The 144,179-nt window shown below is 38.5% G+C and overlaps 2 protein-coding genes across 12 annotated transcripts; one reads left to right on the top strand and one right to left on the bottom strand.

The window, feature by feature from the left end:
* Positions 1–5,214: 5,214 nt before the first annotated feature.
* On the bottom strand, positions 5,215–47,231 carry LOC148789804 (protein SIEVE ELEMENT OCCLUSION A-like). Of its 2 annotated transcripts, XM_088893948.1 has the most exons (6): positions 9,184–9,414; positions 9,026–9,073; positions 8,577–8,627; positions 7,378–7,814; positions 7,168–7,277; positions 6,845–6,963 (listed from the first exon to the last, which is right to left on the bottom strand). In XM_088893948.1, exons 1-5 carry the CDS (start codon positions 9,355–9,357, stop codon positions 7,211–7,213), a joined length of 777 nt encoding a protein of 258 aa, XP_088750074.1. In that variant the 5' UTR covers positions 9,358–9,414; the 3' UTR covers positions 6,845–6,963; positions 7,168–7,210. The 2 variants fall into 2 exon arrangements, with proteins under 2 accessions (XP_088750072.1, XP_088750074.1); XM_088893946.1 differs by lacking the exons at positions 7,378–7,814; positions 8,577–8,627; positions 9,026–9,073; positions 9,184–9,414 and adding exons at positions 5,215–6,161; positions 6,261–6,749; positions 47,090–47,231.
* A 22,491-nt stretch (positions 47,232–69,722) lies between these two features.
* LOC104605330 (UDP-galactose/UDP-glucose transporter 7-like) lies at positions 69,723–119,143 on the top strand. 10 transcript variants are annotated; one of them, XR_016079573.1, is made up of 10 exons: positions 69,730–69,891; positions 70,021–70,189; positions 71,110–71,215; positions 71,323–71,568; positions 74,458–74,568; positions 74,713–74,871; positions 99,558–99,701; positions 99,805–99,933; positions 118,033–118,383; positions 118,831–119,143. XR_016079573.1 is itself a non-coding variant. In XM_010270051.3 (9 exons), exons 2-9 carry the CDS (start codon positions 70,134–70,136, stop codon positions 118,045–118,047), a joined length of 966 nt encoding a protein of 321 aa, XP_010268353.1. In that variant the 5' UTR covers positions 69,730–69,891; positions 70,021–70,133; the 3' UTR covers positions 118,048–118,663. The 10 variants fall into 10 exon arrangements, 8 of the variants coding, with proteins under 8 accessions (XP_088749528.1, XP_088749527.1, XP_088749526.1 ...); XR_736582.3 differs by having other exon boundaries at positions 70,011–70,189; XM_010270051.3 differs by lacking the exon at positions 118,831–119,143 and having other exon boundaries at positions 118,033–118,663.
* Positions 119,144–144,179: the final 25,036 nt, after the last annotated feature.

Below are 144,179 nucleotides of genomic sequence, written 5' to 3'. Positions count from 1 at the left end.
TAGGGTGGAAATCTACCTTGAGCTAGTCTCTAGGATAGGCAATATCTCAATCCCTAATGAGAGCTCAAACCTGGTCGAGAGACATGTCAACTGGTAGCCGCTTGCACTGTTGCCAGACGTAACCCATTAGGCCACAAAATGCGTACAACTAAATAAGATTTTTGTAACAAAAATGAAGCCAATCTTACCATTGTCGTTGAGGAACATGCCCATAAGTGATTTTGAGATTGAGTTTTATCCACAGGCGAATGAACTAACCTCGTATTGGTTTTTCCACTAGTATTTTTTTTTCCTACTTTGGGGATTACCTCACCGGTTATGGCTGCAAACATCTCATAGAGGGAGTGTTCAATGTAGTTTTTCAGGATGTGGTGAATTTGCACCTAAACATTTTACATCCAAACCTATTTCACTTCCTATAGTTGATCTTCACCGGTTGCTTGGGGTTCCATGCATTTCTTGCGAAGACTTAAACTTGGGAGACTATGGCTTGGGTTCGGTGAAAGATTTATCCCCTGAGAATACGCTAAGTGATACATTGAGGTTCCCGACATGGAGGGACCATAACCACCTCCCAATGTTCCCTTGAGAGTGTCTTGTAACATGAAAGTTGCTCTGTGAGGCACTGAGAATGTTCGTTCTGAGGGTCTTTCATTGTTGTAGTGTAGAGAGAGTGAACTTTCTATTTGAGGAAGTAATCCTTGTGTAGCACAGTGCTTAAAAGGCAGGAGGCAAAATAGAGAGTGGAGGTCGTTGGCTATAAATGGCAAGCACCTATAGTAGTTGAGGAGGGTAGGTGAGAGATATTAATTAAGGTTAAGGTTGCCACGCCCATTAGATAACCAAGACTCCAACCTTTTCTCATCAGCTGGATAACTCCAATCATGTCTCATCTCTAACTCTTGATCAATCTCTCTTAATTGTAATCTAATACAAGTCTTCTAATTGTTGTTGTACTCTTACTATTTCCTCATACTATTATATAATGACAAGGGTTCTGGTGTAAATACATCACCATTGAACCATTCTTTTTCAAAATTTGTTTGTTGATTCTTAGTTCAAACTTGGTATCAGAGCCATTCCATCATGTCATCCATCAATAATTTGGCTACAAGAGGTGTCAATAACCTTGGCACGTTATTGTCTACTATCACACCTGAATTTGCAGCAACCATGCCCAATGTAACACCCTATTTGCCCATAAAAGTAAATAATAAAAATTATCTACTATGGCGTGCACAACTACTCCCAATTCTCAGAACTCACAAACTGATGAGAATAGTTGAAGGCAAAACACTTGCACCCCCTAAAGAGATCGATGATTAAGATGATTCATCAAAGAAAATTCTCCACCCAACGTATAATCACTAGTATCAATTGAACCAATTGGTATTGAGCTGGATGTAGGTATGTCCTTGGCTGAAGTCTCACATTAAAAATCTCGTTCATTTCACACTCCAGATCCATAATTCTCCAACCACGAAGACAACTTCAAAGTCTAAAGAAAGGTACACTTTTTACTTCTGAATATGTTGAAAAAGCCAAGAGTAATAATTCACATGGTAGAGGCAGAGGTGGTTGTGGCAATTACATTGATAGTCAAGATCATGGTTGGGGACACAACAGTATAGTTTGTCAACCATGCAATATTCCTGGTTGTGAAGTATGGAAGTGTCGTCACTGATTTGATCTTTTCTATCCCGGTAGTGATCAACAATCTACTTCAAATTCTAGCATTCCTAAACCAACAGCATTCCACAATGGAAACTCTTCATAGTTTGATCTAGCGTTGTATCCAGACTCAGGAGTTATGCTTCATATTATGACTGAGTTACAAAATCTTTAGTTTTAACTAGATTATGGTGAGTCTGATCATGTGAAAATTAATAATGGAGCAGGGTTGCAAATTAAAAATATTGGTTCTTTAATTTCTCAATGTGGTTATCACTTTCAATTATAAGATATTTATCATGTGCCCTCTATTACAAAAAAAAATTGTTATCAGTCAATAAGTTCACCAAGGATAACAATGCTATATTTGAGTTTCATCCTTCTTTTTTTCAACAAAAGTTACATATGTTAAACAGTGTATACCCTTAGCTCTAATCAGATTGATGTACTTATTGTCATTTATTGTAAATGAATAAAATGCATAATTGATTCATGTTATTATGGTATGTTTCTATGTAATACCCTTAAGTTGGACACTTATGAGACTCGTGTTAGTTTAGAATCTTCACAGTCATTGGAAAGATATGAGGAGATTTATCCTGCCAAGACTGACACTGATGTGCCGCCAAGTTAGTTGGGGTGGCTTGTCTCAGTTGCCAAGGTGAGACCTGAGGTACATGAAGTGTGGGTTTTCTTGAAACCCTAAATCGGACCAAATTCTAGTATTGCCCTGGACCTTGGAGATAGATGAGCAAAACTGAAATGTTACACCTAACCCCTAGACTCGATTATGGTATTGCACTAGGTGTCGGATTGGGCTGTCTTTGATATGCCAATCAGAGAGATCTTTTACCGGGTCAAAACCTAGGTATGTTGGCACAGTCCGAGAATTCACTTGAGTGGGTGATCATAGTGACGGGATCAGCCCCTTTGTCAAACAAAGAGAATGATCAGGAAATGCACTCGCTCTATGGAAACCTAAACTGCCGACAATTGATTTCAAATGTTGAAATTTGTTTTTGTAAAATATATATATATATATATATATATATTATGGTTTCAAAATGTTTGCAAAAGGTTTTAATTCCTGAGATCCATGTGAGTAAAGAGTGCAGCACTGTACCTTGCAGCCGAGGGAGAGGTCATCTCTTGTCAGGCAGTGTTTGATCATTATGGGCTGAGAGGTTAAGTGTAAGACCATTGAGGGTAATACCTGATGAGCTAATCTTGCATCTGCCCACAGTTCTTGGGTTTTCATAAGGTGACTGGATCCAAGAACCATTTAGTGTAAATGTTGGGCCCACTGTGATGGACTCAGGGGTTCATTGTCTCCTATAGTGAATTCGGCTAAGCCTTGTAACAAAGGTTGGACTGAATCCATGTGGCTGATTTGCAGATCAATGTTAGGGTCCCACGCCATACAAAGAGAGCCAACTGGGCAGCAGGTTAAGGAGTAAGTGAGCACATAAGATTAATGGGCCTAAGGCACAATTCGAACTGGGCTTAATTTGGTTAATTAAAAGGGGCAAGATCTGATTTATAATCTGATTTGGATTAGCTGAAGGATAAGATAAGTCTTATCCATTTAAGAGTCCAGATCCAAATATCAGATTTGGATCAAGAAACTCTCTCCTAATTAGGTTAGGAGGCTGATCCAAAAAAGACCATAAATAGGGGGCGAAATCTTCAATTTTAGACACATCAGTCTGTAGAGTTCTCTCCTGTTCTTTCTATCCCTACCTAGTTCGGTCTCCACTTCTGGATCTGATCAAGAAAGGTTCTTGATATTGTTTCTTGGCTGAAGAAACAATATGAATTCATACTCACCAGCCCTTGTTTCATTCTTTCTGAAGAATTTCGGTTCTTGCAGAAGAGTCGTCCTACTAATCCTACTTCACCACACATTGTGTCATGTTCAGTGGAGATGGCTTTTGGTCTTCTCCTTGGGCGTGAAGACCTTCATTGGGAGTTACTGTTACATCGTATCAGGTATATCCCTCACTTCCTATTGGTTTCAAATCTTGTCCGGTTTTAGATTCAAGAACGAACATTGAAAATGTAGTTTTCTAAATTAGGGAATGCGATTCATAGATGGGAGTGAAATAAATTTTTAAAATTTCACCCAACCTTCCAGCAAGGTTTGGCCATCCATATGATGGATCTCCCATCCCTTTCAACATAATCTCTGCTAACATCTACTAGAAATGCCATTGCACTAGTTGGAGAAAAGGCTACAATCTGAGTCTGGCATCATCAACTAGGACATGCTTCTACTAAAGTCGTTCGAAGTGTTATCACCCATTTTGGTCTTCCTTACAATGGCTCTTTTAATTTAGCGGTGTGTGGGTCATGTCAATTAGGCAAGAGTTGTTGTTTGCATCTTTCATGTCTTCTACTTGTTATAGTCATCCATTAGAACTAATTTATTCAGATGTATAGGGGCCAGTCCTAGTAGCTTCTACTAGTGGTTTTAAATATTATGTGTTGTTTATAGATGCTTTTTCAAAGTTCTCTTGGCTTTTTCCTATGGTGAATATATTTGATGTATTTGATATTTTTATTAAATTTAAACATCATGTTGTGAACTTATTTGATAGAAAAGTAAAGTTGTTCCAGTGTGACTTGGGAGGGTTAATGGAAGGGTTACAGGCTTGTTGTCGAGAGGAGCTCAAAGTTCCAACGTGACACTACAGGCTTTGCCGAGAGGAGCTGGGTAATCATCAAAGGGTCGTTGATTGCATGGATGTTTAACCAATCCTTAATTAGCCAGAGTAAATTGGGTTGCAATTCTTTGAGAAGCTCATGGGCCTGCTTCGACCATAGTAATCTATTGAAACCCTTTTTTGCCCCATAAAGACTTCACTTGAATTTGGATAGTACTTCTCTTTTATAACAGAAGGCCATAAATTATTGTGACAGGTCAGCAGTTTCCATTGTTTAATGAACATGGCCTTATTCATTTGAAGACTCTCTCTAAGGCTCAGCCCCTACTTGATATAGGCATGCATAGCTTATTCAAGCATGTTTGCATTTTTTTTCTTTGTATCATACCACCAAAATTCCCTAGTAACCTTTTCAAGTTCTGTATGAATTTGAACTGAAGTTACTAGTAGAAGGTCCTGATCGATTGGGAGAGGAACTTTTACACCTCCATGAGTTGTTTATTGTTTTAATTTTTCCAAGAGATCTTGATGTGTAACGCAATTGTGACCCCGACTAAAGTCCTTACCCAAGTGGTAAGCCTGGCCCAGTACGACCCATGATCATGCCTAACTGATCTTTCCACCTAAACTTGATTATGAAGGCCAGAAATTGTAGTATAGGAAGAAAGGAATTATATATGAAACAAAACAGAGGTCAATGACCCAATAGATTGGTCACTTGGCATCCCTTTATTTGAAGAGTGAATGCCAATGTCAAGTTTTACTAGACGACCCGTGAATCTCTCCCTTCTTCAATTCTATGTTCCGATTGATTTTCTGGTTTTTGAATCGATCATCGATTCTATGCTCACATCCCCACATAGTCCAAAAAAATATAATAGGAAGAAAACTTGTAGAGCATAGACGTTTATTTTATTAAGCAAGCCAACGACACAAGCACACAAAAATCAAATACAAGCAAAATCAAGCAATTGTAAGCCCAACAAAAGAGATAGACAAACGAAATAGACGACGCTGGTATTTCCCAAATCTAGCCAATAAGCCAAAAGCTCAAAACTTCATGGCTTCAATCAACTAGCAATCTCCTAAGGAGCTTATTATTATTAGAAAACCAAACCTGATTTGAAATTCTGAATCCAAGCAAGCCTACTGGCCTGATTCCTTTGCACAGCATGTGTAAAGAAAGGTCTTCTCCATGGAACGATCACATTTCAGACACTTGAGAACCATTCTGGAAAAGTCGGCAGTGGTTTGAGGGACAACCAGCCGGAGAGAATGCTCCTGCTGAGCTGCTTGCAACACTTTCCAGAATTTGCCCTCTGTTGGGGTTTTGGCTTTCCAACAGGAAATTTTCATGTCGAGCTTCTCAGAGCATTTACTCCATTCCTCTCCATTGAATTTGAAGAACTCCTTCACCTCGGCAGACCCTTGGAAGATAATGGCCCAACGATCCGCAATGGCGTTGAAGCTTGACATGGACATTAACTCTTTCAAGATTTCGTCCTCATGGAACGGCTTCTCACAGTTTTCCATCCTCAAGTACTGGTAGTTCTCCAGATAACGCCAGAAATCTATGATTCTCTTAGGCCAGGTGACTGATTCATTTCCTTTCTTCTCTTCCAAAGGCTGGAAAAAATGTTGTTCATTGTCCTCGGTTATGGTGCTTAGGATACTCTGCAATTTTTGCTCATCAAGCAAATTCGTCCCCATGTAGACGATTGCGATATCCATCTGGTTGAGCTTTTCTTTAATATCTTTTATTTGTATCACAAAGCTCCTTAACCACTGAACATTAGAACCTCCAAGCAAGCACAATGTCTTCCCCATCTGATTCAGTAATATAGAAGCTTCACATGAGAGAGAGAGAGAAAGATAGATAGATAGATAGATAGATAGCGAGAGAGAGAGAGAGAGAGAGAGATGTACCGATAGAATTTTGGTGTCCAAGCGATTAAAGATGAGAGCCCATTTCTCCTTGTTCCAACGATCTTCTTCGTTTCGCCAGAGCTCAGCTTCCTTATCCTTGGAGAAAGGGTGAGCTCTAGTTCCCCAAATCTCAATCATGGGAAGTGCATTGGGGGAGATGATCTTTCCTTCTTTGTCTAGGACAACCAGTATGGGCTTCTTCTGGTAGTTCCAGCATTCCTTGATGTAACACTTGAATGGGCGTTTTATGGTTGAAGGTTTGCACCAGAACCATGGCATTTGGTTCTTATCAGCTTTTGGGTCTGGGTCTTCTTTTTGCCCTTCTTCTACAATAGGAAACCAGATGACTTCGAATAATGTCTTATTGTATTCCTTATAAACTGTTGTTAGAGCCTTGAATTTTTCTGAAATGTTCTCTTGGTAGTAGTCCAAGTCTGAGATGAATAAGCCAACTGATTTGCCCTTGAGAACTTCAAAATTGAGAACATCCTGCCAAAAGTCATGCATTAATTTAAGCACGTTAGTTCTTTGCTTTGCATTGGCCTGAAATAATTAATGCTTGTCGTCTGTCAGTAGCATCCTACCTTCCCATCCCGCTTGAGTCCTGCTCCTTCAGTTGGCTTGATGAACAACTTCTTGATTAAATCAACAACATCTGTATGACTAGGTTTTACAAAGCAGTCCATTGCAAAGTTAGAACAGTCTGCAAGAGGTCCCAAACAACTTCTGTTAGATCTTAATTAATTGCGGTCTGGACTTCTCATACACTATTATCACCCACTCTCTATCCAGAATTGTGGGCAGATTGCCCCATTTATTAACCCCAAACTTTATTGTTGCTGGAGGGGAAATGAATCTATAAATGAGTTTATTAAAAATCACTTCTGGATAGAGCGAGCTATCAAACCTGCTTGTTCTTTTAAGTCATTTAAGAATTTCTCCGCATGTTTTTATTCGTCTAGTCGCTTTAACAGTTGTTTTGTCTTCAGCTTCATCTCTTCTGATGAATTCGTATACCTGTAACAATAAAATAATTTTGTGAGTTAAATAGATAGAAACGAACAGAGAGAGAGAGAGAGAGAGAGAGAGAGAGAGATAGAGAGAGAGAGTGACATACTTCACCTTTATCAATTTCATGGTGGAAGTGAAGCAGACGACTACAGCTCGAATCATGTGGTAAGCAACGATCCTAACATACAAGCTTTGGTATTCAATGTTTGTGTAGCTGGTGAGACTGATAATTGGTTTTGTGAGATGCAGCATTTTGGTTACTAGAGAATTTAGACTCTTAAGATGCTCCTTCTCATCTTCTGAGAGCTTCCCTTTGCAGAAAATGCGCTGTTTGAGGTTGCGATAGGAGTCTACTTGGGCAGTGTCGTCTTGGGTAGACCACAAGTATTCACGATAGAGCATGGCAAATGCAGCCAGCACCAGAAGCAGTTTTGCATCATACGGGTATTTCTTCACTAAACCAAACATGTATTTTATGCATTCTTTTTCATCTCCATCTACACCTAGACGCGGTTTGCCGTCACAATAACACATGCATAACATCTGCCCCATTTATAAACAATTTACTTCCACCACAATAGAGTAGATAATAAGGTACAAAATAAAACATATATATATAACCAATTAAGCTAAATTGTTGATGATCTCAGAAGTTCTATTAATTAATTAGTGCAATTACTATTTCTATTCACACAATATTTCCGACCTGCAACTTGAATCTAGTAAGAATAAAATAAAGAAAAATTAATAAAAAAAATGTCATTTCAGGTATTTGCCATTTATAGGAATTTAGGAGTAGCACCGGTAAGTTATAAAATGAGAGAAAATTGATTGATATATATGGTATTTTTTGTAATAAATTATTCATTAAAAATTAAAAATTAAAAATTAAGAAAAAAGAAAGTTGACTAAAATGGTATGGTCATGTGCATGGAAGACCATTAACGACTCCCTTAAGAAGAAATGATCTATTGCAAGTTGAAGCAGTTAGAAGGGATAGACATGAGCAAAAATAATGGGTGTAAGTAGTAAAAAAAAATAATTTAAGTGCTAATATTTTAACAATGCATATGACATTAAATATAATGGAATGGTGAAACGGGATGCATATAGCCAACTCTACGGAATAAGGGTTGGAGATGAAAATGATGATGATAATGATGATGTATCAAGCATTAATTCAGCTTCTATCTTTAAGATAGAAGGGAAAGAGTTGGCTTAAACTGCAGTGCAGTAGTTCTAATTCCACTTTTTCAAAATTAATCATTGTCTTATCATATATTTGGATAATGGATAATTGGATACCTTCCAATAGATCTCCTGAATTATTTGAAGAAGCTCTAGTTTCAATGGATCCTGCAGAATCGTAGTCCAAATATATTAAGTCCCATTTGATAATTATAGTGTAAGGGGACATATTACATACATGTGCAAATAATGGATAAAAATAGGGTACAACTATGATACCGGAATGATATGATATTTCGGAAAAATTTAGGGCCAATCAACGGGTATCACAAAAGAGGTCATGATCAATCAGGTGGTATTAATAAAAATTCACCGGGGGTGCTTTGATTGGGCAAAGCTTTTTCGATATCATATCTTTCTGGCATCATAGATTTTCCCATAAAAATACAATACAATTAACATAATATAAACAACATGTTTTAACTTTTATGACATGCACTAAAACCAAAGTAAAGTGTTCATTTTATATAAAGCCCCATTTTTGTTATTTCTTGAGGTATTATTACCTTGGAAGACTCAGGTACTTTATTCTCTGGACCTTTCACTTCAACAACCTGCATTATAGTTAAGCCCAGTTATACATTCTTATAAAATCTATCTACCTATCTATCTACCTATCAATCTATAAAGAATGAACAAAACAATAAAGAGAAAGAGAACCCACCTTGCGATAAACAACGAAGGCCGGTTTGAGGATGTCAGTGATTATGCGAACAATTTCTTCATAATCACTGAAGGCATTGCCTGATTCATGCGTCTTGTGGACCTCTTCAATGTCTATGTCATCACCAAAGAGGTAAATGAAACTCGAATTAGCACATGGGCAGATTTGGGCCATCCTGGTTAAATTACTCGAATTACAGACCTCTGATCAGCTACTCCATTGGGCCTAGGAGGGGGAAGATTGGGCTTATATAGGAATCCCAACAAAGGCCCACGATTACCTCTCTTCGCCCAAAATATGCCAGTCTTCCAAATATCACTTTCTCTTCTTTTTAGGACCAACAAAGGCATTGCTACGTTTTACTGCATGGTATTGGCATGATCTGATGCATACCCCATCTTCTTTACCCATGAGAAAATCTCACCATTATTCGGAAAAGGTGAAAGATATTTACCTTGTTTTTTTAATCAGTCCTTGGAAAAGGAAGAGATGCCAAGAATAAGCCACATTTTATAAGATTTTGGTCATATTATGTGTTGCATGATTTCAAAAGACTACTCGGAAATAAAATCATTCTGACCACTGGTTTTTCGGTCGACAGTTCAACCATGGTGTCATGTGTTGCACGTTGGCATATCTGAAGGAGATTGAGGTATCATCATATATTATCCAAAAAAAAATGTGATAAAAGGAGGGGAGAGAAAAGATAAGCTTTCCGGTGAGTGACGGACGTGGTTGGTTACGGTAATAGAAGTTGAATGATGTTAATACTCTCGCTTAACTTGAATGGTAATAGATAAGCTTTCCATTGACCGTCTTCTAGGGCCTAGCAGTATATGTTGCATCTTTTCATGCACAAAGTGACCATCTAAAGTCTTTTTCTTTTTTTTTTTTTCTTAAAATATCGGATTGAACTAGGTATGTTGCACGTTGGCATATTTGATGATTATTAGGTCGAGTTTATTTTTCTTTTTTAGATTATAAACAACCTTTGAAAAAAAAATAATAAGGTGCAATCAGTGTAAGAAATCAAATTACCGAAACTAAAATGAGATAAGAGGTAGTAAGGTAGTACCTGAAGGAGGTTAGTGAGAAGCTCCAACTACTACTGGATGTTGCCAAATCTAGCCAATGGTCCCACCATCCATTTGCCTCCAGATCCACCCATGCAATATCATTGCCTGTGCACACTAAGGTGCTGGCTTTTCCTACTTCCTTGTGGTTTTCATGAATGGACATTTCTTAGAACTTATGGTAGTACATGTCTCTTTCTATGCTGACATTTACGTTGAGATCACAAGTTTTAGAGTTTAATTCTTGAGGGTGTGAATATTTGGGTTTGCAACTATTATTTTAATGTAACCCTTCATTTACATTTGCCAAAGCTCAAGGCACCATCCTTGGGTTTAGTATTAATAACATCGATTTCATGAGGCATGATTTCCTTTAAATGTATATGCATGGGAATATTATGGAGTGAAATTTATTGATCTCCATTAAAGACTTCAATGGCTTGCTCGTCACCCTTCTCCTTTGAGTTTGGTACCTGAGTCTTTCTTAGAGTATGGCTCGACTGCATGCTTAATGTGAGACTGATAACTCTATATTTTGATGCCTTAAGGGCATCATTTTAGGGGTATTTTCGGCCTTAGAATAGTCAAAGTGTTTTCTTTTCCCAGTTAAATTCATTGTTGTGACCTCTTAGCATCTCTGTGCAAATTCTGTGAAAAACTGAGGAAGTTACATGGCTGAAATGTAGTTTTTGGGAGGCTAGTGTGAAATTCAACTGAGAGAGGGGGTGTTTTTGTGAAAAACTGAGAATAGGAAGGCACCTCCTATCTGCTAAACCCAGTTTGGCGCCCCTCCTACTGTATTAACATGCTCCCCTCTCATTAGCAAATCCTAGAGTGCCTTTTAACCCATTCTTTTCATCCTTAGCAAACCCTAGCCGCCCCTAATTGTTTAATCTCCACCCTCCACCTCTTCTAATCTCCACCATTCATTCTAGGGAACACTTTTTGTAGCTTTTAAACCCTAGGGTGCCACCAAACTTCTAATCCTCACCATTCAGCCTTTAGTCATTAGATCTCAGCCCTTCATTCCATCTTCTATCTCAGCCATCCACTCTAGGGCGCCACCCACTCCTTCTAATCTCCACCTTTCAACCCTAGGCACCTCAATCTCCTCCATCCATTTTTAGTCGCCTAAATCTCAACCCTACATAATATTGGGTGCCATCTCCTTCTCCTCTCAGCCTTAGGATCAACCCAGAACCATCCTAACTCTTTATTAGAAACCCTAAGGTGCCCATATCTTTGCTAAAACCCAGCTACCGCCCCCTCTTTCTCTCTAATCCCAGTTGTATCCATCCTTCTCTATCAAAAGGACCCAAGGAGTCCTGAGAAGGGATTGGATTCTGCCCCCAGGTAAAACGGAAGGCTGATGTTAAGAAGTTCAAGGGTAGAGGAAGAGGAGAACGCCCAAGCAAGACGAGGGGTTCTTGCTTGTAGTTTGCCTACGCCACTACTGCCACCTATGGATTCGGATCCCAACCATTAGTCTTAGATTTAATTTCTGTTCTTTCATTACTAGTTCCATTTTTTCCCTTTCTAAAATTTACTTTCATTTAGATTCTAAGATTTACTTTCATTACTAGTTCCATCTAAAATTTACTTTCAGATGAATTCTGCGTATATGGAATTCGGCCAGCTAAGACAGAAGGCCTATCTCGAGAAGTCTGAGGGTCAAATGAAAGATTCGGAGACTATTAACTCCGATCGGATTACACTTTTTTTTTGTTCCTTTTATTTATTTATTTATTTATTTTTTGCACTAGGTGTCGGATTGGGCTGTCTTTGATATGCCAATCAATGAGATCCTTAGAGGGGGTCAAAACCAAGGTATGTTGGGACAGTCCAAGAATTCATCTGAGTGGGTGATCATAGTGATAGGATCAGCCCCTTTGTCGGACAAAGTGAATGATCGGGGAGGCACTCTCTCTGATAGAAACCTAAACTGTCGGCAATTGATTTCAACCATTGAAATTTATTTTTCAAAATATATTTATATAGAGATATACATATATATATATATATTATGGTTTCAAAATGTTTGCAAAATGTTTTAATTCCCGGGATCCTTGTGAGTAGAGAGTGCAACACTATTCCTTGTAGCCGAGGGAGAGGTCCTCTCTTGTTGAGCAGTGTTTGATCATTATGGGCTGAGAGGTTAAGTATAAGACCATTGAGGGTAATACCTGATGGGCTAATCTTGGATCTGCCCATAGTCCTTGGGTTTTCATAAGTTGGTTGGACCCAAGGACCATTTAGTGTGAATGTTGGGCCCATTAAGAGTCCATAGTGATGGACTCAGGAGTTCACTGTCTCCTACCCATGTGGCAGATGTGTAGATCAATGTTTGGGTCCCCGCTATACAAAGAGAGCCAACTGAGCAGCAGGTTAAGAGGTTAAGTGAGCACATGAATTTATTGGGCCTAAAGCCCAATTTCGAACTGGGTTAATAAGATTAATTAAATAGGGGCGGATTTGGGTTTGGATCAATAGATAAGGATAAGAGGATAAGTCTTATCCACTTAAAGAGTCCAGATCCAAATAAAGATTTCGATCAAGAAACTCCCAATTTGATTAGGATTAAGTTGATCTTGATTGCAGATAAGGTAGGAGATTATCCTTATCACTTAAAGAGCCCAGATCCAAATAAAGATTTGGATCAGGAAACTCCTAATCAGATTAGGAGGTTGTTTCTTTAAGGCTATAAATAAGAGAGCAGGATAGACATAAAAAAATTCACCAGAAAAAATACATAGCAATCTACAGAGTTCTTCCCTGTTCTTGCCGCCCCTACCCAATTCGATCTCCACTTATGGGAGTGATCAAGAATTGTTCTTGATATTTTTTCTTGGCAGAAGAAGCAATCTGAGGTTTTGCTTACCAGCCCTCTACTCCATTCTTGCTGAAGAATTCGGTTCTTGCTGAATAGTTGTCCTGCTGATCCTGCTTCACTACACACTGTGTCATCTTCAATGGAAGTGGGTTTTGGTTTTCTCCTTGGGCGTGAACACCTTCATTGGGAGTTACTACTACTTTGTAGTAGTTTGGATTGTTTAGACCAACCGGAACTGAGTATCATTTGGACCAACTGAAACTGAGTTGGATTGTTTCATCACTCATCAAAGGTGTACTCGACTGGGTTGTAGGGATGTCCTCCTTGGTTGAAGTCTGGAGCGCATTAGAAGATTCGTTCACTTCACACTCTAGATCCATAGTTCTCCAACTGTGGAGAGAACTTCAAAGTCTAAAAATAGGTAAACTTTTATTTTTGATTATGTTCAAAAAACCAAGAGTAATGCTAATAATCACTTAGTTGTTGTTAAACCTATGTTAAAGCAAGATCTTGTTTTATATATTTTATCTAGAGTTGGACAATGTATGAGTTGATTATAAATGTTATTACTAATCGATTTGATCTTGAAAATTTTCAAATTTCTGATATTATTGGTCAATTACTTGATCATAAGTCATGGCTCTGAGACAACTATCAACAACCTAGAGCCGATGACCATGTCTCTACTAATAAGTCACAGCATGGTAGAGGCAGAAGTGGTCAGGGCGGTTACACTCATGGTCAAGATCGTGGTTGGGGACGCAACATTATAGTCTATTAACTATGCAATTTTCCCAGTGGTGATCAACAGTCAATTGTAAATTCCAGCATTCCTGAACCTACAACATTTCACCCTAGGAAATCTTCATAGTTTGATCTAGCCTAGTATCCAAACTTGGGAGCAATGCATCATATTATGTTTGAGTTAGAAAATCTTCAGTTTTTATCAGATTACAGTGAGTCTGATCTGGTGAAAATCAGTAATGGAGCAGGTTTGCAAATTAAAAATATTGGTTCTTTAATTTCTCATGGTGGTCATCACTTTCAATTACAAGATATTTCTCATGTGCCCTTTATTACAAAAAAAAATTGTTATTAGTCAGTAAATTCACCAAGGATAACATTGTTATATTTTTGTTTCATCCTTCTCTTTTCCTCTTGAAGGATTATACGGTGAGAGTGCTTCTCAAATGACCCAATAAAGGTGGACTCTATCAGTTTCCTACTTCAGCAAAAATTACATAATCTCTACTCAACATCTACAACATCATTGATGAGCCATAGGATATCATGTTTGAGTGAGCGGAGGTGTTTGGAAACTTACTTCTACCAGGGAGATGCTCCACTATTAACCTTGGGTTTCCAGATAATCCTACCACCAAATTATTTGGTTCGGATGAAGCTTCCTTGGTGTAGGAGGGGGGTGAAGCTAAGTTGGAAGCGGTCTTGTTGAAAGACGAAGAGTGCCCTCAAAGGTGAAGAGAAGTGAAAGTCTTGGTAAAAATGTTTAGGAGATGAGAAGGTTGTGGATACTCAAGAGTACCAGTGCGGTATCATAATCCGACACCACGAGTAGAGAAGATCATGCATCGGACGGTACCCTCTAGCGGAAATCACACAAGGGATAATAGTGACAACCCATGCGTTGGATAAGCATGGGAGGGCGGTGGCTATCGGACGGTGAATATCAAGGCATCATTGGAGGGCGGTGGCTAGGTGGCTATCGGACGGAGGAGATCAAGGCAGCACCAAGGAGGACTTCGATCCTAGCTAGAAGACTAGGTGTTTTAGTGGTTTTAGACTTTTACAACTTTTCTTTCCTATTTACTTTATGAGTTTCAAGATGTATTATCAATATCAACAATTCCAAACGAATAGACACACAAGAATCTTTCTTCGCCAACTTTTCTCTCTCTTCCAAAGGCTTACGCCTAGTTTTCGTAAGGCTTCAAGATCGAAGCCGATCCGATCGTTCGGGTGCTTGCATAGTCAACCCGGTCGAGCGCATCACGCTACGTCAGGTGGTATCAGAGCGGGAGTTCGCCCAGTCAGATGGCCAACCAAGACGGTAGCAGTCACAACCAACCCCGTGATGGAGATTAGGGGTTACAAGTTGTTTGGAGAGCAATCGAAGAGCAGCGCACAGCCACGCATAACATTGAGCAGCAGTTAGTAGAGATCACTGGACAGCTGCAGACCTTGTTGTGGGAGGATGTTCCAAGGAACCGAGATAACCCAACCGGAGGAGACGACCATGGTAGACCACTCGTCAACCCCATACCCCGAAATCTTATTCTTGATGATGATTGCGACGATGAACTAGAGCTCGGCATTGCTCCAGTTCTTCCCGGCGATGACAAAAACGGTTGGAATTGGCGCAACCCCGGCAATTTTAATCCTCGTCGGAATCATGATGAGTTTAAACTCAAGATGGATACTCCTACTTTTAGTGGGGAACTGGATATAGAGGGCCTTCTAGATTGGATTACCGAGGTCGACCATTTCTTCGAATACATGGAGATCCCAGAAGAAAGAAGGGTGAAATTAGTAGCTTTCCGACTGAATGGAGGAGCATCTGTCTAATGGGAACGAATGAGGGAGACTCGGATCAGAGAAGGAAGAGGTCCAGTTCAAACATTGAGGCGCATGAAGCAGCTAATAAGAGGTAGATTTTTACCCCCTAATTATGAGCAATATATGTTTGAATCATATCAACGATGTGAATAGGGAACAATAAGCGTAAATGAATACACATCAGAATTTCTGAGATTGGCTTAACGGAACCAGCTATTTGAAAGTGATAACCAGCAGGCAACCCATTATCTGAGTTGTTTGAGACCTGCTATCAGAGACAAGATTGGCATCCAGATGGTTCTCAGTGTACAGGAAGCAAGGAACTTAGCTCTGAAAGCTGAATTAATGTTCCAAGAAAGGACCCGGGCCGAAAGCTATCGACGGTACAGTGGGGGCGACAACAGACCGGCAGCAGTCGACAAGAACAAAGCAGCCCCAGGAGTACAACCCCCCCACCCGCCGAATACAGCTAATGCCAGTAAGGCCGCAACGGACGGAAACACTCGAGGTAACACTTCAAACCCTCATAAACCCAGTAATCCCTATGCAAAACCTGCTCCTTTTAAGTGCTTCAAGTGCAATGAAGTTGGGCATAGGTCTAGTGACTGTTCTAGAAGGAAGGCAGTTAACATGATAGAGAGGGAGGATGAAGAAGATGTTGATGATGAAGTATATTGTGGATCTGATGGAGAGGACGAAGAAGGTTCCTATGAGCATGAAGAATACACATGTGTTGTGAGGAAACTGATGTTGTCCCAAAGAAGCAAAGATACCACTCAACGACACCAACTGTTTCGCACAAGATGCACTGTACAGGATAAATTATTTGATTTAATTATTGATAGTGGCAGTCAAGAAAATATTATTTGCAGGGATGTGGTACAGCAATTACACCTACTTCATGATAAGCATCCGAACCCATACACAATTGGGTGGATCAAGAAAGTCGGCGGCGTACGAGTGGAGGAACACTGCAAGGTCCCATTCTCCATTGGTAAGTACACTGACGAGGTATATTATGATATTGTGGATATGGATGCTTGCCATATTTTGCTAGGAAGACCCTGGCAGTTTGATGCAGATGCAAAACACCTAGGTAGGAAGAATACCTACCAGCTCGAAAAAGAGGGTGTACGCTACACCTTTTTACCCATGGCAAAAAAGAATCCACCAAAGCCTTCAAAGGCAGAGGAGAGAAATTTCCTTACCATTACACATCACCATGCTGAATTTGTAAAGGAATGCAAGGATACCCGCGAGGTCCATTTGTTGGTGGTGAAGGGAGAAAGCATGAATGAGTCACTGGAGGAAAACAAAATTCCAGTGGAAGTGCAAGGGCTACTCGATGAGTTCCATGACGTAGTTCCTGATGAGTTACCTAATGAGCTCCCACCCATGCGAGATATCCAACATCATATTGATTTTGTTCCTGGTGCTAGTCTTCCTAACCTCCCACACTATAGGATGAGTCCTAAAAAAAATGAGATTTTACGGGAAAAGGTAGAAGAATTACTAAGAAAGGGGCATATTCAAGTTAGCATGAGCCCTTGTGCAGTACCAGCATTATTAACACCTAAGAAAGATGGGAGTTGGAGAATGTGTGTCGACAGCAAGGCCATTAACAAGATCACTATTGGCTACAAGTTTTCCATTCCCAAGCTGGACAACATGCTGGATCAACTTGATGGAGTTGTAGTCTTTTCCAAAATCGATCTCAGGAGTGGTTACCATCAGATCAAGATCCGTCCCGGAGACGAGTGGAAAATAGCTTTCAAGACTAGAGAGGGATTGTTTGAATGGTTAGTCATGCCCTTTGGACTAACTAACGCACCCAGCACCTTCATGAGGCTAATGACTCAGGTACTGCGCCCTTTTATTGGTAAATTTGTTGTGGTATATTTTGATGACATCTTGATTTACAGCAAATCTATCACTGAGCACCTCGGACATATCAAGGAGGTATTGAATGCATTGAGGGAAAACAAATTATATGCTAATTTAAATAAGTGCACCTTCATGAGCGATAATTTGTAGTTCCTAGGGTTCATTATAAGTAAGGATGCTATTATGGTGGATGAGAAAAAAGTGAAAGCCATTAGGGAGTGGCCGTTCCCAACAAACGTCATGGACATAAGACGTTTCAATGGGTTAGCAACTTTCTACAGGCGATTTATCAGACACTTTAGTAGTATTGTAGCTCCCATCACTGAGTGTTTGAAAAAGGGAAAGTTCCAATGGGGAGAAGAAAATGAGCAAAGTTTTGCTCTCATAAAAGAAAAATTATGCACTGCTCTTGTCCTTGCATTACCCAGTTTTGACAAAGTATTTGAGGTTGAATGTGATGCCAGTGGAGTCGACATAGGTGCTATATTGTCACAAGAAAAGAGACCAGTTGCTTTCTTTAGTGAAAAGTTATGCGAAGCCAGGAAGAAGTGGTCCACTTATGATAAAGACTTCTATGATGTTGTTAGAGCATTAAAAACCTGGGAACATTATTTAATTGCTAAAGAATTTGTTCTCTACACCGATCACCAAACTCTTAAGTATCTCAGTAAGCAAAGGCAATTGAGGAGTGACCTGCATGCAATATGGTCTATTTTCATTGATAAATTCCCATACAAGATTGTGTATAAGGCTGGACAGCAAAACACAGTAGTCGATGCTCTAAGTAGGCGTGTAGCCCTCATCAAAACTCTCAGCATTGAAATTGTGGGCTTCGAATGCTTGAAAGATCTGTACGCCTAGGATGAGGACTTCAAACAGGTGTGGGAAAAATGCACAAATTGACAGCCAGCAGGTGATTTCTACATTCATGATGGGTTCCTTATGAAGGGGGAACAATTGTGCATCCCTTGCACCTCCCTCCGTGAGAAGATCATCAGGGATCTGCATGGGGGTGGATTAGCAGAACACCTCGGGAGAGACAAAACGATCGAAGCAGTCTAGGGGTGTTACTACTGGCCTAAATTAAGGAGGGATGTGATCACTATTGTGAGTAGATGCTATATCTGTTAAACAGCTAAGGGACAGACCCAGAATACCGGCCTCTACATGCCCCTACCTATTCCTACTACGATTTGGGAAGACCTGTCCAAGGATTTCGTGCTAGGCTTGCTAAAGACTCCAAGAAATATGGACTCCGTCTTCGTAGTGGTTAACCAGTTCTCCAAGATGGCTCACTTCCTCTCTTGCAAGAAGACCACAGATGCAACAGCGATAGCTAAGCTATTTTTCAAGGAGATTGTCCGTTTACATGGGGTGCCTAAAACCATCACATCAGACTGAGATACGAGGTTCTTAAGTCACTTCTGGATGACCTGTGAAGACTATTTGATTCATCATTGAATTTCAGCAATACAGCCCATCCACAAACAGATGGACAGACAAAGGTGGTAAATCGGACCTTAGGTAACTTGATCCATAGTATCTGCAGGGAGAGACCGAAGTAGTGGGATTTTGCCATAGCACAAGCAGAGTTCGCTTACAACAATGCAGTTCATAACTCTACAGGTAGATCCCCATTTTCCATTATTTATATGAAGGTACCTAACCATGCGTTGGATTTAGTGAAGCTACCCAAGGTACCCGGCCTCGGCGCTTCTGCCAAGCAGTTAGCAGAATAGATCCAGTCTGTATAGGAAGAAGTCCAGCAAAAACTGGAGCGAGCCAATGCAAAGTACAAGGTTGCAGCTGATAAGCATCGTTGGCACCAAGTGTTTGACGTCGGTGATGAAGTCATGGTATTCTTAAGGAAAGAACGCATACCCGTGGGGAAGTATAACAAGCTACATCCTCAGAAGTACGGTCCATACAAGATCATTAAGAAAATCAACGACAATGCTTATGTCGTGGACTTGCTAGATCACATGGGTATCTCCAAAACTTTTAATGTTGTTGATCGTCATCGTTACTTACCAGAGGCAACATTTGCATATCCCAGTCATGACTCGAGGTCAAGTTCTTTCCAAGTGGGGGAGAATGATGGAGGGCCAGCTCACCCACCACGAGTAGAGAAGATCATGCATCGGACGGTACCCTCTAGCGGAAATCACACAAGGGATAATAGTGACAACCCATGCATTGGATAAGCATGGGAGGGCGGTGGCTATCGGACAGTGAATATCAAGGCATCATTGGAGGGCGGTGGCTAGGTGGCTATCGGACGGAGGAGATCGAGGCAGCACCAAGGAGGACTTCGATCCTAGCTAGAAGACTAGGTGTTTTAGTTGTTTTAGACTTTTACAACTTCTCTTTCCTATTTACTTTATGAGTTCCAAGATGTATTATAAATATCAACAATTCCAAGCGAATAGACACACCAGAATCTTTCTTCGCCAACTTTTCTCTCTCTTCCAAAGGCTTACGCCTAGTTTTCATAAGGCTTCAAGATCGAAGCCGACCCGATCATCCGGGTGCTTGCATAGTCAGCCCGGTCGAGCGCGTCATGCTGCGTCAAAGAAGTTGTCTGATTCCCATTCTCAACTTGTCAAGAAATCCCTAAAGTCTTAATTAAGATGTTTTGTATAAAAAACTATACAGAAACAAGCTTGATCAGAATTTTCTTTGATTTCAATTGAATAAGCATTCTCTAAATCTAAATTTGTTTCTCAGCTAGACCATACATAAGAAAGTGGAGTTTAATTATGGTGGATGGAAGGTTTTATCAACGTTTTAAAAAACGACCCAGAAATAGAATTATTCTGACCACCGATTTCTGTGTCAATGGCCTGACTATCCAGTTCGAATGGATGGCTCGTTCTGACAGCAAAATTAAAAAAATAAAAAATAATTAAAAATAAAAAAATAGTCAAAAACCGCTAAATATTTCGACGGTTTAACTACCCGGGTCAACAGTTTGTTGACTTTTTAAATGGTTTTTGACCAGATTCTAGATTTTGGATAAAAGGGAACCGGTTGACTGAACGATTCCCAGGCCAAACGGTCCGACCATCTGGGTCAACGGCAGCTCGAAAACATTGGGTTTTATATATGGTCCTTATTATGATTTTATGTTATTTAAATGAAGGGTGGTTTTAGTCCCTTGCTTATTTCTTTATTATCTCTTTTGAAATTGAGTAGGTTTAAAAAATAACATTTTTACTGGAAATTGGCCAAAGGAAGGTGTAAGGGCATAGACTTGTCAAAGTCTATTCTAAACCACAAATACATTCTTTGGCCCGACCATACAGGGGGGATGAATCCTGACTGTGGATTGATGCCAAATCCACGGGCAGGATGCGGTTTATAAGGGGGCTATTAGTAGATTATGGGGAATGTAATTCAGAATTCTATACAAATTATTCAATGTATACTTTTTAGTGACAGTTTTGTTTTATATTTAGCAATAGATTGGTTGTCAATATTACTATATGGATGGTTTTAATCGTCAATAAAAATGTAAAATTATATTGTTTTTAATTTCTGTAACCATGCATGGCTTCATTACATTTTAGGGGCGATTATTTCTATGGTATAGACTCGTCCAATATTTATATAGATGAAAAATTATAAGACTTTTAATACATATAGTGATGCTTTTGTTATATATAGCAATGGTTAATTTAATCCTTCAGTATATATAGATCACTTTTTCTTTTAATATAGCGATTGTTTTTGTTACATACAGCATATCTACACCTTCCTTTTTATCATGAACAACATTAATTAACAATTTGATGAATGATGAGTATTATCTCTAAAATGTATAGAATATTCTATACTTCTATTAAAAGTGTGAATGATAATATCAAACTTTTGTTCGATTAAAATATCCCAATTTTTAAATTTGATTATTAATAGAAATATAATTTAAATAACCATTAATTTGCATTTAAATATTTTTTAATACATAGCCCATTAACCATTATCCGGGTCGAATGGTTCACCGATTCAAACGGACATGTTGATGATTTATTGACTTTTCAACAGATTTTTTTTTTAAATGCCCGGTTACGAAGCAAATGGAACCGGGTTAGGGTCCAGTAGAACTTTATCCGTCCATCTCATGGAGGCATCTAGGGGTTTCATGATTGTTGTCCATTTGGCTTGAATCGATCGGTTGCCATGCATGCTCTGTGGTATCCAAACCTCTGACCGGTTCGATCACCGGTTCATTTTTAAAAACCATGCCCATGATCATGCCTAGGTGATCTTTCCACCTAAACTTGATTATGAAGGCCAGAAATTGTAGTATAGGAAGAAAGGAATTATATATGATACAAAACAGAGGTCTATGGCCCAATAGATTGGTCACTTGGCATCCCTTTATTTGAAGAGTGAATGCCAATGGCAAGTATAGGAAGAAAGGAATTACTCAGTGATGCCACACTATCTTAAGGTGATCTCTATTAATCTATTTAGTTCAGTATATTTCTTTATAATTTGATTTTATTACTTATGAAATATCTTATCATTTGTTAGTTTGTTTCAGTTATTGGTAGATAGTAACTAGTGGCTGGTATTATTTTGGCTATTCATGCATCGCCATGACTATTTATGGAATGGGAAGAGCTCCAATGTTTATTACTTTTCAGTTTTTGGATTATGAAATGGGAAAGGTCCACAAAGCTGTATGTCTTTGTTTCTAATTTTTCTGTCATAAAGTTTGTTTGCAGCACTGATAAATTATTATTTTCTATGTTATGATTCCAGGAGTTAACTAAGTTCATAAACCATTGCAATGAGGTGAAGGCTGCCACTGAATTGATGTTTTATCCTTATATGAGGTGAAAGCTTCACTAAGTTCATAAACCATCACACTCAATCTAAAGTCTAAAGTCAACAAATGAATATTTCTTAGTTGATTTCAACACTTCGAAAATTCCTTACAAGCATTCTTCAATTTAAAAGCTACTTAATAGCAAGAGAAAGTGAAACAAACACATTGAAACCAATGTTGTAAAAACTGAAGAGAACATCAAGCATCGAACCACTTTTAACCACTCCAACAACCATTGTTGTCAAATAACTTGAAGATTTACTAGCCTAATAGAAGGGAGCAAACTCATGCTTCAAGCCAAGAAACTTAATATTTTATTCACAATTATAATGTCTACTTACTATATACAGATGATGATATATAGAAAAATCAAATCAAATTCTCTGAAACATTAAAAAGTAAACTAGGTTATGAACTTATGATTTTTATTCCTTTATTTTGAAAATAAGCTTCGAAAGAGCAGAACTCAGAGTTCAATGACGTTACTTATTGAAGAGACTGAAAGCCTCATTGAGCTCTGAGGTTTGCTCTTTGGTGAGCTGCTCGACCATTGATGTTTTCAAACAATAAAAAACCTAAAAAACAGTGAAATGGATTTTTACCTGAACCAAATGCCGCCGATGCGTGAATGAAATTGAGAGCGAGAGATTGAGATGTGCGACTGTGTGTGAGAGAGATTGAGATAGAGAGAGGAGAGTGTGAGAATGACCGAGAGAGAGAGAGAGAGAGAGAGATAGAGAGCGAGAGAACGACTAAGAGAGAGAGAGAAACAGAGAGGGCAGGAAGGAAATGCGCGGGGGAGGAAAAGGTCACCCTGCACCTTTTCTCTTTTCTCGGTGGGTCTTTAGTAGCAGTTTTAACTGACTGCCGCTAAAAACAATACATTTCTAGCCACTGTCACCCTACTGTCACCTTAAAAACTGCTGCTATAAGTCATATTTTTTGTAGTGAGAGCTACAGCTATATATCAAACCAACAGACGACTACAGCTCGAATCATGTGGTAAGCAAGGATCCTAACATACAAGCTTTGGTATTCAATGTTTGTGTAATTCGTGAGACTGATAATTGGTTTTGTTAGATCCATCATTTTGGTGACTAGAGAATTTAGACTCTTAAGATGCTCCTTCTCATCTTCTGAGAGCTTCCCTTTGCAGAAAATGCGCTGCTTGAGGTTGTGATAGGAGTCTACTTGGGCAGTTTCGTCTTGGGTAGACCACAAGTATTCACGATAGATCATGGCAAATGCAGCCAGCACCAGAAGCAGCTTTGCATCATATACGGCTATTTCTTCACTAAACCAAACATGCATTTTATGCATTATTTTTCATCTCCATCTACACCTAGACGCTTACACATGCATAACATCTACCCCATTTATAAACAATTTACTTCTATCACAATAGAGTAGACAAAATACAAAATAATATATAATTATTCTAAATTGTTGATGATCCTTCTCAGAACTTCTATTAATTAACTACTTAGTTTAATTACTATTTCTATTCACACACAATATTGTCTAGAATTATTTCCTCGTGCAGGTTTAGAACAAAATAAAAAAAAAAATGGCGATTTCAGGTGTTTACCATTTGTAAGAATATAGGAGTAGCTCCAATAGGTGATAAAATGAGAGAATTAAAGTTGATCGATATATTATTTTTTGTAATAATGTTTATTAAAAAATAAAAATGAAGGGAAAAGAAAGTTGACTAATCAAGTCCAAATAATGTTTATATAAAGCCCCATTTTAGTTGATCTCCTGAATTATTTGAAGAAGCTCTGGTTTCAATGGACCCTGCAGCATCGTAGTCCAAATATATCAAGTCCCATTAATTTTCGCATTATGGTGTACAAAACCTAGAGAATAAGACTCAGTTTGGAAGGAGTACAAATATAAATATATAGAGTACAAAATCTAGTATTTTGTATGTATTTGCACTGTACATATTTATATCCGTACTCTTTCCAAACAGAACCTAAAGGATAAAAATAGGGTTCAACTAAACTATGGTAATATCTCGAAAAAGCTTAGGGCCAATCAACTGGTCAAAAGAGGTCATGATCAATCAATAAAAATTCATCAAAGGTGCTTTGATTGGTCAAAGCTTTTCAGATATCATATCTTTCTGGTATCATAAATTTTCCCATGAAAATATAATACAAATTAACTTTATATAAACATGTTTAACTAAAACCAACATAAAATGTTCACTTTATATAAAGCGCCATTTTTGTTATTTCTTGAGGTATTATTTATTACCTTGGAAGACTGATCATCAGGTACTTCATTCTCTGTACGTGTTTGACCTTGCTCTTCCACAATCTGCATTAATTATATGTAGTTCAGCCCATCAGTTATACATTCTTACAAAGAATAAAAATATAAAAAAAAAAAAAAACAATAAAGAGAAAGAGAACCCATCACTCTTCAATGTCTATGTCATCATCATAGAGGTAAATGAAATTCGAATTAGCATATGGGCAGATTCCCTTGGGCCTTGGAGGGGAAAGATTGGGCTTATATAGAAATCCCAACAAAGAATGCCCACGATTCCCTCTCTTCCCCCAAAATATGCCACTTCCAAATATCACTTTCTCTTCTTTTTAGGACCAACAATGCTACCGCCACGAACACTAGAATTGATTTAGTCCATGTTCATGCTAATTTTAGTCCAATTAGTACTGATTCCTCGTATATGGTGCTTGGTACATTTGTAAGAAGAATCACTTTTGTAGGGCTGGCATTGCCACGTTTTGCTGCATGGTATGATCTGATACATACCCCCATATTCTTTATCTTTTGGGCATTGGAATGAGTGAAGCATATATACCTTGTTTTAGTCAGTCCTTGGAAAAGGAAGAGATACCAAGAATAGATAAGCTTAGTGGATACGAGTCTATATATGCTGTATCTTTTCATGCACAAAGTGACAATTCAAGTCTTTTTTTCTCTTTCTTTTTATGTCAAGCAACAATCCAAGTATATATGCTCATGTTCATGAAACACCAGATTGAACTGGGTGTGTTGCATGTTGGCATATTTGATGATTATCCAAGTTTTCATGTTTTCTTGGATATCTGATTCTCATTCTGAACTTGTAAATGTAATCCTGAAGTCTTAATTAAGATGTTTTGTATAAAAAACCTGTACAGAAACAAGCTCAAAAATCAAAATAATCAAAGAAAGATAAGAGTTCAACTGAATAAGCATTCTCTAAACCTAAAATTGTTTTTGAGCTAGACTATAGGGAAGAAAGCGGAGTTTAATTATGATAGATGGAAGGTTTACAGCTAGACAAATGGTTAATATTATCTATCCTACTGCCACGCCAACCAACATAAGTCGATCTATGCAGAAGGACTTTTAGGGCTGTCATGGCGGTCATTACCTTTGAAGGATGGGGACAACCTTGTCCCCGTTAGTGGGGATGGGGACGGGGGATAGGGATGAGGATTTTTGCGGGAACGGAGATGGGGAGAGGTTCCCCGTCCCCGCCCAGCCCCATTGCCATTCCTAGTACTATATGTGTTATGTTATTCGAGCGTGTGACTTATATGACCTGAAAACGAACTGACCACTGGTTTTTCGAGTCAACGGTTTGACTGTTCAGATTGAACGAATGGGCCGTTCTGACAATAAAAATTAAAAAAATAAAAAAATGACCAAAAACCATTGAATGGGTCAACGGTTCGACTAGGGACCGAGATTAAAATAAAACGGAACTGGTTGCCTGAATGATTTTTTATTAAAAATAAATAAAAAACAGCCAAAAACCATTAAACGGGTCAATAATTCAACTGTTCGAGTCAATAGATCATTAACCAATTTAATGATTTTTTGGCCAGGGACCACATCAACGGGTTAACAATTCCATACCAGCCCCTGCGAAGCAGGTCCCCTCCGCTACTAATTAAGAATTAATATAACTTCTATCTATTGCTCTTTTACTCAACATTCAAACCAACTTAACTTAAAAATGGATCACATCCCGATTGGGTTTACTTTTAATTTGGACAAACACAAACAAGTATCTACTAATAAAAAACAATATTCCAAAGGCAACAAGTATATACGAGGTTAGACTGGGCTAGCCTCTCCAAATACATTACTAATAAAAAGAAAAAGGAGAAACAGATAATACAAAGATCAGCCATCCAACCATGACCATTCGTGCAATTATTTTATTTATTTATTTAGAGGAAAGATATTATTCTTTTGTTAGACGACTACTACTCTCGTAACATTAACTTATCTAAGCATTGACAATGAGAGCATCCACACCGTTTCCATACTTCTTTGCTAAATCTACACAGTTGGTTCAGGTGCATCTTCATATGCTTTTTCATATTTTATAGAGAATTTCAACAATTTCTTATCTCGTGCAATAACCAGTATATTCAATTTGTAATCTTTGTAAATTCAATGAGGGCTAATTTGCCACGACCGATTAAGAAAATGTCACGCAGGCGTGATCTGTCGGTAGGATGACAACTCAGCAAGAGGAGCCTAATCAACAGTTTTCAGAGTTCGGGTGTTCGGTCACCTCGGTATAAAGTCAACTTGGCATAGAGTCACCTCAGCATGGAGGCACTTCGGCACCTAAGCCAGTTCGGGTCCCAAGAACCGAAGTGACACGTAATCGACTCTAGAAGCTTCTCAGTGGACTTCGAACCTCCCGGGATCACGCCGTGTAATAGCAAGCCTTATCCTCTCCCTGCCTGGATCGGGCAGTAATGATAGACTTTATTGATTGATATGTTACTCCTTGTCTAAAGCAGAAACGGATCTCATCTACTCAGGCTGAAGATCCCGGAACCGTTTTGTGTGACCCACGGCAACTCAACTATATAAGGGCATCAACCCCTCCAGGGCCTAGGTACATGCAATTATTTGCATTCAAGCTCTCTAGCATTCAAGCTTTTAGCACCACAGCAAGAATACTAACCTAAGCATCGGAGAGACCTCACCGGGTCATCCACCCCGGTCTCTCTGATCTCTGTTTTGCAGTTTGATCCAGCTCACCCCCGCGAGCAACACCCAAGAAACCTTCCAGCTAGGAGCTTTCAGATCGCACATCATCAATTGGCACCGTCTGTGGGAAACAATCGAAAGGTCATCCCAATCCTAGTTACAATCTCAATCCGAATCTCAACCTCAATGGCATCATCTAGCCACAACGAAAAGAACGACATGAACATCACTAGGGAGCAAGAGGAGCAAACAATCACTCCCCAGGGTTCCTCGGTGACCATCGAACAGTTCACCATCCCCCTAACTATCTTCAGGGTTCCATCACTGTCTGTGCTGCCCACTACCCAACAAGTGAGTGCCCCACTCCCCCAAGTGAATGCCACATTCTCGGAACCTTCTGTGGTTCCCCCTAGGGGCGGGCACTCCTAGTTTAACGACCTCGTCTAGAGCGTCCAGATGATGCATATTCAAATTCAGTAGATCCACCAATTCCAGTAATTTCAGCAGTACTATTTCTATCAATAGTACCAGCAGTAGTTCCCACCACTACAACCGAACCAGCCAACAAATCATCATCAAGGACAAGCTTTGAACCAAAATCAGCACCAGGCTCATCAGACTATCTGCCAGTCTCCTCCCCACGATGAGAGAACTTCGCAGGTACCGGTCCCTCCCTCAGGACGGACCCCACCGCAGGGTATAGTAGGCGACCGGCGTACTCCCCCTGCTTCCTGAAGAGAGAGCTTGAGGGATAGGGCTGAACCCAACCAGCTCGAGAGGTGCAGTCAGCAATCTCTACATCAAGAAAATATAGATCGTCAGCTCGGGGCTTGAGGTACGGTCTCGAGAGGAGACCCCTCGATTCCCCGCAACAGCCAGCACCGAACACACAGCGAAGAAGAAGCGGCGAGAAAAACCCCTAAACCACCTCACCCCACAATTCGGAGCAAGATCGAGATACCTGATAACACTAAGACTGGAAGTACAAACGCTGCACCACCAAAGAAGAAGCAGCGGTGACGTCGAAAGACTCGTCGTTCCTCAACAAGGAACAACCCGCTAGTGAAGCCCAGCCATCCAGTAGATCAAGGTCGAGAAAGAGAGGAGGTAAGTTCGGTGGCCACAAGAATGGCGCCTGCTCTGTTGAGCTAGCCATACCCCTTGTCACCCGAGCTCCTGGAGGCTCCAATGCCAAAAGATTTCAAGGTACCACCACTAGACAAGTATGATGGTCTTTTGACCCCAACAATCATGTAGACGCATTCCAGTTCCAAATGCATCTTGTCGGGGTTAACGAGGCTTGCATGTGCGTGGCTTTCTCTACCACATTCGGAGGAGTAGTTCGGACCTAGTATAGAAACCTCACGCAGGGTTCCATCAGAAGCTAAGCATAGTTTGCGGATATGTTTACGGCCCACTTCATTATCAGTAAGAAGTGCCCGAAGTCGCAAGAGAGCCTTCTGAACGTGGTGCAGAGGGAAGGAGAATCAAATTGAAGCTATATCAAGCGCTTCAACGAGACGTGCCTACAGATACCAGACCTTGATCCATCGGTATGCCTCACCGCGGCATGTAAAGGAATTACTTACAAGGAGTTCAAGTGGCACGTTGTGGCAAACAAGCCGAAGAACATCACGGAGTTCCTCAGGCTGGCTGATCAGTTCATTAGTACAAACGAGGAAATAAAATAGAAGACCGACAACTAGCAAGGTAAGAAGAGGAAGAGAGAGGAAGAAGGAACGAGCAACAAGCAAAAAAGGAAAAAGAGCAAGTCCTCGAGCTCGAGGAGTAAGTCCCCCTCATTAAGTTATAGGTCGGGTCGGCATTCCAGAACCCTGCCAGAGGAGAGAACTAACTATACCCCGCTTAACGCAAAGCGAGGAGAGATCTTGATGGCCATTACAGACTCCTCCATCGTTAGATGGCCACCCAGGCTATGGGGAAACCCAACGACCAGGAACCCGAATGTTTATTGTCACTTTCATCATGACCATGGTCACAGCACGGAGAATTGCAGAAACCTCCATGATGAGATCGAGGAACTCATCCACCTTGGGTACTTGAAGAAATACATTTTGTATGAGGAGAAAGGACAGGGGGGCTAATAAGGAGATCGGAAGAAAGACGCCCCAAAAAGCAGCAGGTAGAATGAGCAGCCACCTCGCCCGCTACCAGAAGAAAGACGATCCGCGGGGTGATCAATATGATCATTATAAGATCCATTGTAGCAGGGTGCACAGTAGCAATAGGAAAGACTTCAGTCCAAGAACTAGAGCATGAGGCAGACAACCCATCCAAGCGACCTTGGATCGAAGAACCCATTTATTTTACCGAGGATGATGCTCGTGGGATTCAGTATCCTCATGACGACGCCCTAGTCGTAAAGGTGATCATCAAAGACTTCAAAGTGAAGCGGATCTTGGTGGATTCAGGCAGTTCGACCAATATCCTCTTCAAAGGAACCTTTGACAAGTTACAACTACAATAGAGCAATCTGAAACCAATGAATTCCCACTAATAGGGTTCAACGGAGAAGAAGTTAGGCCTATAGGTCGGGTTACAATACCAGTAGAGGCGAGCACATGGCCGAATATTGTACGGTTCGAGCACACATTCTTGGTGGTCACGACTCCTACAACGTAATTATAGGTCGGCCCATCACACACGCTTTACGCGTGATAGTATCAACTTACTATCTCGCGATGAAGTTTTCGACAGATAACAGAGTAGGGGTCATGCGAGGCGATCAGCTCGAATCACAACTAGTAAGTACCAACAACAACACTATGCGAACTGTGTACATAGAGGACCTGCCTCGGTGCAGCATTCTCGGGGGCATAGAAGAGGTCGCTCCGATGTTGCAAGAAGAACCGAGCTAGATTGACCCACTCGTTGATTATCTGCTCCACGGGATCCTACCTGTAGAATGTAATGCAGCTCGGAGGGTAAAGCGTCAATTAGCACAGTATGTCCTTATAGACGGACGGTTGTACAAGTGATCCTTCACGCTCCCCTACCTACGTGGCCTGCGACCCTCAGAAGCTGAGTTCGTAATTTGTGATATCCATGAAGGATTATGCAGAAGACACTTGGGGGGCAGAGCCCTCACCCAAAAAGCATTAAGGTAGGGCTACTATTGGTCCACAATGAAGGCAGATGCACTCGAGCTCGTCATGAAATGTGATAGATGTCAGAGGCACCCCAACATCCTCCATCAACCTGCTGCCGATTTGAAGTATCTTACTAGCACGTTGCCCTTCTCGTAGTGGGGAATCAACATCCTCGATCCTTTTCCGCTGGCAACCGAGCAGAGGAAGTTCTTGGTCGTGGCAGTGGACTACTTCATGAAGTGGGTGGAAGCCGAACCGTTGGAAAGCATTACAACCCGAAATGTTCAAAATTTCTTCTGGAAAAGCATCATGTGCCATTTCGGACTGCCCAAAGTCTTGATTTCAGATAACGGGAAGCAATTTGAAAACATCAAATTTTAGAACTGGTGTGCCAAGATGGGGATTCGGCAAAACTTCACCTTGGTAGCCATCCACAAGCAAACAAACAGGGTGAAGTGATGAACAGGGCTATCCTCTGTGGATTGAAAGTTTGCCTCACACGAGCTAAAGGGTTGTGGGTGGACGAGCTACCCAGTGTCCTTTGGGCCTACCGAACTACCACCAAGACCGCGACCGGAAAGACACCCTTCAACCTCACATATGGGACAGAAGTTGTGATTCCAGCAAAGATTGAAGTATCGACGTTGCAGCTGAAGCTTACAACGAAGAGACAAATGACAATGAGCTCAGAACTAACTTGGACCTCGTCGATGAGGTATGTGATCTAGCCCACATTCGAACCGCAGCTTACCAGTAGCGAGTAGTTTGGTATTATAACGCCCGGGTCAAGAAGCAACTATTCTGAGTGGGCAACCTAGTCCTCCATAAGGTAAGGGTACCTGAGCCCAGCGTGGGTAAGCTCGATCCGAATTGGGAAGGACCCTAATGGGTGAGACGGGTGTTCGGAGAAGGAACCTATGAGCTTTAGACCATGGAAGGGAAACAGGTACCTCGAGCTTGGAATGTTGACAACCTAAGGAGATACTATCTGTAAACCGCAACGTAAACAAAAATGGCTAAGTCCATAGGGTCACCGAGCTGATCCAATGGACGATGAACTGGAGAGAGGACCTTAAGTCACTCCCAGAAGCCCAAGGGCTATGGTGCCGAGCTGACAAGAGACCTCGGCACAAAATAAGACCCAGTCGCCTCTCTAGCATGGGCAGAAAAGTCCTAGTCGCCTCTTCGGCATAGGCAGCTTAAGACCCGGTTGCCTCTTCAGCACGGACTCATTAAAACCCAGTCGCTTTGGCAAGGGCAAGGCGAAGTAGCCCGGGCATAGATAGGTCAGGCATGTACTCTACAGTGTTTGTTCACCCCAAGTGTACAATAACGATTAGATTATTCCTATTCGAGTCGAGCTCACCAGCTCAGGAGTAATCTACACTTAGAAAAAAAATTTTGCACACAAAGAGTTTTGCAAAATACTTGTATTCCATTGATAAAGCACTTTAAGTACATAGTAACAAAAAAAAAAGATTACAACTGTTTAGCCAAGCTCAGAGGCTCGAGACATCAAATATTTACAAAGGGGGTCCAAGAAAAGAGGCATCAGTTAGTCCGGGGCTCCTCATCCCCAGAAGAGGCATCGGCGGGTAGATCAGTCTCCATGTGGTCCTCGGCGACATCATCTCCCTCTCCCTCTCCTGCCGTCTCATCATCGAGAAGGTTGTCGTCGCTCTCCTCCTCTGAGTCTGGGTCCTTAGTAGCTTCAATGGCCATCTCCTTGGTGATCTTGAATGTTGTGATGGCACTGAAGTCGAGGTGGGGAATTCACGCTACGTCAACCATCTGTTAAGCTTAAACCCCTTGCGGTAGCCTGCTGTCCTGACCTCGACTAGCTTTTCACGATATTCCGCCAAAGACTTGTATTCCTCGACCACCTTGGTCTTGTCCTCCTCCATCGCATGGAGCAGAATTTCAGTCCGCTCCTTCACCAACACCTCGAGGTTCTCTTTCTCTCTCTTCAGATTCACCTCATGCTCCACTAGCTCCTTCTTCTCCGCCATCAGTAGAGTCAACAACTCCTTCTTGGCCCGTGCATCGTTCTTCAGTTGGTTGATCTTGTTGCGAGTTAAGTTGAGCTCGGAGTGGGCACTTCGGGAGGACTCCTCGGCCCCGAGAGCTCGCTTTAAGTTCACCTCGGACTGGTAGGCCAGGGCATGAATTGAGGAGTTTACCTTCCAAAAGAAAACAAGTATAATTATGAAGAAAATCTAAGTATAAAGCAGCCTAAAGGTTAAGTACGTACCACCATGCAATGCGTTGCCGCTCTGGCCCCGAGCTGAGCGATCAGTAAGTCAGCCCAATGAGTGACCTCCTCGGTGAATACTGCATCCTTGCTTTTGAGGAGGTCGAACTTCGGAGTAAAAATGCTCCAAGTAGAAGTATCGCTACTCGACGGAGTGGTGGTCGCCTTCACGTGTTGGGGCTCGAAAGATGTGGTCTCCTCGGACATGCGAGACAGAGTAGCCTTGCCTTGTTCCTCCTCAACCAAATCAATCACAGGAGGTTGTTCAGCGATTAGTGGGTGCTCGGGGATGGAGGCACCGACGTTGGAGGTGGTGGTCTCGGTGTGGAGGCGAGCCTTCTTGGAGGCCCTCTTCTTCTTCTTCCCCTTTTCCACTAGTATTTTTTTTCCTACTTTGGGGATTACCTCACCGGTTATGGCTGCAAACATCTCATAGAGAGATTGTTCAATGTAGTTTTTCAGGATGTGGTGAATTTGCACCCAAACATTTTGCATCCAAACTTATTTCACTTCCTCTAGTTGATCTTCACCGGTTGCTTGGGGATCCATGCATTTCTTGCGAAGACTTCAACTTGGGAGACTATGGCTTGGGTTCAGTGAAAGATGCGTCCCTTGAGAATACGTTAAGTGATACATTGAGATTCCTGACATGGAGGGACCATAACCTCCTCCCAATGTTCCCTTGAGAGTGTCTTGTAACATGAAAGTTGCTCTATGAGGCATTGAGAATGTTCGTTCTGAGGGTCTTTCATTGCTGTAGTGTAGAGAGAGTGAACTTTCTACTTGAGGAAGTAATCCTTGTGTAGCATAGTGCTTCAGAGGCAAGAGGCAAAATTGAGAGTGGAGGTCGTTGGCTATAAATGGCAAGCACCTATAGTAGTTGAGAAGGGTAGGTGAGAGATATTAATTAAGGCTAAGGTTGCAACGCCCATTAGATATCCAAGACTCCAACCTTTTCTCATCTGCTGGATAACTCCAATCATGTCTCATCTCTAACTCTTGATCAATCTCTCTTAATTGTAATCTAATACAAGTCTTCTAATTGTTGTTGTACTCTTACTATTTCCTCATACTATTATATAATGACAAGGGTTCTGGTGTAAAGACATCACCATTGAACCATTCTTTTTCAAAATTTGTTTGTTGATTCTTAGTTCAAACTTGGTATCAGAGTCATTCCATCATGTCATCCATCAATAATTTGGCTACAAGAGGTGTCAATAACCTTGACACGGTAGTATCTACTATCACGCCTGAATTTGCAGCAACCATGCCCAATTTAACACCCTATTTGCCATAAAGGTAAATAATAAAAATTATCTACTCTGGCATGCACAACTACTCCCAATTCTCAGAACTCACAAAGTGATGAGAACAGTTGAAGGCAAAACACTGGCACCCCCTGAAGAGATCGTTGATTAAGATGATTCATCAAAGAAAATTCTCAACCCAATGTATGATCACTAGTATCAATTGAACCAACTGGTATTGAGCTGGATTGTTTCATCACTCATCGAAGGTGTACTCGGCCTGGTTCTAGGTATGTCCATGGCTGAAGTCTAGAGAACATTAAAAATCTCGTTCATTTCACACTCCAGATCCATAGTTCTCCAACCACGGAGACAACTTCAAAGTCTAAAGAAATGTACACTTTTTATTTCTGAATATGTTGAAAAAGCCAAGAGTAATGATTCACAACATGGTAGAGGTGGAGGTGGTTGTGGCAATTACATTGATAGTCAAGATCATGGTTGGGGACGCAACATTATAGTTTGTCAACCATGCAATATTCCTGGTTGTGAAGTATGGAAGTGTCCTCGCTGATTTATGCTTCATATTATGACTGAGTTACAAAATCTTTAGTTTTAATTAGACTATGGTGAGTCTGATCATGTGAAAATCAATAATGGAGCAGGGTTGCAAATTAAAAATATTGGTTCTTTAATTTCTCAATGTGGTCATCACTTTCAATTACAAGATATTTATCATGTTAGACAATGTATGCCCTTAGCTCTAATTAGATTGATGTATATATTGTCAATTATTGTAAATGAATAAAGTGCATAATTGATTCATGTTATTATGGTATGTTTCTGTGTAAAACCCTTAAACTGACACTTATGAGACTCGTGTTAGACACAAAAATCTGTAGAGTTCTCTCTTGTTCTTGCTATCCCTACCGAATTCGATCTCCACTTGTGGATCTGATCAAGAAAGGTTCTTGATATTGTTTCTTGGCTGAAGAAACAATCTAAAGTCATGCTCACCAGCCCTTGTTTCATTCTTGCTGAAGAATTTCGGTTCTTGCTGAAGAGTCGTCCTGTTGATCCTACTTCACCACACATTGTCATCTTCAGTGGAGGAGGGTTTTGGTCTTCTCCTTGGGTGTGAACACCTTCATTGAGAGTTATTGTTACTTCGTATCTGGTAATATCCCTCACTTCCTATTGGTTTCAGATCTAGTCCGGTTTTGGATTCAATAATGAACCTTGAAAATGCAATTTTCTAAATTAGGAATGCGATTCTCGGATGGGAGTGAAAGAAAATTTTCAAATTTTTTCCAACCTTCCTGCAGGGTTTGGCCATCCATATGATGGATCTCCCATCCCTTTCAGTGGTATCAGAGCTAGGTTCACATTCTTGAACCAAAATCAGATCTGATCTGAACTTGCCTAAATAGGCATAAACGATTCTACCCGATTTGCGTAGATTAGGTTTTTTCTAAGAATTTGGTTCTCAGCTATGGGTGATTGATCTGAAATTAAAATATTTATTTTTTGCAATATATTTAGAACTGTTCTATTTATATTTCTTAAAATCTGGGTTATTCATATGGTGGAGATCGAATTTCTTTAGGTGTTGTGAATCTGCGCATCTGTTACTTTATTCTATTTATTCTAGGTCTGTAAATAATTAATTTTTTTTATTTTTCTAGACGGAATGTATAGAAATTTGATTCTGAGGTAATAAATAGAGAAATTAGGTTTTTTCTTTTACTTTTCATCAGAAGAAACTGTTGGAAGCGCGAAGGAGAAATTTTGCAGATTTGGGTTCGACAATTTGTGATTTGTAGTTTTGGAAACTGCAAACTGTGAACTAACTTTTGTTTTGCAGGGTTGCAGCCTTACGAACAACCCTCTTGCTATTGTTTACTGATTCTTGATTGTTATGCATCAATTTTGTAATTTCAAATCATGTTTTAAGAATTGAATCTTGAATTAAACATCAAACCCTAAACCTATTCGACACAGATTGGACAAAACTAGTTGGACCGAATCTGTGGTTCGATTAAGGCTGTTAACAATCCTGAAATTCCATATATGGGCCAAGGGTTTAATTGCTAATTGCAAAGTGCAATTCAACCCACATCTGTAAAACCTAGTTTTAATTTGTTAAAACTACATAAGCCCAATACAGCATAAAAGCTATATGGGCCAAACTACTATTTGCAGTTTAGCCCATATACCTAGATAATATTAATTGGTAATATTATGGATTTTAAATGGACTTAATTGTGAGTTCTACAATTATTAATTGATTGGATCAATTATGGATGTTGATACATGTGATGTGATGTACTGTGAACATGGGCTATAAGCATTTGGCCCATGTAAATATGTTAGTGGCTCTTTCGCACACCATGGATGAATGCACATCATTGCCATGGTGTCCATAAGATCATTGGATGATCTCCCTGCATGATGGGCCCCACATCAGCTTTCTCCCCAAGAGGAACCGTGCGGAACCCTAGCCGTTTAGGGCCCATCCAAATCGGACTTTGAGAAAGTCAGTGAGAGCCACTTTGGTCTGACCTAAATAAAACTATGGCATATTTATTCATTCCCTCCTGAAAATATAAGTGCATGTGATAGAGAGATTCATATGATGAACTCTCTAATGGCCTTTCATCATTAGCATGAAGATGGGTCCTTCAGTAATGAGGAGATGCATCATAAAATTGGACTATCCATTTGCTGTTGGATCTGTTGGATTGTTTCTTAAGATGATAGGGGCATCATAGACCGATGTGGAAGGGGCATATCCTAAAATGGAAGACTCTCTCACAGTACCTTGGCGTTCACGAATATGATGGGTAAGCACTTACTTAACAGGAAAGTTTAACCTAAAATGGCAATGAACTTTGTCTGACAGAGGCCAAAGGGAAAGCTCATTGGATGAGATATGATCCCTCACAGAAGGTGGTGGGGTTATGTAGCTGAAACAATTGGCTTCATCCACTGTATGTGGTTTCCTACATTTCTAAAGACATAATTTCGTAGTCTCCGTTACTGAGATAGGAGGGAAATCTCAGGGATGAACAAATGGAAATGGAACATAGATTAAAAGCCATATCTATGTAGTAAACATGAATCAATTTAGGTTGTGGAATAATAATCTGCCTTGCCTTTTATCAAAAATGCAAAACGGACAATTCGCCAAATTGTTGGACGATAACAAACTTAAGGGCCCAAATTATGCTGACTGGTTCTGTAACCTTATGTTGGCATTAACGTCCAAGAAATTGGACAAGGTTGCTAAGAACCTTGCTCTGGATCATCCAAGTGATAGGGCCTCTGAGGCACGTAGGAAAGAGTATCAAGAATGGGAATATAAGAATTCTCTTGCCCGGTGCTACACCATAGCCACCCTCGACAATTCGATCAGATCGAAGTGTCCAAGGATATCCTAGATAGTCTAAGGACCATATATGAAGAGTAGAATCGTTCTACTCGTCAAAAGGTCTTGAAGTTGTTCATGATCGCTAAAATGACTGAGAGCCAGATGGTTCATGACCATTGTCTTAAGATGATGGTTTACATCAATGAACTAGAGGCACTCGGGTCAGGGCTAGATCATGTCACCAAGGTTGATGCCATCCTAAATTCCTCACCTCCCTCCTTCAATTAGTTTGTCATGAATTATAACATGAATAAGATAAATGTTAGCTTTCAAGAACTTGGCAATATGTTGCAGAGGGCTGAAGAACTGATTAATAGCCATGCTTGTTAAAGGTGGCAATTCGGGTAAGAAGAAGATGAGGGCAAAGAAAAAGCCTTAGAAGAAGACTAGCAAACCGAAAAATCAGAAGAAGGACAAGGCATCAAATGCATGTCACTTTTGCAAACAGACCGAACATTTGAAGAGGAATTGTCCTCAATATTTGGAGACTAAGAAGCAAGGTAATTTTGAATCTTTTATCATAGAGACCAATTTGTTGGTCACTTCTACTTCCTGATGTATTGACTCTAAGGCTTTGGTTCATGCGTGTAACTCACTACAGGGGTTCAAGATAAGCAAAAGACTAAGTAATGGAGAAATAATACTCTACTTGGGGACTTATGCAACAGTTACAACTACAGCCATAGGAACTATAGAACTAGTTTTCAGATAAGGAACAATTGTACTTAAAGATTATCTTTTCATACCTAATTTAAATAGAAATTTGATTTCTGTCTCAAAATTGTGTTTAAATGGTTATTCTATCTTATTTAGTAATGTGATTACTATTAAACGGAATAACAAATTCCTCGTATACGGAAAGCTTGAGAATGATCTCTATGTTCCTCACCCTTCTCTAAAACCAACATTACCAAAACTACGTCGAAAATAATCTCCATGAAGAGGACTCGTGATACAGTTAGTCCCACGTGCCTATGGCATTACCGACTTGGCCACATTAACATAAATCGTATCACAAGGTTGGTAAAGGATGGTCCTTTGAATTTTCTAACTGTAGAAGATCTTCCAACCTGTAAACCTTGCCTTCAGGGTAAGATGACGAAACAACCATTTACCGGTAAGCCTGAAAGATCTACAGGCACACTTGACCTGATACATACTGATGTATGTGGTCCCCGAAATGTTAGGACACGTAATCAACACATTTATTTCATAACCTTTACCGATAATTATTCTCAGTATGGTTACATGTACCTAATAAGACATAAGTCTGATTCCTTTGAAAAGTTGAAGGAGTTCATACAAGAAGTCAAGAAACAGTTAGGGAGAAAAATTAAGACCCTTCGATTAGATCGAGGCGTCAAGTATCTCTCTGATGAATTCAGGGACTACTTAAAGGAAAACGGGATTGTATCACAACTGGCTCATCTTGCTACACTGCAATTGAACGGTGTGTCAGAGAGGAGAAATCGAACTCTATTAGATATAGTCCATTCACTTCTCGTCCACTCAGAGTTACCCACATCATTTTGGGGTTTCGCATTAGAGACTGCAATTTACATGTTGAATCGGATTCAATCCAAATTCGTTCCTAAGACTCCATATGAGCTATGGACCGGTAAGAAACCAAGTGTGAGACACTTGAAGATTTGGGGTTGTCTGGCACATGTTAAAAGAACTAGTGCTAACAAATTGGAATCCAAGACCAGTCGTTGCATATTTGTATGTTACTCGAAAGGCTCTATAAGTTACTTATTCTATGATCCAAAAGAGAAAAAAGTGTTTTGCAGTCGAAATGCCTACTTCCTAGAGGAAGATTCCATCCTGGATAATTTTCATCAGGAAGTTGTTCTTGATGAGGAGAGTCCAGGGGTAGTAGGAGATGTTTCACAAGCTCCAGAAAATAACCAAACTAGAAGGTCTACCCAAGTATCCAGGCCTCCATTTCATTACGGCTATGACCAAGAAAGTTACTTGGTGGAAGCCACAACCAGTGAGGAGGATCCCATGACTTATACGGAAGCTATGTTGGACATAGATTCTTTGAAGTGGGTAGATGTCATGAAAGCTAAGATGAACTCAATGAAGACCAATGGAGTCGGGACTCTAGTAGATCTGCCCCCTAGGGTAAAAGCAATTGGTTGCAAATGGATCTATAAGAGGAAGAAGGGCCCCGATGCTAAGGTTGATACCTACAAGACTCGTGATGAGGGCAGATTTGGCCCTCCAGTGAAATTGTGACACCTGGCACCTCATTCAAACCAAGTGCAGCCTCTTGACAACTGGGCAGCTCGGGCAGCTCGGCACAGCTCGGGCAGCTCGGCATAGCTCGGGGAGCTCGGTATAGCTAGGGGCAGCTCAGCATAGGCAGCTCGCCACAGGCAGCTGGCCACTCCGCAGGCAGCTTGGCGTCTTATGAAGAGCTCGCCACTTAGGGGCAGCTCGGCACTTACAGGTAGCTCGGCATAGGTAGCTGGCCACAGGCAGCTGGCCACTCCGCAGGTAGCCTGGCATCTTACGAAGAGCATGCCACTTAGGGGCAGCTCAGCATAGGTAGTTCGGCACTTAGGGGCAGCTCAGCGTATCGCAGGAAGATCTCCTACCTGACAACCGTACCTGATAGATCTAGAGGCCTGCGCCCACGTCTCTCGCTAGGCGGCACCATGCCTGCCAGTCCTGAGAGTTGTCCCTTGACTGGCAGAGCCGTACTCTGTAGCAGTCGCCTGCACCCGCCACCTCAACTCTGGTAGTAACGGCTGAGGCAGAGAGACAGAGGCAGTTACGCCTGACTTGACAGAGGCTGTTACGCCTGATAGGACACCACTATATAAGGACTCCGACCCCTAAAGACAAGGGGGAGAGAATGAAAAGATGGAGGTAATCCTTGCTCCTAGCTCTCTCGTTTCTCTCCAAGCTCCCTACAATCAGAATGCTAACTTAGGCATTGGAGAGTCCCCATCGGGAAAATACCCCCGGGTCCTCTGATTCAGTTCTCGCAGGTCCTTCAGCTCCCGCCACAGGCAAAGGAGAGGAGATCACCCCATGCAAAGGGAAGCCAAGTAGTTCTCCACCAGGGAGCTCGTCACCAAGTAGCTCACCACCAGGGAGCTCGTCACCAAGTAGCTCACCACTAGGGAGCTCGTCACTAGGTAGCTCACCACCAGGGAGTTCGCCACCAAATAGCTCATCACCAGGCAGTTCGCCACCAGGGAGCTCCATCATCCTCTGAGTCACAGGCCACCTGGGAGCAGGTCAAATGACGAGGTACTTAGCCAAAAAGTTGGTACATCACAAAAAAAATTGGTACGTGACCAGAAATGGTTACATCAATTGGCGTCGTCTGTGGGAACACGCTACAAAAAGCTTAGTTCTCATCCTACAAAAGCTAAGTCCTATTCTCCTAGAAAGCTAAGTCCTCACTTTTTAGAAATTGAAGCTCTCGCTTTATAGTTTACATTTTTTATGAACTCAAAGACTACGCAAGGAGCTAACAGACTAAGTTTACTTTCAATTCAGTTAAAGCCTCATCAGTCTTCTTCGCAAGGTCCCCCTACAAAGATGAGCTCTTCGTGGCTTCCGCGGGAGTTGGCGGCCAACAGACTACATAGGCGCCCTTACTGGTCAAGCCTTCCAAGGCTCCCTTGTGAGCTGGCGACCTAAAGTTAGTAGTGCCGCCCCCGAAGGTCGAGCTCCTAGTAGCTCAACCTAAAGTTAGTAGTGCCGCCCCCTTGTGGGAGTGGGTGACTGGCATCATGAAGCTGATGCAACGCAATCATAGCTCTAAGGCACCCACCTGGTCGGCTCGGCACCTCACTAGTAGCTCAACACCTGGTCAGCTCGGCACCTTGCAGGTAGCTCGGCACCTGGTCAGCTTGGCACCTCACAGGTAGTTCGGCACCTAGTTAGCTCGGCACCTCACAGGCAGCTCAGCAACTAGTCAGTTCAGCACCTCACAGGTAGCTCGGCACTTGGTCAGCCCGACACCTCACAGGTAGCTCAGCACCTGGTCAGTTCGGCACCTCACAAGCAGCTCGGCACCTGGTCATCCCGACACCTCACAGGTAGCTCGACACCTGGTCAGTTCGGCACCTCACAGGCAAAGCCTACGAGCCATATTACTACTTAAGACCCAGTCGCCTCTTCGGCACGAGCAAAGTAAAAAAAGAGTGGACTACGAGTCACTCACAAAAGCCTACGGGCCACATTACTACTTAAGACCCAGTCGCCTCTTTGGCACAGGCAAAGTCAAAGAAGAGTGGACTACGAGTCGCTCCCAAAGCCTACGGGCCACATTACTGCTTAAGACCCAGTCGCCTCTTCGGCATGGGCAAAGTCAATAAAGAGTGGACTACGAGTCGCTCCCAAAGCCTACGGGCCACATTACTGCTTAAGACCCAGTCGCCTCTTCGGCATGGGAAAAGTCAAAAAAGAGTGGACTACGAGTCGCTCCCAAAGCCTACGGGCCACATTACTGCTTAAGACCCAGTCGCCTCTTCGGCATGGGCAAAGTCAAAAAAGAGTGGACTACGAGTCACTCCCAAAAGCCTACGGGCCACATTACTACTTAAGACCCAGTCGCCTCTTCGGCACGGGCAAAGTCAAAGAAGAGTGGACTACGAATCACTCCCAAAGCCTACGGGCCACATTATTGCTTAAGACCCAGTTGCCTCTTCGGCATGAGAAAAGTCAAGAAGAGTGGACTACAAGTCGCTTCCAAAGCCTACGAGCCACACTATTGCTAAATACCTAGTTGCTTCCTCAGCATGAGCAAAATCAGCAAAAGTGAACTATAAGTTGCCCCTAGAGCCTAAGGGCTACACTACTGAACTGGCGGAGACCTCCTCACCTTACAGGTAGCTCGCCACATAAGGAATTGGATCAGCACTTACTAGCTCGTCGACTTACGGGCCAAAAGAAGAAATCTACTCCCTTCGTTGAGTTGCTCTCAGCTCGGGAGTGGGGGGGCAAATGATGAGGGCGGATTTGACCCTCCAGTGAAATTGTGACACTTGGCACCTCATGCAAACCAAGTGCAGCCTCTTGACAATTGGGCAGCTCGGGCAGCTCGGCACAGCTCAGGCAGCTCGGCATAGCTCGGGGAGTTCGACATAGTTAGGGGCAGCTCGGCATAGGCAACTCTCCACAGGCAGCCTAGCGTCTTACGAAGAGCTCGCCACTTAGGGGCAGCTCGACACTTACAGGTAGCTCGGCATAGGCAGCTCGCCACAGGCAGCTGGCCACTCTGCAAGCAGCCTGGCGTCTTACGAAGAGCTCGCCACTTCGGGGCAGATCGGCACTTACAGGTAGCTCGGCATAGGTAGTTCGACACTTAGGGGCAGCTCGACGTATCGCAGGAAGATCTCTTACCTGACAACCGTACCTAACAGATCCGGAGGCCTGCGCCCACGTCTCTCGCTAGGCGGCGCCGTGCCTGCTAGTCCTGAGAGCTGTCCCTTGACTGGCAGAGCTGTACTCTGTAGCAGTCGCCTGCACCCGCCACCTCAACTCTGGCAGTAACGGCTGCAGTAGAGAGACAGAGGCAGTTACGCCTGACTTGACAGAGGCTGTTACGCCTGACAAGACACCACTATATAAGGACTTTGACCCCCAAAGACAAGGGGGAGAGAATGAAAAGATGGAGGTAATCCTTGCTCTCTAGCTCTCTCGTTTCTCTCCAAGCTCTCTACAATCAGAATGCTAACTTAGGCATTGGAGAGTCCCCGCCGGGAAAATACCCCCGGGTCCTCTGATTCAGTTCTTGCAGGTCCTTCAGTTCCTGCCACAAGCAAAGGAGAGGAGATCACCTCATGCAAAGGGAAGCCAAGTAGTTCTCCACCAGGGAGCTCATCACCAAGTAGCTCACCACCATGGAGCTCGTCACCAGGTAGCTCACCACCAGGGAGTTCGCCACCAAGTAGCTCATCACCAGGCAGTTCGCCACTAGGGAGCTCCATCATCCTCTGAGTCACAGGCCACCTGGGAGCAGGTCAAATGACGAGGTACTTAGCAAAAAAGTTGGTACATCACAAAAAAAATTGGTACGTGACCAGAAACGGTTACATCAGCTCGTCTTGTGGAAAAAGGGTATACTCAGAAAGAGGGAATCGACTATGAGGAAACCTTTTTACCTGTGGCCATGCTTAAATCCATTGGGATCCTGCTAGCTATAGCAACATACCATGACTACGAGATTTGACAAATGGATGTCAAAACCATATTCCTGAATAGAGATCTTACTGAAGATATCTATATGCAGCAACCACAAGGATTCATTGCTGCAAGTCAAGAACACATGGTATGTAAACTTAATCGATCCATATATGGACTTAAGCAAGATTCTAGAAGCTGGAACATGCAGTTTGACTCTACCGTCAAACAGTTTGATTTTGAGCAAAATCCGGATGAGCCCTGTGTTTAAAGGAAGACATTGGGAGATAAAGTTACGTTCCTAATTCTGTATGTAAATGACATTCTACTCATTGGGAATGATTTAGGGATGTTAACTATGATGAAAGTGTGGCTTTCACAGTAACAACTCTAGCCTTGTGATCATGCCTAAGTGATCTTTCCACCTAAACTTGATTATGAAGGCCATAAATTGTTGTATAGTAAGAAAGGAATTATATATGATACAAAACAGAGGTCAATGACCCAATAGATTGGTTACTTGGCATCCCTTTATTTGTAGAGTGAATGCCAATGGCAAGTTTTACTAGATGACCCGTGTATGTCTCCCTCCTTGGATTCTATGTTCTGATTGATTTTCTGGTTTTAGGATCGATCATCGATTCTATGCTCACATCCCCACATAGTCCAAAAAAATATAATAGGAAGAAAACTTGTAGAGCATAGACGTTTATTTTATTAAGCAAGCCAACGACACAAGCACACAAAAATCAAATACAAGCAAAATCAAGCATTTGTAAGCCCAACTAGGGTTGTTCATAAGAAGGCCCAACCCGACCAAACTGACTAACCCAGACCGATCCAACCTGAGTTTGTCGGGTTTTCATAAGCACCGGTCGGTTTCGGGTTGTACAAATTCATAAACCGATGGTTCGGATCGGTTTCGGTTTTCTTGTGTGAAAACCGAAACCGACCCAAACCGAACCAACTTAGTTCCTACTTAACTAAGTTGCCTCTATCCTAATTCCTAATTACAACCTAACCTAGTCTTCTAGTTCCTATTTAACTAAGTTGTCTCTATCCTAGTTTCTATAGTCTTTTACACCAAATAGGCAACCAATTAGGCAATTACAATTAGAATTAGGTGTCCTTTTTTACTTAGATTAGAATTTAGAAAGTTTCTTGAAATATACAAATTTCAACCTTCTTTCTATTAAACAGTTTGACTTTCTATTTTCTTGATAACTTTTGTCTTCTATTCTACCTCTAACTTTTTAAATATATTTCCAGAAAATATCTTAAAAACTTCAGTTTTCAGTTTTCAGTTTTCAATTTTCAGAATCGATATTTCCTTCTAGGCTTCTATGTCCTTTTTGTACAGGAGCAAAACCGAAACCGACCCAAACTGACCCAACCCGACTCAAACCGATCAGGTCGGTTTTGCTTAACACTGGGTCGGTTTCGATTTCCATCTCAGGTAACCCGATCAGGTCGGGTCAGTTGGAAAAACCCCAGAAAACCGACCCAACCCGACCCATGAACAGCCCTAAGCCCATCAAAAGAGAGAGACAAACGAAATAGACGACGCTGGTATTTCCCAAATCTAGCCAATAAGCCAAAAGCTCAAAACTTCATGGCTTCAATCAACTAGCAATCTCCTAAGGAGCTTATTATTATTAGAAAACCAAACCTGATTCGAAATTCTGAATCCAAGCAAGCCTACTGGCCTGATTCCCTTGCATAGCATGTGTAAAGAAAGGTCTTCTCCATGGAACGATCACATTTCAGACACTTGAGAACCATTCTGGAAAAGTCGGCAGTGGTTTGAGGGACAACCTGCCGGAGAGAATGCTCCTGCTGAGCTGCTTGCAACACTTTCCAGAATTTGTCCTCTGTTGGGGTTTTGGCTTTACAACAGGAAATTTTCATGTCGAGCTTCTCAGAGCATTTACTCCATTCCTCTCCGTTGAATTTGAAGAACTCCTTCACCTCGGCAGACCCTTGGAAGATAATGGCCTAACGATCCGCAATGGCGTTGAAGCTTGACATGGGCATTAACTCTTTCAAGATTTCTTCCTCATGGAACGGCTTCTCACAGTTTTCCATCCTCAAGTACTGGTAGTTCTCCAGATAACGCCAGAAATCTATGATTCTCTTCGGCCAGGTGACGGATTCATTTCCTTTCTTCTATTCCAAAGGCTGGAAGAAATGTTGTTCATTGTCCTTGGTTATGGTGCTTAGGATACTCTGCAATTTTTGCTCATCAAGAAAATTCGTCCCCATGTAGACGATTGCGATATCCATCTGGTTGAGCTTTTCTGTAATATCTTTTATTTGTATCACAAAGCTCCTTAACCACTGAACATCAGAACCTCCAAGCAAGCACAATGTCTTCCCCATCTGATTCAGTTATATAGAAGCTTCACATGAGAGAGAGAGAGAGAGAGAGAGAATATGAAAGAGAGAGAGAGAGAGATGTACCGATAGAATTTTGGTGTCCAAGCGATTAAAGATGAGAGCCCATTTCTCCTTGTTCCAACGATCTTCTTCGTTTCGCCAGAGCTCAGCTTCCTTATCCTTGGAGAAAGGGTGAGCTCTAGTTCCCCAAATCTCAATCATGGGAAGTGCATTGGGGGAGATGATCTTTCCTATCTAGGACAACCAGTACGGGCTTCTTCTGGTAGTTCCAGCATTCCTTGATATAACACTTGAATGGGTGTTTGACGGCTGAAGGTTTGCACCAGAACCATGGCATTTGGTTCTTATCGGCTTTTGGGTCTGGGTCTTCTTTTTTCCCTTCTTCTACTATAGGAAACCAGATGACTTCGAATAATGTCTTATTGTATTCTTTATAAATTGTTATTAGAGCCTTGAATTTTTCTGAAATGTTCTCCTGGTAGTAGTCCAAGTCTGAGATGAATAAGCCAACTGATTTGTCCTTGAAAACTTCAAAATTGACTACATCCTGCCAAAAGTCATGCATTAATTTCAGCACGTTAATTAGCTCTTTGCTTTGCATTGGCCTGAGTTAAATTATGGTTGTCATCTGTCAGTAGCTTCCTGCCTTCCCATCCCGCTTGAGTCCTGCTCCTCCAGCTGGCTTGATGAACAACTTCTTGATTAAATCAACATCTGTATGACTAGGTTTTACAAAGCGGTCCATTGCAAAGTTAGAACAGTCTGCAAGTGGTCCCAAACAACTTCTGTCAGATCTTAATTAACTGCGGTCTGGACTTTTCATACACTATTATCACCCACTCTCTATCCAGAATTTTGGGCAGATTGCCCCATTTATTAACCCCAAACTTTATTGTTGCTGGAGGGGAAATGAATCTATAAATGAGTTTATTAAAAATCACTTCTGGATAGAGAGAGCTACCAAACCTGCTTGTTCTTTTAAGTCATTTAAGAATTTCTCCGCATGCTTTAATTCGTCTAGTGGCTTTAATAGTTGTTTTGTATTCAGCTTCATCTCTTCGGATGAATTCGTATACCTGTGACAATAAAATAATTTTGTGAATTAAATAGATAGAAACGAACTGAGTGAGAGATAGAGAGGGAGAGACATACTTCACTTTTATCAATTTCATGGTGGAAGAGAAGCAGACAACTACAGCTCGAATCATGTGGTAAGCAACGATCCTAACATACAAGCTTTGGTATTCAATGTTTGTGTAGCTGGTGAGACTGATAATTGGTTTTGTGAGATGCAGCATTTTGGTTACTAGAGAATTTAGATTCTTAAGATGCTCCTTCTCATCTTCTGAGAGCTTCCTTTGCAGAAAATGCGCTGTTTGAGGTTGCGATAGGAGTCTACTAGGGCAGTGTCGTCTTGGGTAGACCACAAGTATTCACGATAGATCATGGCAAATGCAGCCAGCACCAGAAGCAGCTTTGCATCATATACGGGTATTTCTTCACTAAACCAAACATGTATTTTATGCATTCTTTTTCATCTCCATCTACACCTAGACGCGATTTGCCCTCACAATAACACATGCATAACTTCTGCCCCATTTATAAACAATTTACTTCCACCACAATAGAGTAGATAATAAGGTACAAAATAAAACATATATACATATATATATATAACTAATTAAGCTAAATTGTTGATGATCTCAGAAGTTCTATTAATTAATTAGTGCAATTACTATTTCTATTCACACAATATTTCCGACCTGCAACTTGAATCTAGTAAGAATAAAATAAAGCAAAATAAAAAAAATGTCATTTCAGGTATTTGTCATTTATAAAAATTTAGGAGTAGCTCCAATAAGTGATAAAATGATAGAAAATTGATTGATATATATGATACTTTTTGTAATAAAATATTCATTAAAAATTAAAAATTAAGACAAAAGAAAGTTGACAAAAGTGGTACAATCATGTGCATGGAAGACCATTAACAGCACCCTTAAGAAGAAATGATCTATTGCAAGTTGAAGCAGTTAGAAGGGGTAGACATGAGCAAAAATAATGGGTGTAAGTAGTTAAAAAAATAATTTAAGTGCTAATACTTTAACAATGCATATGACATTAAATAATTTAGGGGTGGATTCGAGCCGAACCGAATAGTACTAGGCTCGTACTATTCCAATATTTAGCAATAGATTGGTTGTCAATATTACTATATCAATGGTTTTAATCGTCAATAAAAATGCAAAATTATATTGTTTTTAATTTCGATAACCATGCATGGCTTCATTACATTTTAGGGGCGATTATTTCTATGGTATAGACTCTTCCAATATTTATATAGATGAAAAATTATAAGACTTTTGTTATATATAGTAATGGTTAATTTAATCCTTCAGTATATATAGATCACTTTTTCTTTTAATATAGCGATGGTTTTTGTTACATACAGCATATCTACACCTTCCTTTTTATCATGAACAACATTAATTAACAATTTGATGAATGATGAGTACTATCATTTTAGAATATTCTATACTACTATTAAAAGTGTGAATGATAATATCAAACTTTTGTTTGATTAAAATATCCCAATTTTTTAATTTAGTTATTCTCTAATTATAAAGATAAAAATATAATTTGAACAACCATTAATTTGCATTTAAACATTTTTTAATACTTAGCCCGTTAACCATTATCCGGATCGAATGGTTCACCGATTCAAACGGACATGTTGATGATTTATTGACTTTTCAACAGATATTTTTTTTAAATGCCGGGTTACGAAGTAAATGGAACAGGATTAGGGTCCAGTAGAACTTTATCCGTCCATCTCATGGAGGCATCTAGGGGTTTCATGATTGTTGTCCATTTGGCTTGAATCGATCGGTTGCCATGAATGCTCTGTGGGGACCACCCAGTATCGCAACAAAAGTTTAATTTGGGTTAATTAGGAACTTTTACACCTCCACGAGTTGTTTCTTGTTTTTATTTTTCCAAGACATCTTGTTGTGTAACGCAATTGTGACCCCGACTAAAGTCGTTACTCAAGTGGTAAGCCTGGCCCCAACAACCATTGTTGTCAAATAACTTGAAGATGATGATATATAGAAAAATCAAATCAAATTCTCTGAAACATTAAAAAGTAAACTAGGTTATGAACTTATGATTTTTATTCCTTTATTTTGGAAAGAAGCTTCGAAAGAGCAGAACTCAGAGTTCAATGACGTTACTTATTGAAGAGACTGAAAGCCTCATTGAGCTCTGAGGTTTGCTCTTTGGTGAGCTGCTCGACCATTGATGTTTTCAAACAATAAAAAACCTAAAAAACAGTGAAAGGGATTTTTACCTGAATCAATTGCCGCCGATGCGTGAATGAGACAGAGAGCGAGAGATTGAGATGTGCGACTGTGTTTGTGAGAGAGATTGAGATAGAGAGAGAGGAGAGTGTGAGAATGACCGAGAGAGAGAGAGAGAGGACTGAGAGAGATTGAGATAGAGAGCGAGAGAACGACTAAGAGAGAGAGAGAGATTCGACTGAGATAGAGATCTTGGGAGAGATAGAGAGAGCGTGAGAGGTGAAGAGCGAGCGAGAGAGAGAGAGAGAGAGAGAGAGAGAGAGAGAGAGAGACTATTGGAAGAGGAGAGAAACAGAGAGGGCAGGAAGGAAATGCGCGGGGGAGGAAAAGGTCACCCTGCACCTTTTCTCTTTTCTCGGTGGGTCTTAGTAGCAGTTTTTATTGACTGCCGCTAAAAACAATATATTTCTAGCCACTGTCACCCCACTGTCACCTTAAAAACTGCTGCTATAATCATATTTTTTGTAGTGAGAGCTACAGCTATATATCAAACCTGCCGACGACTACAGCTCGAATCATGTGGTAAGCAAGGATCCTAACATACAAGCTTTGGTATTCAATGTTTGTGTAGCTGGTGAGACTGATAATTGGTTTTGTGAGATGCAGCATTTTGGTTACTAGAGAATTTAGACTCTTAAGATGCTCCTTCTCATCTTCTGAGAGCTTCCTTTGCAGAAAATGCGCTGTTTGAGGTTGCGATAGGAGTCTACTAGGGCAGTGTCGTCTTGGGTAGACCACAAGTATTCACGATAGATCATGGCAAATGCAGCCAGCACCAGAAGCAGCTTTGCATCATATACGGGTATTTCTTCACTAAACCAAACATGTATTTTATGCGTTCTTTTTCATCTCCATCTACACCTAGACGCTCACACATGCATAACATCTGCCCCATTTATAAACAATTTACTTCTATCACAATAGAGTAGACAAAATACAAAATAATATATAATTAATTTAAATTGTTGATGATCCATCTCCGAACTTCTATTAATTAATTAATTAGTTTAATTACTATTTCTATTCACACACAGTATTCTCTAGAATGTATTTCCTCGTGCTGATTCCGACCTGTAACTTGAATCTAGCTAGTAAGAACAAAATAAAAAAAAAATGGCGATTTCAGGTGTTTTCTATTTGCAAGAATATAGGAATAGTTCCAATAGGTGATAAAATGAGAGAATTAAAGTTGATTGATATGGTATTTCTTGTAATAATGTTTATTAAAAAATAAAAATGAAGGGAAAAGAAAATTGACTAAGATGGTATGGTTGTGTGCATAGAAGACCATTAACAGCACTCTTAAGAAGAATTTGAAGCAGCTAGAAGGGGTAGAAATTGATTAAATAGAGCAAAAAAGATGGGTGTAAGCCCATCAATCTGCATTAATTATATGTAGTTAAGCCCATCAATTATACATTCTTATAAAGAATTAAAATATAAAAAAAAAGCAATAAAGAGAAAGAGAGCCCATCACTCTTCAATGTCTATGTCATCATCATAGAGGTAAATGAAATTCGAATTAGCACATGGGCAGATTCCCTTGGGCCTTGGAGGGGAAAGATTGGGCTTATATAGAAATCCCAACAAAGAATGCCCACGATTCCCGCTCTTCCCCCAAAATATGCCAGTCTTCCTAATATCACTCTCTTCTTTTTTGGACCAACAATGCTACCGCCACGAACACTAGAATTGATTTAGTCCATGTTCATTCTAATTTTAGTCCAGTTAGTACTGATTCCTCGTATATGGTGCTTGGTGCATTTGTAAGAAGAATCACTTTTGTAGGGCTGGCATTGCCACGTTTTGCTGCATGGTATGATCTGATGCATACCCCATCTTCTTTATCGTTTGGGCATTGGAATGAGTGAAGCATATATACCTTGTTTTAGTCAGTCCTTGGAAAAGGAAGAGATACCAAAATATATAAGCTTAGTGGATATGAGTCTATATATGTTGTATCTTTTCATGCACAAAGTGACAATTCAAGTCTTTTTTCTCTTTCTTTTTATGTCAAGCAACAATCCAAGTATATATGCTCATGTTCATGAAACACCAGATTGAACTGGGTGTCTTGCATGTTGGCATATTTGATGATTATCCAAGTTTTCATGTTTTCTTGGATATCTGATTCTCATTCTGAACTTGTAAATGTAATCCTGAAGTCTTAATTAAGATGTTTTGTATAAAAAACCTGTACAGAAACAAGCTCAAAAATCAAAATAATCAAAGAAAGATGAGAGTTCAATTGAATAAGCATTCTCTAAACCTAAAATTGTTTTTGAGCTAGACTATAGGGAAGAAAGCGGAGTTTAATTATGATACATGGAAGGTTTTCAGCTAGACCAATGGTTAAGATTATCTATCCTACTGCCACGCCACCCAACATAAGTCGATCTATGCAGAAGGATTTTTAGGGCTGTCATGGCGGTCATTACCTTTCCCAACAGTTGATATGCTGGAAAGAAAGACTACCAGAAGACCGCCAGCATAGACCTATTGATGGAGCATTAGGTTCGATCAGATACCTAAAAAATAATGCTTTTTGTCTTGTTAGATAATAGAAGCTTATTTTTAGGTTGAATTGTTCCTAAAGATTGTATCATAGTTTGTTTGATCAAGTGGTCTAATGTCCAATCCTTATTACATCCATTATAATTAGGATAAACTGCTGAAATCTCCATGAATTTTGATAATTCCAATCACCTTCTCAAAACTTTCTGATATATTTGCAAGTAAATCCCTTCCGTTAGAATCCTCTAACAAAAAGGCACAAAAATGTCTAAAATATCTATGTAATTATTATTGAAGCTAGTTTTTGTAAAAAAGAAAAATACATACTTCATAAAAAAAAAGTAAAGAATTTAAAGTCTATTTTTAAATTTTTTTAATTTTTATATTAAATAAATAAAAGTATAACGGGAGAGGCAATCAACCTGCTTAATAACTTCACCCATATAAGACATGACTGTTTAGATAAAAAAGTATAAAACAGTGAATGGAAGAGCACCCCATCTCACACCAAGGCGAGTGCAGGAGATCTGGACTTTGCTCCCACATGTGTTTCTCTACTACATAGAGGCAAAATGTTAGGCATTATAGCCCTTGTGTGTGTGCGGGAGGACTGTCGTCTCTCCATTTAACTGTAACTATCAGCCTTGGAGAGATCATTCTGGTGCGGTTTTTTCTAGACATTGGCTCAAGGAAGGAGGGTTAACCGATCTCTTGTCGTCATGTTAATTGGCATTATCAGGTTGGCCATATTGAGGTTGGTCTCCCATTGGTTGCCATCAGTAATGCACCTCGTCAACGAGGAGTTGTTCTTGAATATCACGATTTTGGGGCAAAGGAGGAGAATGGTTTTCTGTCCTGAAGTTGTCTTGAGGATTGGCCAGAGTGATCAGAAGTGAAAATTAGTTAGTGCCAATTGGTGCTGTGAAAGATCACAACAAGGGTAGTCTTGAAAGTTCCAAGGTGATTATAGAATCTACCCAAAATTATTGTTAAATTTCTATATTTTCTATAATTTTATGTATTTTATTATTTTATAATAACATCCATTTGACATGGATTGTTTAACCACTAACCCACCACTTGGATTGAAAAACCATTTTGCTTTTTCGGTTGATTTTAAATCATGTATTTCATTTTCATCATTGATAAAAGTAATTCCTGTTTTCACATTTATTTTTGTTTAATATGGTGAATATATAACAATAGAATTGTATCAAAATGCTTTATACAAAACTTATATTTTTCATAGATTGACCCATTTGACCCATAATGTCAAATCATTGACCTACCTACCATTTAGATATGGAAATGGTTTCATTTTCAAAGTGGTTTTAAATTTTGCATTTCATTTATAACATTGATAAAATAATTATTATTTATCATACTTATTTTTGTTTATATTATTAGTATATAATAATATAGATGTACCCAAATTGTTTCATATTTTTTGTACTATTCTATTTTAAAAATTTTATTTTTAATTATATATCATGAGTTAACCTATTTGGCCTAAAAGGTTGAACCACTAACCTAGCCCCTAGAAAGGAAGATGGTTTAATTTCCCATTGGTTTTAAGTTGTATATTTGATGTCTATCATTAATAAAATTCTGTCTATTTTATCATAGTTATTTTTTAATATGACAAATATATAATAATAGAAATGTGTCCAATTTTTTCAAAATTTCTTTTTTCTATACTTTTTGTATTTTTTATATTTCTAAATTTGTATTATTTATTTATGACATCATGAAATTATCCATTTGACCCAAATGGTTGAAGTACTTACCCACAACCTCGATGAAAAATATGATTTCATTTCTAGGTTTATTTTAAAAATATAAAATTTTATTCTATATATTAATAATTATTGTGTGTGGATTTATTAGTGGAATTTAATGATGATAAACTAAAGTATTTTTTATGTTTCTAAATTTATATTATTTATTTATGGCATCATGGAATTATCCATTTGACCCAAATGGTTGAACTACTTACCTATGACCTAGATAAAAATATAATTTAATTTCTATGTTTATTTTAAAAATATAAAATTTCATTCTATTAATAATTATTGTGTATAGATTTATTAGTGGAATTTAATGATGATAAACAAAAGTATAAATGCTGGATTCAATGAGAGAGAATATGATTTACTTAATGACTTAAATGCTAGGCTTAATGAAAGGTAATTGAATGTACTTAATAGTATTCTTTTAATTACATTTTTGCCCTTTCAATTGGAGATCAACTAAATTCAAGAGGATGGGTATTTTAATAAAGAAAAATTCTAGAAGCCAATACCTCCGCATTCGCACTTCTATAAGTAGTATAGATTAAGTTCAGTTTTTATGCTTCTTTCTTTCTTCTCCTTTAGATCCTCTCTCCTAAATTTTTATGTTTCTCTCCATTCTCGCATGTATTGTTGTCTATCTCCTATCTTTACTCTATTCCTTTCGTCCCTCCTCTTGGATATGTGGTTTCTCTCTTATTCTCTTAAAGTTTCTTTCTAATGATGTAGAATTTTTATGTTTCTCTCTCCTTATACTCTCTTTTAGAATCTCTCTCCTCTTAGTTATGTGGCTTCTCTCTCCTTTATCAACTTTCTGATTCTAATTTTTTTCTAATGAAGTCCAAATTTTATGTTTGTCCCTCTACTCTCTCTCTCTTTCTTGATTATGTGGTTTCTCTCCTTTATCACATTTCTCTTTTTAACTTTTTCTATTGATGACCATTTTTTATGTTTCTCACTCTTCTCTCTACTCTATATCCTTTAGATTCTCTCTCCTCTGGGTTGTATGACTTATCTCTCATTAAGAATGGCAATGGGGCGGGTTCGGGGAGGGTTTTATAAATTCTAGACCCTACCCGCCTCTCGAAATCTCTCAACCCGTACCCGGCCCAAAACCCAAAGAGGGTTGGATTTTAAGAACCCAAACTCTCCCCACAAATGGAAGTATAAAACCCTACCTGACCTTACCCTCCCCGCATTCAAAGTTAGGGGTGGGTTGGGTTTAAAACTTGCATCTAATTTCCTATTATTTCTTGTCATATATAAGCAATAAATAATTAAAATAACACAAACAAACATCAAGATTTCTAATTATTTGATTAAGAAATGTAAAAAATACATAAAGTATCAATTATCCTTCACATAAAATTCAAAATATTATTAAACCAAAGACCTAGTACATAAAGTTTATATGCTTTCCAATAATATACAGGTCGGGTTTAGCCTAATACCGTACTGCACATACCCATACCTGGCTGTACGGGTTGTAGAATCCCAAAACCCGCCATTTAAGGAAAAAAAAACACCCTATTAGGGAGGGTAAGGGCGGGTTCCCACCAGGTAGGGTAGAAATTTCCATCCACATCTCTCATTTATATCATTTCAGATATTTCCTCCTTTTTTGTGAACTCCTCTTGGTTAAAAAAAAACAAGAAATTTCTTTCATATGGTTGATCCAAATGGATACCCATTATTTGTTGCTAATATTCAACTCATATCTTAAATGGGTGTGTTTGGGTACATTACAAGTAGGTAGGTTGAGTTAGAAATTGCCACCCCTACTAAGAGGGAATTCATATTAGCTTCTCTATCTGTAGGATATAATTATTCTTATTTGGAATTTATTTTGTTCCTCTAGGCATTATGTATTGTTTGGACATGTCCACTCATAACCACCTTAGGCATGCACATGTTTCTAACAATACCACTTGCTAGGATGGCTGACATTGTGATTCATTATCACCACTATTGAGCAATCTATATTCTTGGCTCTGCTTATGTAGTGAATTTCTTTATTGTAACAATGTAACATTAACCATCCAAAGTTTCATTTTTTTTAAGTAAAAAAAGTTTACATATTGTTTGACCATGTCAAAAATCAATCTAAACCTTGCACCATTCATAGAGGTTGGACAAGGGTTTATTAGCTAACTAGCTCAAGCCTTTATCTCTAACAGAAACCCAAAATCAACAAACTATAGAATTTTTTTTACTTCATTAATTCAAAATGAATGATGTAGAACTTATAAATCTAGGATAGGAAGTAATAAACAAGTAATAAAGAATCACAGGGATTATTAATTACTTGACCATTGCACACAAGGAAAAAAGCATTTGGAAGACACATGAGTTGTTTGGATTTATTTCCTATGGATGACTAAAATAGCAAATATCATATCAAATATCATTAAGAAAAAAATTGTTACATCGAGTAGGGTCTCACGTAGTTATTTTCATTAGGGGTTTTCGCTATATAAAATAATATCATACTTAATGGCAAACACATAATCTGAGTAATTGGTTGATAAGATTAAGCCTAAGCCTCTTAGAAGAGGACTAATCTTTCATAAATCAAATATTTTCCTTTTCTTTCATTCAAAGTGAAAAAAAAAAACCATTAAAAGATTATGTATTATGAAGCCATTTTGGTGTGGATGATATATACTGGGATGATATAGATGGAGTTAATTTAGGTTGGGACAATGAAGATGGAGATGATGAGGGAGAGGAGTATGGAGATGAGCAATCTAATGAGGAAGGGGAAGAATTGGAAGGTCATGGAAACAGTGGTGTAACTGGTGATCCAGAGGTAGAGAATAGTGGGAATAATGATCCTGGAGTAGAGGATGTTGGGGCTAGTGATCCAGTAGGGGAAGTACATACGTGGAGACAATAATGGTGCTGCTATGGGTGTTGGATATGAAAGTAGGCAAAGAGGTGGAGATAATGGTGACTCAAGAGCTAATGTTGATATGTTGTCTAACTATGAACCCACTAGTGATTATGAGAGCCCTACGTATTCAATGGAAAGAGGAGTTCGTAGGGGCAGACAAAGTAGTGATCTTGAGTTCAACTTTGCGTGCCCAAGGTTCCATGTGGATATGGAGTTTTCAAATGTTTAGGAATTTAGGTAGGCTTTGGGGCCATATTCTGTTGTTGAAGGCATCCAGACTAGGAGAGTAAAGAATAAAGAGTCGGTTCATTAAGAGGTGTGATATAGAGGGTTGCATCCCTCAGTCATGATGGAGGAAGCTTTTATGTGAAGACACTGCATGACAATAAACATAGTTGTGTTTGGGTTACTACAAATAAGAAGGCAACAAACACCTGGATCTCATCTAGGCTTGAAGAAACCGTACATGTTGATCCTAGTATATCAGTGCAAGCCATTCAGGGTGAGATTAGAAAATTGTATGGCATAGAAGTCTATTGGAAAAAAACAAATATAGAGGGCCAAGGCAAAGGCTCTTGAAAGGATTAGAGGTTGCTTGAATGAATCATTTTCTCTATTGCCTAGGTACTGTATAGCACTAATGAATAGTAACCCAGGCACTACTATGAAGTCACATGCTCCATTAGAGTCAGAAACAAACATGGATGTCACATTTAAGAGGGTTTTTATTTATTTGCTTGGGAAGGCCTAATCAAGTTAAAAGGATGTAGGAAGATTCTTGGGTTGGAAGTAGGAAGATTGGGGCTGTTGGGCTAGAAGAGACTAATGGATTATTCCCACTTGCTTATTTTGTAGTGGAGAGTGAAATAAAATAAAGTCAGATTTAATTTCTGATAGAGTTGAAAGATGTTGTGGGTATTCACGATCCACATATGTGGACATTCATATAAAACAGACAAAAGGTATGTACTATATCTTACCGGTGACTCTTGGTAGAGCATTGTAGATGGGGTTTCTATTGTCATGCTAGGGGGAAACCATAGACTTTGCTTATGGAACATGTATAGAAACTTCAAGAAATTATACAAAGAAAAGCTTTAAAAGATGTAGTATGGTTAGTAGGACATACACAAGACATAACTTTCAGCACTACATGGAGGTGTAAAGAACTATTCAAAGAAGCTTATGAGTGGCTTTCTAGGGTACCCACTCAAACATGGTTCAGGAATGGGTTTGACCCTGTTAGTGAAGGGGTATTTCGGTCTTTGTACCAGTTGAGAATGTTGATGTGTACTATTATGTTAGTTCGAGTGCCTTTTACTTAAATAAGGGCACTTATGTCTTTTCCAATTATATTAATAATATAATAACAGGTATGGCCGAAACTAGGGTTGACTTTTTCCTAATTCGAACCAGACCTTTTCTCTTCTTCTTCCTCTTTCTTCCTTCTTCTTTCCTCTCTTCCTTCTTGATGTTTACTTTACTTTTCAGCTGACAAACAAAACAGACTTCTAGGGCAGGCCGAACTTCAACATGGTATCAGAGCCACATTAAACAAATCAGACTTGCTAGAATTTTGTTTTCTGCGCATTCAAACTAGGGTTTCTCTTGGATTTCTCAGCCGTTGGTTGGAGACTGGGAAAAGGGCTGAAAAGGAGTGATCACCCTCTTCACTTGGAGGTTTCTATGCCTCTGATGGTGTCGTTGGTGGTTAGTTGTTGTGGTTTCTAAGCCCTCCCCTAATTAATGTAGGGCTGGTGCGTGTGGTGCAGTGGTGTTTCATTCCTTCGTGTGGTTGACCTTTAGGCGATGAGGTAAGGAGTTTTTTTTTATGCATAATTTCTGTTATGGAACACATGAGAGGTGTGGTACAGATCGTATGATGGGTTTTCAGATTGCAGTATGCTAGGGTTTATGTTGGTTTGTGTGTGATTCGAAGGGAAGTAGTGTTTACTTAATGGTGAAACTTCTAATAACTGTAGAGTAGGGTTTGTGGTGTTACAAGTACAGCTTTCAGTCTTTATTATTGCTGAAATCAGTGTGCAAATTTCGATGAAGTGTTTGTGTGCAGTGTGTAGTGTGTAGTGCTCAGGATTCAGTGATAAGGGAATTCGGCAATGGTAGATAACAGTGATAGTTAACCTTGTGTGATGATATCTACTGACTACCTGAATGTCTAAATGACCTCCATTAAACTGAATGGAGAGAATTATGTCCCTTGAACCAAGTCTATAGAGGTTTTTCTGAAGGCAAAGAAGAAGGTAAAGCACATAAGAGAGGAGAAACCCCCCACTAATTCTCAGGAGTACGAAAACTGAGAACAGGAAGATGCACAGATCATCACATGGTTGTGGAACAGTATGGAACCCAGAATCAGTGTGAACTTCATGTTTCTTGACACAACCAAAGAGGTGTGGGATCATGCTAAGAAATTGTATTCTAGTCAGGATAATACAACTAGGGTATATCAACTGTATCAGGAATACCTCAATCTGCAACAGGGAAATCAAAGACTTGAGGAGTACTATGCTAGTATGAGAAATATCCGTAATGGGTTAAATGTCTATCATCCTCTCACTTCTGATGTCAAGGTTCAACAGCAATAGAGAAAGCAGCTTGATGTGACTCGGTTTCTGGTGGGGCTGAAGTCTGAGTATGAACCAGTACAATCCCAGATACTAGGAGGATATACTCTTCCATATTTAGAGGAGGTGTTTGCTCGTCTTCGGAGGACTTCCATTGGATCTATGGAAAACTCTAATATCTCAGATAAATCAGCATTTGCAGTGTCGAGAGGTCGAGGTGGCAGAAGTGGGGCTCGAGGAGCCCAGCCTGGCCGTGGTGGCAGTAGTGGTCCAGTGTATGGCCGGAGTGGTAGTGGTGGATCTACACATACCCGTGGTGGTGGTCGTACTGGAGGTAGAGATTCAGGGGAAGCTCGTGGTAGAGGACGTGGCTCTGGTCCACGGAGGTGTACTCATTGTGGTTTGGATGGACATACTATTAACTACTGCTATGACTTACATGGTCCACCCTCGACGTGGGCCAACCATGCCATGACTAGTGACACCAGTTCCAGCTTTAGACAGGAGAACCAGTCAGCTGACCAGATGCCTTCTACCTCTTCAGATGGTCCAGGCAAGGAGATGGTGAGTGTTCCTCATGATGAGTATGAAAGGTTTGTTCAATCCACGTCACAGCAGAATACAACTACCTTTGCACACTCAGGTATGGCTTGTTTGGCATTGATGAGACTGAAAAGAACCCTATTTTTGTCCCCTAATTTTCATCTTTTTACATTACTTTAGCACTTAAATGAACTCATTACTCTTGTATTTCGATTCAGGGCAACAAAGAAGGCAATTGGAAGAAAATAGGGCAATTCGGGTGATTTTGCACAGTTTCAGCGACAGTCAGTAATCTGGTCCTAACTCTCAATTCCGGACTCCGAATTGGACAATTAAAGAAGCATTAGAAAGATAAAAGGAAGGCCCACAACTTTTATGTTTTGGGTTTTGACAGATTCGGCCCGCATCGAGTACGAAAACGAGCCCGAAGTCGGAGCAAGTTTGCAATTAGGCCCATTTCACAACTTAAGCCCAACTCGCAGAAGTACCTTGAAGCAGCCCAAGTTTTAAAGCAGCCCAACTCGAATTCAAGAGTCAAGAGTCAAAATTTCGAATGTAATCTCCAAAGAGAGAGTCTTATCAGATCTAAAGTCTTTCAGCCCCAACCGAGCTCACCATCGAAGGCAGCCAAGGAAGAGGAAAGACAAGGGTCAAACGACAGCCCCATTGAGGTAACATCCGACCCCCCTCTTCCTAAAGTTATTAATGTTGTTGTACCTCCTTTTCCTAGCAGGTTGAAAAAGTCCAAGAAGGAGGAATATGAACAAGAAGTGTTGGAAACCTTCAGGAAGGTGGAGATCAACATCCCCTTGTTAGATGCAATAAAACAAATCCCAAAATATGCCAAATTTTTAAAAGAATTATGCACTAACAAGAGGAGGCTGCAAATTGATGAAAAGGTAAGAGTTGGGGAGAACGTTTCAGCCGTGATCAAGAGGACCCTGCCAGAAAAACGGGTTGATCTAGGTATGTTTACCCTACCTTGTGTGATTGGCAACAAACGAATCGAGCGTGCCATGCTGGACTTAGGTGCATCTATTAATGTCATGCCATACTCGATTTACTATGCATTGGGACTGGGTCCTTTGAAAGAGACTAGAGTTGTTATCCAATTAGCTGATCGTTCTAATGCCTACCCTGAGGGGATTGTTGAGGATGTATTGGTGCAGGTTAACAATTTGATCTTTCCAGCTGATTTTTACATCCTGAAGATGGAAGAGGACACAACCACGAGTTCAGCCCCACTTCTATTAGGCTGGCCATTCATGAAAACGGCCAATACCAAAATAGATGTGGACGAGGGTACCCTCTCCGTTGAGTTTGACGGAGAGATTATAAAATTTAATATTTTTTAAGCAATGAAATATCCTAGTGAATGTCATTCAATCTGCTCTATTGACACCATTGATTCAATTGTGCAGGAAGTCTTCGGAGAGGAAGACATGGGCGATGAGCTGGAATATAAGGGACAATCGGACAAGGAAGAGGAGCTTGACTCATCCTATGGCACTACGGAACCAGAACAAGAGGTAAGTAATTCTGATATTCAATCGAAGATTTCTCACACAAAATTGCTGCCTTCTATTTTGTAGGCTTCGGAGCTGGAACTGAAGACCCTGCCTGATCATTTGAAATATGCATACTTGGGCGAAAAGGAGACACTGCTAGTAATCATTGCAAAAGAGTTGATTGAGGAGCAAGAGGAGAGGCTCATCAGAGTCCTAAAGGACAATAAGGCTACGATCGGCTGGACCCTAGCCGACATAAAGGGGGTCAGCTCCTCGATTTGCATGCATAGGATCCTTTTGGAAGATGGTGCCAAACCGGTTAGGGAACCACAAAGAAAACTCAACCCAGTAATGAAAGAGGTAATACTAAAAGAAGTGCTTAAACTGTTAAATGAAGGGATAATTTATCCAATCTCAAACAGTAAATGGGTAAGTCCTATTCATGTTGTACCTAAGAAAACTGGGATTACTATAGTAAAAAATCAAAATAATGAACTAATTCCCATGAGGTTACAAAGTGGCTGGCGAATGGTAATAGATTTTCGAAAACTTAACTTGGCCACTCGAAAGGACCATTTCCCCTTAACCTTCATCGATCAGATGCTCGAGCGATTAGCAGGTAAGTCTTTCTTTTGTTTTCTTGATGGTTTCTCAGGTTATTACTAGATTGTTATTGCACAGGAGGACCAAGAGAAAACAACATTTACTTGCCCATTCGGCACCTTTGCCTACAGATGAATGCCTTTTGGTTTGTGTAACGCTCCAGGCACTTTTCAAAGATGCATGATGAGTATATTTTCTGATTTTATTGAAAAATGCATTGAAGTGTTTATGGATGATTTTACTGTTTATGGTGATTCATTTGATGACTACCTAAATAGTTTAAGCAAAATTCTAAATCAATGTGTTGAAACAAATCTTGTCTTAAACTATGAAAAATGCCACTTCATGGTGAAGGAAGGCATTGTGTTGGGACATGTAATTTCAGCAAGAGGAATAAGGTTGATAAGGCTAAAATTGATTTAATTGTGAGCTTATCCTACCTTACCAATGTTAGGGAGGTTCGTTCATTCCTTAGACATGCAGGTTTTTATCGCAGGTTCATCAAAGATTTTTCAAGGATTGCCCTGCCATTGTCCAAGTTGCTGCAAAAAGATATACCTTTTGATTTTGTTGATGAGTGCAGGGAAGCATTTGATAAGTTGAAAAATTTATTAACAATTGCACCCATCATTCAACCACCCGATTGGAACTTGCCCTTTGAGATCATGACATATGCGAGCAACTATACGGTAGGGGCAGCTCTAGGTCAGCGAATTGATGGGAAAAGCCACGTCATCTACTATGCTTCCAAAACGCTGAATGCTGCACAGAGCAATTACACAACCACTGAAAAAGAGCTATAGCTATTGTGTTTGCTTTAGACAAATTTAGATCATATTTGTTTGGCTCTAAAGTGATTGTATTTTCTGACCATGCAGCTTTGAAATACCTACTGGCGAAGAAGGAGTCAAAACCGAGGCTGATAAGGTGGATATTTTTGCTCCAAGAGTTCGATTTAGAGATCAAGGATCGAAAGGGAGCTGAAAACTCGGTGGCGGATCACCTAAGTAGGTTGGTAAAAAATGAGGACTCCTCACCCATCGATGAGTTGTTTCCTGATGAGCAGTTGTTTCACATGAGAGGTATGGTTCCATGGTATGTTGACATCGTGAACTACTTGGTCACCGGATTTTTGCCTAATGACCTTAGCAAATCCATGAAGAACAAAATCAGGTATGAGGCAAAATATTATGTTTGGGATGAACCTTATCTATGGAAATTATGTTCTGATCGAATGACTAAGAGATGTGTCCCTGAGGATGAGCAGATGTCGATTCTAATTTTTTGCCATAATTATGCTCGTGGTGGCCATTTTGGGCCAAAGAAGACTACTCGAAAGGTTTTAGATAGTAGGCTGTATTGGGCAACCCTATTTAGAGATGCATACATGTTTTTAAAAAATTGTGAAAGATGTCAGCAAACAGGTACACTATCTCGCAGGAATGAGATGCTCCAAACACCCATTCTTATATGTGAAATATTTGATGTTTGGGGCATCGATTTCATGGGACCCTTTCCTCCCTCTTGTGGTTTTTCTTATATACTTTTGGCAGTCGATTATGTCTCAAAATGGGTGGAAGCCAAGGCCACCAAGACTGATGATTCTAAATGTGTTGTAGGTCTTATCAAATCTAACATCTTCAGCAGATTTGGCATTACTCGAGCCATCATAAACGATCAAGGGACACACTTTTGCAATAGAACAATAGAAGCCTTGTTGAGAAGGTATGGGGTGCATCACCGAATCGCCACTGCCTATCACCCCCAGACTAACGGGCAAGCTGAAATTTCCAATAGAGAGGTAAAGTCCATCTTGGAAAAGATGGTGAATCTAGGAAGGAAGGATTGGAGCCTACGCCTGGATGATGCTCTCTGGGCATATCGAACAGCTTACAAGACCCCAATAGGTATGTCCCCTTATAGGTTAATTTTTGGCAAATCTTGCCACTTGCCGGTCGAAATTGAACATAGGGCCTATTGGGCAATAAAGCAATGCAACATGGAAGAAGAAGGGAAGGAAAGGAAGCTCCAGTTGCAAGAGCTGGAAGAGTTGAGGTTAGAGGCATATGAAAATTCAAGAATCTACAAAGAAAAGACCAAATTGTTCCATGATAATGTACTCTTAAGAAAACAATTTAAAGTTGGACAAAAGGTCTTATTGTACAACTCTCGCCTCCAACTTATGCTAGGTAAGTTGCGTTCCAGATGGATGGGTCCTTTTAGTGTGACTAATGTATTCCCTTATGGTGTAGTAGAGATAAAAAGTCTCGACATAGGTAAGATCTTCAAGGTGAATGGGCATCGATTGAAGTTGTTCCACGAGGATGCAAATGTCTCCTCTACGGTAGACATCTCGTTGGACATTCCTTGGTATTCATTGGTTAAAGAAGCAGAGGAGAATGTCGAGCATAATGACGTTAAACAATTGCACTTGTGGGAGGTAGCCCATTGTGATTTTTTGTTATTTTGTTTAAGTTTTGATTGTTTTTGTGTGTTTTAGCAGGAACCCAACAAGATGTCAGATCAAGTTAATAACTGTGCTACCCAAATTAAATGAAATTAGTTGACAAATGAAATCTGCACAAGGGCCTACTTTGGGATGGTTTAATCAATCATGTTTGGTCATTCCATTTATTTAGGACCACATCTTCTTAAACACTATCAAGTTATTTCCTGTTACATAGATCCACATTCCCTAGTGTTAGCATTTTAGTTATAGAGAACACCCTTAAAATATAGAGTTAAGTTTTATATATATGTGTAGAAATATAGTAATACTGTCAAATGCAGTTCTTAATCAAAATGATTAGATTGGATCTGGATTCAAAATAAGTTCTACTGCATTAGACCTCTTTATCCCACAAAGAAACAAAATTAAATGGAAATTGTTCTCAGGATGAACACAAAATCAGTTCTTCGGTTTTGTAAGGTTTGATTACTTAACAATCATGTAGAGAAATGTGAAGTTTATTAGGTTGCAGTACTCTTATCCGCATAAAGCATCAAATGGATTTTGAGTGGGTTCAGGCCATGTTGAACCCCAAAGCCCTAACAGAACTAGGTTATGGTGCCTTGGCTTATTCTTAGTTCAAGCTCACAAGCACTTATAGCAATATGGGGTCGGGCCCAATACCCCATTATAGGACAAATGTCCAACTAAGGAACATTAGGGTGTTTCAATCCAAGGACCATTCGTTGAGTATGTCATAAACTCATCTTTTGATTTCATTAGGGTTTGATTGAAATGTAATAGGTTTTTTTAGAGTAATTCTAGCCCCATTTTCTTGACTATGCAAGTCTTTGGGTCATCTTAAATTCTTAATGCTCTGTGGATTCATGCACAAAAGCTTATTGTACAAAGAGTTGTTTGATGTTCATTTTATTTTTTAGCTTATAATTTGATGTTAGACCAAGAGTGTTTTAGAATACATCTTCCAACTGTATTAAAATACTAATTTTCTTTTACCATATTGTCTGTCAACAACATTTTTTTTGTTGTTGACCTAGTTTTTCACTTCAAATTCAGGTTGAAAGTTCAAATTTCATAGTTCTAGAAAGATTTTAAGCTTGTCAATTAGGTTTGCAAAAGTTAGTGAATGATAGTTTGAATGTATCAAATGATAATATTAGTCTATAAATACCTAACATCTTCTAAAACCTCCAGTCTAACCTACCAAAAAATGAAAGGAAGAAAAAAAAAATGAAAAAAGAGCATTACCACTTTCATTTTTTGTATTGTATGCTTGAGTCTTTCACAAAATTTGATAATAGATATGGCACTAAACATAATGGAATGGCAAATAGGATTCATGTAGCAACCCCATATAGTTGGGATGAGGCTTAGATGATGAGGATGACTCTTTTGTGTTTTTTCTTTATTTATTTTCTTTTAATTTAAGGTAAATTAAAGATAGGTACCCTGTACTTTGGGGGTAGTGACAGATAGGTACCATGAAGTTTCAATTACAACACTTGAGTACCTTGAACTCTCAAAAATAGACACTTAGGTCCATCCATTAGTATTCTGTTAGTTAAACATTACATAATGCCAAAAGTGCCCTTCTCATGTATTTCTGAGATCATTCTCAGGTAACCAAATGTCTTCCCATGATGCTGTTCTCACACGGACAGCAAATAACATTTTCAAATTTTCTGATGACAACATTCTTTTGTGATGATTTTACTTCATAGAATGATCTAAAAAATACATGAGAAGGGTATTTTTGACATTATGTAATGTTTAATTGATGGAATACTAACAGATGGAGCCAAGTATATATTTTTCAAAGTTCAAGGTACTCACGTGTTGATATTGAAAGTTTAGGGTACCTATCTATTACTACCCCCAAAGTATAGGATACCTATCTTTAATTTACCCTAATTTTGAGGTTTAAAAATATTGATGATTGGTCTCACTATGGTGCCACACAGGTTTGTCAACAATCAATTGTAGTAACATGCATCCAAGATTGGCCAAAAAACAAAACTCTTGTACAACTGTTTGATGACTCTAATGGCTTGGATCCATCTCCTCATCAAGAATGGCAATAGAAGGGTGTGAAGATCGTATATAGACACTGACTTATCTAAACAAGCTATAAGGAAAGGAACCTAAAATCTACAACGAGTTGTGGTTATGTCAAAGATTATGAGCTTGTTGCAATATTTGGTGTTGATTTTCAACCAAGATCAGATTTTTGGAAGAAAACAATTCCCCATTTCAAGGTAAGCTAATATTCCACTCCTTTTCACAAAGAGCTCAACCGGCATGGCTACTTATATTGGGTAGATTATTTAGGTATGCTTTACAAAAGTCCTAGAATATTCTTGAAATCCAAGTTTGTAATGATGAACAATTTTCAGTAGATCTTCGGTTGAGTTGCTTATTTGAGGTATCACCTTGACACCTCTCAAATTGTAATATTCCTTTTTTTTGTTTAATGAAATCTTTTATTTTACTCTTCAAGAAAAAAGAAAGAAATTTTGTGCAAGATGCCTAATTTGACACTGATTCCGAAATGGCCACAACACAGATTTCCCTATGATCACCAGTTTACACCATCCAAAAGTCTGTACATGAAATGGAAAGAAACCATTTTTTATAAGAAGCAATTTTAATTAGTTTATCATGGGCTAAGCTTCTAGTTTTGTTTGGGCTAGTCAAAACCAAATGGTTGTATTTGATGACTGGGTAGGATTTATTGGTTATATGATTAAAGCACCTCGAGCGAGACTTGGGGTTTTAAGTAATACGTAAGCTAATTCATAGTCCATACAACCAATCCTTTAACAATTTTGTATTAGTTTGGAATGAAAATACTTTATTGCTAATTTTGTTGCATCTTATAGGAGTGTCATCTATAAAGAGCATATTAGATTGAACCAAGTAGCCACCAATGTTTTGATGTCAAGACTTGAAGCACAAAAGAAATATGTGATTCCTTATAGAAGGAACTCCTCAAAAAATTCAAGCAAAGGGATGAGATTGAAGCACAAATCATGCCTCAATAGGAGCAAGCAAGGAAGAGATCTAGAATTGATGATACCCTTTATGTAGAAGGAGATGAAGAAAGTTTTCTTTACGAACCAAGAATCAGGCCAAGGAAGCATCATAACAAGAAACTGCGATTGAAGAAGAGTAGAAAGCATCCGAAGTTGGTTACTATTTCGATGAATAGAAAATACAAAATGAAATAGAAGAAGACATGAGAGAACAACTTGAAGAACACAGTAAGTCCATGAGAACAATTTTACTGAGTCATCCATCAAGACAGTGAAGATATGAAGCATTGCCTACTTACTACAATGTACATGAGAAGACGAGAAGAGGAAGAGAGAGTTCGAAGATTGCAGTGTACTGTGCATGTTAACTAATCAAAATAAATTCTTTTTTTTTTTCTTACAAGGCTAAAGTTCCAAAGGTTGTCAAGAAAAGAAACAAGTTATTTTGTATTTAATTTTACCCGGTGAAGGTAAAGTTTCAGGACCTAGGGATTTATTTGACAATTAATTCCAAACCCATTACCAGTGATCCATAAACACCTGTGTTTCAAAAGATCTCTACATGTCAATATGGAGTTCCAAATAGTAGAATCTACAAGCTTAGTTTGATAATTCTTGAAGCTAGAACCATTCGAGTATTTACCATACAACATTTAAGTCCAAGCGAGGAAGAGTCAATGAGAAAGTGCGCACAACCCCAATTTTACCACCAAAGTTCTATTTATAATGGTAATATCATGAATTCTAAAACCACCTGAGGTTTTAGGTTTTAGAAAAGAAGACCAAGCCTTGACATAAACATGTTTCCTCCCATTTGGAAACCCCACTAATTTAGTTCAGAATAGACATTAAAAGGGAGGAGCGCACAATGGACATGGAGTAAACAAGAATAAAAGATAAAGTTGACTTGATCATGAGAACAAGCTGAATTCCGTGGGAGAGCACATTTGACTTCTAAGCTTGTAACTTCTTCAACATCTTATCTATACTATAAAGCAAACACTTGCTTTGGTTTTAATGCAGTTAAATTTGATACACAATATCAACTAATATCTTTATCATTTACTTGCACATGTATATAGCACATGCCTTTACACTAGTCCTTAATAAAAGATCAAGTGAAAGACTTTTATGCTTAATAAAAAGGGGGCAGCTTAAGTAAATCTCTAAATATTTAAGAGATTGCACACTGATAACTTTCATAAGAACCTTGGTAATCCGATAATACACATTGCTAATGAAATTAAATGTTAGATTTAGAGAAGTTAACAGCCTGACCTAACCAATCGCTGAAGTGAATATAATATTTTAATATATATATATATATATATATATATATATATATATATGCTATTATTTATATATTATAAAATATAATATAATGTATATCATATTTTATAATATTGTAAACTTATATCTTACCCTCAACTTGCACATGTGCTTATCATGCCCTTATACAACTTATTTTTGTCTTTGCTATATAAAAATAAGTAGTTTAACACTCTCTTTCTTTTTGCCAATCTTTGACCTTTTTATTTCAGAGCACCCCACTAAATTTGTAAATACCAGGCCACTATGTTATTCCCCTTTCTCATTCATTTCTTCTTTTGTTTTTCTATCAACATCCATGTGCATCCACAAGCCACAACAATTTGAATTTTACAAAGGTCTATATTATAAACTATCTATCATATTGAAACGTGATGGACATGATGGGGTTGGGACCTATCCCACCATTTGATAAGATTCTTACCCTAAAGGTCATTGGTTGATGGTTAATTTAACTGTACAACCATGTACAAGGGATAAATCCTTGTGTAACCTAGGTGGTAGTTATAACTTCGTTACTGTTGTAATGGTCATTCAAAAGGAATTCAATTGGCTATGGGGTCAAAATCATGCATCATAACCCAACACTTAATCTTTTAATGGGATCAACATTTTATTTTGTTTTGTTTTATTTTATTTTTGTATAGAATGCATAAGTGAAGATACAATAATTGAGTGGGGTCCATTGATCTATTCATCTGATTTTAGAGGGTCCTCAGTTTTAGTTATATTTATAAAATGATTTTTCTTAACCCATTGAAATTGACATAAATTTTCGATTTTAGTCTTAATTGGGAAAAAGAGTGCAAATACAAATATATATGGTACAAAACCCTATATTTCATATTACTAAACCTATATTTGCACTATCCATATTTGTATTTACCTATATGGGAATATGCATGTGAGATAATTTCACATGAAATATATAAGGTACAAAACCTTATATTTCATATTATTAAACCTATACTACACATACTTGTATTTACCTATATGGGAATATGCAAGTGAGATAATTTTTCAAAATCTATATTTGCACTGTATATATTTAAACAATCCTTAATTCCTTACATTTGTGATTGATAATTTTATTTAATTTTTTATAGAGACGTGATTACTTGAAATTGAAGTCAGCTTCACATGAAGAGTCAAAATCTTCGCATTGTTACTAACGAGGCGTTTCAAAACAAATGCGCAAAAATAAATTAAAAAAAAAAAAGAAGAAACGGGGCAACGGCTTACTCCTCTTCCACTGCTCAAGCAAACCTCAATAAGGATTTATCTCTGCAATCAATTTGTAGAGAGCAATGTAAGAGGATCTCTGACAGGTAACCTTTTAATTGGTTCATTGCTTATTAAGTTCCGATTTGTGTGACCTAACCTGATCTTGTTTGCAAGGCGAAACTTATGGGTTTCTGAACTTGCATATATACTGATTTGGGTTCAGGTATTTCTAGGTTGTCACCTGGATTTTGCGTTAAAAGGAAAGTTTCTTATTCTAAATCATGTAATTGGTACCGGTTTGATGCTTTCTGGTGGAGTGATTTAGTGCGGAAAGCTACCAGTCCATATGATCGCCATGGAAAGTGGGAGTGCACTTGTCTTAGAAACGAGCCCATTTAAGAGGTTGTTTATTTTATTTATTAAAATTCATGCCATCTCTTCCTTTTTGTTCCATTAAAGCTGTATTGAAATTGCATTTACGAAGATTGCGATGAGCCATTTTATTGGAAACTGGATTCCGTATTCTTAATTACTTGTGGTATTTTTTTTTTTTTTTGGTTTTGACTCTTAAATTTGTTTTCTTTCAAATTTATATCTATTTGTCACAGGGTAATGGATTCATATATTGGAATCTGATAGCATTTTCGTGCCCCCGTTCTTATGCCTGAGAGAGTTTTGCATGTCTATTCTGTGTGCTTATCGTTTTATCTTGAACTGAATTTTGCTTTTTATATTCATGGATCATTAGATTAGTGTTTGGTTTTACTATGCATGTTCAGACACTATGCCACGGTTTCCACCTGACCAGTTTTCGAGGCAATATGCTTGTGAGATAAATAATCTAGAATTGATGTTTATCCTTTGAGTGCATGCAGTTCTTAAACTTGTTGTTCAATCTGGAAAATTCAGCTTCTGGTTTAATCTTTGGTCTCCATGTTGTCTCATTATCAGGCCAACTAAAGGACCTTAATCTTGTACATACAGAGAAAATACTTTGACTGCAATGTATGGAAAAGAATGTTTTTGGTTGGGAGGAAATATAATATGCTGACAAGGGGAAATTTATTGTTGTTTTGATCTGTCTTGATCAATGAGTTGGTGGCCAATAATACATGTATATTTTTCATTGAAAGTTGTGCCAGGGGAGGTGAATTTGAGGTTCATTGGTTAAGTTTTATTTGTTCTGGTAGACCAAGTTTAGTCTCTCCCCCATTAGTTAATTTGCTGGGGGTTAAAAAATAATAAGGATTCTGAGTTTGTTCTTTTTCCTTCTTCAAAGTCAATCTGCACCGGTCTAACTAATCACATAATGATGATTGTAGTTTCATTTCAGCGTTCTCATATGGGGTTGCTTCGATGTCCATGGTTTTTATTAATAAGGCAATTCTGATGCAGTATGGGCACTCAATGACTCTGCTCATCCTGCAGGTATCAATCAAAGAAATTAGTATTCTCTGTTTTTGTATTTTGTAATTATTTGCGTACTGTCTTTTATCATTTATTGATATGGCTATCATTTATCTTCTGTCAATTAGCAATTGGTGACGTCCTTGCTTATACACTTTGGTCGAGTGATGGGCTATACAAAGTCCAAAGGATTTGACACCATGACTGCGAAGAAACTATTCCCGGTTTCATTTTTCTATAATGCAAATGTGGCATTTGCTTTGGCAAGTTTGAAAGGGGTGAATATTCCAATGTATATTGCCTTAAAACGACTTACACCGCTTGGTGTCTTGGTAGCTGGATTTTTCTCAGGAAAAGGGAGGCCTTCAATACAGGTATATGATCGATCATTGTCATCCAAGAACCCATAGGTTGATAATTTCTATATGTTCACTGTCTTATGCCACATTAGCATATAAAGCTAATGGGGAGTTTTGATGAACTTTGTAGAAAAAAAAGTAAGCTTACATCTAAAATTAGAAAATCAGTCTTTTTTTTCTGATTTAGGAATAGCAGTGGGGTTCATTTCTGCTTTGGAAACAAAAATTGGTTTTGCTTTTATAGGGAATCAATGATTCCATTTTTTGTCCATGAAAAGCAACTTTTAAACTGTTATTGAACATACTTCGTGAATCTCTCTCAAACCTTTTTAGAATCAAATAGGTTTCTCCAAAATTCTTGAAACTACTTTTACCAATTTTTTTTTTCTAAAGTATTTTCACATTCTATTTGTGAAAAATGGAATAGGTATTCTGCCCCAGTAAAGACATTTTCATGTTTGACAGGGAACCATTCCATAAATATTCTCATGTAAAAAAGACATGCAACTACAAGATTTTGTAGATCATATAATTGTAGGATTTGGCATTTGGATATCTAATTGTGGAGCCTATCTGCTCAAGTCACTGGGTTGTGGCTCGACTGGTTAAGCAAATGACTATCAACCCATTAAATGAAAAAATGTAACCTATTTATGTCTATACAAGCCTTGACAATAAGTTGTATGTATAATATCTGTTATCTATGAAGTTTTTGGCCAGGCCAGTATTTTGGGAATATTTCAGAATGCAGTTTTTGGACTGGGTTGTTTGTTCACTGGTCTGGCCTTGCATTTGGATTTGGGTCTCAGAAAACCGGTATATGATCGGAAAAGGAAAACTTATTCTTTTCTCTAGTTAACTCTGGCTTGAACTGATGCAACTTCGTTTTTGTGTCATTTTATCTGAAGTGAATCCTTTGAACAAGATTTTTCTAGAACTTTTTCTTTTCTCTAGTTAACTCTGGCTTGAACTGATGCAACTTTGTTTTTGTGTCATTTTATCTGAAGTGAACCCTTTGAACAAGATTTTTCTAACCAGAGAAAGTGCTGTCAGTTTCCTAGTCCAATATTACCTAAGGGTCCATTTGATAATGACTGAAGTTGTTGAACTGAACAGTTTATTGCTGGTCTTTTAGTTGATAAAATAACTAAACATTAAAATATTCAAGGGTATAGTAGTTCAGTTGGGACCCAGTAGGCACACCCTTGTAAGCATACTAAGTGAGAACTCAATTAATATTCTGACAGCTGTCTTAGATTTTTGCTTTTAATCTTTTCAAGGGTAGGATTGAAGTACTTATGGGACAGGTGTAAAAAAATAATTCTTGAGCATTAGTAAGCTTTTCACTCCAGCCACTTCAGCTGTTATCAAATGGTCCCTTTATCTTGCAATCAATTTTGCCAAGGCATCAAGTATAACCCCTGAAGTGCTGATAAAAAAGAAGTATAACCCCGGAAATGAAGCATCCCTGTAAACCAATGTTTTAAAAAGCGTGAGAATTATGCTTTGAGGTTGCCTTGAGGCTCATGCAATGAAAGTATAAGGCACATTTCGCACACCTTGAGATGCCTTGTGTGTGTATTGTGTTATGTATGCACATTTAAGTTATTAAATCTATTCAACATATTTACAGAGATACTATATTACATTTAAACCTTTCTAATAAATTCCTCATATGGATGCTTGGTGTGGGAGTACAAAAATCATATCATCTGTTCATGAAGGGTATAAAATATGAAGTAGGAAATGAAGAGTTCTGTTTTGGAAAGGCAATTAGTGTGATTGAAGGCCTCTCATGGAAACATATCTGACGCTGTTTGAAATAGCTCAAAAGAAAGAAGCAAGGGTGTCTGAATATTTATGATACATCATACATAACATTGTAATAATTCGTAATCTGCAATTCCACAGAAATCTAAATTATTGTGAGGTGGCATCTTTACTAGGCTTGGCGCAGAAATTATACAGTACAATTTTGAGCGCAGAAAGGGCTGACAAAAAGATTTGGGCCTGTGAGAAATCAGGGAAGTTCTCATTGAAGCTTTTTTATAGCAATGTGACTAAAGGTGTTGATAGAGTTTCCAGGCACAAGGATATGGTATAGAGCTGTTTCGTCTAAAGTGGCTTTCTTTGTGTAGACCTCTGCAATGAACAAAATACCGACATGCGAAAATTTTATAAGGAGTAGTGAAGGATGTTGACCATGTACGGGGCTTAGATGAAAAGTTGGTTAAAAGGATGATGGGAATGCTGTTCTCTTCTGGCCTATCAAAAACGTTTTAGAGGGAAGAAACTATAGTTTTTCTATTTGGATTTCAAACATCTTTTTTTGTGAACTCTTAAACTTGTGCTATAAACCGTTTTTTCAAAGGGTATTATTTTAAGTGTATATACTCAATGTACAGAGTCCCTCTTTGTATCTTTTTTTATTATCTTTCTCAATACAATAATTTACTGTTTCAAAAAAATAAATAAATAAATAACTTTTAGTAATTGAATGGCTTGTAAGCTCAAATATTATTAAAGTTCTTCATGTGATCAGATATTCATTTAACAATGAATATGAATATGGCACTGAACAGAACAAAATGGCAAAACAGGATTCCTGCTGATCCCTTACAGTTGGGACAAGGCTTCGAGGATAATGATGATGATAATATTCATTACACGCTCTTCCTATATTAAAATATGTTATTTTACAATTATACACTTTTCCCTCACTTTAGTTTCATGTTATTCTTAAAAAATGATCTGTTATGAGGCTTCAGCCACACACCTTGAGGCTTATGCTTCACACTTCTGAAGGTTCTGGTTCCTTGTTTCTGTACTTTTAATCATTGCTCTAGCCCCACTTTAAATTAGAAAATTGTTTCAATTTGTTGCTTGTATCTGTTGTTTTTTCAGGTGTCTCTTTCGGTTATAATCATTGCTGCTGGAGTCATTATAGCAGCACTGGGAGATTTTTCCTTTGATCTCTTTGGATATAGCATGGCCCTGACCTCTGTTTTTTTCCAGGTTGAGTTCACATCTTTAATGGTTCATGTATATAATAGACACAAGATTGAAACTTAAATCTAAAGCATACTAGAATATACTTTTGAACTCAAATATATTTTTTTGTCTTGTTTTACTGATACAAGTGCTTGATTACATATATAGACCACGTACCTGGTACTAGTGGAGAAATCTGGTGCAGAGAACAGACTTTCATCAATTGAGATAATGTTCTATAATAGTTGCTTGTCATTTCCATTTCTGCTCTTTCTCATCATTGCCACAGGGGAATTCCCCAATTCTTTGTCATTATTATTTGCAAAGGTCAGAATCTTTAGGCTTTTATTCTTGATTAATATGTTTGATTGGTATTCCTTGAATGTGCATTGATAATCTGGTGCTCTAAATCTAATTTTGAGATCCTTGTCTAGAGTCTTTAGTCTGTTTTTTGATTATACTATTTTGACTTCTGCTGAACAACCCTTATTCAATCTGCTTTTCCACATCTAATACTGAATTGCAATTTTCTTTTGAATAGTGCTTCATATTGGCTGTTTTGGCTTGTTCTGTAACATTCCTTTTAGGACCATTACCTAATGATCCTCTCTGCTATTTGGATTTTGGGGAGGGGTAGACTGGATGTGGACTTAACCTTCATTTTTTTAATGTGACCACTATTACACTTGAACCCCATCCTAGAGAAAACTGCCCTAATAACTAGACAGTTCATATGTAATTACTTTAGGATAATTTAAGATGGTACATTTTTGAAGACTCCAATTTTTTTAGCATTACAAATTCTGCCAAATAGATGTTGTAGCACGGTTCATCTTCATGTTCTGGAATCTGGAATCACCGTTGGTGACTAGGATGCTGACAAGTCATATGAACTACTCATTTGGTGCCTAGATCTAACAACAGCACTGGGATTTCCTTGCAAGGGAGGGATTTGTAAGTGGTATCACAGTCTTATGTTTGAGACACTTGTATTGTAATATGGTTAGCCCCTAGTGGCTTTTTCTTTATATGTATATCAACTTTCATTCTGAAGTTTCTGGAATGAAGAGCATGTTAACATCCCCAAGCTTGATATATAGGTGTGGTGAAATGGCAGTCTTGGATGGGGGGAATACCTTACAAGCTAAAGCTTCTCAAAAAGAAAACTTATAAAAAAAAAGCTTGATGCCCCCCGCCCCCCCCCCCCCCCAAAAAAAAAAAAAAAAGAAAAACTCTCACACCAAAAGACAAGATACCTATTACTTGCCTCACTACCAAGGACAAAACCTTTAGCAAGCATGAGATCACGTCTACTTCTAACATCTAACAAGAGAAAAGACGTCTATGGTAAGACTTGGTCTCGTGTTTTACCACAATCAGATGCATTTTAGAGGTGATGAAATGGCATTAATACCCTCATTATAGACATCTATTTAATATTAATAATAACAATAATAATAAATAATAATATTTATTTTATAATATTAAAATCATTGTTTCATATTAATTGTTAATAATAATAAATAATAAATATTATTATCAAATATTTATTATTGAGGGTGGGCCTTAGAGCAATAGTTGGGTTGCTCCATTGCGACCTAGGTGACCAAGGTTCAAATCTTGGAAATAGCTTCTTTGTATGTGCAGGGGTAAGGCTGCATACTTCAATCTCTTCCTAGACTTCGCATTGGCGGAAGCCTCGTACACAAGCCTGCCCTTCTATTTATTATTATTAATTTAATAATAAATAACTATTTATTTCAACAAATCATAACATTTGTTTATTAATATAATAATATTTGTAGACACAAATAATAGCTTTTTGACTTTTCAAACATCTGACTTTAGATTTATCAAATGCCAGCTAAGTCTTAATCAATAGCTTTTTGACTTTTCAAACATCTGACTTTAGATTTATCAAATGCCAGCTAAGTCTTAATCAATTAGATGTTGTGCGTCTTAATGGCATTATTTTGATTTAACATGCATAAGGAACTAAGATGCAATGTAGTGAGCATGTTTTCCTTTGTTTTTTTTTTTCATCTTTGAATACTGCCACAATTCATAGTTGTTTGTCCAGCATTGAGACTTTGAATGGATCAAACTTATCTAACTGGAATGAACTAATAGAGATAGTCTTGAACATTATGATGATTGATTTTGTCCTATTAGAGGATTAACATCCAAAACCCACTGATCAAAGCATGAAAGAGGAAAAAGAGAAATATGAAGGCTGGGTGAAAGCTAATCATATTCGTTTAATGATAATAAAATGGATGATTTTGAACGATTTCAAACAATATTAGAGGCAATATCCTAGATGAGAGAATTGTGAACAAATATATGGCTAGGATTAAGGAGCAGTTTACTAGCTCCACTAAAGCAATTGGTAGCGCTTTGATGACGCAACTAGTAAATTTGAAATATGATGGTCTAGATGGTGTAAGAGAACATGTACTCCACATGATTGATCATGCTAACTAAACACATAAAGATGAATGTAGATGATAGATTCCTTGTCCAATTTATCCCAAATTCTCTTCTCTCTCAGTTTGATGAACTGAAAGTCATGTACAATACCTAGAAGGAAAAGTGGAGCCCTAGTGAGTTGATCTCCATGTGTGTCCAAGAGGAGGAGAGGCTCAAGAAAAGCAAAGTGGATAGTACAAACCTTTCTTTGTAGACACCCCAAGGGTCAAATAAGAAGTTTCTCAAAGGCCAAAGGAAAAAAAGAATGGAGGAAAATTTGATGGTAGTAGTATGGGCAACCCGGACCCCTTAGTATTGGAGGGGTCATAAGCATGGTTTCAAATGTCGCGAAATGTTGCTAATGTCGCCCGACATATGTCGATGTCGAGGCTCACCGACATGAAAATGGATGGTAATATAAAAATTACATTATTTCGGTTAACATTTCCTATATTTCGGAAATGTTGACTAAATCGGTCCAAATAACAAAAATAAGGCAGTTTTTTCTATTATGTCGACAAGATGTCGATAATGTCGACAGGATGTCAACTAATGTACATTAATATATTATATTATTATAATAAGTATATTAGTATAAATTATTCCATTAATAATTTCTATTTAATATTTCAAATAAAATATTTATAAAAAATAATTAACAAAATATAAAAACAAAAGAATAAATTAATTACTTTATAATATAAAACATAAAATATTTTTCAAGTAATTAAATATTAACTAGTTAGTATTTTTTAAAATATTTATTAAAATCAGAAAATGTTTATTAAATTTTTTAATAAATCATATTCTACATTTAATATAAAAAATCAGAATAAATTTATTAAATTTTATACTAAGTCATAATTTATTATAAGTTTAGTATTAAAAATCATAATAAATTCATTAAGTTTTATAAGAAACCAGAATTTATCATAATCTTAATACTTCAAAAAGGAGAATCAGTTTATTAAATTTATAATAAAACATAATGTATTATAACTTTAATATTTAAAAAATCGGAATAAATGTATTTCTATTTACTAGTGTGAAATAAATATATTAGAATTTATAATAAATCAGAATTAAAAATAAGAAAAGAAAATATCAGATAACCTTGTGAAAACATCAAAATGCATAATAAATCAGTAAATCGTCATTTACTAATTTGTTATTGATCTTAGTTTCTTAGCTTTATATAATGGTTGGGAATAAGATAATAGTCTAGAAATATGTCTTAGTGCTTCTTTTATCATTTTACAAAATATCATTGCATATTTCCTCATATTTCATAATATTTCCATAATGTCTCTAATTTTTACAATATTACCCCTCGACATTTCCGACATTTCTGACATATGTCCTATATTTTGGTAAGCGACATTTCCACCGACATCGACATTTTAAACCTTGGTCATAAGGGATGAGGAAGGAAACATACTTGCTTTGTACTCAGGCACAATTGTGCAAGGTGATGTGGTTAGATCAGAATTATTGACAGCAGTATATGGGGTTGAGAAAGCCAAAGAGTTGGGTATTGAAAGACCGATTATTGATGGTGATTCAAGAGTTGTGGATTGGTTGAACAACTCTGATACCAAGTAGAAATCTGCTGTAATAAAAAAAAAAAGAAAAACTGTAGAAGAAAGAGGAAGAAAAGAAGAAGTTTTTGTGAGAAGAGAGAAGAAAAAGAGAAAGAGTGAAGAAAGGAAGAGAAAACAATCAGTTCTGGCTGCCCTCTTCCATTGGTATTTATACTTAAAATAAAGGCTGTGTACAATAACTGATATGCCCTGATAGGGTGGCTGATACAAAAACTCTACTCTAAAAGATTCTAAATAGTTTGCTGTGGTTCCCACTTACTAACTAAACAAATAACAAATAAAATCAAGTAATAAAAACGATAAAATCCTCAATAGGATTCTCCTAGGGTTGATCTAGCATTGGATCGAACTAGATTTCATTTCCAAATAAACTATGAGTGGTACCTAACACGGAGGCCACAGAGTGCAGCTCCTAGAGTGGTGGTTCACGCCCAAGATTCAGGCTCAAATTATCCTCCCAACTAAAGATGGCATAGTTGATATGTAGAGGTCGATCTTGCAACTAGTTTCAGATGAATTCCTTCTCAAAGTAACTTGGATTTTTTCAGCTGTAAAACCACTTTAATTTCTGATTTTTTGCAGAAGAAAACACAGTAGAAACAAAGAGAAGAAAAAGCTTCTCAAGGCTAGGTTGAACTATGGTTTTGGGTAGCAAGAGAGTAGAGAGAAAGGTGCTAGAACAAGTGCACTAGTGGTGGTCGATCTCTACTTCTTGTCTTTGATACATAGACCCCAATCCTAATGTGATTAGGACTATCTAAGTCTGATTTGATTAGTCCTCTAATCACATTAGATAATACAGAGATCCATACCCATATTTGACCTATTGCTTGTCATGTGACTAGTCCAAGTAGCTAATGGGATAAGGCCCATTACTTAAGTGGTTCAATTACATAACTGTTGAAAACTTTATTAGGCTCGAAGAATGTATGGTGCAGGACCCACAAAGGTCTTATATAAGTCCATATGGGGTCCGCCCATGCTAGAAAACGCATGGGTCAAATTAACTGATCAAACTTAGTGAACCACTAAGCCAATTGAGTTGGGCTTAGTATGGGCCCAACACTTATCTCTAAGTTGTTAGACAGTTTTGTATGCCCTTAGCTTCAATCAGAATGATGTACTTTATGAGTTTATTGTAAATGAATAAAGATACATATTTGATTCATGTTCCCTTGGTATGTTTCTGTGTAATACCCTTAAACTGGACACTTAATGAGACTCGTGTTAGTTTAGAATGTTCACAGCCAGTGGGTCAGTCTGGGGAGACCTATCCTGACAAGGCTGACACTGTGGTGCCACCAAGTCGGTTGGGGTGGCCTGTCTCAGCTGCCAGGGTGAGACCCTAGGCACATACAGTGTAGGATTAATTGAATCTTTGAACTGGACCAGATTTCCAGTATTGCCCTGGACCTTGGAGATTGATGGGCAAAATTGGAAAGTTACACCCGACCCCTAGACTCGATTATGATACTGCACTAGGTGTCGGATTGGGCTATCTTTGATGTACCAATCAGTGAGATCCTTAGCGGGGGTCAAAACCTCGGTATGTTGGGACAGTCCGAGAATTCATCTGAGTGGGTGATCATAGTGACAGGATCAACCCCTTTGTCGGACAAAGGTAATGATCGGGGATGCACTCTCACTGATGGAAACCAAGACTGCCGGCAGCCGATTTCAACCGTTGAGATTTGTTTTGCAAAATATATTTTATATAAGTATATATATGGTTTCTAAAAAGTTTGCAAGAAGGTTTTAATTCCCGGGATCCATATAAGTGGAGAGTGCAACACTGTTCCTTGCAGCCGAGGGAGAGGTCCTCTCTTGTCGGGCAGTGTATGATCATTATGGGCTGAGAGGTTAAGTGTAAGACCATTGAGGATAACACCTGATGGGTTAATCTTGCATCTGCCCACAGTCCCTGGGTGTTACAAGGTGGCTTGGCCCAGGGACCACTTAGTGTAAGTGTTGGGCCCATAGAGCTCATTTGATGGGTTTCAGGGGGTACACTGTCTTCAGCAGTGCATTCGGCCAGGCCTTGTAACAAAGGTTGGGCTGAACCCATGTGGCTGATGTGTAGATCAATGCTTGGGTCCCATGCCATACAAGGAAGCCCAACTGGGCAGCAATTTGGAAGGTTTTTTGAGTACATAACCTTAATAGGCCTTAAGCCCATTTCGAACTGGGCTTATTTGATCAGTCATTTAAAGGGGGCGAATTCTGAAGTGGGTCAGCTAAAAGGATTGGGCTTAGACCCTATCCACTCAGAGAGTCCAAGATCTAAATAAGATTTAGATCTGAAAACCTCCTAATTAGATTAGCAGACAGCTGATCTGATCTGCAGATAAGATAAGGATTATCCCTTATCACTAAGGGACTTCTAACCCAAATATGATTTGGATTAGTAACTCCTAATCTGATTAGGAGCTGATCCCTTTAAGATTATAAAAGGGGAAGGGGGCGGCAGCCTTGAAAGACACAATAACATCAATAGCATGCTTCTCTTTAAGAAAGAGAGATTAAGAGATTTCCTGCATACTGCGAATTCTCTTCTGCCGCCACCTTCCTGCCATTGCCATTCCTTCAGTTCGATCTCCAGTTCTTGGGAGCAATCAAGATTGGATCTTGATTTCAATCTTTTGGAAAAAGATTGATTGGAGCTGTACTCATAAGCCGTCCAGTTGATTCTTGCGAAGGGTCAAGTTCTTTTGAAGAACATTGCTGATTCTGCTCCATCCTTCACTGCGCCATCTTCAGTGGGAGCAGATTTTGGATCCTTCCTTGGGTGTGAACACCTCCATTGGGAGATAGTATTTCTCCGTATCAGGTATAATCCTCTCCCACTCCTTTTGGTTCAGATCTGGTTCAGTTTATGGTTCAAGATTGATCCTTGAAAATATGATTTTCTAAATAGGGAATACGATTCCCAGTTGAAGGGAGAGAAAAATTTTTGAATTTCGCCCCTTATTCCGCATTCTTTGGGCGTCCATAGGATGGATCTCTCATCCCTTCATAAGTGATCCTTGGTTTTAACCACCCTATGAACCCCAAGGATAATGGATTGACATAAAGATAAAGCCCATTAAGTTTCAGCCCTGTAATGGTCTTTTGCTCTTAACCTTTTATCCTTAAATGATCAAAAACTACATAGGGAAGGACCTCTTCCTTGACTGTTTGTAGTGTCACACCCTTTGCTTGGATGGATTTCGGGATTGAAACATTTTGCAAACCTTTTTCATAAAATAATATATCATAAATACACAATCATAACTACATTTTGCAAAGAATTTCAAAAATAGTTGGAATCCACTACTGGTAGTTTTAAGTTTTTATCAAAGAGAGTGTTAACCTTGATATTCACTTTGTCTGACAAAGGGGCTGATCATATTACAAAGGTCACCCAATTAGGTAATATTCTGATAGGCCCCCAATTAACTTTACGTATGCCAGGAAGGGGAAAGGTTAGCTTTCGGCTAAAGGGGGAAATAATTGAACATGGGGGCAATTATGGCTGGAGAGAATAAGGAGAGTCTTGAGGCATTTATAGCTATGCCAGTTAGGAATAAGAAGACTGTGGGCATTTATAACTTGGCCAGCTAGGCATTTATTGAGGGAGTCAGTTATGCTGTAAGAAGAGTATAAGAAGGGGCTATGGGGGATGGGGGAGGGAGGCTTTTGTTGAGTGAAGAATACTGTGAGTGATTGGGAGAGTCGGCGGTCTCTCGAAGAACCGACCAACTGTTAATGTTCTTCTTTTCTTCTGAATGAATACCAGTCCCTTGTTGATGTTCTAGTTGTGTGAATTCTGCCGCGAGTCTGAGAATTGTGTGCCGAGTTTCTGGGACATAACATATTCCAAACTACTCCAACATTCCTAGATATTTGACCCCAAAAGTATCTCACTAGTTAGCATATCAAAAGCAACCTGGTCCAAGACCTAATGTAGTATCATTATCAAGTCTGGAGTTAAAGTGGAACTTTCTAGTTTTGCCCATCTATTTCCAAGGTCTAGGGCATAACTGAAAATTGGTTCATATTTAATGTTTGTAGTGTTTCTTACAAACACCCATTGAATGTATTTAGGGTCTACCTAGCAATTGAGACAAGTTGCTCCACCATTTCGGCAGTACATTAGTGTTAGCCTTGTTACGATAACTCCCCAAGTTTATTCAATGGTTGACAACTTTCTAAACTATCATAAGTCTCATAGGTGTCTAGCTTAAGGGGTAATTCATAGAAACACACCAATCAAAACATGAAACAATAATGAATTGATTTTATTAATTCATAAATCTCAATGCACACCAATCTGATTTTTGAGAAGGACATAAACTATCTGTTAGGTTGAAGGTTTTCATGTATTGATGGTTCGGTTGATAAGAGTTCTTATTAGCCTGTATCTGAGTTTAAGTTGTTATGTATTGGGCCTGTGTTAATGGGCCTAAGTTTGTTTAGTGTTTTAAATTGTCTGGGTGTCCCATCATTAATCAGGGGCATTCTAGTCATTTCCTGTAACATTGTACTGTACTCTAATATAAATAATAGTACTGTCGACTGGGTCATTAAGTTTGACATTCTCAGCACCTCTTGGTCTTCTCCTCTCTTCTACTGCTTCGGCTACAACATTTCAGCGTTCATGGTATCAGAGCATTAAGCACCTTCCTGGTTACAACCGACGCCATCTCTTCTCTCTTGCTATCTTTCTTTTCTTTTTTTATCTGGGTTGCTGCCGTGAAACCCTAGGGTTGTAGGAGAACAATACAAGGTTCGAACCTAGGGTTTCCCTTGGTTGTAGGGCGCAAGGGAAGTAAGACCCAGAAGCTGATATCCTACTAGACTGTTTCTAGTTAGTAGCTATTCGGCTACTAAGAGAGGTTTGTATAGGATAGACCTAGTTGAGGACTGATTTCAGCAGTCCTAGTATTGGCCGTAAGGGGGAGAACTCTCTTTACAGTTGCAGTACTCAAAGCTCAAGTGAAGTCTGCATAGCACAGTGGTGGAGAGCCCTCAGTTTCAGGTCGGTTACCAGCCCAGAACACCTCATTTGCTGCTGTAACTGAACTACTTCAGAACTGTGACAGTCTCGACAAGTCTGAAATAGTGTTGCGAGCTGTCAGAACCTTCTTCATTTCTGCAACTAGTCTCTTTTTCAGCACTGTGATCTCTTCGGCTAGTCTTAACCAGTGTCATCTACACAGAGGCTGCAGTCAAGATGTCTTCAATATCCGGAGAGGTTTCTTCTAGGGATAACAGACCTGCTGCAAGGTCTTCAAATCTGGAAAACCCTAATCTGCACAGCTTGCAGATTACAAGTGTGCTGCTGGATGAATAGAACTTCAGGGAGTGGTCCGTTTCTGCAATGCTTTTTATTACTTCCCGTGATCTCACAGGGTACTTAGATGGGAACAAGAAGGAACCTGAGGTTGGCAGTGCAAAGTATGCTGTGTGGCGCAAGGAGAATGCCATAGTTATGTCCTGGTTGCTTGCCTCTATGACTCCTCGGGTTGACAGGACTGTTCATCACTTTCCTATAGTAGCCAAGATTTGGGAAAAGCTGTCTAAGACCTATGGACAGAAGAAAAACAATGCTAGAATCTACAGATTGAATCTAGACATTGCTGCCTTAAGGCAAGGGGATATGACAGTTGCAACATACTTTGCAACTCTGGAAGGTCTTTGGGAAGAACTTGATCATCACTTGATATTGGATTGGGAAAATGCCAGGGACAAGGACAGACATGATAAGCAGATTGAAGAGAGCAGAGCCTTTAAGTTCTTGGCTGGCTTGGACCCAGTGTATGAGGGTATAAGGTCACAAATTCTAGAGAGAGATGAATTGCCCGAGTTACACCATGTTTATTATCTGGTGAGGAATGAAGAAGTCAGGAGAAAGGAGATGCAAGTTGACTCTCAGACTCAACCAACTGAACAATTTGGAGAACATTCAGCCCTGGTCTCTACTAAGGGAAACAAACATCCAGACAAGAAGCACCTTAAGTGCACTCATTGTGGTCGTGAGAGACATGTAAAAGAAAAGTGTTGGGTCCTGTATCCTCACTTGAAGCGAGCTGCATTGAGAAAGGACAAGAAGCAATAGAAGGGTCATGCGGCAAGTGGGAATCTTGTCACCAGCAACAATGGTGACAACTCACAGAATATACCAGCAGTGTCTTCTTCTCCTATGGGGCAGGTTGCTGATTCCTCTGGAGCTGGTGCTTTGGGCTTCACTGCTAGTGAGGTAGAGGTCCTTAGCCGGGCATTAGCCCGTCTAAGGAATAATTCTTTTGCTTCCACTTCTCTTGCTCAGACCAGGTATAGTCTCTGCCTTTAGTGCAACTAGCTCTATTGACTCTACTTCTTGGGTTATTGATTCCGGTGCAACTGACCACATGACACATATGTCCTCCTTATTCTCTTCATATCATTTGTTGTCTGGTCAAGATAAGACGAGAGTTGCTGACGGGTCTTTCTCGACCATCTCTGGAAAGGGGGTGGTTGACCTAAGCAAGGACCTCTCTCTTAAATCAGTTCTACATGTTCCCAGTCTTACCTCAAATCTTTTGTCTGTTTCAAAACTTACCAAAAATTTGAACTGTAGTATAACCTTTTTTCCTATTCATTGTGTCTTCCAGGACAGATTGACGAGGAGAACGATTGGGAGCCGTCATGAGTATGGTCGACCCTTTCATCCACGGTAGTGGAACGTGTCTGTGTTATCGTGAAGCCTGGGATTTGGATAGCCTGACTTTGATACCAATCTGATGAGTTATTGCTCACCTCGGAAGCCCCTTCGAGGGTGGCTTAACCTCCTGAAACAGAAGATGGGAGGTAAAGGGGAAAGGTAGGAAGAAAATGACTCAGAGAGAGAGATGATAGGGAGATTCATTCACGCCACTTATTACATGATCAAGGCCTTATATAGCTGGCCTACATGTATGCAATCATGGAGAGAATATCTTCTGGTGGCAGTGTAACTAACTCCGGGAGGCTTTGCCGCGTGTCACGCTAGCCTCTCTTTCTTCTAGTGAAATGCTGCTCGGTGGTGGCCTGTTCCACTCCTATAGTTGGGTTCGAAGGGAGTGTTTGGGTCCCAACAATGCTGTAGTTCAGTTTGAAGAGAGCAGGCGAAGTGTGATGAATAAATCCGAGGGGGAGCAAATTGCCTTAGTGGCTAAAGGGAGTATGGGTGTAGGAGACAATAATTCCTTTAAGAAGGGTGACTTCCAGAAGAGAATAGATGATAAGGATAAGTTATGGTGTACTCATTGCCAGAAGGCCAGACATACTCAAGATACTTGTTGGGACCTCCATGGAAAGCCAAAGTGGGCCCAGGAGTTGAGTAAGAAGTCAGATTAGAATAAGAAGCCGGAACAACAGAGTCAGAAAAAGTTCAATACAACAAACTTGGCCCCTTAGGAGCCTTAGTCATCTACTACTATTAACCAGGACTGCCCATTCGTTGCCAATCCCCGGGAAGATATCATTAATTCTTTCTGTGACCACTTGGATCTGTATGAGAGAGCAATCTGCCAGATGGATTCTTCTCCTCCTGCCTCGACTTCTTTTGCATCTACTTCAGGTAATGGTAATCCTGCCACAACCTTCCCTGTGTCTTCCCATTCATTTGATTCCCCTTGGATAATTGACTTTGGAGCCTTAAACCATATGACAAGTAAGTCAAACTGTTTTCAATCCTATCAACTTTTATCTGGTAGGGACAAAATGAGATTAATTGATGGTTCTTTTTCCACCATAGCTGGTCAAAGAACCATAACCCTTCGTTTTGGACTTACCCTTTCCAATGTATTACATGTTCCGAAATTACGTATAAATCTGTTTTCTGTCAGTAGCATTACAAATTCATTAAATTGTTCAGTGACCTTTTTCCCTTGTGTTCTACAGGATTTGGACTTGGGGAAGATGATTGGTAGAGGTCGTATGGTGGATGGTCTCTACATGCTGGAGAACAAAGCTAGTCTTGTAGTTATTGAGTCTATGAGTCAGTCTAATATGAGCCAAGTTTACTTATAGCATAGTCGTTTGGGTCATTTAACTTTTGAGCCGCTAAAGGTTTTACTTCCAGATTTATTTAAATCAGTGTTGGTGTTTGAGTTCAAATGTCAAACTTGTCAGTTGAGCAAACATTGTAGAAATCATTTTTCTTCAAGAAATAATAAATTCGATTTTCCTTTTCATATTGTTTATTCTGATGTTTGCAGCTCTATTACTTTACTATCTGAATTTGGCTATAAATATTTCATTACTTTTATTGATGACTATTCTAGATATACATGGGTGTACCCCATGCGGTCTAGGGATGAAGTACCAAAGATTGTAAAAGATTTCCAAAACATGATATTCACCCAATTTCAAACAGAGATCCAAATTTTCTAGTCTAACAATGCCAAAGAATACTTCCACAGTGATCTCATGGAGTTCTTTGCTTCGTGTGGGTCTATCCACCGTAGCTCTTGTGCCAAAATTCCTCAACAAAATGGTATTGTAGAAAGAAAAAATTGCCATCTACTTGAAGTGGTTCGTGGGTTACTCATCCATATGAATGTTCCAGAATGTTTTTGGTTGGATGCTGTGTTATGTGCTACGTATCTCATCAATCGTATGCCATCTCAGGTGTTAGGGGGCCCCTCATCAACTCCTATTCCCTAAAGCCCCCCTCTTTTCTATTCCCATTCGTGTGTTTGGTTGTCGTTGTTTTGTTTAAAACTTGTCTCCTACCCGTGGTAAACTTAGCCCTCATGCTCTTCCTTGTGTATTCTTGGGCTACCCTTCTTCTCAAAAGGGTTACCATTGTTTCGATCCTGTTTCTCGGAAATACTATGTTTCTATGGATGTGTTCTTCTTTGAGAGTGATCTTTTCTTTCCGGTTTCTCCTCAAGTGAAGAATAGGAGGAGGAGAAACAATTTCAAGTGCTACCTCCCCTACCCGACCCTCCTCCGTTCCGTGTCTTTAACTGTTTCTCCACAGGTGAAGAATAGGTGGAGCAACTTGAAACTGTACTACCAACATCATCAGATTCACTGAGATAGATCCCATCCCACTAGTTTCTATTATTTATTATTCCTGTTGACATTCCTGATCCTATTGCTATTGATTCTTCTTCTGCCAATGACCTTGACATCCCTATTGCACAAAGGAAGGGAGTTAGGTCCTGTATCACCAAACATCCTATCTCCCACTTTATCTCATATGAGAACATCTCATTCTCCTTCCGTGCTTTTCTCTCATCCATTGATAGTGTCTTTGTCCCCAAAAATGTGGTAGAAGCTCTTTCAGTACCTGAATGGACAGATGCAATGAAAGAAGAGATGGGTGCCTTACATAAAAATGGTACATGGGAATTAGTGGATCTTCTTGTGGGGAAGGAACCGATTGGGTGCAAGTGAGTTTTTACAGTAAAGCACAGAGCTGATGGTACAGTAGAAAGGTACAAAGCTCGGTTGGTGGTGAAAGGGTTTATATAGGTGTATGGAGTAGACTATGTAGAGACATTTGCTCCGGTTGCTAAAATGAATTCTATCAGTGTTCTTTTTTCTCTTGCTGCTAACCTTGATTGGGATTTCCACCAGTTAGATATTAAAAATGCCTTCCTAAATGGTGATCTTGAAGAAGAGGTGTACATGGTGCAACCTCCTGGTTTCTATGCTCAAGACCAAGAAAAAAAGGTGTGTAGGTTAAATAAGTCCTTGTACGGACTAAAGCAATCACTGAGAGCTTGGTTCAACAAGTTTCACCTAGTTGTACAACAGATTGGTTATAAACAGTGTCAGACTGATCATACATTATTTGTGAAAAAAGGAGAGGGAAAAATTGCAGCCTTGATAGTGTATGTTGATGACATAGTGATAACAGGCGACTAGAAGGTGGAAATTCAGAGACTAAAGGAGTTCCTAGCCACTCAATTTGAAGTGAAGTATTTTCACAGACGACATAGTGATCTAGGCCCCTTGAAGTATTTTCTTGGACTTGAAGTGGCCCGTTCAATAAAGGGGATCTTCATTTCTCAATGAAAATACATCCTAGATTTTTTACAAGATACAAGAAAACTTGGAATCAAGCCTGCTGACTCCCCCATTGATCCAAACCACAAATTAGGTGATTATCAAGGTGAGACCATCAATAATGTAAAACAATTCCAGAGACTTGTGGGCAGACTATTATATTTGTCTATGACACGGCTAGACACTGCTTATGCTATGGGTACCTAAAGAAGTTCCTAGGGGCTGGTTTACTTTTCCAGAAGAATGGTCACTTGAAGGTTGAGGTGTATACAAATGCTGATTGGGCCAGATCAGTTGATGACAGAAAGTCTACCAGTGGGTATCGTACCTTTGTGGGAGGAAACAGAATGTTGTGGTGAGGTCTAGTGCTGAAGCTGAATATAGAGCAATGTCCTATGGAGTGGCTGAAGTTATGTGGATAAAGAACTTGTTGAATGAGTTGGGATTTCCTGTTGGTGGCCCCATATCCTTGTATTGTGATAACAAAGTTGCTATCAACATTGTTGCCAACCCAGTTCTTCATGGTAGAACTAAACATAGAGGTTGACAAGCATTTTATTAGGGAAAAAATTATAAATGAGGAAGTGTGCACTCCATATGTTAGTTCTATAGATCAACTTGTAGAAATCTTTACCAAGGGATTACATCATCCATAGCATGATGATTTATGTGGCAAGTTGGGCATGATTGATATCTATGTCCCAACTTGAGGGGGAGTGTTGAAATCAGTTAGTTACTCCCAGTTATTTATTTATTTTTCTATTCTCTAGTGTCGTAGGGGCACTCTTGTAATTCTCCTTATTTTTTTTTATTAGTTGGGTCGCCTTAATATAAAAGCTAATAGCTGGTGCCGCCAGCCATATGTTTTTGAATCCAATTTTTTTCTTCTCTCTTCTCTCTTCCTCTTCTTCCTTCCTCCTCTCTTCCTCTCCTTCTCTGATATCTCTAGCCTGGAAAACACTACACATTGGGTGAAAACATTGGATGACTAATGATTTCAAAGTCATTTCACTAAATGATAGTTTGAGAACCTGGAAAGAGGTGGCACTATTGGCTATAGACAAGGCAAGGACAGTAATGGACTAGAAGCCTATTGTAATATGTAGCGGCCTATGGCCTAGTAGGGGCATTTCTGCCCTTTCCTCTTGTAATTTTATGAGTTGTTGCCCTAAGTATATATAATACAATCTTTCTTCCTCTCTTCTCTCTTCTCTGTTGACCTACATGGTATCAAAGCATCTTTGATCTGGACACAAGTTCTTTCTTCTTCTCAGATCGTGATTTCCTTCATTTTCTGAAAATTTGTTTTTTCTCAAATCGAGATTTCTTCTTCTGGGTGCAACCTTCAGCCCTAATTTTTTTTCTCTCTTCTCTCTTGGTTGTTGTACCAAGGAGAAGGGTGTGGTGGCAACTGAATGCAATAAAAGATATCTCCAGATCCGTGGTGGCAACCGAATGCGGTAAGGTGATTTTCTGGGTTTGTGGTGGCAGCCGAATGTGTTATGGGCCCGAGAATAGGATCTCGTCACGGGTCGGTCCACGAGGAAAACCTCCTGTTTTCCCTTGTTCCTCCCTTTTCTTGAAGAACCTATCTTGCCACCCTAAAAGGTGATTTGTTCAAGAGATCACCAACTCTCCTTTGCTCTCTTTCTTGACTGAAATTTTCAATACCCTTCTTGAATAATATCAGCTCCTTAAATAGGAGATTACAAGAGGTAGAATCCTAATTTTAGGAGGACTCCTTGCTAATCTACTACTCTATCCTATTAAATTGATAAGATAAGACTGAACTGATAAGATGAGATAAGACTTCCTTAATCTATCCTACTGAACTGATAAGATAAGATAAGATAAGATAAGATAAGACTCCCTACTAATCCATACTACTGAACTGATAAGATAAGAACACTGAATAGATAAGACTCCTACTAATCCCTGCTACTGAAAGCAGATAAGGTAAGAATACTGAATAGATAAGATAGGATGAGAACACTAAATTGCTGCTGCTGAGAACACTAAATTACTGCTACTGCTGCTGCCGGCACCCACATCATTACTCCCCTTGGACTACGAGCTTGTCCTCAAGCTCGAATTCAGGATGGGTGTCTTGAAACACAGTCAAAGGAATCCTAGATAGGTGGAATGATTTTGCCCTCCTAGATCGGGTTCCAATGAAGAGGGTTCATCCTCAGGCAGCTGTAGTGAGACACCAAAATTTGACCTTGCGTAGCTGCATTCTTTGCCGCGGCCAACTGTAGCCTTAAGGTATTTATGAGATGTCTTGAACTGTAGAGTACAAAGATTGTGAAGGCCAAGCTGGTGCCACTAAACCGCATCATCTGAATCCTCTTCTATTGCCTGCTTTAGTGTGTACAAAGCTCACTCTTCCACTTCCGTCAAATCGTTATGTCCAGTTTCAAACGTTGCTGCAATTTCATGCTAAGCCTTGTGAACCATGGTAAGTCCTGCCCATGCTATTCGAAGCTCAATTGTTGCAGAGTCCCCTTCTCTGAGTATTGAAGCCATTTCATTTGCAGCCCATGAAAGTTGTTCAGTGGGATCTTGAGACCTTTCTGCATCCTTGATACGATGAAGCACAACAGCATATCGAGTTGACATGCAATTAGGCTCCAATTTTGCTGTCTTCTCCAGGCACCTTCCAACACTTCTATGATCACCAGCCAAATAGTATGCATTAGCAAGATTCACCCAGATATGTGCAGCCCTAGGATCTGATCTGACTGCAGCTAACACTCTTTTGCAACATTTGCAGCCGCAACATGAGGCATACAAGCTCCTTCACCAGCACTTGCCCCATCTCCTGCAACAACTTGAAGATATGCAATCCCAAGATTCTGCAACACCTCGATGACACCAGATTCTTGCTTAATCGGGACATTCTGGGTGTTGCTAACCTGTGCTAGGGCAATGACCTGCTGCTCGCCCGACGGTTCTGCCACGTCTGGTCGGCGGCCGGTTGTGGTTGCAGCTCCTTCCAGGTTCCTTTCCTTGCTGGAAAAGTACAACTCCATCAAGCGCCTTAATTCTCAAACGTCGTCCTTGATCTCGCGCACCTCCATGCTGTTTTCCACGATCTTGAGCTCCAGATCCTGAACCCTAGTCTTCAACTGCTCAAGGTCACCCATGACACCTTGCTCTGATACCAAGTTGTTAAGGGCCCGAGAATAGGATCTCGTCACGGGTCGGTCCACGGGGAAAACCTCCTGTTTTCCCTTGTTCCTCCCTTTTCTTGAAGAATCTATCTTGCCGCCCTAAAAGGTGATTTGTTCAAGAGATCACCAACTCTCCTTTGCTCTCTTTCTTGACTAAAATTTTCGATACCCTTATTGAATAATATCAGCTCCTTAAATAGGAGATTACAAGAGGTAGAATCCTACTTTTAGGAGGACTCCTTGCTAATCTACTTCTCTATCCTATTAAACTGATAAGATAAGACTGAACTGATAAGATAAAATAAGACTTCCTTAATCTATCCTACTGAACTGATAAGATAAGATAAGATAAGATAAGATAAGATAAGACTCCCTTAATCTATCCTACTGAACAGATAACATAAGATAAGACTCCCTACTAATCCATACTACTGAACTGATAAGATAAGAACACTGAATAGATAAGACTCCTACTAATCCCTGCTACTGAAAGTAGATAAGGTAAGAATACTGAATAGATAAGATAGGATGAGAACACTAAATTGCTGCTGCTGAGAACACTAAATTACTGCTGCTGCTGCCGGCACCCATATCAGAATGCACCAAAAGTGATTTTCTGGGTTTTTCTATGTACTGTGGTTCATGGAAGACAGGTATGTACTGTTACATTCGCACGTAGGCCTTTGACCACTATGAATGTCACAATTTTGAGGATTGTAGGGACTGGTTTTCTCCTTCTCTTGGAAACCGAAGTGTTTCATTGAAAAGTTATCACCTACAGTACTGTTAAACTTTGCTTTTGGAGACTTTTTTTTTTTTCAGACAAAAACCCCTCTATATCAGACTCAGTTTTTTGAAAAACCAGCAGTAGATTTTCTATGAAAATGGCTACTGAGGATTCAACAACCTCTAGTATTACTTCCTAGCAAGGAAACATAAATGGGGGGATGGACGGCATGAATTTCTCCATGTCCATTACTCCATTTGATGGTCTGAACTATCTAGAATGGTCCAAAGGCATCAAACTTTATGTTACAACTAGGGGGAAGGCTGGAAAAATAAAAGAAGCAAAGTCCGGTACTGCTGAACATGATCGATGGGATCAAGAAAACAGCATGGTTATGTCATAGCTGTTAGGCTCCATGTTACCTCATGTAAGGAAAAATTTCATATGGACTGACACAGCTTATGAAATTTGGGAACAAGCAAAGGGAACCTATTCTGAATAGAGGCACTTTGCCAAGATTTATCAACTTCAAGCAGAATCATCTACGTGTAGACAAGCAGAATCATCTATGTCTGGAAGGAACTGGACTATTATCAGATTATTGATTGGAGGAATGATGAAGATGAACAGGACTATAAAAAACTTGTCTCTCAACAATGGGTTTCTGCTTTCTTGCATGGATTGAATCCGACTTATGAGCCTCTTCGGGTGCAAATTTTGGGAAGTAGGGAACTTCTTTCGGTTCAGGAAGTATTTGCTCTAGTCCAATCTAAAGAGAGTAGGAAAAATCTCATGAATGTTTCTGAGGGGTTAACACAGGAATGAAAAAGGGGGAACCAAGGAAAGGTGAAGATAAAGGCAAATTATGGTGTACCCACTACTAGAAGCCTAGACACACTCGGGAAACTTGTTGGGAGTTAGTGGGGAAGCCCAAGCGGGCAACCAAAAATCAAGACACTTCAAAGAAGCCTCCTCAGAAGAAGTTTACTTCTGCAAATTTGGCCACGCAAGACTATCAACAGAATAATCTAACTACTGTTTTTCCCCAAGAACATCCCAGTGGTTCCGATCCCAAGGGAGACATCATCAACTCCTTTAGGGATCATTCGTAATTATATGGTAGGACACTCGGACAGATAGATAGGTCGGTTCCTACCCCTTCTACATCAGGTAAAGGTGCTTCTGCATTTCATGTGTGTACCTCTGCTCCCGAGTCACCTTGGGTCATTGACTCAGGGGCATCAAACCATATGATTGGTAAGTCCAATCTCTTTCAGACCTACACTCTTCTCTCTAGAAGGGATAAAGTGAGACTTGCTGATGGTCTCTATCCACCATTTCTGGTCAAGGATTAGTATCCCTTCCAGATGGCCTTGTCTTATCCAATACCCTTCATGTTCCTATGCTTCCTATTAATTTGTTATCTATAAGCAGTATTACTCAGTCCTTAAGTTGTTGTGTAACCTTTTTTCCCCATTCTTGTGTTTTCTAGAATTTAACCTCGTGGAGGACGATTGGTAAAGGAAATATGGTTGATGGCCTCTACATCCTGGAGAATAAAGCTGGTCTTGCGGCATCAACCTCTGTGAGTCTTATGAGTCAATCTACAAGTAGTCAACTGTGGTTATGGCATAATCGCCTTGGTCATTTGTCCTTTGAGTCTTTGAAAGTTGTGTTTCCTGAATTGTTCAAGTAAGTGTCTATTACTAGTTTGCATTGTCAAATGTGTCAGTTGAGCAAGTAGTGTAGAACAACTTTTTCTTCAAATAATAAAATATCTACTTTGCCTTTCCATGTTGTCTTTTCTGATGTTTGGGGTCCTGTAAACATACCTACTGAGGGTGGGTACAAGTACTTTATCAACTTTATTGATGACTATTCGAGATACACTTGGCTATATCCCATGCATTCGAGAGAAGAGGTTCCCAAGATTGTGCAGGATTTCCATCGCATAGTTTTCACTCAATTTCATGTTGAAGTCCAAATCTTCCAATCGGATAATGCGAAGGAGTATTTCCATCTTGACTTAGCCGAGTTCTTCTCTTCTCATGGATCACTTCATAGAGGCTCATGTACCAGAACACCACAATAGAATGTTGTTGCTGAAAGGAAGAACTGCCACCTCCTCAAAGTTCTCTGCAGTATGATGCTTCACATGCATGTTCCAAAACGTTTTTGGGTTGATGCTGTGATGACTGCAACTTATGTTATTAATCATATGCCATCGTGCCTCCTGCAATACAAGGCCCCACATCAACTTCTTTTCCCTCAATCCCCTTTATTTTCCATTCCATTACGTGTGTTTGGGTGTAAATGTTTAGTTCATGATCTTTCTCCCAGCTGGGGTAAATTGGATTCCAAATCTGTTCCATGTGTTTTCTTGGGTTATCCTTCTTCCTAGAAAAGTTACAAATGCTTCAATCTGGTCACACATAAGTACTTTGTGTTGATGGATGTGTTCTTCTTTGAATCTGAACCCTTCTTCCATGCCTCTCCTCAAGGGGAGAATAGTATGAAGGAGGAGAGGCAAGCTCCAACTCCTCAAAGAAGAAGGGTTCAGATTCAAAGAACACATCCATCGACACAAAGTACTTATGTGTGATCGGATTGAAGCATTTGTAACCTTTCTGGGAAGAGGGATAATCCAATAAAACACATGGAACAGATTTGGGATCCAATTTACCTCGACTGGAGAAAGATCATGAACAAGACATTTACACCCAAACACATGTAATGGAATGGAAAGTAAAGGGGATTGAGGGAAAAGAAGTTGATGTGGGGCCTTGTATTGCAAGAGGCACGATGGCATATGCTTAATAACGTAAGTTGCAGTCATCACAGCATCAACCCAAAAACGTTTTGGAACATGCATGTGAAGCATCATACTGCGGTGAACTTTGAGGAGGTGGCAGTTCTTCCTTTCAGCAATGCCATTCTGTTGTGGTGTTCTGGCACATGAGCTTCTAATGAAGAGATCCATGAGAAGAGAAGAACTCGGCTAAGTTATGATGGAAATACTCCTTCGCATTATCCGATTGGAAGATTTGGACTTCAACATGAAATTGAGTGAAAACCATGCAATGGAAATGCTGCACAATCTTGGGAACCTCTTCTCTCGAATGCATGGGATATAGCCAAGTGTATCTCGAATAGTCATCAATAAAGTTGATAAAGTACTTGTACCCACCCTCAGTAGGTATAGTTACAGGGCCCCAAACATCAGAAAAGACAACATGGAAAGGCAAAGAAGATCTTTTATTGTTTGAAGAAAAAGTTGTTCTACACTGCTTGCTTAACTGACACGTTTGACAATGCAAACTAGTAATAGATACTTATTTGAACAATTCAGGAAACACAACTTTCAAAGACTCAAAGGACAAATGACCAAGGCGATTATGCCATAACCACAGTTGACTATTTGTAGATTGACTCATAAGACTCACAGAGGCTGATGCCGCAGGACCAACTTTATTCTCTAGGATGTAGGATGTAGGCTGATGATGTCTTTCTTGGGATTGGAACCACTGGGATGTTCTTGGGGAAAAACTGTAGTCTGATCATTTTGTTGATATAGTTCTTCTATTGAGGAAAACCATCGGCTTGGTGATTGTACTGGAGAACCCGTGACAGATGTCAAGAAATTTCAAAGGCTGGTAGGAAGACTTCTCTACCTATCAATGACTCGGCCAGATATAGCTTATGCTGTTGGTGTACTTAGCCAGTTTATACATGCACCAACATCCTCTCATTTAGAGGCAGCTGAGAGGGTTTTCAGGTGTCTGAAGAAGTACCCAGGAACTGGGTTACTTTTCAAGAAACATGATCATATGAAAGTGGAAGTCTACACAGATGCAGATTGGGTTGTGGCAGTTGATGACAGAAAATCAACTAGTGGATATTGTACCTTTGTTGGTGGAAACTTGGTTACTTGGAGAAGCAAAAAACAAAGTGTTGTGGCCAGATCTAGTGCTGAAGCCGAATATAGAGCCATGGCGCATGGAGTTGTTGAAGTACTATGGGTAAAGAATTTGATTGGAGAGTTGGGTCTCTCTGTTGATGGCCCAATGTCTCGCTACTGTGACAACAAGGTAACCATTAACATTGCTGCCAATCCAGTTCTTCATGACAGGACCAAGCATATTGAACTTGACAAGCACTTCATAAGGGAGAAACTTGAAAAGGAGGAAGTTTGTACTCCTTACATCAGTTCCAAGGAATAGCTAGTAGATGTTCTTACAAAGGGCCTTCACTATCTACGGCATAATGAACTATGTGACAAGTTGGGCATGATTGACATATATGTTCCAACTTGCAGGGGAGTGTTGTAATATGTAGCGGCCTGTGGCCTAGTAGGGGCATTTCTGCCCTTTCCTCTTGTAATTTTATGACCTGTCGCCCTAAATATATATACCAAATTAGGCGCCACCAGCTTTAGATTAGAAAATACAATCTTTTTTCCTCTCTTCTCTCTTCTCTCTTCTCTGTCTAACTACAAAGCCCCCAACCCCCAATTTTATAAAACTCAACTTTGATGGAAGCTTTATTGGCAATAGGGGATTGGCTGGGGTAGTGGTGTCTTCAGAGATATAGAAGGTATTGTTTTAAAAGGCTTAAGTCTTGAAGTGTGAAGCATATGCCTTGAGGCGAGGCGATCAGATTTGCCTCAAGGCTTAAGCCTCACAACTTTGGTTTGAGTCTTAAACCTTTGTCAGAATGAGGCGTGAGTCTCAAGCCTCAAGGTGTGATGTGTAACATGAGGCATAAAAAGGCGTAAGCCTCAAATATCAACATTATTTAGTGATTCCATGCAAGAAAAACATTTTTTTATGTATTTTTTATAGTTCAAAATATATAGAAAAATCACTTTAATAATTATGGACCAAATAAAAAGAATAAAAATGAAAAACTAATAGGGAAAATCAAGTTCTGTTAGTTTATATTAGTATTTTAGCCTAAGAGAGTTCAATGCTAAAAAAAGGGCTAATCAAGTAATTAGTTTCTCTTGGATAAACCAAGTGGAAATTTTTTCTTAATATTCTAATTTAACATCCCAAGTTTGTTGTTTTCCTCAATTCTTTTCCCAATGGATTTATTTTTCTTTTTATTGATTTATTTTCTTTTTATTTTGCATAGACCAAATCAACTACATTGTTTCCCAACTGTTGGATGACAATAAATCTAATGCCCATTTTATAGATGATTCTTCATATGAATAGTTTCATAAGATTGCATTTTGAAACATAAAATGTAAAATGCTTATAATTTTTGGATGATTAATTATTTTTTTATTTAATGCTTAAAAGTTAAAGCTTATTTCTTATAAATTTCTAATTTATGGATATTTGTACCTTTCATCATTCTAACTTGGTATATTACATGTTATTTTTATCATTTATAAATTGTAATTACTTTCTTAATTTTTGAGGCTTACGTCTCACCTTTTTGGGCCACTACGCCTCAACTATGCCTCTAGCCTTTTAAAACCTTGAGGCTTGCGAAACAACTGTGCTTCCTTGGATATTCTGGTATAAATTCAGGGAAATTGTAAGCCTAACAAGGGAGCTAAATGTTATCTTTAAGTCGGTAAGAAGAATAGCGAATGGAATGGCAGATTCTTTGGCCAAACAAGGGGCAGTGAGATGGCAAATGTTTTGGGAAAATCTGTAATCTTTTGTTGTTTCGGGATGAAATTTACACCTCAAATCTTGTAACTCCTAAATTGTCATTAATAAAATTCTTTTTCTGCTGACCAAAAAATAAATTGTCTTTTTTATTTATTATCAAAAAATTGAAAAAGTATATTGTCTACAACTTTAATTTGTTCTTATGAATTCTTTTTTTTTTTTGCTGCTCCTTTTTTTTCAAGCATTAAGAAATATTCTTTAGCTTTAGCATCACCCCTAAGAAAAACACTTCCAATTTCTAAATGCCAGTCTTCTATCCATAATTTTGGATTTTCATTCCTGATATTGATTCTCCTCACCATTTCAACTTAGACAGTATCCTCTTCTCGAGTGTTTCCTTCACCTCCCTCATTCCCCCATGGCTTTGACTAGAATCCTGGCATTTGCTTCCCAATGACCTCTGATTTCCAGCCTTTGGTTAACCAGGATTCCTGAATAGTTTTGATGTCCAACTGTTCATTGCTGGAGAACCTCAAATGGAATAAAAATCATTATTGGGTAGCTGAAATCAGCTCATTGATGTTCCATTGTCCCTCTTATTGCTCCTCTTTGAACAAGATACAATTTTGATGTTTTATCCTTCCCAGAGGAGCCCAAGTGTGCATTGCTCTTTTTGGTACTGTCTTGTTATTCAATGATTCTCCAATCATATGCAAAGCACTCATATGTCGTTGCTTTAGGGGGAAATAGAAGATTTAGGTTTAGAAGCTGAGTGGGAAAATAATGTACGCTGTCAACCATGGAGAAGTAATCACTTATGTTTCAATTCCAGATTTGATTAAAGTCATAGTGCTATCATAGCGCTATCCTCCTCAAAGGACCTGCAGTATACTGCCTGTGTCTCTTGGTTTTAGGTAATAAAGATACTGTAGCTGTACTGTGAAAGCTGATATTGCTGCATGTGATGGGGAAGGACTAGTTTGTTTTTTTTTTTCTTTTTTCTTTCTTCTTTATTGCTCTCCAAACAACTAGAAGTACATTGTTGAAAGATGGTCAGGAATGCTGTTATGGATTGGTTTATGTATTTTCCTGCTTGAATGAACTATTTTTAACTCACTGCATTTTCCATCTTCTGTTGTCAGTTCTAGTTAAAATTGTTTTTAATTTTGTTGTACAATCCTGTTGCTATTAAGCTTGCTTCCTGAACTCACATTGTCAAAGGACTTTACCTCAACATAACTTGTATTGAATATATCTTCTATTGTCATAAAATTATATTTTAGAATATATTGCATTTTGGTTATCATTTTCAACATCCTCTCCCATTGCATGATCTACCACATTTGCTTCCTTGTATTTTAGAGCTATTTTTAATATGAAGTGTTCTTTTCATGGACAGGCTAATTCTTTACCTTTTTTGGTGATTCTGATTCTTTCATTGGTAATGGGCATTATTCTCAACTTCACCATGTTCTTGTGCACCATAGTTAACTCAGCTCTAACAACAACCATTGTTGGAGTCCTCAAGGGTGTCGCTTCCACTGTGAGTATACAGCTTTATTTACAGAATAGAAACAAGTGGTGTTCTTTCTGTTAATTAAATATATCATTGCTGTGCAAACAATAAAATTTTTTCTCCTCTCCAGACCCTTGGTTTTATCCTGCTTGGTGGTGTGCAAGTACATGCCTTGAATGTGATTGGATTGGTCATCAACACAGTTGGTGGTGTGTGGTATTCATATGTCAAATATAAGCAAAAGAGCAAGCCACAGAAGGTAATACCTGATGTAGAGAGACTCATCATAATCATAAATAAAATCAAGAATGGGGTATTGTGGTTTAGTAGTGTTTTAATCAATTACAAATAAGGTTTAAAATATTGGTGTCGGTGTGGAAATGCCAGTCATCCAAATATGAGAAACATGTTGGAAATGTCAGAAATATTGTATGGAATTATTGTAAAAATAATAGACTTGGTGAAAACATTGTAAATATGCAAAATATAGAATGATATTTTATGAAATGATAAAAGAAGCATAGACAAAATAATATGTTCAGGAGTTCCCTGTAAATCTTAAGATTTAGAGCATCATGATAGAATGAGTTAAAGAAAAATTTAAACTAACTGGAAAAGTTTAAGCTTTAATGTGCCAAATCAAAAGAAAAGAAGGCTGAGGGGTGGGGAGGTAATGATGGTGGACTGTGGGTCTGAAGGTTTCATGGTGACTTCAAGGTGGAGACACTTCCTGAAAGTGGAGGCTAAGAATTTTCTGTTCGAGAAGTTAAAAATCAAGGGACAACTTAGCTTGAAGATAAGGGAGAAGCAAAAGGCAACTGTTTTGGTAGAAGGAAAAGAGACAGTGGAATGGCTCAAAGATTTTCTGGTTGAGGTTGCAAACAAAGGGAAGAACCTAAGTTGGAAAGAAAGTGTTACAGCAACAGGAAGAAGGTACATATTGGAATGCAGAAGGAACTATAGAGGATTTTACATTACCCTTACAGAGTTCTTTGCCAAGGGTAAGAAACAATTGGTATGCTTCCCAGAAGGAAAGGATAGCCAAGGTTGGCAGGGGGTTGCTGAAAGTCTTAAGGCTCTTCTGACTAACTGGAAGAAAGAAAAACAGGAGATCTCTCAAGTGGAAGTACTTTGGCTCAAAGTACAGCCACTCCTACTATGAACATCAGTTTCAAGAGAGAAGTGTGGGAAAGGATGCTGGTAGTTGAAGGTAAAAGTCCAGTCTCCGGTTGGAAGAAAGTTGCTGATCTTATGCAAGATAAGTTGATGTTAAGTACTTTCATATTAACTCCTTTTGACAGTTTTAAAGTAGTACTCGATCCCCTTGGTAGTTTGGTGGAAGTTTCTGCTAAGAGCTTCCAAGAATTCTGGGGTTCTTTGGACGTGTTTCATTGGACTCCCTCATCTAACACAAAGGCATTTTCGATCATGGATGGAGTGGTGATTCGGGTATTAGGGCTGGCTTTTCATATCTGGAAACATGAAATAGCCTCTCTCATTGCTGTTCTTTGTGGTGCATGTCTCGATGGTGAATTTTGGAGAGATCTTCTTTCAGCAGCCCTCCTCTTGAGTGGAGCCAAACCAGCAGAGATCCTTAGGAAAATAATTTTCTGTGTGGATGGACTTTTCATCCCAGTGTGGTTGGCTTCCTCCATTGAAGTTGCACTGTAAAGGAAAGGTCGGAAGGTAGAAGATGAACAAGTAGAGGCACAAGTGCTACATGGAAGGTTGGGATTGGAAGTTCAGAGGTCTGACAGAAGGATAGGATTGGAAGGTCATAGGTTTGACAGAATTTTCACAAAAATGGATAAGCAGGCTTTAGCTCCTCCAAGAGAAGTGGGCAGATTGGAAAGTCAAAAACGTGAAGACCAAGTTAATGGGCTGGCTTATTTAAAGGCCTATGCCCAGGTGGCAGCTAAAGGCCCCAAAAACAGACTTTTAAGCACTTTAGGGGGTCTTTCCTCAAAAGGAAAACAATTTGAATTTAATCTAGTTGCAGAAAAAACTAGGGAGTCTCCAATTAAGGGCAAACCAGTGGGTCAAACCAGGGAGGGCCATATTAGCCCTCATAAGCCTAGAGAATTGTGTGGGCCCATTGTTTTTAGAAGGAAATGACCCAATTAATTTGAGTCCACTTGTCCCATCTGTCAAATTGGCAAATGGGCCAAGTCTAGAAGGCCCACCAGCCTCAGAGGCACATGATCACTTAAGTAGTCACATGCCAAAGGGCCTCCTTTCGATAGACACCAACTGTGGCCTATCTTCTTCCTCAAGCCCTGCAAATCAGGTTTCAGCCACAACCCAGAATGGGAGCTCTTTATAGTGGATCCCATCCAAGAAGTGTTAGTGTGGATCCCCGAAATGTTAGACACAGTCAGTTAGAAATGGAGGAGGAATTTTCTTCAGTCTAACACAAACGGCACAGTCAGCCTTGGTAGTGTGGATCTGCAGCTGTCAAGGTCGATCTTAGAGGATAAAAGCTTTCACACAGACTTGCTTTTCTTAGAAGATGATGCTTTGGGCCCATCAGAAGATGTCCAGGAGGAAGTTTTGCAAACTCTCAGGTCACCAAAATTGGTGGTAAATCCAACAGAGCCTACAAAGGAAACACATGGGACACTTAACCCGGAGCCTATTCCCTTTTCAACAAGCAATACACTCTCTTCATCGAATCAGAGGAACATGAATCTTTTTGTTCACAGAACATAGATTCAACAATTGGGGGACAAAATGCTAAGGTGGATTTGGATGTTACAGTTAACACAGTTTTAATAGAACCAAATACACTTCCACTTTTTCCTCAGACACAAGGTTTGGCGGCAGCCCCTGATTACCTTTCTGGGACATTAGAACCTTCGTCCTCGCCCCATACTGGTATAGGTATGTCTGTTCATTTGGTTTTTGGTACTGATGTGGGTTCTATGCTTGAAACAGGTGTCTCAACTTCTCAACTGGAAAGAACAACTTTTAGAGGGGAAGGTGTGGGCATAGCTAATGGTTGTGTTGAAAAGGAGAGAGAACTTTAGTTGAGAAAAAAGCAAGAGGAGGAAGAATTAGAGAGGATATGGGGGCAAATTTGTGAACTATTGGAGGAGTATAAGATCACAAAGGATTATTTGGAGGAAAACACATATGAGAATGGGAACCCAAAAAACTGTCCAAGCACCTGGGGAGTGGGAAATAACAGAAAGAAAAAGAAAAGAATTGAGGTAGAGAGGTTGATTTCAGATATAGAAGGGGACATTGAGTTTAGTGGCAGAAGGGGAAGAAGAAAGACTCCCAAGTAGGAATCTTTAACCTTAGTTGGGCTCCAAAATTTTGTTTCCCATGAAAATCATCAGTTGGAATGTGGGGCTTAGGGAGCGCAAGGAAAAGGAGGTTAATTAAAGACCTGTTCAGAAGGAATAAGCCTGATATAGCGATGCTACAGGAGACCAAATTAGTCAAATTTGACAAAAGATGGGCCAGAAGTGTGTGGAAGTCAAGAGGAATAAGTTGGGCCTTTGCACCCTCTTGGGGGGCTTCAGGGGATATTGTCACATTGTGGAGAAAGGATGCTGTAGAGGCAGAGGAGTTAATAGGAAACTTTTCAGTGTCTGTAAAGTTCAAGTTGGTGAACAATGGTTTCATTTGGGTGTTGACCAATGTGTATGGCCCTAATATCTATAGAGAGAGGAATGAATTTTAGGAAGAGTTATATGGAATCCAAGGGCTATGGGAGGGTCCTTGGTGTTTGGGTGACGATTTTAATGTATTATGCTATGTTAATGAGACAAATAACCCCCAACAGCTCATTACAACTAGTATGAGAAAGTTTAATAATTTTATTAATTATAATGAGCTTAAGGAGCTTCCTCTTGTGCATGGCCTTTTTACTTGGTCCAACTTCCAAGAAAGCCCAACTTGCTCGAAGCTTGATAGATTCCTTTTTAACGAAAGTTGGGAAAATCATTGGAGAGACTTGCTATCCAAAGCTCTACCTAGAGTTACCTCCGACCATTGTCCCATTAAGCTAGGACAAGAACCTTTCGGGAGTGGACCCAAACCCTTTAGATTCGAAAATATGTGGCTGACACACGCAAATTTTGTAAAAAAGATTGAGGAATGATGGAATCAAGATATGAGGGGAGTGAAGTGGAAAGGGGTAAGGTTTCATAAGAAGTTGAAAAGCCTGAGAAGGAACTTAAGAGAACGGAATAAGGACCTTTTTGGGAGAATAGAGGAACAAAAATCCAATTTGATGACCCAAATAGAGGACTTGGATGAGAAGGAATCTCAACGAACCATGAATACTAAAGAAAGAGAATTAAGGTGGAGGTTGAAAAAGGAATTAGAGGAGGTTCTTTTGCGAGAAGAGATATCTTGGAGGCAGAAATCTAGGCATAAATGGATAAAGGAAGGGGACAGGAATACCAAATTTTTTCATGAGATGGCCAATTGAAGAAGAAGGAAAAACTTGGTGACTAAACTTGAAGTGGATGGTGTGGAGTTGGACTCCCAAGAGGAAATGGCCAATTGTTTTGTAACGCACTACAAATCTATATTAAAGAAACCTCTAGCTAGTCAAGTGGAGTTGGTTGGGTTGGATTGGCCTACACTGTCTGAAGAGATGAAATTGTGGTTGGAAAGGAGTTTTGAGGAGGAAATACGACAAGCAATTTTTTTCAATGGATAGATCTAAGGCACCAAGGCCAAATGGCTTTACTATGGCTTTCTTTCAACACTGCTGGAACATAATTAAAGGAGACTTGTTAGAAGTTTTCAAAGAATTTGAAGAACAGTCTATCATTAGCCGTGGAGTAAATGCCACTTTCCTAGCCCTGGTCCCTAAGAAGAAAGAGGCCAAACATCCCAAAGATTTTAGGCCAATCAGCTTGATAACAAGCATCTATAAGATATTGGAAAAGGTCTTATCTTTGAGGATCAAAAAGGCTCTTCCCCCCATCATAAGTCAAGCTCAAGGTGCTTTTGTTCATGGTAGACAAATAGTTGACCAAATTTTAATAGCAAATGAAAGTGTGGAAGAGATGAGAAGATTGGGTAGGCAAGGTTCTGTTTGCAAATTGGATCTTGAAAAGGCCTATGATTTAGTGGGTTGGAGTTTTTTGCTAGAGGTGCTCAGAAAGTGTGGTTTTGGGGATAGATGGTGCAAGTGGATAGGTGGTTGTCTTACGTCTTGCCATTACTTAGTTTTAGTAAATGGAGTAGTAAAGGATTTTTTCCTTGCATGTAGGGGCTTGAGACAAGGTGATCCGTTGTCCCCTTTCCTTTTCACATTGGTTGTTGATGTTTTTAGTAGACTTTTGTCAAAAGCAGACAGGGTTGGATTGATAAGAGGATGGAGATTAGGAAGATATCAAGTTTCGGTTTCCCACCTTCAGTTTGCAGATGATATCATAATCTTTTGTGAGGGATGCGATTTGTTGAGGGCAAGGAATTTGAGAAATCTAATAACCCTCTTTGAGAATGTCTCAAACCTGAAAATAAATCTTGAGAAGAGCTGTGTGGTGGGGCTAAATGTGGAGGGAAGGGAGTTGGAGTCTATTGTTGCCTGCTTAGAATGCCCTATTTCTACTTGGCCCTTGACCTATCTAGGTCTTCCCCTAGGTGCAAATCCAAAGGAAAGTAGGTTTTAGATCCCGGTAGTAGAGAAGTTTGAAAAAAGGCTAGTGACCCGGAAAAAGAACTATATCTCTCTAGGGGGTAGAATAACTTTAATTAGTGCCACACTCGCAAACTTACCCATCTACTTTTTGTCTGTTTTCAGTATACTTGTTAGGGAAGCCAAGAAGATAGAAAAGTTGATGAGGGATTTTTTGTGGGAATCAAGTGCACAAAAAAAGGATCATTTGATTAGATGGGAGGTGGTGAGTCGAAGCAAGGAACAAGGGGGCTTAGGGTTAGGGTACCTAGTAAATAAGAATGAAGCTCTTTTGGGCAAGTGGTTATGGAGGTGGCCTTTGGAAAGAGAAAGATTGTGGCATGAGGTGGTGGCTAGTATCCATGGCTGTTTTGAATCTGGTTGGGATGCCGGGGTATCTCGACGGGCCACACTCACTACTCCTTGGTAGGCGATTTTTGACATCCTCCCAAAATTTCTCAAGTTCGTAAGGTATGATGTCTGCAATGGTAATTTTGTGCTTTTTTGGGAAGATGTTTGGGTGGGCAACCAACCATTAAAAGACCTCTATCCCTCCCTTTTTTTCTATTTCCCTCTATAAAAAGGAGCCTATTTCGAGTTTTCTTTCTCACCCCATTCTCCCATTATCTCTTAATTGGGATTTTGGGTTCCGTAGAGGGTTGAGGGATGAGGAATCGATTTCTACATCTAAGCACTTACTTTTACTTGATTCTGTTTGTTTGGACCCTCCTAAACCAGATAGAAGAATTTGGTCTTTGACCTTGAGTGGCTCCTTCTCTTGTTCTTCCTTCTTTAAGTCCCTTTGCTCTACTCCTTCCCCTTTGTTGTTCCCAGTTAAAGAAGTCTGGTCAAGGCCAATTCCACCTAAAATTGCTAGTTTTTGTTGGGAAGTGTATTATGGTAAAATTAATACTGTGGACAATGTACAAAAGAAGAGACCTTATTCATGCTTGTCCCCCAATTGGTGCATTTTATGTAAAGTGCAAAATGAGGACTGTTATCACCTACTAATTTCATGCTCTTTTACAGTAAATATATGGAATTGGGTTTTTATGCTGTTTTGGCATAGGTGGAAAGTAATGTGGAAATGTAATAGGGCAGCCCTCTTATGGACCATTTGGGAGGAAAGAAATTCCAGAATTTTACAGGAGAAGGAGAGAAGCATTGCTGAAATAAAGGATTGTATACACTGACAAGGGTAATCCTTTGGCTAAAAACCACTGATCTCTTTGCGGATTACTCTAGTGATGACCTTTGAAGGAGTTGGGCAATAGTGGCCTCCACATCATCCAAGAAAAATAGAACACAAGCAAGTTGGTTACCCCCTCCGGAAGGAGTTGTGAAGTTGAACTATGATGGGATCAGTCAAGGCAATCCAGGACCTTCGGGTATAGGAGGGATCTTCAGGAATAAGGATGGCAACATTCTGTCCTTATTCTCAGGTCCAGTGGGTTATGGAGACTCTACAAGGGCTGAGATATTAGCTGTGGTACAATGACTACAGATTTCCAACCAACTTGGAGTGACTAATTTGATAGTTGAAGGAGATTCTGAGATGATAGTGGGATGGATATTGGACCCAGAAACTGTTGGTTGGGGATATAGGGACATCATCAAAAATGTTGAATGGCTTACGAGCACCATGTCAGTTAGCTTTCAATGGGTTAGTAGATTGGCAAATGCTTTGGCAGATTCTTTAGCTAAAGAAGGGGCTTCAAGGGATTCTCTGTTTTTGGCTAATTTGTAACTGCAATCTGAAAATAGTTGGGTTTGGAACCACCTTTAAGGGGAGGTAACGCCTTGTGCCTCCTCTTAGGGTGCTTCATGCTTGTACTATTTCTATCTCTATTTAATAAAATACCATTCATTTATCAAAATTTAAACTAACTGAAAATGTAAGTGGTTATAATAGATCAACCAAATAATCTATTACACAAAGATCTAATATTTAACTTCATGCTTGAAATGAATATTTAGCCAGCTCAAAGTGGTAATCATGTTAGGTGGGAAATAGCTTTGTTACTCCACATATCTACAATATTATCACCAACTTATGTTATAATACTATCTCTTATACTCCATGTAGTGTTGGTAGTGTTCATTGGGGAGTATGTATGCCATGGAAACTATCTTCATACTCCACATAGTGCTGGTAGTGTTCATTGAGGAATATGTTGATTCTAGTAAAGTTTCGTGTTGCTACCCATGGAAATGGAAATATGTCGTGGAAATATTAGGGAAATTAGGGAACATTTTAAACCATTTACAATGAATTGTTCTAAACAAGAAAATAATAATTCATTGGAGAAGAAAATATTATTATGAATTTCAAATTTACTTTGTAAGAAAACTTGGAAGTTTATTAATTATCAAAAAAAAAACTTGGAAGTTTATTGAACAATACCTATACTTGAGAGCTAAAGTACCAGAAATAGAAATCATTACCATGGTAGATTTTCTATTGACAAAGACTAATATTTTATCAGGATGAAATTTTTTACTTTCTTGCATTTAACGTGGTTAAGAGTTGGCATTGTAAGAAATAGTAAAGAAATAAAGTCCTTTATGAGAAAAGTTGTTTTCTCTAACATAGTTGTCAAGGTGCCAAGGCAAAGCTAGGCAACAGGGGAGCACCTTGTTGCCTAGGTGCCTAAATGCTTGCCTAGATGTTGCTTAGGTGATGAATTTTTTAAATTAAAAACCTAAATCCTATTTAACTCCCTAGGATTCATAGCAACCAGCAATCATCTTTCAGTAATAATTACCAATAATCCTCATCAAATAGGTATAAATTTATCAAGACATTGAAAATCAACAAATTTGTGAGAAGAAAAACAAGAAAGAAAGCTCAGATAATATAGGAGCTATACTCTTGTTTTGTCATAGGAAATGAAAGGAAAGAAAAAACTTAGAAAATAAATAGAAGGGGTGCACCCCTTGTTATTGTCCTAGAAGTGGTAATAGTATTGCAAGAAAAAGATAGTGTCCACTGCTCACCAACTTATGTTTTGATTGAACCCAAACATATAAGAAAATAATAAGAAGAAACTAGTATATGAATTATAAACATACCATAATCCTATAAAATGAATATTTTAGTATTATAGTGTCTATCTTAATATTATAATCTCTCAAAATAGAAAAATGCAAGAATATTATATGTTGCCTTGTATAAAAATAACCGGATGCTTGGGTGAGCCAACCCTCCATGAGTACCTTGTAGCCTAAGCATCACCTTGACAACTATGTTCTCTTCTTATATCTAAAAGCTTCATCTACTCTTCCTCATACTTCATTAGATTATTCAAGTACTTAATCTTCTTTAATAGTTTTGGAGTGTGCATTCCTGCACTACATATTAACAATACTATTTATAGAAAACAACAACCAATACAAATAAATGAAGTCATGAAAGCAAACTGAACCTACTCTTAAGGTTGGATACATGTTCTTAGTGTTGTCAATGGGTCAGTGTAGACCTAGTGCCAAACCAACAAATAAATGTACAGAACTAATTCCAAAGAAAACCCTATAATATTAAATTAAAATTTTCATTTATTCAAAAAAAGGTTGTTAATTTTTATGGCCAAGCCCAGTGATTTAAAAGGCGTGCCTCAGGTGCGCCTAGGCGCACAGACGAGGCACATTTTAGGGTATGTGCCTCGCCTAGGTCCTAGGCACAGTCCTTTCAAAAGGCGCACACCTAGTGTGCTTGGTGTGCCTTGCGCCTCAGCCCAGGCATGCGCCTTTTGAAAAATTGTCTCTTTTTTGCTTTTTTTGAACATAGCAGTTGGGTCGGGGGCTCCACCCCCGTGCCATGCCCCTCCAGGCAAGTGCAAACAAGTCCATGTTAGGTGTTAAATTCTTAGTTCTCAGACAAAAAATAATGAATTTATAACTTTCATTGCCTTTTAAGAAGATATTTTATTGCAATGAATGAATGAACAACATTAGAACTAAGAATTTAACACCTAACATGGACTTGTTTGGGCTTGCCTCAAGGAGCGTGGCACAAAGGCAGCTCATAGAATCAGAAATGTAATATGTTTTACATTACATTAGCTACTTGAAATAATGCAATTGAGTGAAAAAAGAGATTAGAGGTTTTACATGCTTGAAAATGTTTTATATGTTTGATTTTATTTTTAAATTCTCATTTGAATATGCTTTACATCTTATGTGTATGTATTTTAATTTTAGATAATAGGTTTTTTAAAACATTAGTTTTAAATTTTAAGTTTATATTTTTTATTAATATTATGTTTAATTTTTTTATTTTTTTGACATTTTTTTATTTTTTAGCTTTTTTTTTTGTTTTTGTGCCTTGCTTCAAAAAGGCACCTGCCTCGCCTTATGCCTTGTGCCTCAGGCGCAAATTCACCTCTGCACCTTTTTTGCACCTTGCGCTTTTAAAACACTGGCCAAGCTCGGATGCCCGGCTTGGATGCTCAACCTGAGCCCAGGTAGCCTAGAAGGCCATTGTTACTCTGTAAAAACTTGGCTTAAGAAAACCCATGATCATTCCTAGTCAACAATAAGGACTTCCAAGTCTAACCCAATAAAAAAGGCCATTACCCTCAAGAGTGCATTGTAAAAAAAGGAAATTTGGGACCCGGTTATTGGTAGAATCAAACTAATAGAGATTTGCCGAATCAAAAACCTGCAAAAAAAAAGAGATGTTTCTTGTGGAAGAAGAGAAAGAGAAGAGAAGAAATTGAGAAAGAAAGAGAGAGCTTCTTAGATCTGGATGCCTTCTCCATTGCTTTTTATACTTTAATTAAAAGAATGGTACAATTATAATTATGCCCTTATAGGGCAGCTAACACATAAAAAGCTAAAAAACACTACTCCAAAAGGTACCAATAAGAGTGTTGTGGTCCTCATTTTCTATCTAGACAAATAATAAACAAAAGCAACTAATAAATCTCCACAAATCTGCATAAAAACCTCAACGCTTCTCCTCAAGTTGGGAGTAAATGTCACATATTCCCAACTTGCGTAGGTCATGTTTGAGCTTGTTCTTTGCAACCCCTTTGGTGAAGATATCAACTAACTGCAACTCAGGTTAGACATAAGACATGTACACTTCTCCAATTGTCTCCCTTTCTTTTATGAAGTGTCTATCAACCTCAATGTGCATTGTCCTATCATGCTAAGTTGGGTTGTGGGCAATATTAATCGCAACTTGGTTGTCACAATATAACATCATGGGCTCCTTTGCATCTATCCCAATCTCATTTAACAAGGATCTAATCCAAAGTAATTTTGAAACACCATGGGCCATAGATCTATATTATGCCTCTACACTCAACCTAGTCACCACTGATTGTTTTTTATTCTTCCATGAAACCCAATTTCCTCCCACAAAGATACATACCCCTAATGTGGATCTCCTGTCATCTAGACAACCTGCCCAATTTGCATTTGTATAGGACTCCAGTTTCAAATTCCCATGATCTAAGAATAGAATCCCTCTGATAGGATGCTTTTTAGGTATGCAAGTATCCTGTCATTTGCTGCCAGTGCTAATCCCAAGGAGCATGCATATATTGACTTACAACACTAACAACATAGGAAATGTCTGGGCGTATCATACATAAATATAGTAGCTGGCCTACCATCCTTTGATATTTCCCCACATCCTTAACCAACGCACCATCCAAAGCATTAATCCTGTGGTTCAGGTCAATGGGAGTATCAACTGGTTTGACTCCTAGCTTCCCAATTTCCTACAGTATGTCCAATACATACTTCCTCTGAGAGATAAATATCCCATGCTTGGATCTTGCAACCTTAATCCCTAGAAAATATTTTAGCTCACCTAGATCCTTAATCTCAAATTCTTTGCTGCAGTGACTTCTTGAGTGCATTAATCCTGTGGTTCGGGTCAATAGGAGTATCAACTGGTTTGACTCCTAGCTTCCCAATTTCCTACAGTACGTCCAATACATACTTCTTCTGAGAGATAAATATCCCATGCTTGGATCTTGCAACCTTAATCCCTAGAAAATATTTTAGCTCACCTAGATCCTTAATCTCAAATTCTTTGCTGCAGTGACTTCTTGAGTGCATTAATCCTGTGGTTCGGGTCAATAGGAGTATCAACTGGTTTGACTCCTAGCTTCCCAATTTCCTACAGTACGTCCAATACATACTTCCTCTGAGAGATAAATATCCCATGTTTGGATCTTGCAACCTTAATCCCTAGAAAATATTTTAGCTCACCTAGATCCTTAATCTCAAATTCTTTGCTGCAATGACTTCTTGAGTGCATTAATCTCCCTCAGATAATTCCCTATGACAACTATATCATCCACTACACAATTAGTATTGACACGAGTGCTTCTCTCCTCAAAGAGAGTGTGATCTGGCTGTATTTGTGTGTATCCAAAATGGATCAATGCCCCCTTAAACCTATCAAACCATGCCCTAGGTGACTATTTCAAACCATATAATGACTTTTTTAGCCTGCAAGCTTTTCCCTCACCAACATTCTCATAGAAACCAAGTGGGATGTCCATATATTCCTCCTATAAATCACCATTAAGAAATGCATTTTTAACATCAAGCTGGAAGAGAGGCCATGAATTAGTAGCTACTAGAGACAAGAGGATCCGAATTGAGTTCATCTTAGCTACTAGTGCAAAGGCCTCCAAATAGTCTATACTATAGGTCTGTGTATGCCCTTTTTTAACCAATCTTGCCTTATACCTCTCTATGCTACCATCCATCCTATACTTCATAGTGAACACCCATCTACACCCAATTGTCTCCTTTTCTGCAGGAAGATCAACTATCTCCTATGTATGGTTCTTAATCAAAGCCTCCATTTCTTTTGTCATAGTTTTTCTCCACTTAGGTTTGGAGAGTGCCTTGCTAACATTCTTGGGTATAGACACAAGAGTCTAGGGAAGAAAGGAATGCATGGTAGGGGGGTGATAGGGCACTATAGGTGAGATGGTGTGAAATGCAATGGGTTGTACACTTTCTCTTTCCCTTGCTGAGTGTAATAGGAATATCAAGATCAACTGCAACATTAGTGTTAGGTATAGAAACATCATTAATAGGATCAAAGGCAATAACATGCTTAAGGGAAATACCTAGAATTATATTATCCCAACCTGGAATCTCGGATGGATCGACGGAGAGTGGAGCTGGTTCTTCCACTAGAGCATGTATGGAGTCAACCCTCTTGTGTTGGCATTGAAAGAACTATGTGCAGGCCATAGTGGATCAAGCAGTGGGACTGGAGTTGATGGTGGTAGTGGATCAGGTAGTGGGACTAGAGATGATGGTAGAACATGTGGAACTGATGGAGCTGATGAACCAGATGAAGGAACAAGAAGAGGAACAATTGTGAGCTCTCCCCAAAACTACCCCTGAAGAGAACCATCGAAGAAAAAGAATGTAGACTCAAAGAAGGAAACATCCATACTGATAAACCTATTCTCCGACATTGGATCATAACAATACCCCTTCTGGTTTTTAGCATGCCCAAGAAAAATATATATTTTTCGCTTTAGGACCCAACTTCCTACAATGAGGACTAAGAATGTGAACAAAACAAACACACCCAAAAATCCTCAAAGGTATATGAAATATCTCCCCATTTGGAAAAAGAAGACTGAATGGCACCTTAAACCCTAGGATGTGTGTAGGTACACAGTTAATCAGGTACATGGCCGTGAGAATTGCAACCCCCCAAAAACGAGTAGGAATTGAAGCACACACAATAAGACTTCTTGCCACCTCCACAATGTGTCTATTTTTCCTCTTTGCTACCCTATTTTGTTGTGTATAAGCACCACTCTAATGATTCATCCCATGCTTTAAAAAATGTGGCCAAATCCTTCTCAAAATATTCTCTAGCACTATTTTATCTAAAAACTTTGTCCTCACCCCAAATTGTGTGAGAACCATCTGGTAAGATTGTCGTACCAAAATAGATACCTCATCACGTGATCTCATCAAATATATCCAAGAATATCGAGTATGACCATCCACAAACAAAAGGAAATAATAGTACCCACCCAAGGAAGAAATATGATAAAGTCCCCATACATCATTGATTGTGAACAGTATCAAAAGCAAAAGAACTTTTATTACTTGGATTAAAAGAATGTCTACAATGCTTTCCCAATTGACAACCTTCACACTTTCGACTAGATAATTGAATAGACTCAAACAACCTTGGAAACAAACATCTCAATAATTGAAGAAAGATGGTTGAACTGATTATACCAAAGCATAATTTAACTCACTAACTTTGATCCAAGGAGGTCCCTCCTTACCTGAGGTGGATGCATAGTTTGCAACCACATATGAACTACTTGTATGAGCAAAGTAGTGTGGCTGGCTCTTGGGTTTTCTGCACTTTGTTGCGCCTAAAGAACTAGAACTAGCCGAATCCTTTTTCCATACTTTTCCAACTCAGTTCTAACTACTGCCATTGCAATGGACTACAAGTCAACTTAGGTAAGAGGTCCCGAAGCAATTGCCACATTTGCATTTGTCTTCTTGTTCTTGACTCGAGCTGGTATGGGATGTAGATGGAGCTTCCAATAGGTATCTCTGATATGCTTTCTATAGTCACACACTAAGTCCTTATCCTCCCTCCCAATCTCACTACTCCCCCTATCTCAATTTGGCTGAGGTTTGATTGTACTAAACATAGCTTAATGGTCATCCCAGACTATCTCAACATGTCATTCCTCATGCTCTCCTCTCTCGACCCAAAGGCTTAGGCATGAGAAAGAGTTATACTGTCTCTAGAAAGGATGTGTTGCCTAGCAATATCAAATTCGGGGTTCAGTGTAGCCAAGAACTCAAAGATCCTATTCTTCTCCATCAACTTCTTATATGTTGTTGCGTCCTTTATACTCTCCCAAACCACAGTCTCTAAGTGATCTATCTCTTGCCAAAGTATTTTTAGCATGGAAAAGTACATGCAAGAGGTTTATCTCCCTGTTTTGTATTAATCACTTGATTCCTCAACTAATAGACTTTAACTACATTCTATTTTTGGGAATAGGTCTCGGTCACTCCATCCCAAATCTCCTTTGTAGTATTAGCTCACAATTTTTTTCCAATGTGAGGTAACATAGAATTACACAGCCAGGACATCACCATGTAATTCTCCTATACCCACCAAGAGGAATCTGTGTTAGGTTTCTTCTCCCCCACAGTGATGTACCCCAATTTCCCATAAGCACCAATAGCCATCTTAAATGAATGTGCCCATTCTAAATAATTTGTACCATCCAATTTTACTGTGGTCATAATCCCATACCTAAAAGAGATACTTCCTCCACCCAGATCCATGTTACCGGTGGACTTTTACTGAGTACTCCAACCATCCATTTCAACTTCAATCAGGTTAAAAACAAGAAATAATTAGGTAGAAGGCTTTCTAAAAGAGATCAATCTCACACACAAGGGAATAAGGACTTTCCGAAGGAAGAAAAAACTACACGGTTTCTCCCACCTTCTCCCACCAGAGAGAAAAGTGAATAGATCTCTCTAGAGGGCTCCGAAACTGCTAGAAACTGAACCGCCCCCTATAGAAAACTCGCAGAAGTCCAGAAAAGTCTGATCACCCAGTATCAGGTCAAAATTGAAGAGTCCATCTTACCTAGGACTCTTCCCCGCACTCCAATTCTTCCTGATTTTGATACCAAAATACAGATCACCCTCTTGATGACTGAAACCCACCAAAAATCTAAGAATTGGGCAGTCAGTCGATCTAGGACTGCATGGAAGAACTCCAAGAATTCCTAGTCTTGCTCTGATACCAAGTAGAAATTTGCTGAATCAAAAACCTGCAAAAAGAAGAGATGTTTCTTGTGGAAGAAGAGAAAGAGAAGATAGGAGATTGAGAAAGAAGGGAGCTTCATAGATCTGGACACCCTCTCCATTGCTATTTATACTTTAACTAAAAGAATGGTACAATTACTACTATGCCCTTATAGGGCGGCTAACACATAAAACTGCATAAAAAGCTAAAGAACACTACTCCAAAGGGTACCAATAAGAGTGCTGCAGTCCCCACTTGCTATCTAAACAAATAATAAACAAAAACAACTAATTAATCTCCACAAATCTGCACAAAAACCTCAAAAAAACTCAAGCTGGCTGGCTGGAAGAAGACTTACCTTTCTAAAGGGGGAAGGATCACCTTAATCAATAATCTGCCTACTTATTTCTTGTCTTTGCTTAGGATCACGGTTTTGTGTTAAGCTACATTGATAAACTGAGGAGAGACTTCCTTGACTTCCTTTGGGATGACACTGAAGACCACAAAAAGCTTCATTTTGTAGCTTGGTCAGAGGTGTGTAAACCAAAACAGCATGGGGGCTTAGGCATAAAGCCTCTCAAACAAGTGAATTGTGCTTTACTTGCCAAGTGGCTGTGGAGGTTTGTAACGGAGGGTGATGTGCACTGGAAAAAGGTAATTAAAAACAAGTATGAGGAAGCTAGTTTTGGATGGGAATAAACTCCAGCTTCTGAACCATATGGAACTAGTCTGTGGAAGGGCATCTTTCAATTCAGGGAGGTGTTCTTCAGTGGTATCTCTTTAAAACCAGGTTTGGGGGATAGAATTTTGTTTTGGGAAGACAGATGGTGTGGTTCCAACCCCCTTTGCCTGGACTTCCCTTTAATTTTTGCTTTGGCTCAGGATAAGGAGGCTCGGGTCTGTGATTGTTTGGAGTTTATCCACAATAAAGTTGTGGGTTCTGAGACTAAGAAGAGAGGTAAATGACTGGGAGCTGGACTCTCTGGCTACTTTGTTACAGAGGTTAGAACAAACCCAGCTGCAGATGACAGAGAGCGGCAAGATTTGGTAGAACAAAGAGAATTCTGGCCTCTTCACAGTGAGTTCTATGTTGCAGTTTCTGCTAAATTCAAAGGAACCCCACTCCCTTGGGTCTGGTTGTGGAAGCTCAGGATTCCTCTAAATGCTATATTCTTTATTTGGGCTGTTACAAAGGGTAAAATCCCTACTATTAATGTGTTAAGGAAGAAAGGAATGGTCCTAGTTAATCATTGCTGTTTGTTCGGGGAGGATGAAGAATCTGCTCAGCATCTATTTCTTTGCAGTTTCTCTCCCAAGGTGTGGTCCCATGTTCTAAACCTTTTTGGCATGAAGTGGGTGACTTCTCCAGATGTCCCTGCTGTCCTCTTGGCGGGGGCAGGCATTTTCCAAAAGGGGCAAGGTCCTGTGGAATGTCTACCCTTGGTAGTTTGCTAGTGCATTTGGAAGGAACGAAATAAACACTTGTTTGAAGATTGTGCTGCTCCGTCAGAGAAAGTCTGCAAGTGGAAAAAATTCTGATCAAATGGGCATCCATTGGTGATATCTTTAGGGGTTTTCAGTTTAAGCATTTTGTGGATCATTGGAATGCTATCTTGTGGGAAAATGATTTCATTGTGTAATGTTTAGCCTGTTGGGTTCTTTTACCTTGTAGCTGGCTGTTGAGTAAATCTCTCCCTCTGCATTCTTATTTTATCTTTAGTGAAAATTTTTACTTCTCAAAAAAAAAAAGGCCATTACCCAATGTTGGCCCCAACTATGTCTTGGGAAGGGTAGACTGGATACAGTCCTAACCTTTGTTTTGTTTTCTTTTTTTTTTTTTTGGCATGAAGTGGTCACTCTCAGGTCTAAACCTGCATTCTCATGCTCGCAAGTCTTAAGATTTTGGGTAAATTGCAAATAGACCTTGTACTTTGGGTGTAGTCTCACTTTAGGCCCTGGACTTTTCAAATGTGCCATTTTAGTACCTGAACTTTCAGAATTATACATTTAAGTCTAACTCTGTTAAACGACCATTATGGTGAGGGGTAAAATTATGAAAATGCTCAATTCTGATTCTCTATTTTTTTTCATGGTTCATCTTCTACCTTTGGACTTCGAATGCAAACCAGAGTTGATAAATGCTCAATTCAAGTGTGTTTTGGCTGCAAATTATGAAAATGTCGCCACTGGTTTGCATTCAAAATACAAAGGTAGAAGAAGATGAACAGTGAATAAAAAAGAATTAAAAAATGGGCATTTTTGTAATTTTACCCCTCACTGTAACTGTAGTTTAACGGAGTTGGACTTAAATGTAAATTTCTGGAAGTTTGGATACTAATATGGCACATCTGAAAGTTCAGGCACTAAAGTGAGACTACCCCCAAAGTACAGGGTATCTATTTACCCAAAGATTTTACCATTGCATCGGGCAATGGCCCCTGGGTATGGCCCAATAAGACCCTTTTATAATTGATAGCTAGACAGTTAACCTGTAATTTGACAATGAACTTATTTGTTGACACATTGGACATCATAATATGATAATATGGCAACTATATCATAAGAAAAATAGGCATTTTTTTATGGTTAAGAGAAAACTAGGTGTTAGACTGGGTTATCTTTGTACTATGCCAATATACATATACATAATTATATACATAATTTTATACAAAATTATATATTTAGTTGGTTTGGGTGTTAATCAGTCTGGAACGACCAAAACTGATCCATATCCAATTATAATTGGGACACGTGTATTGCAGACCCAGACCCTATATAATTTGGTCAGTGCAGTTCGAGTCTGTCAGATCTGCCTGACCCATTGACAGCCCATATATGTCATAAATCGAGGGATTGTGATTTGCTATTTTTGTGGAAGTGGCTCCTACTGAAGATTCATGACCTCATTGTCTCTCCTTTTGCAGATTTGCACGACATAGTTGAAGTCTTCAGTGCGTCAGGTAGAAGTAGGCAGTATAGTGTAGCACCTGCTTGAGCTTCCCATGTGCATATATTATTTGGACTCAGATGTATATGCCCAGGTTTTACAACGGAATGTATCCAAGAAGATGCAGAATATTACTTACAACAAAATTATGGACTGGAATGAGGAAATTGATGGAGAAAGATCTTCATGTTTTTGGAGTTAGAACACAAATGTGAGCCTTCGCTTGTTGGGTCGGCAGCTGAGGCGAGCCAGAACAATTAATTGAGTACAATGGTCTCACTGCAGAAAATTTACTAATCCAGGAAGAAGTGGGTTTCCAATGAACCAGGTAATGCATAGTCCAATCCAAGATCCTAACCCTTCACTGGATATGTACCAAATTGTCCTTCACTCTGGATTCATCCCAATCTCCACTATACTGTCAAGCAAGATTTTAAATATTGATGCATTCATGTGCATGAACATACGTATCAGGTGTTTCGGGTGACAAAACCTTATTTTTCTTTTTTTTTTCTTCTCATATTTTCACAGGGAGGCCATTCTTATGTTATTTAACTAAACAAAAGAGTTTTTAAAAAGTACCTCTATATAGGGTTATATTGAGCAAAGGATACGATACGTATTGTATCAAAATTTTGAACCTTGCTATTATCAAGCACATTTCGGAGCTGACCCCCTTGGAAAACCTTGTTCAATTCTCTTTGTTAGTGAATGAGAAAGACTGGTTCATAAATAAATGAAGAGTTGTAAGATTGGATTATTTTTTGTGCTCCAGGTATACAGGATTCTGATTAGGTCTGCAAGTCCAATTTCGACTTGAAGAATTTCAGCTACGTGGCTGGGGTTACTGGTTAGGGTTTGGTCCCAATGAAAATATAATAAATTCCCAATTCATCTAACCCAAATTTCATCCTGATATTTGTTTATGTTGTGGTTGTAGTGTCTTGTGTTTCTAAATTGTTTTTTCAGTTGTACCTCCCTAGATTGTTCTTTTTCCAGAAGGGCAAATCCTCAAATGATTCAACGAATTCATCAAATAGACCATATATCTAATCTTTTCATCTATTAAAATGTGAAAAATCTTGTTATGTAGGGGTGGCAATTGGGCAGGTTTGTATCTATCCACCAATGACCCATTGAATTTAAATTTCAAATTAGATCCCAAACCCACCTGACCCAACCCACCCAACTCATTAAATTTGGAGTGGGTGAGAGAGAGAGAAGGGGGAGGTGGTTTTGGCTTTTTGGGCCATTAATCAAAGCTCACTCTTTTGTTCCTATTCAAATTGGCATCTTGTATAAGCACACATTACTCAAGACATCTAGGACTACTACAAGCACAAGGTGTATAATCCTTTTTTTGATCCATGGATAGCCAACAAAAAAAAAATTCTATCTCCACTGAAACCTTTTGCTGCTGTAAGATGTGCTACTTTATTGCCTTATGGTTCACCCAGTACAGCTTTACAGTTTATACTTAACCCTTGCTTAGCTTGATCGCATCTTGAGCAAAGAAGCAAGTCTCTTTAAAGCAATAGATGAAGCTCCCTTTGATGACAAGTCAATAGCTTGCTTGCAATCTCCTAAAATTCTCTTTGAGCAACCTTGCAACAGATGAAGCCTCTAAAACTCTGAAAGATGGTTGCCATGGAAATCCGAGTGGCATCAGTTGGCATTTTTTTGTTTTGTGTTGATAAGATTAGCTTGTCAAGGACTTGATAGGAGTCTAACAGACCCCCCCCCCCCCCCCCCCAAATCGGTGGTTGTGGGAATTGATTCTGTACTGGAGTGAACCAATTAACATACCCAACGCCCCCACGATGGTTGGAACCTTTTGTTTGTTTTTCTGTTCTGTCTAATTTAAATTTCTTTAGTTTATAAAAAAAAAAAAAAAAACGAAAAAAGGCAGAGACAAATGTATGGGGACTCTAACCAGTTCATCAATTCAACCAGGGACACTCGTCCACACAAGATAAACATCACTATTTCATTAGAGACATTGGGGAACAATAGGTGCAAAAATGTCATATGGTGAGAGATTTCTTTCAGAAAGAAAAACTCTCCCAAGAGAACTTAAATGACCAATAAGTTTGTGTAAAGTGGTATAAGAATGCATAATAAGCTAGACAAGCTGATGGCCCCTAATCAAGCTGCATTTGTGAGGTATAGATAAAGAATTAGCAACATTATCTTAGCTAGAGAAATAATAAGAAAAATAAGAAACCAGAAGAGGGGTAAAGGGTGTATTGCCATTAAGGTGGAGATGTCCAATGAATATAACGGATCGAATAGTCCAGTCTTGTAATTTAAGTTATGAAAGGGATGGTGATGAAGGGAAATTTGGCCCGACCTCGCGACCGCCCGACACGCGGCAAAGGTAAGCAGTTCGGGACAGTAGAGCACCCAAAGCAAACATCAGAAGCAAGTCCAACCCACTACCGAGCCCGAACTCCAGACCGCTGTACTTAGTCCGAGCTCCTTGATAAAGAGCGAGCTCCCTGTCGAAGGTCCGAGCTCCCTAAAACCTGAGCTCCCCAAGTCCGAGCTCGGTATTAGGAGCCCGAGCTCGCTAAATCCGAGCTCGCTATTAAGAACAAACTCCCTACTAAGAACCCGAGCTCCCTGCAAGGGGCACGAACTATACTGGGCCCCAAGCCTCAAAGCTAACCCGAGCTGACCCGTGCCAGCTCGGAACACTCCAAACCGAACTCAAGGCACCTCGCTCGCCACTCCAATACTTCACTTCCAAAACACCAGGCCCGCCAGACGTACCCGATGCCAAGGACGCCCTTACCCAAGGGCGGCGTACCTGACTGATTTGGGATCTGACGCCTGACAGCCGCATTTCAAACGGCTTCCTGCCACCGCCACCTGCAACCGTCGTCACTTGCCGCAAAGACGGCTCAGACAGAAGGAACAGTGGCGGTTCTGTCCGACCTGACGGAGGCCCTGTTATAAAAGGCTTCTACCCCCGAACTGGCAGGAGTTCAGAAGTAATCATGCCCGACCTGACGGAGGCCTGGAAGTGAGTACGCGAGGTGGTTATAAAAGGCTTCTACCCCCCCCCCCCCAGGAGGAGGTATGCTAACTCTCGCGCTATCTGGTTATTCTTGCCTTTGAAGGATTCTAACTTGAGCTTCGGAGCCCTTACGCCGGGTTCTCCCCAGAGCTTCTCTTCTCCCATTTCAGGTCCCTGTTACTCAGTTCAGAGGCAAGATCGTCAACAGCTAAGACCGGCCAGATTGTGCATCATCAGATGGGTTTCTGGAGAAGTTTTGTGAATTACAGAATTAGTCAAAACCTGCACATCCTCTCCTACTTTTCCTATAAATTAAATGGTACTCAAAAAAAAATCAAACTACATCACTAAGGAAAATGAATGAAATATTAAAGTTGGATCATCATGTGAATAGAAGAAACTTAAGGTGCATTCACTATGATGAAATCAACTTTCGGCAGAAAGGTTTCCACGACATTTATCCCTCTCGTGAAACGTGCAACATGCAAATGTGTATGTACGGGTGGATTCGAACTCGGCTTGAGTAAAAAATTCATAAGCTCAAACTCGATTTTGAGAAAATATTTTATAAAAATAAAAAATTATATATAAAAATATTTTTTATTTGATATTTAAAAAATTAAGAATTATAATATTTTTATTATATATATTATATTATATATTAAATATTAATATATATATATATATATATATATATATATATTCTAGTTGGCTCGCAAGCCTCACAGGCCGAGCTCTAGTAGGCTCGAGCTCAGTTGAAACCTAGTCGAGCTGAGCTCGAACAGCTCGTGAAAAGCTCGACTCGTTGCCACTCCTACGTGTATGTAAGAGTTGTCTACTCAACAAATTGCAATATTTTTAAGGGATAAGTAGACTGCACTCCACCTCAGAAATTTGAAATTACAGCCCCCTCCTAATCTACTAGTAGGCCCCCTATAAACCACATTCTGTCCGTAGATTTGGCATCGATCCATGGTCAGGATTCATCACACCTATATGGTGAAGCTAAGGTTTTTAGGGTGGACTGAACAGTAAAAACCCCTTTTTTAATGCTTTATACCATGTTTCGTTTTGGAAATGTTGCCAAAAACATGACATTCGGCAACTTTAGGTAATATTGTAGAAAATTAGACATTTAGTGGGTATTTGCTAAATGTCACAACAAACGTCAGACATAACCTAGTATTAGGGGTGCTCACAGTTTGGTTAATCGAACCGTGAGCCTTTTCTTGTAACTGAACCTGTACTATCGGATTTTGGAAAACCGGTAATCGAAACCGAATCGGAACCAATCGGTTAATCGGTTGACCGGTTTGGTTTGTCGATTTTTTGGTTTTTATTTTTTACAATATATATTATATAAATATATAATAAAAAATTATAAATATATATAAAATATTATTTTTTAAATAATAAATAATATATCATATATTATAAATATATATTTATATATAATGCATATTTATTAATTTATAATATATAAAAGTATTAAATATATATATAATATACATAAATATATATAAAATATATAGAAATATATGTATATTGGTCGTTTCGGTTAATCAGCAGTTTTCTATGATGGTTAACTAAAACCGAACTGACTGATTCGATTAACCGATTTTTCAGTTTGGTTTGAAACGGTTTTTCAGTCAATTCAGTTTTTCGGTTCTTTTCTCACCCCTACCCAGTATTTGGTAACATTATAGAATATATACATCACAAAAAAGTTTATTCATGTTAGCAAACATCGCCAAAGATCTTTAATAACAGGTACACTTTTTCGCGACATTTCATTAAACATTACAAAAAGTACTTTTGATGACATTTGTTTAACATCACTAAAAAAAATTTATTTTAGTAACGTTTTCTAAACGTCCCCAAATGTTTTGATGACTTGAATGACCACCCCCTACTGGCATTTTTCTTGTGACCCAATTCAAATCACATCTATACACCTACTTTCAAGAAAATTCCCTCATCCATTCATTACACATCCATAACTATCCAATACAAAACATGATACCATTCAAATAAAAATTGAAATTTAATATTTAACATGAAATGACATATGTTTATAATTAATTGTTCAATACATAAAGGAAAAAAATACGAAAAAGTACAGACAGGTCCACTTCAGAATTCTGATTTCTATTGTAGACCTATAATATTTCAAAATATCAATTACCCCCACCTTATGCACCATGCTCCGCTTGTGAATTAGCTGGCATCTATTTTAATTGTACTTTGGGCCTATGAAGTCTAACGCTGAACTGAATCATCATTCTTCCAAAAAAGTATCATATATGCCATTTTTTTTTCAAATCATGGTATCAGCACTCTCTCTCTCTCTCTCTCTCTCTCTATATATATATATATCCCTCTCATGATAATACATAGGCACACAACCAAGATGAGAGGATATCTATAGATCAGTTGGAGAGTGCCCATATCATATTTGCAAATTTAATCTAGAAATGTGCTAAGTTCTCATGGTACAACTCTAGCGAGCATCTCTTGGCTTGTTTCTAGGGATATATTGAGTCAATTCCCTTTTTCTTGTCCTTAATCTCATAGGTTGAATTCCCCATGTTTCCGACAAATAGAATTCATGAATCTTTGAGAAACTTCAAATATAGAGAAGGGTAATCAAACATCATTCATTCATAATCAATCAAGTATGAACAGATAGGGTGTCAACAGTATTCGGAAATCGGAAATCTGGTTTTGAATTCGATATTCAACATAATTTAATCGAATTCGGATAATTTGAATATCTAATCGGTCGAATTCGGATATCCTATTCATACCGAATAGTTAATCGGATTCGAATTTGGATATGACCTGATTCGATTAGATAAATATTCAAATTCAACCGATTATTTAGTTCTTATATATAATAGAAAATATTTTATATAATTTATATATATAATAATTAAGTTATATAAATAATTTATATATTTTATATCAATAAAATATTTATTTTATATATTTATTAATTATCTAAAATTATTAATTAATCGAAGTCGAATCGAATCGAATAAAATATTTGAATACTTAATCGGATTCGAATTCGGATAATAATTTTTAATATCTGTCGGATATCAAATCGAATTCGGATATCGGATTTTCTAATCGAATTCGAATTCGGATATTGTGTGATCCGATTTGAATTCGATCCGTTTACACCCCTATGAACAGATCTGCCAATCTAGTTTCTTTGGCTTAGATAAGTTTCCCTTGCTTGCTTTACTCCACTTGTGCTCTAGGCATTTTCATTGGGCAATTCATGAAAGTTGGAAAAACATAAGCTCATAAACATTCAACTGTGAATCAGATATCCCAAGTCGGGCTGCTTGGCTGAAACAAGCATGGTTTTTAAAACTGACCTGGTGACCGAACTAGTTAGGGGTCTGGTTACTAGGTCTAACGGTCCGATCGTTCGAACCAAACGCTCGGCCCGTTTTGACAAAAAAAATAAAAAATAGTCAAAACCGTTCAAACAGTTAACCATCCGGTTCAGTGATTCACTGACCAAAATCAACAGTTTTGGGGAGATCTGATTTTTGAGGAAAATAGAACCAATTACCTGACCGATTCCTGATTTTTCCAGTTTGACCGCCTGGTCTGATCCAGTTTTGAAAACCAGGGAAACAAGCCTTCTCTTGCTTATCCTATGGGGGTGTATGGCTGATTTTAGCTCCCCTTGTGCCCTTGATTTTATTGGGCAATTCACAGTTTTCTCCATTTCTCTAGATGAAGTTTCATAAAACATAATCATGAACATACAATTTTAAAACATAATGACAGAAAGTATTATCATGCCACTTTTATAAATCCAACTAAATGAGAAAATATTTCTCGGCTTGAATCAAGCATCCTTTCATGCTTGTTTTTAGCGGCGTGCCATATTTGAAACCCCTAAGATAAATGCCTTTTAGTATGTCTAATAGTAATAGTTAACTTTCCCATTCTAGCAATATATATAGATCATTCAAGAATTATAAACAAGCAAGCACATTATAAGTAGTTAAAACCAATGTTCTAAAAACTGATCCGGAGGTCAAACCATTTTTGCCTCTGGGTCGTGGATCATTGGTTCGATCATCCAGTTCAAACGGGTCAACCATATCATGTCAGCAATACCTAAAGTTATATATATACATATATATATATAGTAGTATGCATAAACATGTGTATTTTATCAATAAATAATGTATAATTATGTTTTATGTAATATATGTACTATTTTATATTTAATTTATATTTTTTATTCAGTTTTTAATTTTTTATTTGTAAAAATATTTAAAAATGCACTTTGAGGCCGAAAAGGGGGTTTTTTGGTGAAAATAGCAGGCAAGGTGCCTATGGCTCCTTGAGACATGTAGAGGTCGAAAAATTATCCAAAATATAAAAAAAAAAAATCACCTCAATTGGATATCGGAGTGCAAAGTTATATAACCTCTCAAAGTTTGCATACACATTTAGCATGCATCCTATAACCTGATCACTGGGTCAAAAGGTCATACTAAAACTAGATCCAAAATCTTAATCGAATAATGGTTCGAATGATTCAACCAACCAGGTCAACAGCAGGTTGAAAATGTTGGCTAAAACAATGTAATTTAATATACAAGTCATTCACATTTTTGTCAGCAATTTTACTATCCAAGCCACTCACTCCCAAATTACACTCCTACAAAGAAACAAGGGGTAACGCAGCTCCAAAGGTCTACTTAGGAAGAGATAAAGAGAATCCTGGTTGATACCCACTATTGATTAACAAAATCTGTTTTTCTTTATTTGAGAATTTTAGTAAACAGCCGGTTCCAAGCTCCAACCTGATAAGTAAATGTGGGTCTTATCCGATTGTTAAAATCGATGTTCTTATTCTTAATATTGCACTCCAAAATAACCGGAATAGATGCCAGAATCGGGTTTGGACTTTTGGAATCCATTGGCAGCCCTAATGTTGAGTTGAGAATGCTTTAATGCATGGTTTTAAAACTGTTGTTGACTCGAGTTACCCATGAACCAGTTACTTACCATCCAGTTTGATTTTGCATTTGACCTGCAATTTTTCAAAAAATCGTTAACTTGGTCGGTGAACCGTTAATCCAAACGGTTGAATTGCTAAACTATTTAACTCAGGCAACGATTTTTCAGGTATTTTTTGTTTTAATTAATTTTATATTTTAAATTTTAAAAACGTTAAGAGCTGATTGTTTGGACTTAATGGTCAAACTGTTCAACCCGAAAACCACTGGACAAAGCAGCTCTGGTTTCGGGCTCAGTTTCTAAACCTACAGAATGCCTTTGAAAATGCTAGGCTATTTAGGATTGGCAACGGCCAAGGCTGGGTTTTATATGTAGGTGTTTGAGATTGATGTTGTTTTCTCAGAAAATAGTGCCACATCAGCACCATATTATAAATTCATTTTCTGAGAATTGCTTATTATTTGGTTAGTCGTTTTTTCAAACCACATCTTGGAAATCGGGAAAGCTGTGGTATGAGAAAATGCAGTTTTTTTGTTTTTTTTTTCTATTATTGCTAGCAAGGAATTGTTTATGTGGTATTGAAAAACGCTTATATGGCAGAAACAGTAATTGTACCTGAGAATGTGTGATTTGGATGTTCTTAGCTGGAGGGCAGTTCAAATGTCGGTTTGCTTTGTTGGCTGGTAGAACTGCAAAAAAATGAATGTTCAGAGGACTTGGGGTGGCTTACCCGATGTGGGTGCTCCGATGCTTAAATTAGTATTCTGGTATGCGAGTTGAAAGTTTGTGTGCTAGAAGGCTAATGAGCAAATAATCGCGCGTGTCTTGTGACGTTGAGGTTGGTGCCCTTATATAGGTGAGTTGTCGTAGGTCTTACGAAACACTTCCGAGATCCTTGGCCCCGTACTACAAGGAATCCATTCCACACCAGGAGGTGGACTTCATGTGAACTGATAAGTATCATGTCCGTCCGATCTGGGCAGGATGAGGATGAGGCTTGCAGACATGCGGCATGATCTCGGAGAGGTTGGAGACAGCTAACTAACTAGCTTCTAGAAGTTGGCTATGTGTCACATCGGCAGATCGGGCCATCGCGAGCTGCTCGGACCTTGGTCTTGGCTGAGGTACCTAAGGTGGCAGAGAATGCCACCTGACTCACTAAGGTGGCAGGGAATGCCAAGTGAATATCACATGAAAAATTACCCCTCATCAGTATCAACAGGTCGCTTCCACATGTTCGGATGTCAATAGATCGAGCCAAATTGTCGCTTCCACATATTCGGATGTCAATAGATCGAGCCAAATTACCCCTCATCACTATCAAATGAAAATTTAAAAAAAAAAAAACAACATACTTACACAATACTGTTTTCCTAAAAAACACCACTTAAGAAGCAGCATTCATCCCCAACCCCGAACAAATATACCCAGGCAGGATGAAAGTCCCAGCCCCATCCCCGCAAGGAACGGGCATCTCTGAATTTGCCCTGCCCTGCCCCGACCTGCCCCAGAAAGGTTAATTTAAGAGTCAAAGTATAGCATAATTTATGCTATATTATATGACTTATGAAAATAATTAAAAAATATACAACTTAATATCTTAATATAAATGCGTAAAGATGTAAATGATTGAAAACTTTTTTGACAGGTTGCCAAGGATAAAAACTTGACCAAATTGTTTTCTGAGAATGGATCTATTGGGGCGGGGTGGATAAATACCACCCCCACCCTCTCCCTCACCAGAACAATTTCAGGTTTCTCCAAAAAACTATTTTTAACTTCGGTCAATGGTCAAAAAAACTGCTCTGATTGGGGTGTGGCCCTGACAGAGATAGGTTAGATTGTCGTCTCTAAGGTTATGCTTATCTGTAACCGGGCTTAATGAATAATGACTTTGGACCATAACAATAAATAATAATAATAATAATTTAATTATTTTTAATTAAATAACATATGATATGTGCAAAAAAAATTACACAAATCAAAATAAAATTGGACTTGGCTAAGCTTTAGATTTATGTCACAAAAAAATAAGACAAAATCCTCATTTATTTGGCTTGGATTTCTTATACTTTTATAGATGAAAACAAGACCTTCATTCTTATTCTTAAGCAATATAGGGTTTGGAACAGCACTAAATATAGATCTATTGGCTCAGCTTAAAAGGAGTACTAATACAAATTTGTAAAGTACAAATTCTTGAATTTTGTATTATTTTATATGTATTTATACTATACATATTTGTATTTGTATTCTTTCCAAACTGAACTTAAGGAATGAGAATGAAACTTTTTCCTTCATCTATATAAGACCATTGTTTAGGAGAACAAATTTTATACTTGGATTGATTTAGGTGTTAACATGTATCAATTCATAAATATTTATTTGTATGTTAAAATAAAACTAAACTTTTATATTTTATATAAAATAATAATAATAATTTAATATAAAATAAAATATACTTATATACATATAATATTATGTATATTATATATTATATATTTAAAAGCATTCATTATAGTATATTGTGGGTGGACCGGGCTTGAAGGCCTGGCCTGAAATTTTCTATACTTGATGTCTGGATGGGCCTGCACACAAAAACCTGGGCTGGGGCCCAAACATTTGTCGACTAGATCAGGCCGGTCCAAGAATGATCACCCCTAGCACTAGTGTAGATATGCATGGGAGTGCACATGGTCCCTTGCAAAAACATGTGTGTGAACATGACTACTAGTAAATGCACCAGTGTTTATTTACACATGGGACCCAGATGTAGTGTGGGCCCATCTGGAGATAGAAGAGCTATTTGTTTGAGAGTGTGATGGGAAGCAAGATGATGTGGTCCTAGAGAGAATTGAGGTACGAGGATGGTGATGCAAATTTTGTATCAGTTTTTGAATGCAAATTTGCATTATTAATGAGCCGAAATGAGATAAAATGTACAGATTTTGTATCAGTTAGAGTATAAATCATAATTACAAACAAACAGATGCAGAACTGGTCTGAGTGCAAATTTTGTATTCGGATCAGATTTGCACTGCAAACAAAAAAGACGCTTAAAAACGTTTGTAGATTGTAATTTTTCTCGATCAGAATTTTCACTGAGCCATAACTACCCTCCAGAGAGAGTCTAGGATATCTCCATGGTGGGACCATCAGATGGTTTGTCATGCTCCTTCAACATCTGCCAACTGTTCCAACATACCATGTTTACAGTTCATATGCAACAGGGACAGGGTACCATTTGACAGAACAAGATCACAGTCTAGCTCTCATGAATGCATAGTTCTGTCAGTGGGCCTACCATGGACGTATATCTCTGGATAGACATGAAGCTGGGCTCCACTCAATGTTTAAATGGCAGATGGATGTTCATGGGAGCTGGGGAATTCTTATATGTTATAAATCTTCATCCATTTTGGTGGGTATGTCCAGGAAGGCCCATTATTATGAAAATGCCCAAGCCCAAAAAAGTGGGGCCGAACTTGGGCCTAAGCTGGACCTCTGCATTGTTGGCCTTCAATAGCCCGCTTTTCAATTCTTGTAGCATCACTTGGGCCCCAGTTGCTTTGCTTGTAGCTCGTTCGGCCCATCTGGTTCACAATTTGTGCTGTCTGGAATGGATCAGAGAAGACCCAGTTCTGACCTGAAAGTCTATGGATACTTTGGACCATGATAGTCAGTTTGGGTCTTAATTGGTTTGGTACAACCAAAACCAATCCCGACCCAATTGTAAAATGGAGTCCGGGAACACATAATGCAGACCCAAAAACCCTATATAATTGGGTTTTTGGTTAGGGTCTGACCTACCGGTTGACAGCCCCCAGCCCTAGACCCTTTGAGCTGACTTTTAGGGTAAGAAGATATGAAGGGGGACATTGATAGCTACTATATAGAAATTATTCCAATCTCTCTCTCTCTCTACACGTGCATATACATAGGGGGGAGAGAGAGAGAGATGCAAGCTCCAATTTGGCCTTAAACTTGCCTTGATGAAAGGCTTAACATGCGCACATGACTTTTCTAAAGTGAAAGCAAACAAGAAAATCCGGCAAGGCAAATTGTTTTGGGTCAGAAGTCTATATCACCCCAACAATAAAGAATTTGGATCTTCACATAGAAGGATGCTTAACAAATAACGACCGGCCCATATAGAGTGTTGGAGATTATGTAGACTCAAGTTACAATGAAGCTGTTGTCTAATGGAGCTGAGTTGGATCACTTTTAGTCAACAATCTAAGCTTCCCCACATCATATGTGGCCCAATAATATGACTTGTAGCCCATGTCTATCAAGTCAAAAAGCCTGGTTTTTCAATAAAATGGCTTAAGTTCCAAGTTCAAAGGTGTTAGATTAGTGATGAAGCTTCTAAATCATTGTCCATTTCACACTCTTGAAGAGAGAAGATAGCTCAAGAAAGCTCCTCGGTGCCTATAAAACTGTAACCAATTGGAATCAAGTCTCTTCACCCAAATGGAAAATATTCTTTGGGTTTGACATCTTAACGTAACCTAAACAAATAATAGAATATTTAGATTGGCCCAGTTTTTAATATCTCTAGTATGATAATGAGATCACCTTTTTTTTCTCCAAAAGTGGATATTTACCATTTCTTTCTTTACTTTGTGAAGAGGAACTCAGAAACAAAAGTTGGTAAATGAATGAGACACCTTCTACTCATGAGCTGATCTTCAAGGCCAATGTGTTTGTTTGTACTTCGTCTCATGGTGATCTCAGCTCACATGGTGTGGTTGGAATATGCTTAGATATCAAAGAAAAAAGAAACCCTAAAATTTTAAGTGGAGCCCATCTTCCTGCATTATCATCAATTTGATTTATTTTTATGTGAGAAGATTAATCATTCTGTAAGTGTAAGATTTGGAATAGACAAATGGATGAATCTCAATTATTGAAAGTTGAAACTATTAACATCTCTGTATTTCTTATTTGCACATGAGATCCTTAAGTTTAGCTGTCCATTGGTCATTTTTTGCAATTCTTTTGTGGGTCTCTCTCTCTCTGAACATAAGGCACTGTAGTAATACCCCTAAGACAGGGAAAGAATTAATTAAGGAGATGAAATCTGCTCAAATATCCGGTGTAGTTTGTATTATTCAGTGGGTCCCATTTGTATGTCCCAATAGATGATGCAATAGCCCATTGATGGGTCCTGATCAAACGGTTGAAATGACCAATTATTTTTTAAAGCAATACAGCCGGAGCACTACGATCCAACCAACTAGGGAATAACTTTTATTTAACCCACAAGAATCTCACCCTCCTATATTAAATTATAAACACACCAATTATCTGAGTCACAAGATTCACAACTACAAGCATAGGGAGCCCCAGCCCTACCATCCATGAACTTTCTTTGTTTTATTTTTATTTTTATTTTCTAATTTTCGTTGCTTTGAAGTCCACGTGGCGTTAAATGGGTATTTGATAACTTTTTATCCTCGTCACAAGTAGTCCGACCCATTTGCTTAGAAGGTGTCATGCATAACGTGACCCTACGGTGTCGGTGGGGAGCTAAAATTATTTAAAATATATCTCTATATTGTTTAGATATTATACTTTCCAAATGAAAGCTGGACGGTATTGAACCAATGAAGAGTCCGGATCTGCTCCTCACACCTCACACTGACCTTACATGTTTTGGCTGCATATTAGGAACATCTCTCATATTTGTATTTATTATTTATGGAGAGATGTTTCCAAATTCAGGATGAGATATAATTGTGAGATTGATGTGAGGCACGTTCTGTGAGGAGCTGATTCCAATTCATCAATGAACCGTGTTAAGTCAAAACTCAATAGCTTGGGAGCAGAGCTACAGTACCTCTAATATTAAAGTACTAAACCATGGTTTTTGAACCGTTATTGACTCAGACAATTAGACCTTTCAACATCAAAACTGTTCAGGCAACCGATTCCATTTCACTTCTGATTTGGTTTTTTACCAAAAACTATTATTGATATAATCATTGGTTCATTGACCCGAGTGGTTGAACCATTAATCAGTTCGACCCAAAACAACAATTTTAGTTGTTTCTTTGTTTTATTTTATTTTTTTAATTTAAACACACCATCCATTTGAATTAAGTTGTCGATCAAACTGCTGATCCAGAAACTAGTGGTCAAAGTGGTTCTGGTTTTGAGTCAGTTTTTAAAACATTATGCGAACTGACTAAGGATGTTAATGGGTTAAACGGTAGACCCGGTTAGGGTCGGGATGGGGTCAGGTTTAAGTGTAGGGTTGGTTAGGGTTTTGATTTTTCTTTTGGTAAGTCAGGGGTTTTAATTTTAGGTTTCGTTAATCCACCCGTCGGGCCATGATAGCACTGTACGTATAGAGGGTATTTTTACATTCAGTATGTCTTCTAATCCCATATAATTTTAAAGGTCAGGATTTCTTTTTACATTTCTTTTGATTTTTTTTCTTCTTTAACCATGGAAGAAATGACACCTTGAAAGTTGAAACATATAAATCAATTTCTGACTTAAATTGGTTTTTGTTAAATTTTTAAAATGCATTATAAAAAAGTTGAGAAAATCTATGATGCGAAAAAGATATGGTATGGAAAGAGTTTTGATCAATCAAAACCCACCCATGAATTTTGATAAAGAACACCTAATTGACTATCATGTTTATGATTCCATTTGACTGGTCAGAAGTTTTTCAGATATCATATCTTTTCCATATCATAGTTGAACCTAAAAAAAAAATAATTCAAAGACAATGGGTTGGGCTGGGTCAATAATGGGTTTAACCCAAGGTTGGGTCGCATTTGGAAATTTTGTTATTTATCCGGGTTGGATCAGGCTCAAATGGGATTATTAAGGCCTCGTTCACTTTTTGGTAAGTTACTTACACAAGTAAATGCACTTACCTAGGTAAGTATCTCGGGTAAGTGCATTTACCCATGTTTTTTCTATTTTTCAGGTAAATAAAATAATGACAATTTTAGCCATAAAAATCTATTATTAAAAAGGGCATTTTTGTTCCATCTAAGTGTTGGCAACCAGAAACACTTACTCCCTAGTTCTTTTATTTCCTAAGTAAAAAAGACAATTACTATTTTAACCATAAAAATTCATTATTAAAAGGGGCATTTTTGTCTCATCCAAGTGTTGACAATTTTTCTCCAAGTGAAAAGTTATTTACCCACATCCACAGGGGAGATAAGTATCACCCAAGAAAATTTTATTTTCCCTAATCCCCACATAAATCTGAAAAAAAATATATGGGTGTTTTGGTCAATGGAAACCAAAATCTCATTGACCAACTTCCCCCCTCTCAAAATCCAAAATACAAACACCCCCTAAAAGGTTCGGTTAGGGTGAAGGTAAATCTGTCCCAAACCAGCTGGTAGGATTTTGCTACCAATAAAACACTCCCAACCTTGTCTTAAAAAACCATTGTAGCCTTACATTGGGAACATGTTATAGTGGCTGGTTGGGAGATGTTCTCAATGTGCGGCTGTAGTGGCTCGTTGGGGCATGTTGGAAGCATCTAATTGGTAGAAGCAAGGTTCTAAATATCGATAATCCCGATGTGCCGGTAGGGGCATATCGGGCAATATCAATAGTGTTTTTTTTTACTTTTTTTTCCTTTTTTTCAAAACCGGTTCAGGGGGCGGTTTAAGGCTCCTCCACCCCTTCTGTAGGGGCATATCAGGGAGCTCCGAAACGATACGTATCAGAAGATACGGACCGATACGTGTCAATACTTTGAATCTTGGGTAGAAGATCTGAACTCTCCCCAAACCCAACTTATTGAAATTCCTAAAACTTGCCATGTGGGAAATTTGTGAGCCCACATAATTGAGTGGTCCCACTATGGGCCTTCTGGATATGTAACATGTGGCAGAATTGGAATCTACTCCTCACACAAAGCGCCACATACTGACCTAACAGACACATCTTACCATGCATTGAGAACATCTCTTGTGAATAATAATGTATAACTACGGGAAATGTTCCCAATGCATAGTGGGGAGTTGAAATCAGCCCCCTACAAAATAGTTTCCCACAATGTCCCATGGCACATCCCTGCTGTATATTGGGAACATCTCCCGTTGATGCCTCATTATTTCTGATATTACCATCGGAAAATGTTTCCAATACATAGCATAAATGTTTTGTGAGATGTTGTGGGAAATTATCCTGTGGGGGCTGATTTGAACTCCATGGTGGGATGTGCCTCTGAGGTCGAGGTCGGTGTGAGGCCCCCTGAGAGTGTTATGCATCTATCTTCTGGTCCCTTCTTCATCTACTACAATTTGAGTCTTCATTGAAGGCTACTTTGCCACGTGGCAAGAGGTTTTAGGTAAAGTGTTAATTAATTATAGAAATTTGAATAGCTAGGAAGAGTTTTAGGGATCCGAAAGTTTTATAGTTCATCGGGCAAAGAAAAATTCCAAGTGGAGAGTTGATAGGTGTCCTATCACATGAAGAATTCAGGCTCTCCAGTGACATCTCCCCATGTGACAATAATAAATTATTGACGGATGTCTAAGAGTCAAAATAATATAAAAATCTATTTATTTTCTTTTACCTTTTTAATTTTTAAAATTTAATACAATGGATAAATGAATGAAATGGATTGACCTTTACCATTTCCCCCCTCTTTTGCGGTTTAAGCAACTCAGTGGACTCTCACTTGGTAGCAACAGTAGCTAGCAAACAAGCTTAATTCCAGCCCATCTTTAGTTGAAATGACGAAAATCACCTTATGTTATAATAATTAATCGAGGGTACTCTTGTCCTTTCAATATAACACTTTCTCCTTTGTTTAGGAAGAAACTTTAGCAGCAATACATAAATAAATAAATAAATAAATAAAGAGAAATATAAAAAGGAGGAACATTATGTTAGCGGGAATAAATTGCTTACTAACCCTCCTTATCACTCACCTTGGTAATAAATAATCTCCGGAATCATCATCACTTTGTTATTATTTCTTAGGCCTGTTCGTTTTACGGGAAATTATTTATCTGGGTAAATATACTTATTCAGTTAAGTATTTTTTAAGAAAAATTTATTCAGGTAAGTGTATTTATCTATGTTCTTTTATTTTTCATATAAATAATGTAATGATTATTTTAGCCATAAAATTCAATTATTAAAATGGGCATTTTTGTCTCACTCAAGTGTTGGAAACTTTTCCTCAATGGAAAAGTTATTTATCCACCTAAAGATGGGGTAAGTGATACCCATGAAAATAAAATTTCCTTGATCACCACATAAATCTGAAAAAAGAACATGGGTTTCTTAATCAATGGAAATCAAAATCCCATTAACCAACTCCCCCCCCCCCTCCTTTTCAAAATCCAAAAAAGGAACACCCCCTTAGTAGGAATGGCAACCGAGTGAGACGGAGAGCCTCTCCCCATTCCCGTTCCTGTGAAAATCCCCATCCCCATTCCCGTCCCTATCCCCACTAACGGGGATAAGGTTAACCCCATACTCGTCCCCACAGGGATCCCCATTTCCCGTGATTTTGTATAATGTTAACCATTTTGTTTTTGTCTTTTATTTTATTTAAAAAATAAAAATAAAATAATTAAAAATCCTATTAGAAAAGATTCAAACATATTTAACCATATTTTTTAAAATATTAATGTATAGATATATGTGTACATATGCATACATATACATATTAGTGAGATCCCACGAGGTGGGGATCGAGGTCCCTGCGAGGTAGAGAGTGCTCTCCCCATCCCCACCTCATCCTTGTTAAGGATGATGAAAATTTCTCCATCTTCGTCTTCGCGGGAGAAAATCATCCCCATCTCCATCCCATTCGAAATGGACCCTACAAAGATGGGAAAATGGAGAAAATTGTCATCCCTACTTATTAGATTAGTATTACCCAATTAACCAACTTATTCCGTTAAATATCAAAAAAAAAAAAAGAGTCTATTTCTTACCCACAGCACATTACAGCTCTACGTAGAGAAGATCTCTCCATAATATGTGAATACAGAAGATATTCCCAATATACAGCTGTAATGTGCTGTGGTCGGATGCTTGTGGATTATGTTCCGTACGGATCCCTTGACTTTCGGAGAGATAAACGGTTGAGACTTCATGCACGTGGTTTTTTTATTTAAAATCACTTGCTTTCGTTGTAAAACCGCCTGGTTTTAGTATGGTGGTTTTGGGTCCAATCTGCCGTGTCAGCATGCGCATGGATTGGGGAATGCTGGTCATCGCTTTTCAAACTGTCGGTGACCTTCCCGCCGATTTAATCGCCATTTTCTCGACGATTATAACTTATAAGTGTGCTTTGGCCTTTTTGGAACTCGTCGAATGGCTTAGTTATGCAACGCCCACGGTGCCATCGTATTCTTCTTATCTTCTCAGTGGATCACGACCATCCAATTGTTGTACTCTACAAATGAATTGTATGATCCAGATTTCTCATCAAAAGTTGATTTTCCTTTCTCAAACCATATTCAGTCAATTACACATTTGCACCGGGTATTATTATTATTTATTGAAATTGAAATTAGATGTTGGAATTAATAAAAATAAATTTCATTAAAGGCTCATAAAATCAAATCTCAAGTTTCATGGAAGTTACTTTTAATTTATATTATTAATAATATATATAGAAATTCATTTTGTAAAAAAATGTAATATTTTGGCCATTTTATAATATTTAACATAATTTATCAACATGATATCCAAATCTAATTCAAGTTCGACCAAAATTTAACTTGAATTTAAATTTGACATTTTGACTATTAATGGTTCCAAATTCAAATTTTGGTATGTAGCATCATCCGCTCGTCTTAGGCAAAGAGAATGACTTCGGGCCTGTTTGACGTGTCTTTTTGGAAAGATATTATGGTAGTTCTGAGTAGTTCAAAGATGTGAGTAGTTCAAAGCACGTTTAGTAGACATCTATATTTTCGCGTGTTTTTTTATGTAAGATTAAAACGTGAAAGATGAGGAAAGCTTCATTTGAATCTTCTCGAAATCAGCCCAAAATGGGCTTCTTGCATCTTTTCGGTGCTCCGTCTTTTGGCGGCTAGATTTTTCGCGAGTCAAACGGGAATAGACCGAAAATCGATTTTCTTAACTTGTAAATAGCCAAAAGACCACACAGAAAGATGCGCCAAATGGGCTTTTCATGTTTCACCATCATCATCTAAGCTTCATCCCAACCACAGCCGAAAGACCACACATAATTTTGTTTTTTATTTTATTTAAAAAATAAAAATAAAATAATTAAAATTTACAGTCTATTAAAAAAGATTCAAACATATTCAATCATATTTTTAAAACATTAATATATAGACGTATGTGTACATATATAACACATACATACATATATACATATATATTAGTGGGGATCACACGGGCGGGGATCGGATCCCCACGGGGCGGGGAATGCTCTCCCCGTCCCCGCCCGTCCTCGCTAACAAGGATGAAAATTTCCCCATCCTCGTCCTCGCGGGGGGAAATCATCCCCATCCTTGCCCCATTCGGGCAAATCCCCACGGGAATCGGGGATAGGCCAGAGTGCAATATCCCCAAGTCACAACACTTAGATTTTGGGGGTGATAGGCCAGGATAGGTTAGGTCTAGGCCAAGCTTACAATAGCACCTATGATAAAGGTCATATCTGGGCCCACACTCCAGGTTTATGGGGTACAATTAAGGGTGTCAATGGACTGGTTTTGGATTGGACCCCGTCCAGTCCAAAATCAATTTGGACGGATTGGACAGACCACAGGACATATTGGATTAGACCAATTCGGTCCAAAATATTTATTAGATTGGATTGGACCTGGTCTGTTTGTATCAAATTTATATTGGATTAAGCCAATATCTGGTCCATTGATATAAGATAAGAATATATGTGTCAATAGATTAGGTTTGAGTTAAAACCAATCTAAATCAAAATGAATGTGAATAGATTGGACGGTCTATACATTAAATTGAATCGGTCCAAATTGATCTAAAACATTCATTGAATTGGATTGGACCTAGTCCATTTATAATGGACTAACATTGGATTGGATCGGATTGGACCAAATCTAGTCCAATTGACACCCCTAGCTATAATAAATTAATTACTTAAAAAGAAAACGTATAAGCAAAAACAAATAGTGTGCACCGAGGAAAATCTGTTGTATTCAATATTTTCATAATAGAAAATCAGTTTTTCTCTTGTACAACAAAGGTATAATATTTTATATCATGTGATATATATAATATATAATATATAATACACAAACACACATATTCAAGATCAGGCTTGGCTGGGCTGGGCTAGAAATGATCACCGCCCTAACCTGGATGCTTGGGATAGCTTGGTTTGATGTACCATTGGGTTTGGATGCTATGGTGTAATCCAGCTCAACCAGTCTTAGTGTAGCCATCAAGGAGATTTCAATCTAATAGCCAAGTGCTCAATGGAAGGAATCTTTGTTGATTAAAAAATTTTGGGTAAATTACAGATAGGTATCCTGTACTTTGGGGTAGTGACAAATAGATATCCTGAATTTTTAATTGTAATACTTGAATGCCTTAAACTTTCAAAAATAGATACTCGGGTTGATATACGTTAGTATTCTGTCAGTTGAACATTATATAATGTCAAAAATACCCTTTTCATATATTTGTGAGATCATTCTTAGATAATCAAACGTCTCCCCATGATGCTGTTCTCACATGGATAGCAAATAATATATTTAAATTTTCTAACAATGGCATTCTCTGGTGATGACTTTACTTTCCAAATGATCTAAAAATACACGGAAATGGTATTTTTAACATTATGTAATATTTAACTGACAGAATACTAACAGATACACCCAAGTGTCTATTTTTGAGAGTTGAGAATACTCAAATGTTGCAATTGAAAGTTCAGGATACCTATCTATTACTAACCCAAAGTACAGGTTATAATTTACCCAAAAATCTTCTCCTCACTCAACTAGTGTGCAAAAGGGAGTTTAAGTATTAGCTTTATTAACTTATTTACCTATTTGATTCTTTTTTTTTTCTTTGGCCCAAAAGGGAAATTCTTTGATCACATAAAAACCTTACAAATATATTATCTTTTTCTCTATTCTAGCCTTGAATGCCATGTTATATATTAAAACGTTATGTTGTTTAGGAACATATACAAACTGGTAGAAATAAAAAAGATACACAAGGTATCTCACATTTCCATAAAAGGTTTGTTCATCCCATCTTACCTGACCATTGGTGCTCAGCACTTTAACTATGCATTAGGCATCCATGAAAATTGAACTTTACAGATCTCAAGAGCATGAACTCGACAAAGTGCATGAATAAGAGCCCACCATTCCGAATACCCAGCCTGTTGAGCCATCCAAAAATCCCCTATTGCTGCTATGAAAGAGTTGTCTTCCTTGGCCATTAACTATCTGAAGACAAATCTAGGGGTGAGTAAGAAAAACCGAACCGAATCGATCAAATTAAACCAAAAATTCTAGTTAACTGAATCGATTGGTTCGGTTTTGGTTTAATATTTTAGAAAACTATAAGTATTGGTTTGGTTTCGGTTAATCATTATAAAAACCGACAATTAACTGAACTGGTCGATATATATATATATATATTTATGTATATTATATATATTTGATATTATTTATACATTATAATTGAATATATGTATTATATATATTTATTACTTATAATATACTATTTTATATTTATTATATATAATACTATGAAATTCAAAAAGCCAAAAAACTGATGAACTGTACCAGTGGTTAACTGAACCGATCGACCAGTCAACTGATTGACTTCAGTTTGGTTTTGGTTACCGATTTTCCAAAAATCAGTACCATCAGTACGGTTTGAAAAAAAGGCTTACAGTTTGATTAACCAAACCGTGAACACCACAAATCACATTTATTTAACAAATAAAAATTAAAATTAGAAAATATGTGTGAAAATTGATGAATTAGATCATTATGAGACATCTCATGCTATTGCAATGTTTTGAAAACCAGACTAGACATTGAAACGAAAAAAGGGTCTGATACTTGGTTTAACCCAAAATCTGTCAAAGCTACTTAATCATCGTTGAAGTAGAATGGGTCTGACTTAACTATGAAGTCCATTCCAATTCTCAAACCAATGGATGGATGGGCTATCTATTAGTAATATAGATCCTATAAATGACCAGGTTACAATCAAGGTTCAAAAATTGACACGTATCGGTCGATATATCGTATTGGGAGCTTTCCAATACGCTCCTACAAAGAGTGTATCGGGGTTTTGACCGGTTCAGAGGATGAATGGACCTTAAACCAAATCCTCTAAACCAAATTTGAAAAAAAGAAAAAAAACTAAAAATAAAACAACCAATACTGCTTGATACACCTCTACCAACATATCGGATGTACCCATTTGTTAGGATTTTCCTCTCTTTTTAATCAAATAACTTACCAGATGAGTATTTCATACAGACCCCACTAGAGATATGGCCAACTTAGAAAAGAGGGTTGCCTATTTAATGAACTATTATCATTAATTTACAACATCATTTCTCATGACCAAAAGAGGGGATTATATGACACTTTGATAAGCCACTAACAGGTGGTTACAATCGTATCGCCCATTTAGGCATTTACATGTTGAAATGTTTCTTCTTACCATTATCCGTGGGGTTTTCTTTGTCTTTTCAATAGGGTTACGTGTTGATTTAAAAAGTATATATATAATCTGCCCTAACCAGCAGTCATCATATTTAATAAAAACTAATAAAATTGATGCCTATTAAAGAAAATTGACTATAGCAGCATTATAATCAAGGTCAACAATAACAATAATTTTGATAGATAAGAATTCAATCAAGGCAAGAAATGTAGAAGTGCTTGGTTGTATTTAGCTAGATTCTTGCTTTAAAACAAGGTGCAACTTTTTTATGTTATTTTTACTTCTAAAAGTATTTAAATACATTTTTGCAATATACAAATAGCAATAGCTAGGATTCATGTTTGTTTTTCAAAGTTGTTTGCATAAAGAATTTAAAAGAAACTACTAGAAAAAGCAAAAGGTTTCATTCTTACTTTCAAAAGAAAATCGATCTAAAGAACAATTAGCAAGCAAATTCTCTTTTGGTCTTTTATTGCTTTATCATGGAATACAAAGCAATTGTCCAGATATGGTTACCATTTCCTCATTGATTTCAATTTCCCATTGAGGAGGATATCTTTTCCTCCATTTTGTGTGGTTTCATGTTTTCTAACATCCTTTACAGCAATTACAAATTCTTTTTGCCCTTGGAAAAGGAAAAGAAAGAAAGTCTTCTCTTGAGAAAGGTAAAAATGAAAGCATTTTTGTGGTAGTGATTTATAAGAATCGATGTTGTACTTTTGTTTGTGCATTGTTCCCTAAGAATTGACACATTGGATGGACAACTAGTATGCTGAGAGCCAGCCATGTGTGCAGTCATGTAGATGCATAAAATATCAAGTGGGGGGTCTCTTTCAAAGTGAACCACTAATTTATCCACTGATTGCCATGTTGTTTGGATACAATATCATAAAATCATTTCATTTTAGTTTTCCATAGCTTTGATCTCACATTATCCTCATATAAAATGGAATCATTTTTACTTACAAGAGGAAATGGGGCAACTTTCTATTGCCAAGAAAACTTGTTAATTACTTCATTTCTTCAAAATGTGAAATAATTTCCTTCTTAATAACCTCAAACATCTCATTCCAATCTTTTGTTCATGGCTGATTTAATGGAAATTTTATACTAAAAATATTAAAAAAAAAGCGTAACAATTCTTCTTATTTATTCAGCACAACATAAGCAGACTTAATGAATTACTGATCAATTTTATGTTATTTACATAAAAAATTATGGCAAATTAATGTCGTATTGATATATGATTTTAGTAACTGATTATGTTAATAACTTATTTGTATATAGTATATAAAGCAACCAAGATATACACTTCAGCCACTCCTTTTGTTCATGGTCTTAGGGTCCATTTGATAATAGCTGAAGTGGTTGAACTGAACTTATTGCTTTGTGTTTTTATGAATAACAATAACATATTTGTAGGTATGGCTAAATAATAATCAATCCAATTTTAACTTCAGCCATTAATTAGGAGCGCCCACAACACATCCTTAATAACTTAGCGTCATTTGGTTTGCATTCACAATCAGAATCAAAATCCTTTGGGCTCAGTTTGGAAGAAGTACAAATACAAATGTGTAGAGTGCAGAACCTTATATTTTGCATTGTTGTGTATCTAATTATACTGTACATATTTGTATTTGTACTCTTTCAAAACTAAGCATTGAAATCAGAATTTGAATGGTCTACTCCTTATAGTTTGTTTGGTTCAGACATGAATTGGAATCAAAGTTGGAATAAGGTAGAAAAGGATTTCAGGGAGGGGGAGTGAATTGCCATGCTCTCAAATGGGAGAATGCCATTCCAACAGGATTGGTTAGGGGTGGCTACGAGCCGAGCTTCTCACGAGCTATTTGAGCTCGGCTGGTGAGGCTCGTGAGCCTAGTATAATAAATAAATAATTTTTATTATATACATATATAAATACATATAATAAATATTTTTTATTATATAATAATATTTTTATTTTTTATGTATAATGGTAAATAATTTTTATAATTCTTATTTTTTTGTATCTAAAATAAAAACGTTATTTATATTTATATATATATATATATATTTATTTGTTATATGTATAATAATAAATAATTTTTATAATTTTTGACTTTTTGTATGTAAAATAAAAAAATATTTTTATATGTATACTTTTTATCTTTTAGAAAAAAAAACTTGGCCTGATGTCGAGCTTGAAGTTGTGAGCTTTGAACCAAGCTGAGCTTGAGCTCAAATCACTAACTTGAATCGAACTCGAATCTAACACAATTTCAGCGAGCCGAGCTCAAATAGCCAAATATTTGGCTCGGCTCGAACCCACCCCTAAGATTGGGAATGGGATTGCAATTCTGCCCAATCAAATTGTTGAAATTGAAATGGTTTCCAATTCCAATTCTAGACCCCATTTATTGTGAACCAAATAAACCCTTATTCATTAAAATGGAATGGTAGAATGAGGTTTTAATGTAACGGATATGGACCCATATATAGATGGGGGAGGGCGCTTTACTTGGCTCCTACCATGGTCAAACAAAAGTCTCAAACCACCTCTTTGATTTTTATATTTAAATCCCAATACCTCTAACCTCTAACCCCTAGACCTTAAAGGCAGTTGGTTGGACGCATTTCCTCCAACCGGGTAGGAGCCAAATATTCCGCTATAATTGGGGCAAGGCTGATGATGATAATGAGGACGATGATCAGAATGTTAAAAGGTGGAAAGCAAAGAAGTATTGGTTATTATGCACTCAAAATTTTTTCATTAAATTATTTTATATACTTGCAGAAGAAAGAAATAAGTCATCCAATGTTTAATAAATAACTGTTTTATCCAGTTAGAAACAAAACAATACATTTCAGTCACTTTTAAAACTTTTACATCCTTGAGTGTTGAGTCCTCTCTACATGAACTCAAATGCACATAATAAACCAGCACTTCTTAATTGGAGAGTGATTTGGACATATCACATTTTAACCAACCGGGTTACACAAGGACAAAAAGTTTACTGTTCATTACCATAAAAGTCAAAGTATGAAGGGTACCTTTTGTCTTTTAACATATATATTATTTAATAATCATTTGGGGTTTGCACGTATCAAAAATGGGATGTGCTCAAATCACTCCCGCGTTCCGCTTAGAGATGCCGAGGAATTGTGAGGAATACTGAAACTATTATTTTGATCGGCGACATAATAGTTAAATTAATCTTGTTTTTCTGCAGATCATTAATGCTATCTAGATGTCAATGGCAGTTAATTAATGGTCTCATTAATAAATAAAAAACCAGTTGTTAACTAAAATACCCATTAATGGTGCTTTTTGGGGTCTAATATCGGAAAATCTTCAACAAAATGTTCTGCACAGGGACTTGTGTTTTTGGTGTTTACGTGGGTTGTTATTTGCAGTTTTGACAGAGTGATTACTGGTCCTTCCTTGTGAAATTTGGTGTTATTCTTTACACTGT

The sequence above is a fragment of the Nelumbo nucifera genome, chromosome 8 (assembly GCF_055504915.1).
Source record: "Nelumbo nucifera cultivar China Antique chromosome 8, China Antique-T2T, whole genome shotgun sequence".
Taxonomy (NCBI): Eukaryota; Viridiplantae; Streptophyta; class Magnoliopsida; order Proteales; family Nelumbonaceae; genus Nelumbo; species Nelumbo nucifera.
Note: the sequence above shows the minus strand (reverse complement) of the source record. Positions and strands in the feature narration are given on the sequence as shown.

Bases quoted from the DNA above. Each gene is read 5' to 3' on its own strand.
- LOC148789804 (XM_088893946.1), bottom strand. From the start codon at position 6,946: ATGGACTGCTTTGTAAAACCTAGTCATACAGATGTTGTTGATTTAATC. The intron at 6,750-6,844 runs GTAGGATGCTAC...GACTTTTGGCAG, and splicing joins GACTCAAGCGGGATGGGAAG to GATGTTCTCAATTTTGAAGT. The intron at 6,162-6,260 runs GTACATCTCTCT...TTACTGAATCAG, and splicing joins TGGACACCAAAATTCTATCG to ATGGGGAAGACATTGTGCTT.
- LOC104605330 (XM_010270051.3), top strand. From the start codon at position 70,134: ATGATCGCCATGGAAAGTGGGAGTGCACTTGTCTTAGAAACGAGCCCA. The intron at 71,569-74,457 runs GTATATGATCGA...TTGTTTTTTCAG, and splicing joins AAGGGAGGCCTTCAATACAG to GTGTCTCTTTCGGTTATAAT. The intron at 74,872-99,557 runs GTCAGAATCTTT...TTTCATGGACAG, and splicing joins TGTCATTATTATTTGCAAAG to GCTAATTCTTTACCTTTTTT.